The sequence below is a fragment of the Phyllobates terribilis genome, unplaced genomic scaffold, assembly GCF_046119375.1.
Source record: "Phyllobates terribilis strain yellow unplaced genomic scaffold, ASM4611937v1 Scaffold_1__5_contigs__length_1240528914, whole genome shotgun sequence".
In the NCBI taxonomy this organism is placed as follows: Eukaryota; Metazoa; Chordata; class Amphibia; order Anura; family Dendrobatidae; genus Phyllobates; species Phyllobates terribilis.
Genome location: NW_027362761.1, coordinates 320,990,713 through 321,134,891, shown reverse-complemented (window position 1 = coordinate 321,134,891; position 144,179 = coordinate 320,990,713). Strand labels below are relative to the sequence as shown.

General features: G+C 45.0%; 2 protein-coding genes and 1 non-coding gene across 4 annotated transcripts; 1 reads left to right on the top strand and 2 right to left on the bottom strand.

The window, feature by feature from the left end:
* Nucleotides 1–41,971: 41,971 nt before the first annotated feature.
* On the bottom strand, nt 41,972–51,814 carry LOC141262725 (uncharacterized). Its single transcript, XM_073676320.1, has 3 exons — nt 50,744–51,814; nt 49,511–49,942; nt 41,972–42,493 (listed from the first exon to the last, which is right to left on the bottom strand). Exons 1-3 carry the CDS (start codon nt 51,812–51,814, stop codon nt 41,972–41,974), a joined length of 2,025 nt encoding a protein of 674 aa, XP_073532421.1.
* A 5,916-nt stretch (nt 51,815–57,730) lies between these two features.
* Nucleotides 57,731–113,786, top strand: ANKLE2 (ankyrin repeat and LEM domain containing 2). 2 transcript variants are annotated; one of them, XM_073675853.1, is made up of 13 exons: nt 57,731–57,836; nt 74,885–75,322; nt 80,342–80,536; nt 83,940–84,133; nt 90,218–90,406; nt 90,500–90,622; nt 91,452–91,515; nt 100,381–100,553; nt 107,254–107,360; nt 107,477–107,667; nt 107,795–108,440; nt 110,141–110,272; nt 110,384–113,786. In XM_073675853.1, the coding sequence occupies exons 2-13, from the start codon at nt 74,896–74,898 to the stop codon at nt 110,613–110,615; spliced, it is 2,673 nt and encodes an 890-aa protein (XP_073531954.1). In that variant the 5' UTR covers nt 57,731–57,836; nt 74,885–74,895; the 3' UTR covers nt 110,616–113,786. The 2 variants fall into 2 exon arrangements, with proteins under 2 accessions (XP_073531954.1, XP_073531944.1); XM_073675843.1 differs by lacking the exon at nt 57,731–57,836 and adding an exon at nt 57,843–58,461.
* A 9,666-nt stretch (nt 113,787–123,452) lies between these two features.
* On the bottom strand, nt 123,453–123,641 carry LOC141174637 (U2 spliceosomal RNA). Its single transcript, XR_012252929.1, has one exon. It is a non-coding gene; the product is annotated as a U2 spliceosomal RNA (small nuclear RNA).
* Between the last annotated feature and the right edge of the window lie 20,538 nt (nt 123,642–144,179).

The window sequence follows — 144,179 nt, the reverse complement described above, 5'->3', positions numbered from 1 at the left end:
TGTTATTTATTAATTATTTTGTGTTATATAACTATCTTGTTTAAGGGCATAAAAATGTAAAGTTTGAAAATTCCGTTATTTTCTAAATTTTCACCAAAATTCCAATATTGTCACAAATAAACACAAAAAAATATTGACCTAAATGTACCACTAACATAAAGTACAATGTGTCATGAAAAAAAACATTCTCAGAATCACTGGGATATGTTGAAGCATTCCAGAGTTATTAACTCATAAAGTGACACTGGTCAGAATTGGAAAATTTGACCTGGTCAGGAAGGTGAAAACAGGCTGGATTACATATAGTTATAGTTTACATATAGTTTATAAGGCCGAAAAAAGACAAGCGTCCATCCAGTTCAGCCTATTTCTTGTGCACTGCAGCTATTCCGCAGCGTTGATCCAGGGGAACGCAAAAAAAAAAAAAAAAACATGCGGTATAGGCCAATTGACATCATTGAGGAAAAAATTCACTTCCCGACACCAATCTGGATTAATTAACTATCACTAAGCATAAGATGTAATTTTATTGTTCTCAAGAAAGGCGTCCAGGCCTCTCTTGAACTCATTAAGTGAGTTGGACATCACCACTTCCTCTCCCAGAGAGTTCCAGAGTCTCACGGCTCTGACCGTAAAGAATCCCCTTCTATGCTGGTGCAGGAACCTCCTTTCCTCCAGACGCATAGTGTGCCCCCTCGTCTTAGTCACCATCCTTGGTATAAACAGGTCATGGGAGAGATCTCTGTACTGCCCCCTGATGTATTTATACATGTTTATGAGGCCTCCCCTAAGCCTTCTCTTTTCCAACGTAAATAGGCCTAATTTTGACAACCTCTCTGGGTATTCTAGTCCCTCCATTCCCTTTATTACCTTAGTCGCCCTCCTTTGTACCTTCTCTAGCTCCAATATGTCTTTCCTGAGCACCGGAGCCCAGAACTGTGCACAATATTCTAAGTGCGGCCTTACCAGCTCTTTATACAGAGGAAGAACAATGTTCTCATCATATGCCCCTATTCCTCTTCTGATGCATGCCATGACTCTATTTGCCTTCGCAGCTGCTGCCTGACACTGGGCACTCCAATTTAATTTGCTATTAACCAAGACGCCCAGGTCCTTCTCCATGTCAGATTTCCCCAACGTTTTCCCATTTAATATGTATGGGTGACTGCTGTTTTTCTTTCCCATGTGCATGACCTTACATTTATCGGCATTGAACCCCATTTGCCATTTTTTGGCCCAACTCCCCAATTTATCTAAATCCTCCTGTAGCTGTGCCCTATCCTCATCTGTATTAACTACTTTACAAAGTTTAGTATCATCTGCAAATATTGCTATTTTACTATGCAACCCTTCCACTAGATCATTAATAAATATATTAAATAATATAGGGCCCAAGACAGACCCTTGAGGCACCCCGCTAGTAACCCTGACACACCCTGAGCTTACTCCATTGATAACCACCCTCTGCTTTCTATCACTCAGCCAGCTATTTACCCACTTGCACACATTATCCCCCAGACCAAGCATTCTCATTTTATATACCAACCTTTTGTGTGGCACGGTATCAAACGCTTTGGAGAAGTCAAGGTATACAACATCCACTGACTCTCCCCGGTCCAGCTGTGAGCTCACCTCCTCGTAGAAGGCAATCAGGTTTGTTTGGCAGGAGCGATCTCTCATGAATCCATGTTGATATGGAGTTAGACAGTTATTATCATTAAGATATTCTACAATAGCATCTCTAAGAAATCCTTCAAACAATTTACCCACAACAGACGTTAAGCTGACTGGTCTATAGTTCCCAGGGTCACTTTTAGACCCCTTTTTGAATATTGGTACCACATTTGCTTGGCGCCAGTCTAGTGGGGCAGTCCCTGTCCATAAAGAGTGCTTGAATATAAGATACAGCGGCCTGTCTATCACATTACTTAATTCTTTTAGTACCCGGGGGTGTATGCCATCTGGGCCTGGTGACTTGTCTATTTTGATATTATTTAGGCGTTTCTGAACTTCCTCCTGGGTTACGTGGGTGATATTTAGCAGAGGGTTTACTTTATCACTTTGCATTTCCTCCGATAAATTGTTTTCTTTTGTGAAAACAGTGGAGAAGAAGCTATTGAGTAGGTTTGCTTTACCCTCATCGCCCTCTATGATTTTACCCAGGTTATTTTTCAATGGGCCAACTCCATCAGTTTTAATCCTTTTACTGTTTATATAGTTAAAGAACAGTTTGGGATTCGTTTTACTTTCTTTGGCAATTAGTCTCTCTGTCTCCTCTTTTGCTGTTCTTATTTGTTTCTTACAGATTTGGTTTTTTTCCCTATAAGATATTAGCGCTTCCTCGCTGCCTTCTTGTTTAAGTTTACCGAAAGCCCTTTTTTTGTTTTTCATTGCCCTCTTGACTTCCTTATTTAGCCACATTGGCTTCCTCCTATTCCTAGCCCTTTTATTCCCATAAGGTATGTACCTTCTACAGTGACTATGTAGGACTGTTTTGAAAATTTCCCATTTTCTATCCGTGCTCCTATTACTGAAGATACTATCCCAGTCTATAAGGTGAAGGGCATCTCTTAGCTGATCAAACTTTGCCCTCCTGAAGTTCAGTGTTTTTGTGACTCCCTTGCTGGGCACCCTACTGAAGCACATGTGGAATTGTATAATGTTGTGGTCACTATTTCCCAGGTGCCCCCCGACCTGCACCTCAGTTATTCTGTCTGGCCTGTTAGTTAATATTAAGTCTAAAAGGGCCGTCCCTCTAGTTGGTTCCTGCACAAGTTGTGACAAATAATTGTCTTTGATAATTGACAGAAACCTGTTTCCTTTCTGAGATCTACAGCTTTCGGTTTCCCAGTCTATATCGGGGTAGTTGAAGTCCCCCATAATAATCACCTCGTTATTTTTTGCTACTTCGTCTATTTGTCTCATTAATAGACTTTCCGTGGCTTCTGCTATATTTGGTGGTTTATAACAGACTCCTATGATAATTTTATTATTGTTTTTTGCCCCATGTATCTCCACCCATAAGGACTCGACCTCCTCATTTCCCTCCCATACATCCTCCCGTATTGTAGGCTTTAGACACGTCTTTACATATAGACAGACTCCACCCCCTTTCCGATTTCTTCGATCCCTTCTAAACAGACTGTAACCCTGTAAGTTAACTGCCCAGTCATAGCTTTCATCCAACCATGTCTCGGTTATTCCCACTATGTCATAGTTACCTGTAGATATTTCTGCTTCCAGTTCATCCATCTTGTTTGTCAGGCTCCTGGCATTTGCTAGCACGCAGTTTACACGATTTTGTTTTGTTCCAATCTTCTCCCTGTGGATTGTATTAGAAATTTTCTTACCTCCCTTCCAAGTATCTTGTCTTGGACCTTCTTTGTCGCACTTCATATCTTTCATTAGTATGTCCTCTGGTTGCATGTTCGTGTCCGGCGTTTTTCTTCCCATCCCCTCTTCTTCTAGTTTAACGCCCTCCTGATGAGTGTTGCGAGTCTCCTGGCGAATGTGTGTTTCCCGGGTTTGTTGAGGTGTAGTCCGTCTCTGGCAAGGAGTCCATCATAGAGGTAATTCACACCGTGGTCCAGGAATCCAAATCCTTGTTGTCTGCACCATCGTCTCAGCCAGCTGTTCACATCAAGGATCCTGTTCCATCTCCTGACGCCATGCCCGTCTACTGGAAGGATAGAAGAAAAAACTACCTGCGCATCCAGTTCTTTTACTTTCTTCCCCAATGCTTCAAAGTCCTTGCAGATTGTCGGTAGGTCCTTCTTTGCCGTGTCATTGGTGCCAACATGTATCAGAAGAAATGGGTGGACATCCTTGGGACTGATGAGCTTTGGTATCCTATCGGTAACATCCTTGATCTTCGCCCCTGGGAGGCAGCATACTTCTCTTGCGGTTATGTCCGGTCTGCAGATAGCTGCTTCTGTTCCTCTCAGTAGTGAGTCTCCCACCACCACCACTCTTCTTCCCTTCTTGGCTGTCCTTTTTCTTGTCGCTTCTGGGTGTTTCTGGGTACTCTTTTCTTTTTTGCTTGCTGGTAGTTCCTCATCCTTAGGTGTGCCATCTTCGTCCTCCACAAGTCCTTGGAATCTGTTTCTCAGTTGTGTGGTTGGTGGTGTCTCCATGGTCTTCTTGCTTCTTTTGGTCACTTGCCTCCACTTGTCTGCCTCTGGAGGTTCTCTGACGCTTCCTTCACTTTCCGTGACCAGTAGTGACGCTTCTGTTCTGTCCAGGAAGTCTTCATTTTCCTTGATGAGTTTTAATGTCGCAATTCTTTCTTCCAGTCCCCGCACCTTTTCTTCTAAAAGGGCCAGTAGTCTACACTTCTGGCAGGTGAAGTTGGTTTCAGCTTCTGGTCGATCTGTGAACATGTAGCACATGTTGCAGCTCACCATGTAGGTTGTCACATCTGCCATGCTGCTCCTTGTCCCTGCTGACTTGATGTCTGTCTTCTTTCTTGTGATACCCTAGGATAAACAAATGAAACAAATTCGCGCGCCGTTTGGCGATGCTTTCCAAGCAGCTGGTCCCAGGCTGGAGGCATGAAAGGGTTAATTCTGATACATGTAAAGCGCCATGGAATAAATGGCGCTATAATAAATAATAATACTAATAATTAATAACATTTTATAATAATAATTCTGCTCAATAGTAAGCAATAAAATTAAGTATGTTTACTAGCTGCTACTGCTAATATTGTAACATGTATTCTTATTAGATTACCGATTCACACAAGAAATAATGTGTAAGTAAATCAATCATAAGTCCTACAAGAACCACCCTTTGATAGGATATTGAAATATATTATTTATTAAATAGCTTTAAATACATATTTTTTATCTTTTCAAAATATACACACAAATTTCAAGGAAATGGAAAGCACAAAAAGCGAGTATTGAGAGATTGGGGTACAGTCGAGTATAATCAATGTAGAGATTGATAAATGAATACAAACATTGATAAATCATACCAATAGTTATTACCTAAACATAATCAGACAAGGAAAAATTCAGATAAATAAAAGTATAAGTACATAAGTATTCTTGAACATGATTATGTAAAAAAGGCATGATACATAACATAACATCAAATAAATATGCTAGATCAATTTAAATATAATAGGGGATAATGGTTAGTTACCCAAACCAATCTCCAAGTACCCGCGCCCAGACACGCGTTTCTCACATTGGTTTCCTTGGAATTTGTGTATATATTTTGATATAATAAAATTTATGTATTTTAAGCTATTTAATAAATAAAACATTTTAATTTACTTTCAAAGTGTGGTTTCTATTCTTGTAGGACTTATGTATTATCAGTAGCAGCTAATCAAAACCATATAAAATGTGGGCTCAGGAGCTAATATACTACTTTAATAAAAAGCAGTAAATCATACTGTTATTCAGCACTTGTACCAAGATCACACAGTATGATGTGCTCACAGCCCACTAAACAGTATGATGTCTCCAAAACCCACACACACAATCATGCCCCTGACACTATGTTGGAAGAGCCCATAGCCCTGCATCAGGGGCATAACTATAGTGCATGGGTTGCGTTGAGTCTCAGTTGCACACACTGAATGGAGGAAGAGAGAGCCGATGGCTCCCTGTTTCACCACTTTATTCAATTGGGGAGCCAGGTGGGGGAGGGCAGCCGCGTGGTTCAACCACCATGCCATAGTTTCAAGACCTTTTCCTGTCCCGGGCTGGTGACAAGACTGAAAAACCAAATGGCTGGTGTTGGCCCAGATCTGTGTTAGACACTTCTGATGAATGAGAACCAGAGCAGCAAAATCATGACAAAGTGAAACAAAGCTCTCCCACCACTAAATAAAACATTGGCCAAACTTTCCTTGTGTTCTAAGAGGCCGATATGCCTAATTAAAGTTCTACATGGTTTTGTCAGCCAGCTTTTTTCAGATTCTTGAATGGCAAATCGTCATAGACTAATAAGCCATCTTTATTAGGTTTTGAATGATTTTAAAAATGGCACCCACTCTACGTAATACCTGCATTCAGAAAGTTTGTTAACTCTTCAGGTGCTTCAAAGGAATTAATGCAAACTGAAAGAAAAAAAGCATTTTTTTTTACTAAAATGTTGCTTTAGCTCCAATTTTATTTTATTTTTTTTTTTCACAAGGGTAACAAGAGAAAATGGACCCCTCAATTTGTTGTGCAATTTCTCCTGAGTACATTCATACTCCAAAAGTAGTTGAAAACTACTGTTTGGGCGCACAACAAGACTCAGAAGGGAAGGAACACTATTTGATTATTGGAACGCAATTTTAACTCCTGAGTACGCCAATACCCCACATGTGGTTAAATACTACTATTTGGGCAGATGGCCGGGCTCGAAAGGGATGGAGCACCATTAGACTTTTGGAACAATTTTTGCTGTAACATACACTGACGAGCAAAAGGGTAACAATGTTTTGAACTTTTGATTTTCGGGCTCCATATCATATCTCACCATCCACTACTGCTTCAAACGTGAGACTAACATCATTTTATAGATGATCATCTTGGCTATCTCATACATAAATGTGACTTACAACTATTTAGCATATGATTAGTAATGCAAATTCTTGTCATGTCACTGCATTGTTACGATCACGACCTGTTCTCACATTCCTTAATAGCTCAGTGTGTTATTAGGTTAATTCCCAAGCAAAAGATCATTGGTTCGAATCAAGAAGCAGCCATGAAGAAGATTTCCAAAGAAAAGAGAAACCGCATCATCCAGCTCGATTGCGGTCTCTCAGCCAATAAAATTGCAAAATTGAACCATGTGAGTGCCATGACAGTTGGAAGAATGCAAAATGAAGTCCGTCCATCCATTGAAAAGCCTAGAGGTGGACATTCAGGCAAAATATCAGACTCAACAAGTCGGCTCATCACAAGGTCTATCAGCTCTGACGCGACAAACACAGCCGTGGAGGTGACTTGTATGCTTCGTAATAGTGAGATCACAGATTTCCATGCAAGTGTAGTGTCGGTGTCCCTACACGCTTCCCATCCTCCTCTACCCCGGAAGGGATGCCGACTCACTCACTGCCCCAGCCCTTGGGCCACACTTCCTGTTACTGCTACAGCTGCCCGGGTCTGCGCACGCCAGGCAGAGCCCCCGGCACCATGCTTAGGGAGTGTGCACTCTCAGTCTCTTAAAGAGACAGCATGCATCGTCTTAAAGTGTCCCCAGCCAATCACTGGGAGACACTTATTATTTAAGGCACCTTCACCTGTTGGGAAGTGCCTGAGCAACGTGTTTACTCTGCTTGTTTGCATACTTGCTAGTTCTCAGGTTCCCGGTTCTAGTATATCTTCCAGTACCTGCCTGTATATCAGCTGTACCTGTCTGCACCCGCCGTGCCTGCGTGTATACCAGCCGTACCTGCCTGCCCACAGGTATGCCAGCCATATCTGTTTGCACTTGCCGTGCGTGCTTGTAAACCAGCCATACTTGCCTGCACCTGCCGTGCCCACCTGTATACCAGCCAGACCTGCCATGCCAGTCTGTATACCAGTCAAGCTTTCCCTTTCCAGGCCGTACCAGCTCCCTGCCCCTTTGGGGGTCAGTTGCCGTGTGGCGGAGGTCTGTTCTGGAGTAACACCTGGCGTCCATCTGGAGCCAAGTCTAATCCCACTATCAGGAGCTCTAGCGAAGAGTCAGGTGTTGGACTAGTCATGCCCCTCCAGGCTGTCCTCGGTCCACGGCACAGTGGTTCCATCACCATTCCCATTACAGCAAGCACCGTGCGACACACGTTACACAATGGTGGTCCGAAAAAAGGTGAAGAAGCCTCGACTTCAATATCGTCATAAGAAGCATCAGCTCGAGTTTGCAAAAAAGTACAAAAAGTGGTCAGGAGAAGATTGGGAATGGGTGATTTGGAGCGATGAGACAAATGTCAATAGACTCTGATGGGTGCAAATGTGTCTGGAAGAAACAATGAAAAAAGGGGCTAACTGATCGAGAAATTGAAGGAACTGTCAAGTTCAGTGGAGGAAGCCTGATGATATGGTGTTGTGTTATAGCCAAAGGCATTTTATGCATTACCAGAGTCGATGGTGGTTTCAATGCTGAGCTATATGTGAGTATCCTACAAGATGAGTTACGTCGTACAATCGAGTGCTATCGGTATGAAAAGGACAACATAGTGTTCTAGCAAGACAATGACCAGAAGCATGAGTTCAGATTGGCGAAGAAATGGATCAATGACAATGAAGTACAGGGGCTGGATTGGCCCCCAGTCCACAGACCTCAACCCAATCGAACACTTCTGGGTAGATTTGAAGAAAAAGTTGTATACATACCCAAGTGAGTCGACCAGTATGCACCAATGTTGGAAACATGTAGAAGAGACCTGGGATCATATTTTGGTCAAGACATGCTTGAATCTGATTGAGAGCAGTGACATGACAAGAATCTGCATACCTAATCATATGTTAAATAGTTGCAAGTCAAATTTATGTATGAGATAGCCAAGCTGATTGTCTATAAAATAATGGTAGTCTCACGTTTGAAGCAGTAGTGGGTGGTGAGATATGGAGCCTGAAAGTCAAAAGTTCAAAACATTGTTACCCTTTTGCCCGTCAGTATATTGCAGATGCCATTTCACTTTTGGAGAGCCCCTGAGATCACAAAACAGCAGAGAAACTGAAATGTCCTGGGAACAAGTCCTCAGGTAGGAAGGGGGCTCAGGAGTTAAGCCCCCTCCACACACGGTAAATATGTACTATATTACATAACCAGCATCTTTACATAAGGCTGGGTTCATATGACAGTTTAAGGGTATGTGCACACGATGCAGAAATGAAGCAGAAAATTTCTGCATCATTTCTGCATCTCCCTGGCAGAAAAAACGCATGCAGATTGTGCATGCGTTTTTCCTGCAGAATACATGCGGATCCACATGCAGATTCACATGCGTTTCCGCATGCAGATTGACAAGCGCTTTCCAGGCGATGTTAGCATCACCTGGAAAGTGCTTGATAACTAGGTCACACTGTATAAATCCATGCAAACAGCATGGATTTATACAGTGTGAACCGAGAGAGTGTATATACTTACCTCCGATGGCCCGCGCTGTCCTGCTCACTCCGTTCTCCCGGCTGCCGGCAACTTTGAATTGAAAGACCTGCCGACGTCAGCGTCACGTGACCCGTCACATGACTCTGACGTCACCGCAGGTCCTACAACTCACTGCAAGTGCCGGGAACCAAGCGGGAGCGCTGCGCGGGCCGACAGATGGTAAGAATACATTTATTTTTTATTTTATTCTTCTTTTTACAGCTTTTTCAATGGTACCTGGGTGTGGATGAGACTCTCCTCTCCTCCACACCCGGGTACCATCCGCACATTAGAACGCACCAATTACGCAAGTACAAATGCTGTCTTGCGGAATTGGCGCGTTCTAATGCAAGTCAATGGCGGCGAAATCGCCGCGTTTCCGCAAAATTAATTGACATGCTGCGGATTTTTGACCGCAGCGTTAACGCTGCGGAAAAATCCGCATCATGGGCACAGCACATGCGGATTTCCATTGGGGAACATTGCTTCCCTTCTACCATGCGTTTTTCATGCGTTTCCGCGGCGTTTCCGCAACTGCAAAAACACCGCGGAAACGCATGAAATACGCATCGTGTGAACACAGCCTAAAACAATTGGGTCCATTCTCATCCAGAAAAGTGAGACGATTTTTTTCTCACTTGTCATCCATGTGCAATACATTTTTTTTTCTTTACAGTAGCAGCTATTAATCATTTTGATAGATTCCCTTTAATTTGTCATATTCCCCTTAAACAGTTGGCACCATCCATGGCTGTTACAGCAGGAGATTGGCTATCAGATAAGCCGGGCCCCCGCGAGGATCACACTAGGCACAGTGTCCATACGATGACCAGGATGTACTAGTTCATTTGCAGGAGCATCCTGCAAAATAAGACATATTAGTATATCCAATGTTAGGAAAGAGGTTAAGCTGAGGTTGTTCAGTAGTGGACGACCAGGGCTGTGGAGTCGGTAAGCCACATCTCCGACTTCTCAATTTCCATGACTCCAACTCCACCACTCCGACTCCCTCATACATGGCTCATGTTTAAGTGATGAATTTACTGTAGCACAGATTAATCTCAGCTAAAAGTCTAGACCCTTAGATCAGGAATAGGACAGACATTTATAGGACATTTCATAACTTTCCCAAATTCTTATGAAAAAATATTCCCCACAAACTGCGTTGAACTACTGTACCCAATTTATTATATATTTTAGGAGTCGGAGTCGGTATATTTTATACCGACTCCACCAAAATGGGCTCCGACTCCATAACTCCGACTCCACAGCCCTGTGGATGACCACTTTAATATTAGATGTTAACCCCTTTACGACCTTGGGATTTTCCGTTTTTGCATTTTTGTTTTTTGCTTCCCTTGTTCCCAGAGCCATAGCATTTTTATTTTTTGGGCAATATTGCCATGTGAGGGCTTACTTTTTGCGGGACGAGTTGTACTTTTAAACGTCATTACTACTTTTACCATATCGTGTACTGGAAAACGGGAAAATTGCGGTGAAATTGCAAAAAAAAAGCAATTCCACAGTTGTTTTTCTTTCCACATTCACTGGATGCTAAAACTGACCTGCCATTATTATTTTACAGGTCATTACGAGTTCGTAGACATCAAACATGTATAGGTTCTTTTCTATTTAAGTGGTGAAAAAAAAATCCAAAGTTTGCTAAAAAAAAAAATGGCGCCATTTTCCGAGACCTATAGCATTTCCATTTATAAGGATCTGGGGCCGGGTGAGGGCTTATTTTTTGCGCGCCGGGCTGACGATTTTATTGATACCATTTTGGGGTAGATACAATGTTTTGATCGCCCGTTATTGCATTTTATTGCAATGTTGCGGCGACCAAAAAAACGTAATTGTGGCGTTTGGAATTTTTTTCTCGTTACGCCGTTTACCGATCAGATTAATTATTTTTTTATATTGATAGATCGGGCGATTCTGAACGCGGCGATACCAAATATGTGTATGTGGGTTTTATTTTGAATGGGGCAAAAGGGGGGTGATTTAAACTTTTATATATTTTTTATTTTTTTTATATTTTAAAAAACATTTTTTTACACTTTTTGCATGCTTCTATAGTTTCCATAGGAGACTAGAAGCAGCAACTGTCTGATCGCCTCTGCTACATAGAGGTGATCAGCAGATCACCTCTATGTAGCAGAAATTATTATTATTATTATTATTTATTATTATAGCGCCATTTATTCCATGGCACTTTACATGTGAAAAAGGGGTATACATACAAGAACAATTACAATAATTTTGAACACAATGTGACAGCGACTGGTACAGGAGGAGCGAGGACCCTCCCCGCGAGGGCTCACAATCTACAAGGGAAATGCTCCTGTGCTATGAGCACCAACCACTAGGTGGCGCTCATAGCGATCTTGACATGACAACCACTGGGGTCTGCTGCAGACCCAGGGTTGTCATGCCCACCCATCAGGGACCCACGATCACGTGACGGGGTCACCGATGGGCGGGGTAAGTAACGCGCTTCCGGCACGGCGCTGCTAAATGCCGCTGTCAGAGATTGACAGCGGCATTTAACTGGTTAACAGCCGTGGGTTGATCGCTATTCCACCCGCGGCTGTTGCGGGCACATGTCAACTGTATAAATCAGCTGACATGTGCCCGGGTCAGTGCGGGCTCAGCGCCGCAGTCCTCACTGAACCGGGGGTGATGGCCTGGGGCGTACTAATACGCCCCAGGCCAGTAAGGGGTTAATAGTATTTTAATAGAAACATTTTTTTCTACTTCCAACTTTTCAGTTTTATTATTACAAATAACAGGCCTCATTTATTAAAAATGTCATAAAATATTGCCTTATTGTCTATAGCAACAAAGCAGACCTCGGCATTCATTTCTTACGTCTCTAATGACTAAGCACAGTAATTTGTTTTTTTACTTTAACCTTGCAATATAGTAATTTTACTGTGGGGTTAAAGCACCTTCAATCTAGCAGGAGCAGGACGGGCCTATGGCAGTCAAGACACAGTTAAGGAGGGGAAGACAGAGCCAGCGTATTAGCATCCTATGTTCTATTTTCAAGCTGTATAACACTCAATGAGAACTAAGTAGTGTACAGAAGCTTCAGCACCGCCTATGCTTCTGCATGATCGGGCAATCATGATCGCTGAGTGTCTGCTGGCATAGCAGAGCTCACATGATCACCTCTGCCAAGGAAATGTATTTGTGACATGCAACTGAAATAATTGCTTGGTTCAAAGACAATCGAACTGTATTAAATTTTGCTTCATCGAATTGTGCAAGAAAAAATTATTTCCAGTGAATTTAATCTAAATACTACAGTCTCTAATTCATTTATCAATAAAAAAAGTTTGTTTCTGGCGTCTTGCCTCATGTCTCTTGCCATATGTCTCTCCCCTTGGCTCTGGCCTCTTAGCTTGGTTTTAAGGCCTCAGAGTTCAACTCTTGCCTCAAGCCTCTATTGGATGTGCTTCATGCCTTTGGCTTAGTCGGATACACAGCTATACTCTGGTGGTATCCATAGCAGTTCTCCTTACTCCTGTTTCGGAACAGAAGTCTCAGCTACTGTACAAGCACTGTATTGATGAGAGTTTTAGGACACACCTTTTAATTCCCAAATTCTGGGTTCTTGTTTAATCCCATTACCGGGAGTATATACTCCAGCCCTTAACCATGCAGTCTTTTTTACTTTTGAGTAAAAGGGTTTGTTCCAACAGCTCTCTGAGTTTAAATGGTATGGCTCCTCGATATGGCACAATCAACTGTGAGTGCCTTTTGTCATGGTTCCACCCCTCAGTGTGTCTGGGATGCAGTTATTGACAGCTCAGCCGTTCAATCTTGTACAGGGGCGTGCTGGGTCTGTCAGTACTGTGATTGACAGCTCGACAATCCAATCTGCTACAGGGGCGTGTGTGGTTAGGGATTTATATAGGGAGGGTGGAGCCAGGCAGCTCAGTTTGTGTTTAGTGTTCAGAGAGGGACACAGCTCAGAGTTGAGCAGAGAGCGTGCCGACGCTCAGAGAGCGGTGAAGAGGCAGCACGCTGGCTGCTGTGCTTAGGCGAGCCAAGGCTTACAGCACGTGTGAAAGCCTAGTGAGGGCCCCGAGTGTGGCCGAAGGCGAGAGGAAAATAGAGAGGAGAAGAGAAGTAACAAAGGTGCAGAGGAGCATACCAGGCTCACCCCGATATATATATACTGGACACCGGGTCCGCGCCTACAGGGACCCTTAATACCCAGTAGGAACCACCGGAACCTCTGGAGGACTACAAGTTCCAGGTTCACCAAATGCTGATTGCAGTACCAGGGCTAGGAGTCACGGAGGCCCCAGCGTCCAGGGATAGTGATCTCCAAAAGAGAAGGCCCTACCAAAAGGTCAGCAGGTGCAAGAGGGAGACAGTAACCAAGCTAGGCCTAGTTCCAGGCAGGCCAGAAGCTTAGAGAGTAAAGCCACGGATCAGGAGGCCCTATATCTGCTCACTGGGGAGAGTCCAGAAGTGCGCCCTTCGCCCGGAGTACCCTAGACCGTGCCTGCAGCATCATCAGTAAAGGTACTGAAGCTTACCCCCATGTGAGTGTCCGTCTTTCCTCCGGGACTGTACTGCCGTCTCTCCCCTGCACCACCATCCATCTACCCCCACACTGCCCTGGAGCTTGCTCTACCTGTGGAGAGCCACACCATCCCTGCTGCTGTAACACCTGCTCCAGAGGACTGCTCCGCAGCGGTGGCTCCCTTTAGCCGCATTCCACAGGTGGCGTCATGAACAATCCCAAAAACCCCATATAAAAATATCCCCTTTCTGCACTGACCGCCCTGGGTCACGGACCGGGCCAGCCACCGTGATATCCCCCAGCAGCGACAAGAGGCCCGGCTGCCGAGTACCCCACGGCCCTGGGGGCGCGTCAGATCTGGCGTCACGAACAGGATTCCGTGCCCGTAGCCACCAGGTACTGTGCGCCTTCAAAAACACTGTAATACTCACTGTGGTGAAAGTTTCCCGCCATTTCCGAGATCTCCCGCCATTGTCCGCCATCTTCCTGTCGCCGCGCGGGAAGAAGAGGGGCGTAACCGCAGGAATCGGAGAGGCGTAACCGCTGGAAGCGTGCGAACCCAGGGCACGCCCCGCCCCTGACGTCGAACCAGGAAGTGTCAGGTCCTGGAAGGAGCCAGAGGATGCTCTGACGTCAGACGTGAGCGACGCAAGGTCCTGGAAGAAGACCGTCGCCCACGGAGCTGCGGCCTACCTGGTAAAGAAAGTGAAGAAGGTAGGCTCCGGTTCACTAGGGGGGCGCAACCATGGCCGACGACCAGCAAGCTGCCGGAGCACCGGTTAACGCTCCTGATGCCCAACTTGCGCCCGGCGCTGCTCCAGCACGGGTCATGACCCCGTTGATACCCATGGCCCTGCCGTATATCCCTGGAGCGAAATGGCTTCCCCAGTATAATGGCAAACCAGACACCCTGTCCGGCTTCAAGAGAAAAATATGCGGTGTGCTAGATATGTATTCTATGACGGGCAAGCAAAGAGCCGCTGTTGTGTTAGGACAATTGACTGGTGCCGCAGAGAGGGAAGTTGAAACCTGGCCAGCCACAGACCAGGAATCAGTATCCATCATTTTTAAAAGACTGCAAACTGTGTTTGAAAACTGCACTGAGATGGATTTCCGGATGAGGTTCTACCACTGTGTCGAGAAACCTGAGGACAGTATCCGGGACTACGCCTGGCGCTTACAGGAGGCCCTGTGGGCCCTGAAACAGGTTAGTCCAGCCAGCATGCAAAATGAAAATAAAATTCTGACGGAACAGTTTATCCGGGGGTTGAGGTCCCAGGAGGAGAGCAGAACTGTACGGTGGTGGACCTTAGATCATCCAGATGCCATCTTTGACACCCTTAAGGACATGGCTATAAAGGGTCTGCAGCCCCTGGAAACAACAGACACTGCTGTCCAACGTTACCAGGGTGGGGCCACCCTAGTGCCCGCAGCACTCACTGCTCCTTCATTAATGGCTGAAACAAAGATGCAAACAGTGCCTCCTAGTGAGCTGGACAGCCTACGCTCTGAAGTGCGCTAGTTAAGTAAAACCCTGGCCACTGTCCTGAGCACCCTGCAGCTACAGATGGAGCCTGAGCCAGAAGGAAGGATCCTACTGGCCGACAGCCCTGAGGATGTCCCCTGGATGAGGCGAAGAAGGAGGACAACGCCACCCCGTAGGAGGACAACGCCACCCCGTGGGAGGACCAATGACCAACGTCGCCCTCCTGGAGACTTCATCTGCTACAGCTGCCAGAAGGCAAGCCACACAGCGAGGAACTGTCCTTTAAATGAGGAAACCCTGGGGCCGAGGGCCGACACCCAGGAGTAGACCAACCAGGCCCATCAAACTGGTACCATCGGTTCGTGGGAGGAAGACCTTTCCTGTCCATTGTGCTGGATGGCATCGCGACACCTGCCCTGCTGGACACTGGATCTCAGGTAACCATCATGCCTGATGTCCTCTACAAAAGGTTCTGGTCCATAGACGAACTTCACCCGCCAGCTCCAAACCTTTTCCGTGTATGCCTCCAATGGCCTTCCCCTTAACCTAGTCAGGGTTAAGGATGTGGCAGTAAAGGTGGGAAGAGTGGAACTGAAGGACCAGGGACTAATTGTAGTAGAGACTAATCCTGATGATACAGACTTGTACATGATACTTGGTACTAATGTTGTTGGTAACTGTTTGGGAGAAGTGTTGTTCTTGCTCCAACAGATGGCTGACACTGCGAAGCCAGGGCAGAGGAGCAGGGCCGGCGTCAGCACCCGGCATACCCGGGCAAGTGCCGGGGCCCTGGACCATCAGGGGGGCCCGGGCCGCTTCACCGGCATCAGTGCAGGGCCCGTCGGTGATGTCTGAGCCCTGCTCTGCTTCATGTGCTGCTGCTCCACCACTCAGGGGCGTCGCTATGCACTTAGATCCGAGGCCTGGATCATAAGTGCGAGTGCACACACCACACAACACGCAGGGTTCAGGCTCCCCTGCGTACCGTACCGTGCAGTGCAGTGGATGTGCTTGTCTCCCTGCTCATCCTTCTGGCAAGTCAGAGCAGAGGAAAGGATCCATGTGCGGAGCAACTGCACAGCGCCACCTAGGGGAAGTATATGTTGGATGGGGGAGGAAGGAGGTTAATGAGGCATCAGGCCATATCTGTCAGGGAATATAGCCACCGGCATTAGGGAGAGGGGATAGAGATCACCACTCTCTCCTCTGTGCCTGCACAGCACACCATCCCCCACTCCTGTAATGTTACAGACAGCTCAGTAGTCGTGATGGGGAGGGTGAGCTGGGCTGACAGGGTGTACAAGCTGCTCCTACTGCTGATTTCCAAGGTCAGGACTCCCCCACTGCTGCCACTGGATAAATGCTGATGAAGAGAGTATGTATGTATATGTCATGTCCCAGTATAATGTGTGTAGTTATATGGTCATGTGTATATAGGTAATGTATTTGTATAATGTGCTAACAGATTATGTCTCTGTATAATGTGTTTATGCGTAGGTCATGTGTCCGTATGATGTGTATATGTATAATGTGTAGGTCATGTGTCCGTATAATGTGTATATGTATAATGTATAGGTCATGTGTCCGTATAATGTGTATATGTATAATGTATAGGTCATGTGTCCGTATAATGTGTATATGTATAATGTGTAGGTCTTGTGTCCGTATAATGTGTATATGTATAATGTGTTTATGCGTAGGTCATGTGTCCGTATGATGTGTATATGTATAATGGGTAGGTCATGTGTCCGTACAATGTGTATATGTATAATGCGTAGGTCATGTGTCCGTATGATGTGTATATGTATAATGTATAGGTCATGTGTCCATATAATGTGTATATGTATAATGTGTAGGTCATGTGTCCGTATAATGTGTATATGTATAATGTGTAGGTCATGTGTCCGTATAATGTGTATATGTATAATGTGTAGGTCATGTGTCCGTACAATGTGTATATGTATAATGTGTAGGTCATGTGTCCGTACAATGTGTATATGTATAATGCGTAGGTCATGTGTCCGTACAATGTGTATATGTATAATGTGTAGGTCGTGTGTCCGTACAATGTGTACAGTGCCTACAAGTAGTATTCAACCCCCTGCAGATTTAGCTGGTTTGATAAGATGCAAATAAGTTAGAGCCTTCAAACTGCAAACGAGAGTAGGTTTTATGAACAGAAGCATAAATCTTACAAACCAAAAAGTTATGTTGCTCAGTTGAATTTTATTAAATTTTAAACATAAAAGTGTGGGTCAATTATTATACAACCCCTATGTTTAATATTTTGTGGAATAACCCTTGTTTGCAATTACAGCTAATAATCGTCTTTTATAAGACCTGATCAGGCCGGCACAGGTCTGTGGAGTTATCTTGGCCCACTCCTCCATGCAGATCTTCTCCAAGTTATCTAGGTTCTTTGGGTGTCTCATGTGGACTTTATTCTTGAGCTCCTTCCACAAGTTTTCAATTGGGTTAAGGTCAGGAGACTGACTAGGCCACTCCAAAACCTTGACTTTTTCCCTCTTGAACCAGGCCTTGGTTTTCTTGGCTGTGTGCTTTGGGTCGTTGTCTTGTTGGAAGATGAAATTACGACCCATCTTAAGATCCTTGATGGAGGAGCAGAGGTTCTTGGCCAAAATCTCCAGGTAGGCCGTGCTTTCCATCTTCCCATGGATGCGGACCAGATGGCCAGGCCCCTTGGCTGAGAAACAGCCCCACAGCATGATGCTGCCACCACCATGCTTGACTGTAGGGATGGTATTCTTGGGGTCGTATGCAGTGCCATCCAGTCTCCAAACGTCACGTGTGTGGTTGGCACCAAAGATCTCGATCTTGGTCTCATCAGACCATAGAACCTTGAACCAGTCTGTCTCAGAGTCCTCCAAGTGATCATGAGCAAACTGTAGACGAGCCTTGAGATGACGCTTTGAAAGTAAAGGTACCTTACGGGCTCGTCTGGAACGGAGACCATTGCTTTGGAGTACATTACTTATGGTATTGACTGAAACCAATGTCCCCACTGCCATGAGATCTTCCCGGAGCTCCTTCCTTGTTGTCCTTGGGTTAGCCTTGACTCTTCGGACAAGCCTGGCCTCGTCACGGGAGGACACTTTCAAAGGCTGTCCAGGCCGTGGAAGGCTAACAGTAGTTCCATAAGCCTTCCACTTACGGATGATGCTCTCAACAGTGGAGACAGGTAGGCCCAACTCCTTGGAAAGGGTTTTGTACCCCTTGCCAGCCTTGTGACCCTCCACGATCTTGTCTCTGATGGCCTTGGAATGCTCCTTTGTCTTTCCCATGTTGACCATGTCTGAGTGCTGTTCACAACTTTGGGGAGGGTCTTAAATAGTCAGAAAAGGCTGGCAAAAGAGATCTTTAATCCACACATGTGAAGTTTATTATTCTTGGTGCCTGAACTACTTCTTAATACTTTAGGGGGACCAAACAGAATTCTTGTGGTTTGAGGGGTTGAATAATAAATGACACTCTGAATTAACTTTTAACCTTTTTAAAAAAAAAAAAAAAAAAATTGCTGCAGTGCATTTCCCACTTCCAGGCTGATCTACAGTACAAATGTCACAATGCCAAGTTAATTCCGCATGTGTCAACCAGCTAAATCTGCAGGGGGTTGAATACTACTTGTAGGCACTGTATATGTATAATGTGTAGGTCATGTGTCCGTATGATGTGTATATGTATAATGTATAGGTCATGTGTCCGTATGATGTGTATATGTATAATGTATAGGTCATGTGTCCATATAATGTGTATATGTATAATGTGTAGGTCATGTGTCCGTATAATGTGTATATGTATAATGTATAGGTCATGTGTCCGTATAATGTGTATATGTATAATGTATAGGTCATGTGTCCATATAATGTGTATATGTATAATGTGTAGGTCATGTGTCCGTATAATGTGTATATGTATAATGTGTAGGTCATGTGTCCGTATAATGTGTATATGTATGATGTGTAGGTCATGTGTCCGTACAATGTGTATATGTATAATGTGTAGGTCATGTGTCCGTACAATGTGTATATGTATAATGCGTAGGTCATGTGTCCATATAATGTGTATATGTATAATGTGTAGGTCATGTGTCCGTATGATGTGTATATGTATAATGCGTAGGTCATGTGTCCGTATAATGTGTATATATATAATGTGTAGGTCATGTGTCCGTACAATGTATATATGTATAATGCGTAGGTCATGTGTCCGTACAATGTGTATATGTATAATGTGTAGGTCATGTGTCCGTACAATGTGTATATGTATAATGTGTAGGTCATGTGTCCGTACAATGTGTATATGTATAATGTGTAGGTCATGTGTCCGTATGATGTGTATATGTATAATGTGTAGGTCATGTGTCCGTACAATGTGTATATGTATAATGCGTAGGTCATGTGTCCGTACAATGTGTATATGTATAATGTGTAGGTCATGTGTCCGTACAATGTGTATATGCATAATGCGTAGGTCATGTGTCCGTACAATGCGTATATGTATAATGTGTAGGTCATGTGTCCGTACAATGTGTATATGTATAATGTGTAGGTCATGTGTCCGTACAATGTGTATATGTATAATGTGTAGGTCATGTGTCCGTATGATGTGTATATGTATAATTTCTCTGCAGTAGCTGTGCATCATGAATCATGGAATGTGCTCAAGGGGCCCACTGAGACTCTTTCGCCCGGGGCCCACAAAAACCTGGAGCCGGGCCTGCAGAGGAGGGTGCTCCAGAAAGAGATCCGAGCCCTTATGTACCAGCAACAGGTAAAGCTAACAGGTGGTGAAATTGGTAATGTACGGGTGACAGACCCGATACCCATTGTGATTCCCCCGATGAGTGAAATGCTGATTTGGTGTAGAGCAGCAATAGGTCTAAGAGGACAGAACTACCAGGCGGTAGTAGAGCCCGTTAACTCAGAGCACAGACCTACACTCTTAACTGCCAGAGGGGTAGTGGATGTACGCAATGGGAGGGTGCCCGTACGCCTCCTAAACTATGGAGAGGATGAAGTTAAAGTACCAAGATACGCCACTGTTGCCAGGTTGTATACTGTGGATAACGCTATCCACACAGTGGAGTCCTTAACCTCACCAGACAGAGTGGAAACCCAGGTGGGGGATTGGAGTCAACAGATCCATGTTGGGACTGACGCCACTCCTGTCCATCGAAAACAAGGTGTATACTCGGTGGTTCAGGAATACGAACAGGTATTCAGCAAACACCCCCTTGATTTTGGGAGGATTAAAGGGGTACAACACCATATACCCACAGGTGACCATCCACCAATCAAAGAACGTTACAGGCCAATCCCACCAGCACACTACCAGAAAGCGAAGGAAATATTGCATGATATGAAGGAGGCAGGGGTAATAAGAGATAGCTGTAGCCCCTGGGCAGCTCCCCTGGTCCTGGTCAGGAAAAAGGATGGAAGCATGAGGATGTGTGTATATTACAGACAGGTAAATCGCATAACACATAAAGATGCACTCACTAGTGGATACTGGCAAGTAGCAGTTGCTGAGGAGGACGGCCTTTACTACCCCGATGGGACTCTGCGAGTTCAACAGTAGGCCGTTTGGACTCTGCAACACCCCTGGAACGTTCCAGAGATTGATGGAGTGCTGTTTGGGACACCGTAACTTCGAGACCGTACTGCTATACCTGGATGACGTGATAGTATACTCCAAGACGTACGAGGACCATTTGAAGCACCTGGCGGAGGTATTTGAAGCATTGTCCCAGTATGGGATGAAATTGAAACCTTCCAAGTGCCACCTGCTCAAACAGAAGGTTCAGTACCTGGGGCACATCGTCAGTCCAGAAGGAGTAGCACCAGACCCGGAGAAGGTCACTGCCATCCAGAAATGGCCGGAGCCAAAGAATCTCAAGGAGGTACGTCAGTTCCTGGGACTGGTCGGGTACTACCGGAGATTTGTAAAGGACTACACCAAGAAGGCAGCGCCTTTGCAAGATCTCCTGGTAGGACAGTCCAACAGAGGCAAGAATCCCCCCTTCCAGTGGGGTAAAGAACAGGCTGAGTCTTTTGCAGTGATGAAAGAGATCCTGACTGGCGAAGAGATCCTGGCTTACCCTGACTACAGCCAACCTTTCCTGCTGTACACTGATGCCAGCAACGAGGGACTAGGAGCTGTGTTGAGTCAGAAGCAGAATGGCAAAGAGAAGGTGATCGCCTATGCCAGCAGGAAGCTTCGTCTGACAAAGAGGAACCCGGAAAACTATAGCTCCTTCAAGTTGGAGCTCCTGGCCTTGGTCTGGGCCATCACTGAAAGATTCAAGCACTACCTGGCCTCCACTAAGTTCACGGCCTATACTGACAACAACCCCTTGACGCATCTAGAGACAGCCAAGTTGGGAGCCATGGAACAGCGTTGGATGGCCCGGCTGTCAAACTATCAATTTACCATCAAGTACCGGGCAGACCACAAGAATGCCAACGCCGATGCCCTGTCCAGAATGCCTCACCAGTCGGACACTGAAGAAGAAGTGGATGACCTGGAGGAGATTGAGCTACCTGCCTTCCACAGAAATGGGATGGTACACGAGCAGCGCACCTCCAGGAGGTATCGCGGTAAGACACTAAACCCGTTACCTCATCACAGTTGGAAGGAGACCCAGGACACTGACCCGGTTGTCAGCCGTATCAAAGAGCTGATAACCCAGGAAGGTTCCTCCCTGGAGAAGGACGCGTCTCCGCAAGCCAAGCAACTGTGGAATGAGAGAAGCCGGCTGATCATCTATAGAGAGAAGCTGTGCCGGAGGCATGTCAACCCTAGGACCCATGAGATGTTATGGCAGATCGTAGTGCCCAGGACAGACATCCAGATGGTGTTGGAGGCCTACCACGATCAAGCAGGGCACTTCGACTGGAAGAAGCTGGAAACCCTCCTGAAGAGTCGGTTTTACTGGGTTGGAATGCGGAGCTCCATAGAGAGGTGGTGCCGGGATTGTGGACCCTGTAGCCTCAGAAGAAAAGACTACAGCAGCCAGAAAGCACCCCTGCAGGCCATCAAGACCACCCAGCCTCTGGAGATCATTGCCCTGGATCTCGTCAATCTGTCATCCAGCAGTTCAGGATACTCCTATGCCCTGACCATGGTGGATCACTACTCCCGGTTCCTGGTGGTAGCCCCCGTCAAGGATCTGACGGCAGAAACTGCAGCAAGGACGTTTCAAGCATACTTCTGCAGGCCCCATGGATACCCGGATAAGGTGCTGACGGATCAAGGCCCTGCCTTTGAAGCCGAGCTGTTCAAAGAGTTTTGCCATCTGTACGGGTGTAAGAAGATTCGGACTACGCTGTACCACCCGCAAACCAATGGTCTATGTGAAAAGATGAACAATATTGTCATAGACCTGCTGAAGACCTTACCTCTAGAAGAAAGAAACCAGTGGCCAGACAAACTACCTGACCTGGTAGATCTGTACAATCACATACCTGTGAGTTCCACCAATTGTACTCCAGCGTAACTCATGAGAGCAAGACCCGGAAAGTTGCCCATGAACCTGGAGCTTGGAGTGGTAGAGCCAGAAGCAGATATGTCCACTGAAGACTGGGATACGACCCGACAGGAGCAGTACAAGAGAGTACAAGCCTGTGTCGAAGACAGTCTAAATAGGGTGAGAGATAAGCAGGAAGCGCAGTACAACAAGAGTGCACCAGCCGAACCCTTGACACCTGGAGAAGTTGTGCTGAAACGGAAGAGAAGAAGTCACAAGCTCGATGACCAGTGGGAAAGAGAGCCCTACACAGTGCTGAACTCCAGATTAGATAACAGTAAAACTTGCCTGATTAGCAAAGATGGAGGTAAAACAACTGCAACGGTATCAAGAGACCATCTGAAGCTGTGTCCAAGTCCGCTGAAGCCCCAGGAGGAAGTGCCTCTCACCGTACCGGAGGAGCCTAAAGAAGAAATACTCCATACTGTCTTAGGAGATTTCCCGGCAGATTGGCCTCAAATGGATGGAGCAGTAATAATACCTGTGCTGCACTTCTACCAACAGCCAGAAGACCCTCCACTGCAAGTAGGACCTGTAAGTGCCCCAGAAGAGCCTGCTCAGGAAGAATCCCCGGAGGAAGGATCGCCGGCAGAAGCAGAGCCTGCAGGCCCAGTGACCAGTGCACTTTCCAGTCCCATAGAGAGGTTAAGACAGTTCTACAATTTACCCACACGTAGATCTGACAGGGTAGCAGACAGTGCAAACATGGACATCAGCAACACCCCAGTACTACGTAGGTCCTCACGTAGCACACAAGGACAAATCCCTGCCAGGTTTAGGGAGTAAGCAAAAAGTGCCTAAATTGTAAATAGTTACCCAGTAGGGTACTGCATAATGTTTATTATATAAACTGAGATTTATATGTGTTCATTTAGTTACCCGTAAGGGTATAAGGACTCGGAGGCTGAGGACTGTGAGCAGCCAAAAACTTTATTTGTAAATAGTTGCACTCCCCGGAGTGCCCCTTAATTGACCACTGAACAAAAACCCGTTTGGCGTGGCCGAAGACGTGGTCCATCACCTGGATCACCTATGCCCTGTAGCAATGCCCAGGGCTTACGTTGAGGGTTTTCAGGCGGGTCCCTCATGTTCTTCCTTCATCTGTGAAATGGACACCATTTACTTGAAAAACTCTGAACTTGTTTTATATATATTAATTGTATTATAATGTTCCTGTAACGTTCAAGAAAAGTGCCTCCCATAAAGGGAATAAATGTTATTGTGTTAAACTGTTGTACAAAAATGCTTCAGTCCAGGAGTACTGAGTTTTACTAGGGGGTAATGTGGCGCCCTGCTGCGCACTGGTGCCACAGACCCAGAAGGGTGCATGGATGGACTTCTCCACAAGAGGCCCTCACACATTCACACACCTCCACCCTACCACCTCAGACCAGCAGAGGGAGCCCGTTAGGGATTTATATAGGGAGGGTGGAGCCAGGCAGCTCAGTTTGTGTTTAGTGTTCAGAGAGGGACACAGCTCAGAGTTGAGCAGAGAGCGTACCGACGCTCAGAGAGCGGTGGATAGGCAGCACGCTGGCTGCTGTGCTTAGGCGAGCCAAGGCCTGCAGCACGTGTGAAAGCTCAGTGAGGGCCCCGAGTGTGGCCGAAGGCGAGAGGAAAATAGAGAGGAGAAGAGAAGTAACAAGGGGGCAGAGGAGCATACCAGGCTCACTCCGATATATATATACCGGACACCGGGTCCGCGCCTACAGGGACCCTTAATGCCCAGTAGGAATCACCGGAACCCCTGGAGGACTACAAGTCCCAGGTTCACCAAATGCTGATTGCAGTACCAGGGCTAGGAGTCACGGAGGCCCCAGCGTCCAGGGAGAGTGATCTCCAAAAGAGAAGGCCCTACCACCAGGTCAGCAGGTGCAAGAGGGAGACAGTAACCAAGCTAGGCCTAGTTCCAGGCAGGCCAGAAGCTTAGTAAAGCCACGGATCAGGAGGCCCTATACCCACTCACTGGGGAGAGTCCAGAAGTGTGCCCTTCGCCCGGAGTACCCTGGACCGTGCCTGCAGCATCATCAGTAAAGGTACTGAAGCTTACCCCGTGTGAGTGTCCGGGACTGTACTGCCATCTCTCCCCTGCACCACCATCCATCTACCCCCACACTGCCCTGGAGCTTGCTCTACCTGTGGAGAGCCACACCATCCCTGCTGCTGTAACACTCGCTCCAGAGGACTGCTCCGCAGCGGCGGCTCTCTTTAGCCGCATTCCACAGGTGGCGTCAAGAACAATCCCAAAAAATCCCATATAAAAATATCCCCTTTCTGCACTGACCGCCCTGGGTCACAGACCGGGCCAGCCACCGTGATATCCCCCAGCAGCGACAAGAGGCCCGGCTGCCGAGTACCCCACGGCCCTGGGGGCGCGTCACGTGCTATAGCTGTCAGTGTGGTGATTGACAGCACGTCTGTCCAATCTGAGACTGGGAGGCACTGGCTATTTTCAGGTGTTCATTATCCCAGTTGAATGCCTGGCTACTTAACTGAGCTGTTTCCACCAGATCTCTGTCAGACATACATTCAGCTAGTGTGTGGCTTGTTCTCTGTGCCTTGAGTTCTGTTTATTGATCTTCTGCTGCCTGACCTTGTTCTGACCATTTGTCTGTTTAACCCCTTCTGCTCTGATCTGCTTTCCTCCTGGCATTATGATCTATGGAACGTTACCTGACTACACCTTTGCCTCTTCCCTCTGTGTATGACGTACCCTCCTGGCTTTGACTTCAGACTCCTCGACTATCCCGTCTCACGGCCTGGCCGTGAAAAGTGACTCAGCGTCACACCTTTATTCAGAACACTTTTTGATAACACAAGAGTTCAAAACCCACTCTGCAATTAACTTCAGTACCAGTGCTGAATCACGATTCTCTATTAGGTAGAGGTCGGTAAAGCCAGGGGGCGTTACTTGCTGGACTGCAATTGTATTCTTCCGTAGTTTCCATGGGGGTCCAACTCAATATTTAATGCATCACAATAGACCCCCCCCCTCAAAAAAAAAAAATTCCCAAAAGACCTGGGATCAGTATACTCATATCATACGACAAGAAGAGATTCAAGCAATAATAGATTAAAAAAAATTTTTTTATTGAAATTATACATAAAAATTAAATATTAAATATAAAATGACAGGGAAAACCTCCAATAGGACATAGACAATACCTGAAGAGACAATAAATATAATTACGTAGTAAAGTAGTATTCAGCTCACCCTTGGAAGATTCCCGGCAGATTCCAGGTAACAGAGCACACGATCCCGTCTCTGCCAGATGGAGAAGCAGGTGCATGAAGAGAGGTGAAGATCCAGCTCCGGTATAAAAAATCAATACTTTATTAGAACAAATAAAACAATGGCATTGTTGTCGAACACCATATATGTGTAATGAAAGGTTGGAAAATGCAAACAAACAATAGCAACATGGAACGCGTTTCGAACACTGTGTGTTCTTATACTCAGTTTGGTTAAAGAAAGGGAGGGTGTTTAAATCACTGCAATCATTAGCATAATGACCTGATTAGATTACATGTGTGATGCAGTAGAAAATGTTAAAAACCACAAGTAAAACATATAATAAAAATAGAGATTTGAGAATAAACAACAGCATGTAATAGATAATGTTGACATTTTATGCCATTAACTAGTAGTGTGACATGATTTCTCGTTTCAAATTTAAGCCTTTAGGAACACGTGTATTCAGAAGATAAATCCTCTATTTCGCAAGGTTTTTTCCCTAGCACGTATATGTTTTGGGACATGCTCGACTGCGTAAATTGAACAATCTGTGGTTTCTCTATTATGTGAGGTTATAAAGTGATATGAAGCATTAGAGACATTCCGGTTAGTGGGTTGAGTAATATCATACAAATGTTCTCTGATTCTAATTTTTAATTTACAGGTCGTAAAACCTCCATATTTTAAATTACATGCCCGGAATTGAATAATGTGAACTACAAAATCTGAATTGCAGTTTAAAAAATCTCTTATTTTAAATGATTTGGTATCGTCAGAACATGTAAAAACCTGCATTTTTTTAGAGTATGTGCACGTTTTGCATGGGGACAGGTCACATTTGTAATAGCCATTCATGGATAACCAGTGACGAGAACGAGAGTTCTGTGAGGGGCAATAAAGACTTGAGGACAAAAGATTGCCAATAGTTGGTGAACGTCGAACAACTATTCTAATGCCGTTTTTAATATTGAGTCCATAGTATTGTCATTTCTGAGGATGTTAAGGTTCCGATGTACTATGTCAGAAATGGGTTTAAAATAAGTACTGTAAGTGAGAGCTAAGTTAGGTTTATGTACTGATCTGTTAGTCAGATTGAGTGGTTTTGTTTGCATCAGAGATTTGGTTTTAGCAATATTTGAGGCACATTTTAAAATCCAATTGGAGTAGCTTCTGTTTTTAAGACTTTGTTCAATTAATGTTGCTTCTTTGTTATAAGATGTTAAGTCACTGCAATTTCGTTTGGCTCTGACAATTTTACCCATAGGAATGGATTTAATGGTGTGAAAGGGGGGGGGGGGGGGCTGTGTATGTGGAGAATGGTAATTCCCGCAGATTCCGTCCTATATGTGCAGCTAGTTATTGGCATACCTTCTTTACTCATAAGACAAAAATCCAAGAAACATATGGTATTATTATGAAAGGAACTTGTACATTTTAAATTAAAAGGATTATCATTTAAGTAATTTATGAAAGTTGATGTGAGGGATGTCTGATCTCTCTAAACTAACAGCAGATCGTCTATATATCTTGCGTAACATTTTATTAAATTGAAAAAAGGAGTCAGTACTGTAGATGTAAATTTCTTCCCACAATGCCATAACCAAATTGGCTACCGATGGTGAAAATGTAGCCCCGATTGATACGCCATTTTTTTATTAAAAAAAAATAATTATGGGTGAGCAAAAATAGCAATGTTGATTTAATAAATGACTGGACATCTAAAGTATAAGAACTACATTTAGACAAATGAAAATCTACTGCTCGTATGGCAATCTCTTGTGGTATGCAAGTATATAGAGTGGTTACATCGCAAGTAAGCCAAGTCCATTCTGTTTTCCATCGTACATCTGGAAACATATATAAAACATCCTTTGAGTCTTTTAAACCTCAGGTCGCTTTATAACCTCACATAATAGAGAATCCATAGATTGTTCAATTTACACAATCGAACATGTCCCAAAACATAGACGTGCTGGGGATAGGGAAAAAACCTTGCGAAATAGAGACGTTTTTTGATTTATCTGCTGCATACACGTGTTCCTAAAGGCTTAAATGTGAAAAGAGAAATCATGCTGCACTACTAGTTAATGGCATGCAATATAAACATTATCTATTACATGCTCTTGTTTATTCTCATATCTTTATTTTTATTACATATTTTACTTGTTGTTTTTAATGTCTTCTACTGCATCACACATGTAATCTAATCAGGTCATTATGCTAATGATTGCAGTGATTTAAACACCCTCCCTTTCCTTTAGTAACTAAACCGAGTCTAAGGCTATGTGCCCATGATGCAGAAATGCTCCGGATTTTTTCCTGAACGTTTCTGCATCTCCCTGGCAGAAAAAACGCATGCGGATTGTACATGGGTTTTTCCTGCCACGGACATGCATTTCCGCATGTGGGTTGTCAAGCGCTTTCCAAGCGATTTTAGCATCACTTGGAAATTGCTTGTCATTGGTCACACTATATAAATCCATGCAAACGGCATGGATTTATATACTGTGACCTTAAAGAATGTTAAAAAAAAAATAAAAAAATCTATACTTACCTTCTGATGGCCCCCGGAGTCTTGCTTCGCTCCGTCCTGGCTTGACGGCAGCTCGCGGTACACTACACTGAAGGACCTGCCGTCACATGACTATGACGTCAGCGCAGGTCCTTCAGTCCACCGCGATCTGCCGGCAAGGAGACCGGCGGCCATCAGAAGGTAAATATAATATTTATTTTTTATTTTATTCTTTTTTTAACAGGTTCTATGGTACCAGGGTCCAGAGGAGAGTCTCCTGTCCTCCACACCCGAGTACCATCCGCACATTGAAACGCATGGATTCCGCATGTACAGATCCAGTGATCCAAACGTTCCAATGCAAGTCAATGGCGGCGAAAAAGCAGCGCTTCCGCAGAACAATTGGTAGTGCTGCGTTTTTTTCCGCAATGATAACCTGCAGCGGAAATTTCCGCAGCATGTGCATAGCACATGCGGATTATCATTGGGGAACATGGCAGGCCTTCTACCATGCGTTTTGTAAGCGTTTCTGAAGCGTTTTTGCCGCTGCGGAAATGCTTCAAAAACGCATCGTGGGCACACAGCCTAAGAGTATGTGCGCACGATCAGGATTTGAAGCAGAAATTTCTTGAGCGTTTCGGCATCTCCTTGGCAGGAAAAATGCTGGGCGTTTTTTGATGCGGTTTTTTAAGCGTTTTTGTACATCAATGAATGCTTTTTGGAGCTAAATAAAGTTATTTGGTGGGACATTGCTTAAACCCTTGGATTACCATCAGAACTGGGGTGAGAATATTGGTTAATTTAAATGATTAAAGAATGCCTGTTGTATTTCAAATAAAGTGTTTGCTCTGTGTCTGTGTGTTTATTTAACTCTTTACTTTAATAGTTTTGGTCATGAAAAGGTCTGATTGACACCTTGTCATAACCAAACAAAAGAGCTGGGTGTAAGCTAGTCCCATTCACCCAATCTTCATTAGCATTTCTATTCATGTAATTTATGCGGCTGTTGTGAGCTGGTATTTTTAGCCTGGGAAGGTGCCATTTGCAAATATGGTCCCTGGCCATTGAATAACATCTCACAGCTGGTTCATTAGCCGCTACGTCCCCCCGATCAGCACTCAGCAGCGCTTTGGACGCAGCACATTTTTGTTGCGTCCAAAACGCGGTGTTCTAATGCCGCACTTTTGTTTTCGGTACATGTGAATCCATCGCATGTAATGACACTTCAATCGGTCAAAGTCTGCAGTGGAGACAAGCGTGTCTGCTACAGAAATTGACATGCTGCAGGTGAGTTTGGGTACGTGGCCATGGTCAGGAGCCGAAGCGTCCAGATGTTACAACATAGTGGATGAGATCTCTAGAAATCCCATGTCCGTTATGCGTGCATCTGAGGCTGTGTATCACCCGTGGACACTGACATGCAGTGCGTCTTTCAGGACCGCAGCATGTCAAATTCTCTTGCGGAGTAGCTAGTCTCGGCAACAGAAATTTGACCACTAGAATGTATAGAATGCGGTAAATCCGCATGGTTCAGTGAACACATGTGGATTTGCCTGCGTTCAATAGAATGCAACATTTTGGACGCAGCAAAAAATATGCGTTGAAAGCGCTGCGATGTCTGCACCGTGGGCACAGAGCCTAAAATTAAAAAAAAAAATGGCGTGGGCTCACGAGTCATTTTTATAACCAGCAAAGGGAAAGCCGACTGCTGGGGGCTGATATTAGTAGCCGGGGAAGGGGCTATGAGCCAAAAATGTTCCCTGGCTATTAATAACAGCCCACAGCTGCTTGCTTAGCCTTTACTGGCTAGATTACAGGGGGACGCCAGAAAAAAATTGACGTGGGGTCCCCCTATAAAATCTAACCAGCAAAGGCTAAACTAGACAGCTGTGGGATGATATTGTGTCACCCTGGCCTGGATGCCACAAAATGTAATAAAGCTGTGTCTGAGAGCATGGGGGAGGTTCTCTAGTCAGGGGAACATTAGCATGCAGTACCTCCTGTCTCAGGCCAGTAGGGGGAGCAGGCTGCCCCTATAAAGGCTGGTGCTGGGGGCAGGGTTAGGGAGAACTGGACGACCTGTCTCAGCACTGAGAAGTGTCCAGAGCAGAGAGGGACAGTTGTATTGCACCTAAGAGGAAGTGTGGCAGGAGGAGAGCCACAAGCCAGAGACAAGAGGCGAAGTGAGCCTGTCTTGGCAGATAAAGGACTTAATTTGCCAGACTTTGGTGTCTGAGGCTGGGAGGATTCCACATCCTACAGCAGATAACCAGTCCGCAGGGGACTGTATATTCCTTGGCCTAAGAAGCCTGGAGGCTCTGCCACAACAGAAGGGACCAGTAAAGCCGTACCAGGCCGGGAGCAGAAAGGAACCCACGTCGCAGGCCATACAGGCGAGAGTATACGGAAAGCTCGGAAACGTGGGCTGTTACCCTATCAGGAGGAGATAGCCAGAAGGAGCGCAGAAAGCACGGTAGGCCTACACCCTCACCCTGACCAGGGCCAATTTCCCCATTGCTCTCAGACATCCAGGTCCCCTCCTAGCCGGGACTGTTTATGGGTCAGTTTACCTGTTTTAGTAAAGGCCCTGGACTGCAACCTGTTGTCTGTGTGCTCCTTCGCGCCTCCAGCACTACCGGTACTGGGACTCTCACCACCATCACTCCCACCATCCATTATACTGCCCTGTGGCCGCACTCTTCCCGTGGGGAGTCACACTACCCTAGCTGCACACCTCATCAGCCCCAGCGGTCTGCATGCAGCGGTGGTTCCTAATAACCGCAATCCACGGGTGGCGTAGTCGGACATAATCATCAGCGCATAACGGACTACCACTGGCCAGACCACCCTGAGCTACGGAACCGGGTTGCCACTACTACTCCCATCGTTCCCCTACTGCCCGGATCCGAGTGCCCCACGGCCCAGGGGGCGAGTCAGCTTTGGCGTAAGGATTTCGTGCCCGCAACCACCGGGTACTGCGTGCCTTCAAAAGACTGTCATACCTGCCGTGGTGAAGGTTCCCGCCATCCGGAGCCGTTTCCCGCCATCTTCAGTCGGTTCCCGCCATCTTCAGCTGTTTTCCCGCCATCCGAAGTCGTTTTCCCGCCGTCAGACGCCATCTTCAGGACGCCGCGCAGGAAGAAGAGGGGCGTGGACGCCGAAAGTGCGCGAGACCTGAAGCTCCGCCCCACGCACCGACGCTGCGCAAGGTCCTGGAAGGTAGAGAGAGCGACGCTGACGTCACCAGGACTCGACGCAAGGTCCTCGTCCAGAGCAGCACCAGCGGAGCCGCGGCCTACAGAAGAGGATCGTCGGAAGGTAGGCCACGCTTAACTAGGGGGGAGGAAGATGTCGGACACGGAGGCGCTCACTACCACCAACGCAGCTGCAGCAGCGGTGATGCCCTTTTCCCTGCCCTACATCCCTGGAGCGGCCTGGCTGCCCAAGTACTCAGGGGAGCCCCATGCCCTAACTGACTTTAAGGAAAGGCTGTACAGTTTGTTCCAAGTCTACCCCCTGACAGAGGAACAGAAGGTCAGTATACTAACAGGGCAGTTAACTGGCGCAGCCCAAAGGGAGGTAAAATCATGGCCCACTGAGGAGAAAAGGACCATGAAGGGTATTCTGGCCCGGCTGCGGGGTACCTTTGACACACGTACCTCCGCTGAAATTAAAATGAGGTTCTATGGATGTAAGCAGTGGGCACAGGACAGCATCAGAGACTATGCCCTAAATCTGCAGGAAGCCTTGAGGGCTATTCAACAAACTGACCCTGGCAGTGTGCAGGAAACGGATAAGCTGCTAACAGAACAATTCATAGAAGGTCTGCTGTCTAGCGCCCACAGGGCCCAACTGTGCCTCATGTTCTTTCAGAACCCCGACCTGACCTTTGCCCAATTTAAGGACAGGGCCATAAGGGTTCTCCGTGAATCTGCAACCAGTGGCGCTATAAACCCCCGGTGCCCTCCTCTATGGACCCCGTGGGGGCTGATGCACAGGCCCTGAACCAAGCCTCGTCGAAAGATCTGCACCACCAAGTCCAGGAGCTGACCAGGAGCGTCGCGGCGTTGACCAAGACCGTCCAGGCGTTACAAGTGGACCCGTCAAGACCCATCGAGCTGGCTTCAAGTCCGGAGGATGTCCCGTGGCGTCGACAGAGGAGGATCCCGTCGTTCCGAGGGAGGCCCACAGACCGCTACGCAGAGGATGGACAGCCCATTTGCCGCCGATGCAACCAGCCCGGACACATTTCCAGGTACTGTAATTTAAACGGGTCCAACCTGGGGCAGAGGGCCAACCCCCAGGCATAAGATCACCAGGCCCTTACAATTGGCGTAATAAGTACGTTGGGGGGCGCCCGGTTTTACCCGTGGTGCTGGACGGTATCCCCATGAGCGCCTTGCTGGATACTGGGTCGCAAGTAACCACTATCCCTTATGTACTTTTTAAGCAGTATTGGACTGATGCTGATATCACACGGTATCCAGACAGTAACTTAAGCATCATCGCCAGTAATGGCTTACCCGTGCCATAGATGGGGTTCAAGGAGATGACCATTAAGATTGGTAAAGTTGAACTGCCGGCACAGGGAGTAATTATTGTGGACATTGACCGTCGTGAAAGTCACCCTAAAATAACTGTGGGTACTAACGTGATTGAAAATTGTCTTTCAGAGGTAATTGTAATTCTACAACAGGTGGCGGTGAATGCTAGTTCCAGCCAACAGAGAGTCCTCAACAAGGAGATAAAAGCCCTGATGAGACGGCAGCAGGTAGAACTGTCTGGTGGTGAGATCGGTAGCGTAAGACTGAGTGATCCGTTCCCCATTTCCATGCCTCCCAAAAGCGAAATGATAATCTGGTGTCGGAGTGCAATCGGGTTGAGAGGTAGAGACTACCAAGCCATGGTAGAACCCGTGTACTCAGACAGCAGACCCACCATTTTGACAGCCCGGGGGGTGGTTGATGTCCGTCATGGGAGGGTGCCCATCCGCATCCTCAACATTGGGGAGAGGGAAGTACACTTACCCAGGTACGCTACACTCGCCAAACTGTTTGTTGTTGAACACAAAGTTATCAGGGCTGTGGAACCCTTGCCTCCATCTCCACAGGCGGAGGGTAATGGCTCCCAGAAACAAAAGGAGGACTGGTGCCAGAAACTCCATGTGGGTGCTGACTCCACTCCCCTGCACCAAAAACAAGGAGTCTACCGGGTGGTACAGGAGTACGAGAGAGTCTTTAGTAAGCACCCGCTAGACTTCGGCAGAGTAAAAGGGATAGAACACCACATCCCCACAGGGAGCCACCCACCAATAAAAGAGAGACACAGGCCTGTATCCACTGCACACTATCAGAACGCCAAGGGTATGCTGCGGGAAATGAAAGAAGCTGGGGTCATCAGAGATAGCTGTAGCCCCTGGGCAGCCCCCCTGGTTCTGGTAAAAAAGAAAGACGGCACCATGAGAATGTGCGTGGACTATAGACAAATCAACCGTATCACCCACAAAGACGCATATCCGCTGCCTAGAATAGAGGAGTCTTTAGCCGCACTAAAATCAGCTAACTTCTTTTCTACTTTGGACCTTACTAGCGGGTACTGGCAGGTTCCTGTGGCAGAAGCTGACAAGAAGAAGACCGCCATCACCACCCCGATGGGACTGAGCGAGTTCAACTGTATGCCTTTCGGGCTCTGCAACGCACCAGGGACCTTCCAGCGGTTGATGGAATGCTGTCTAGGGCACCGAAACTTCGAGACGGTCCTCTTTTACCTGGACGACGTGATCGTCTATTCGAAGACCTACGAGGACCATCTCAAGCACCTGGCCGAGGTGTTCGAAGCCCTGGCAGGCTATGGCCTGAAGGTGAAACCATCGAAGTGTCACCTGCTGAAACCAAAGGTCCAGTACCTAGGGCAAGTGGTAAGTGCGGAAGGAGTAGCCCCCGACCCTGACAAGGTCACGGCAATCAAGAGCTGGCCAAGCCCCTTGAACATCAAAGAGGTGAGACAGTTTATCGGGTTGGTAGGCTACTACCGAAGGTTCATCCCCGGGTTCACTAAGATGGCAGCTCCTATGCAGGACCTCCTGATCGGACAGTCTAAGTCCAGAAGTCAAAAGCCACCCTTCAAGTGGGATAAACCGGAAGAGGAGTCCTTCCGCCAGCTAAAGATGGCCCTCACGGGGGATGAGATCCTGGCCTACCCTGATTATGGTCAGCCTTTTATTCTCCACACGGACGCCAGTAATGTGGGACTGGGAGCAGTACTGTCCCAAAACCAACAGGGCAGAGAAAGGGTGATCGCGTACGCCAGACGGAAGCTGAGGCCCACCGAGAGGAACCCGGAGAATTACAGCTCATTCAAGCTAGAATTCTTGGCGGTGGTGTTGGCCGTGACAGAACGCTTCAAGCATTACCTGGCCTCCGCAAAGTTCACCGTGTACACGGACAACAACCCGTTGACACACCTGGACAATGCAAGACTGGGAGCCCTAGAACAGCGGTGGATGGCCCGTCTCTCCAACTATGACTTCGTGATCAAGTACCGGGCCGGCAAAACCAATGCCAACGCTGACGCCCTATCAAGAATGCCTCACTTACCTGAAGGTGATGAAGACCCAGAAGAGCTGGAGGAGGTAAAACTCCCCGCGTTTCACCGGTATGGAGCCGCTCAATACTCCCACCGCGTGAAGGAGGAGGATCTAACAACCGTGATGATCAATCGCCTACCTCACCACAGCTGGGCCGAGACCCAAGATAGTGACCCTGCCATCCGCCTGGTGAAAGATCTGTTGACCCAGGAAGACGCCCGCATGGATCCGGACGCCCCAGAGGAAGCCAAGCAGCTATGGAAGGAGAAGAGCAAGCTGTTCCTCTACGAAGGCAAGTTGTGCAGAAGGATTGTCAGCCACCGGACGCACGAGCTGACCTGGCAAGTCGTGGTCCCAAGGCGGGATGCAGCTATGGTCCTGGGGGCTTACCATGACAGAGCGGGACACTTCGGTTGGAAGAAACTGGAGTTCCTACTAAGAGGAAGGTTCTTTTGGGTCGGCATGAGAGGAGCTGTAGAAAAATGGTGCAGAGACTGTGGCCCTTGTCACCTAAGGAGGAAGGACCGTGCCAGCCAGAAGACACCCTTGAGGCCCATCGTCACCACGCAGCCTCTTGAGCTGGTAGCTCTGGACCATGTCAAATTGGCTCCCAGCCGGTCAGGATACATCTATGCCCTGACAATCGTGGACCACTATTCCCGTTTTCTAGTGGTGGTCCCGGTAAAGGACTTGACAGCCCAAACAGCGGCCAGAGCCTTCCAGCAATACTTCTGCCGTCCACACGGGTATCCGGAACAGGTCCTGACAGACTAGGGTCCAGCGTTCGAGGCTGAAATCTTCCAGGAGTTCTGCAACCTCTATGGCTGTAAGAAGATTCGGACAACGCCTTACCATCCACAAACCAACGGGATGTGTGAGAAGATGAACAATATAGTCATTGATCTCCTGAAGACGTTGCACCTGGAGGAACGCAGCCTGTGGCCAGAAAAACTGCCGGACCTGATAGACTTAAACAATCATATCCCGGTGAACGCTACCAACTGCACCCCGGCTTACCTGATGCGAGCCAGACCAGGTAAGCTGCCCGTAGACCTGGAGATGGGAGTCCTAACACCTGAGGACACCTCCCCGGATGCAGACTGGGATACGGAAAGGCAACTGCAGTACAAGAAGGTACAGGAGAGTGTGGAGAAGAGCTTGGCCCAGGTGAGAGAGAGGCAAGAAAAACTCTTCAACCAACACGCCCCTGCTGGTCCCCTGGAACCTGGTGAGCAGGTCCTGAAGCGGAAGAGAAGGCTACATAAGTTTGACGACCAGTGGGAAAGGGAACCCTACACCGTACTGCAGTCTGACCACGACAACCCGAAGGTGTGCGTGATCACCAAGGACGGAGGGGAAACCACTAGTACCGTGTCCAGAGGCCACCTCAAAAGGTGCCCCGAGCATCTCCATAGTGCAGAAGAGGATCAGAGTGACCTTGAACCCGCAGAGGACAAGGAAGAGATGATCAGCACCGTTCTCAGAGAGTTCCCTCAGTCCTGGACTCGAATAAATGATGCCACAGTGGTACCCGTCCTACATTTCCTGCAACCGACTGCGCAACAACCTGCACCAGAGCCGGAAGGTGAAGAGGAGCAAGCAGTTCCAGAGGCAGAAGAGCCTGTACCAGCAGCCCAGGAGAGTCAACCCTCTGCTGACAGTGAGCCTGCCATGCCTGCGGTAAGCCAAAGGACCCGCAGACAGCTGCCTGCCCTACCTGTACACCCAGCTGGTAGCTGTACCCCTAACGCTAGTGGGGAAAGCCAAGTCGGTCCACCACCAGACAGTGGGTTAAGGAGATCAACCAGGAGCACAAAGGGGCAGATACCCGCTCGCTGGAAAATATAGGGTGCACTAAGATTGTAAATAACCCTGTTGCCAAGTTACATGCATGTTTGGTAATTCTGTGTTTCAGTTTCTTGAAGCTACCGTAAGGCCTCACAGGTTATGGACTTTTTATAACCGGGACCTTGTATGGACTGCGTTCGGAGCCTGACCAAGGAATGAACTAAGGACTTGGGGTAGGACAGACCCCCACCTGGTTAAGGCTCTCCGTTGTATTGGTGATATGGACACCCGGTCACAGACCACACTGTGACCTTAAGAACTCAATCTGTGAGTCACTTGTATACTAATGTTTTATGGTCATGCATATTGTTCTTGTTACTGTTTAGTCAAGGAGTACTAAATTTTACTAGGGGGGAATGTGTCACCCTGGCCTGGATGCCACAAAATGTAATAAAGCTGTGTCTGAGAGCAAGGGGGAGGTTCTCTAGTCAGGGGAACATTAGCATGCAGTACCTCCTGTCTCAGGCCAGTAGGGGGAGCAGGCTGCCCCTATAAAGGCTGGTGCTGGGGGCAGGGTTAGGGAGAACTTGGCGACCTGTCTCAGCACTGAGAAGTGTCCAGAGCAGAGAGGGACAGTTGTATTGCACCTAAGAGGAAGTGTGGCAGGAGGAGAGCCACAAGCCAGAGACAAGAGGCGAAGTGAGCCTGTCTTGGCAGATAAAGGACTTAATTTGCCAGACTTTGGTGTCTGAGGCTGGGAGGATTCCACATCCTACAGCAGATAACCAGTCCGCAGGGGACTGTATATTCCTTGGCCTAAGAAGCCTGGAGGCTCTGCCACAACAGAGGGACCAGTAAAGCCGTACCAGGCCGGGAACAGAAAGGAACCCACGTCGCAGGCCATACAGGCGAGAGTACACGGAAAGCTCGGAAACGTGGGCTGTTACCCTATCAGGAGGAGATAACCAGAAGGAGCGCAGAAAGCACGGTAGGCCTACACCCTCACCCTGACCAGGGCCAATTTCCCCATTGCTCTCAGACATCCAGGTCCCCTCCTAGCCGGGACTGTTTATGGGTCAGTTTACCTGTTTTAGTAAAGGCCCTGGACTGCAACCTGTTGTCTGTGTGCTCCTTCGCGCCTCCAGCACTACCGGTACTGGGACTCTCACCATCACTCCCACCATCCATTATACTGCCCTGGGGCCGCACTCTTCCCGTGGGGAGTCACACTACTCTAGCTGCACACCTCATCAGCCCCAGCGGTCTGCATGCAGCGGCGGTTCCTAATAACCGCGATCCACGGGTGGCGTAGTCGGACATAATCATCAGCGCATAACGGACTACCACTGGCCTGACCACCCTGAGCCACGGAACCGGATTGCCACTACTACTCCCATCGTTCCCCTACTGCCCGGATCCGAGTGCCCCACGGCCCAGGGGGCGAGTCAATATTAATAGCCAGGGAAGGGGCCATGGATACTAGCCCCCTCCACGGCTATTAATATCACCACCGCATCCATAAGATGCACCAAATCTGGCGCTTAGCCTCTGCTCTTCCCACTGCCCTGTAGCGGAGGTGAGTGGGGTAATGGGTCTCACGTCAGCCTTGTATTGGCGGCTGACGTGAAGCCCAGGTTAGTAATGGAGGGCGTCTATAAGATGTCCCCATTACTAACCGCGTAGTAAAATGGTCGCCACTTTTTCAATAAAAGACACGACCAGAATAAAGTATTTTAATGAAATAAAAAACACACGGTTCTACAATTTTTTTTATTACACTCCGTCCGCGAATCACTCGATCATCTGAAAAAAAAGTAAAATAACAAACAACCATATCCTTCACCTGTCCGCCGTCAACTACGTAGTCCACGTACTGCCAACGATTGTCCCATGACGATCCGGGTAACTTCTACAGCAGTGACATCAGCCATCACTGATGTCACTGCTGTAGAAGAGAGCACTGTATACTGACAGGGGTGTAAAATAAGCCCTGTTAGTATACATGCTGCAGGAGGTCACTGGGGTTGATCAGCTGAAGATCAGCTGATTAGCCCCGGTGAGCTTTCCACCCTGGGAACATTCTTGCCAATGTTCCCAGGGTCAGGTGAGCATAAGCTGATTGGTCACATGACCGACCAGCTGATCGCGGGCATCACCAATCAGCTGAGGGTCACCGATCAGCTGAGCGGTCTCGTGACCATCAGCTGATCGCTGACGTCACCGATGAGCTGATGGTCACGTGACTGATCAGCTGATCGGTGACGTCACCGCAGGCCTTGGCAGTTTGGTACACTGCCGGACGCTGGGAGGAAAGGATCCCCGCCGGGGACCAGGAAGACACCGGGGGCTGCTGGACAGGTGAGTATAAGGGTTTTTTACTATTATTTTTACCACGGGCTGGTCAGAGCAGACTACAGCTCCTCCCATCCACGCCGCTCTCGCTGTTATAAGCAGGAGCGGGGGTCGGATGAGAGGAGTTGTAGTCCTCCTCTCCCCACACGGGTACCACCCACACCGCAATTCCGCCGCAAATTTGCGGCCATTGGCTGTAATTGAAACGCAAGAAATCCGCAGGTATATATATTATACCTGCGGGTTTTTTTCGGTTCAATGCAAGTTAATGGGGGCAAATTCACGGCGGGATCACGCAAGAAATGGCCATGCTGCGGTTTTTACCGCAATGGTAATCCGGAGTGGAAATTTCTGCATCATGTGCACAGCACATCCGGATTACCATTGCTACAGCTGGCAGACCTATTACAAGCGTTTTCGCGGCGGGAAAACTGCCGCAAAAACGCATCAAAAAGGCATCGTGTGAACTTAACCTAAGAACACATAGTGTTGGAAACCTGTTCAGTATTACTATTTTTTTGCACCTTCCAACCTTTCATTACACCTATATGGGGTGCTATAACAATGAAATTGTTTTATTTGTTCTAATAAAGTATTGAATTTTATACCGGCGCTGGATCTTCACCTCTGTTCATGCAATAAATATAATACAGAGATCCACATAAAGAAATAGCCATGGGTATTAGATCCTAAAGTGCCAGTGCTGTGCTATAGTATAGGATAAAATTAGCCCTACCGAAAAGTTTAAGCTAAAGTGATCCCACGTTCCATATTAATCTCAATGTAGTATATACAGTACAGACCAGAAGTTTGGACACACCTTCTCATTTAAAGATTTTTCTGTATTTTCATGACTATGAAAATTGTACATTCACACTGAAGGCATCAAAACTATGAATTAACACATGTGGAATTATATACTTAACAAAAAAGTGTGAAACAACTGAAAATATGTCTTATATTCTAGGTTCTTCAAAGTAGCCACCTTTTGCTTTGATGACTGCTTTGCACACTCTTGGCATTCTCTTGATGAGCTTCAAGAGGTAGTCACCGGAAATGGTTTTCCCTTCACAGGTGTGCCCTGTCAGGTTTAATAAGTGAGATTTCTTGCCTTATAAATGGGGTTGGGACCATCAGTTGTGTTGTGCAGAAGTCAGGTGGATACACAGCTGATAGTCCTACTGAATAGACCGTTAGGCTGCTTTTTTCTTGCCATAATACAAATTCTAAGTAAAGAAAAACGAGTGGCCATCATTACTTTAAAAAATGAAGGTCAGTCAGTCCGAAAAATTGGGCAAACTTTGAAAGTGTCCCCAAGTGCAGTTGCAAAAACTATCAAGCGCTACAAAGAAACTGGCTCACTTGAGGACCGCCCCAGGAAAGGAAGACCAAGAGTTACCTCTGCTTCTGAGGATAAGTTTATCCGAGTCACCAGCCTCAGAAATCGCAGGTTAACAGCAGCTCAGATTAGAGACCAGGTCAATGCCACACAAAGGAGACTTTGTGCAGCAGGCCTTCATGGTAAAATAGCTGCTAGGAAACCACTGCTAAGGACAGGCAACAAGCAGAAGAGACTTGTTTGGGCTAAAGAACACAAGGAATGGACATTAGACCAGTGGAAATCTGTGCTTTGGTCTGATGAGTCCAAATTTGAGATCTTTGGTTCCAACCACCGTGTCTTTGTGCGACGCAGAAAAGGTGAACGGATGGACTCTACATGCCTGGTTCCCACCGTGAAGCATGGAGGAGGAGGTGTGATGGTGTGGGGGTGCTTTGCTGGTGACACTGTTGGGGATTTATTCAAAATTGAAGGCATACTGAACCAGCATGGCTACCACAGTATCTTGCAGCGGCATGCTATTCCATCCGGTTTGCGTTTAGTTGGACCATCATTTATTTTTCAACAGGACAATGACTCCAAACACACCTCCAGGCTGTGTAAGGGCTATTTGACCAAGAAGGAGAGTGATGGGGTGCTACACCAGATTCCCTGGCCTCCACAGTCACCAGACCTGAACCCAATCGAGATGGTTTGGGGTGAGCTGGACCGCAGAGTGAAGGCAAAAGGGCCAACAAGTGCTAAGCATCTCTGGAAACTCCTTCAAGATTGTTGGAAGACCATTTCTGGTGACTACCACTTGAAGCTCATCAAGAGAATGCCAAGAGTGTGCAAAGCAGTCATCAAAGCAAAAGGTGGCTACTTTGAAGAACCTAGAATATAAGACATATTTTCAGTTGTTTCACACTTTTTTGTTAAGTATATAATTCCACATGTGTTAATTCATAGTTTTGATGCCTTCAGTGTGAATGTACAATTTTCACAGTCATGAAAATACAGAAAAATCTTTAAATGAGGTGTGTCCAAACTTTTGGTCTGTACTGTATATCTATACATTTAGAATGAATGCGTTACCTAAGAGGTCTCAGGCTCCTTGTCCCACGCCCCCAGAAAAAGTGAGGTGAACCGCTGTTAGGGTAATGGGACATGAAGCCTGAGACCTCTTAGGTGACAAATTAATTATAGGTAATTTACCCTTTATATGTATTACTAGCTGTACTACCCGGCTTCGCCCGGGTTAATAACTGCTGTTAGCAAAATAGAATGTGTTAACAAAAATTTATTCTCCACACAAAAACCACAAAACAAATCGATAGAAATGTAATTATTAAAAGGCAAAAACTAAGCTAATAGAAGCATTTCACAACATATATTTCAACACCAGAGATATTCCACACAGATTTAACTAAATTGGCCAAGTAATGTGAAGTAATCTTCTACTCCTTATTTGAGAGCCTTTTGATAAACGACATTCTTAGTTCTTCCTTCAGGTGCAAACACGAACAGATTTTAGGCTGTTCCAACTCTTGAACAGGCCACATAAAGTTGACCATGAGAAAAGCATGGAGATTGTAAATCGATTCCAACTACTTTCAAGGACTGTCCCTGAGCCTTGTTGATGGACATAGGAAATGCCAGTCGAACAGGAAACTGGAGGCGTTTAAAATCAAAAGGCAAATCAGATGGAATGAGAGGAATTGTTGGAATGAAAACATCTTCTCCTGTGGCACATCCTGTCAAAATGGTTGCCTCAATTACATGTGGAAACAGGTTCTTAATCAAGAGTCTTGTTCCATTACACAGCTTTGGTGGATCCAAATTTCTCAATAGCCAAATAGGTGCTCCAGGTTTTAGAAAGAGGTTGTGAAGAGGAAGTCCTTGTGGCTCCAAGGAATTGAGGAACTCAGTTGGATAAAATAATACTTGAGCAGGGTCTATTACTGTATCCACTGACTTGTAGGTTGTGCACACACCTGGAAGGAGATTTAGAATTTGAAGATTGATCTTGTTGACACTGTCATTTTTGGGAGCTAGAATAGCCCTTTTACACAGCCAGCCAGAATTTTTGAAGTGGAGTTGAATGTTTGGAAAAACCTTTGCTTTCAACTCCTCAATGGAAGTCACAAATGTAGCGCCGGCGTCCCTGCCCTCTGCTAGGCAGGGACGCTGTTCCCCTCACCCCTCTGCTCCGAGCCCGGCGTCCTCCTCCCGCTCTGCTGGCAGTGCGCGCTCCTTCCCGGCCACTGTGCTTAGGGCGCGCGCTCCCTCCCTCTTAAAGGGGCCGCGCGCGCCGTCCTAAGGAGTCCCCGGCCAATGGCCGGAGGACTTCACCATATATAAGGCACCTCCTCCAAAATGGAGGTGTCCGAGCAATGTTGTTGCACTGTTCACTACTCTGCTTCAGCCCTCAGGTCCCGTTGCCAGTTACCTGCCAGTTACCTGCCAGAATCCTGCCAGTTTGCTGTCTGTTTCCTGCCTGACATTCCTCCTACCTGCTTGCTAGCCTGAGGTCTGACGGTCTGCCTTCCTACTCCTGTCAGTCTGTCTATGGACCAGCTTGCCCGCTCACCTGGGAGCGCACATCTGCTACCTGCCTGCTAGCCTACCTGGAGGCTCCGCCGTCACGTGCTGTGACCACCTGCCATTCCAGAGACTCCTGCCCGCTCACCTGGGAGCGCACATCTGCTACCTGCCTGCTTGCCTACCTGGAGGCTCCGCCGTCACGTGCTGTGACCACCTGCCATTCCAGAGACTGCTGCCCGCTCACCTGGGAGCGCTCATCTGCTGCCTGTCTGTTGGCCTACCTGGAGGCTCCGCCGTCACGTGCTGTGACCACCTGCCATTCCAGAGACTCCTGCCCGCTCACCTGGGAGCGCTCATCTGCTGCCTGTCTGTTGGCCTACCTGGAGGCTCCGCTGTCACATGCTGTGACCACCCGTTTATCCAGAGACTCTCGCTTGCTCACCTGGGAGCACACATCTACCATCCGCCTGCTAGCCTACCTGGAGGCTCAGCCATCACAGGTCGTACCTACCCTTTACCCAGAGACTGCCCCGGTCACTTGCCGTGACCTCCTGCCCGTTCATCCAGAGACTGCCCCGGTCACTTGCCGTGTCCTCCTGCCCGTTCATCCAGAGACTACCCCGGTCACTTGCCGTGACCTCCAGCCCGTTCACCCAGAGACTGTCCCGGTCACCTGCTGTGACTGCCTGCCCGTCTTCCCTGGTCGCCACCCGCTCCCTTACAAGGACCGCCCCCTTGTATAGTAGCTCAGAGGTTCCGCCTCCCAGACCCGTTACAGTTTGCTCGGGCCATGGAACCCGGTGGCACCCAAGCTCCCTCACTCTCGGACCTGTGTCATGAACTGTCCCGTCAGAGGTCCCAACAGGAGTCCATCCTGGGTCACCTGCGGAATGTCAATTCTCGCCTGGACACTCTGACTGCTCCACCAGCAACCACCGCCAGTGCCATGACTCGTAATCCGGCAGCTCCGCTGCCCACCAATACTATGGTATCCTACCCCGGACCCCGGCTTTCTGCACCTCCTCGCTTCGGAGGCGACTCCGCTCAGGCTCGGGGCTTTATAAATCAGTGCACCCTGCACTTTGAACTCCTGTCCCACCAGTTTAACTCCGACCGGGCCAAAATTGCCTTCATCATGTCCCATCTCACCGGGGAGGCCCTGGCCTGGCTAAATCCTCTATGGGAGAGAGGAGACCCCCTGTTGTCCGACTTGCCTGCCTTTCTCAAGGCTTTCCGGAAAGTCTTCGACGAACCTGGACGGAAGACCTCATCCGCATCATCTCTGCTACGCCTCCGTCAGGGAAGTCTCACCGTGGGCCAATATGCCATACGGTTCCGTACCCTTGCCTCGGAGCTGGTCTGGGATAACGACGCTCTGGTATCTGTCTTCTGGGAGGGTCTGTCCGGCCGTATTAAAGATGAACTTGCCGGTCGAGACATTCCTACCACTCTCGATGACCTAATAACTCTTGCCACCCGGATTGACCTACGGTTCCAGGAGCGTGCCAAAGAAGTCACCCGTGAGAGGAGGTTCCCACGTCTAGCTCCTACTTTTCAGAAATCCGTCACTCCCTCCGTTTCTCCCCAGGTACACTCTCCTGAGCCTATGCAGGTCGACCAGACCAAGATGGTCAAAACCCGTCAGGACTTACGCCGTGCCGAAGGGAGCTGCTTCTACTGTGGCAGTAAGGAGCACCGGATCCGTACCTGCCCGGAGAGGTCGGGAAACGCCTGTGTCTAGGTTCGCTCAGAGAGGTCGACCTAGACAAGAATAAATCCTCTCCATCTCTGCTGCTGTCAGTCTCAATAATCTGCGGGGAGAATCGTTTTTTCGAACTAGCCCAACTTGACTCTGGAGCGGCCGGGAATCTTATTTCACAGGCCCTGGTAGAAAAATACAGCATTCCCACCAAACCTCTGGCTATACCATTATCTGTCGCTGCTGTGGATGGGGGTCTCTTACCACGTCCCATCCAACTCATCACCGAATCCGTAACTCTGCAGGTGGGAATGCTGCATTCTGAGAGCATCTCTTTTCATGTTCTGCCTGGACTCTCTCACGCCCTCTTACTAGGTCTACCTTGGCTCCAGAGACATTCACCCGTGCTTGACTGGCAGACCGGAGAAGTCCTTCGCTGGGGACAGGACTGTCATAAGACTTGTTTGGTTCCTGTTCATCCCGCCCGTCCTTCTCCTACCCCAACTAATCTACCTGGACTTCCGATTCCCTATTGGTCATTTGCTGATGTCTTTAATAAAAAGGAGGCAGAGACATTACCCCCTCATAGACCATACGACTGTCCTATCGACCTGTTACCCGGTGCTACGCCTCCCCGTGGGCGTATTTACCCATTGTCCGCTGCTGAGACCCGGTCGATGTCCGAATATATTGAGGAGAATTTGGCCAGGGGATTCATCCGGAAATCTACCTCCCCGGCGGGAGCAGGCTTCTTTTTCGTCAAAAAGAAGGACGGCTCTCTCCGTCCCTGTATAGACTATAGAGGCCTTAACCAGATCACGGTGAAGAATAAGTACCCCCTTCCGCTCATTCCAGAATTATTTGATCGTCTGAGGGGGGCTAGAATCTTCACCAAACTGGACCTCCGTGGGGCGTACAACCTGGTCCGTATCCGTCAAGGGGATGAATGGAAGACTGCATTCAACACCCGGGACGGCCACTATGAATATCTGGTAATGCCCTTTGGTCTCTGTAACGCTCCTGCCGTCTTTCAAGAGTTGGTCAATGACATCTTCCGGGACCTTCTCTACTCCTGCGTAGTGGTGTACCTGGACGACATCTTGGTCTTCTCTCCGGATCTCCAGACTCACCGGAGAGACGTTCGTCAGGTCCTGCTCAGGCTCAGGCAGAATCACCTCTTCGCTAAATATGAGAAGTGCCTCTTTGAGCAGACCTCGCTTCCGTTTTTGGGCTACATTATTTCTCAGACCGGACTACGAATGGATCCAGAGAAACTGTCTGCCATCGAGAAATGGCCTCGACCGGAGGGGTTGAAGGCCATTCAGCGGTTCCTGGGCTTCGCCAACTACTACTGCCTCTTCATACCGCACTTCTCTTCCCGGACTGCCCCAATTTCCGCGCTCACCCGTAAGGGCACTAATCCCAGAGAGTGGCCGCCCGAAGCAGAGGAGGCCTTTCTTTCCTTAAAACAGGCCTTCTCTTCCGCCCCGGTGCTGCATCGCCCAGATGGCAACAAGCAGTTCTTCCTGGAGGTTGACGCCTCCTCCTCTGGAGCCGGAGCGGTACTTACCCAAAAATCATCTTCCGGGAGAATGGTAACTTGTGGCTTCTTCTCCAAACTCTTCTCCTCTTCTGAGCGCAACTATTCCATTGGAGATCGAGAGTTATTGGCCATCAAGCTGGCATTGGAGGAGTGGCGTTACCTGCTCGAAGGGGCTCTTCACCCGGTAATAATTTACACTGACCACAAGAACTTGGCTTACCTCCAGCATGCCCAGAGACTTAACCCGCGCCAAGCTCGGCGGTCCTTGTCTTTTGCTCGCTTTGATTTTATTCTTCATTTTCGCCCGGCTGACAAAAACATCAAGGCGGACGCCTTATTCCGATCCTTTCTGGTGTCTGATCTCGAGGAAGAACCGAAACACATCATCGATCCCGCCAGAGTAATGCAGGTGGCTCCCGTGAGTCTAAATCGTCTCCCTCCCGGTAAGACGTTCGTATCAGTACCTTATCGGGAGAAGATCCTACACTGGGGTCACTCGTCTAAACTAGCTGGCCACGCCGGTCAGAAAAAGACCCTCCAGCTTATTACCCGGCACTACTGGTGGCCTACCCTGCACAAGGACGTAATAGACTTTGTTTCAGCCTGTGTGTCCTGCGCCCGCAACAAGGTTCCGAGACATCTGCCAGCCGGTCGCCTCCTTCCGCTCCCAGTACCTGCTGCCCCCTGGCAGCATATAGCAATGGACTTTATAACTGATCTCCCCGTCTCTGCCGGTTGTACGGTCATTTGGGTGGTCGCTGACCGCTTTTCCAAGATGGCTCATTTCGTTCCCCTGCCAGGCCTCCCGTCTGCACCCGAGCTGGCTAAAGACTTTATCCACCACATCTTCCGTCTTCATGGCCTGCCCCTCCACATCGTGTCGGATCGTGGGGTACAGTTCACCTCACGCTTCTGGAGAGCCACTTGTAAACTGCTAGACGTCACCCTGGACTTCTCCTCCGCTTACCACCCACAGTCTAATGGTCAAGTGGAGCGGATCAATCAGAACCTGACCAGTTACCTCCGGCACTATGTTAATGCCCACCATTCAGACTGGATCTCCTGCCATGGGCCGAATTTTCTTACAACAATCACGAGAGCGAATCTTCCTCCAAATCCCCATTTTTTGTAGTCTTCGGTCAGCATCCTCGGATCCCATTTCCCGTCTCCACCTCGGTGGACAATCCGGCTGCGGAATCTCTTGTTAACAAATTTTCCTCCATATGGGAGAGTACCCGATCCGCACTCCTTCTGTCATCCGAGCGTATGAAAAGACATGCTGACAAAAAACGTCTGGATCCTCCTCAATTCCGTCCAGGGGATAAGGTCTGGCTCTCGTCCAAGTATGTCCGGCTCAAGATTCCTTCCTATAAGTTAGGGCCTCGGTTCATCGGTCCTCTGGAGGTCATCAGTCAGATCAACCCGGTGGCCTATAAATTGAAACTCCCGGCCAACTTGCGGATCCCTAACTCCTTCCATGTGTCTCTCCTCAAACCTGTGGTACTTAACTCTTTTTCCAAGTCTACAGGTACGCCTCCTGCTCCGGTTTCCGCTGAAAACGAATTTGAGGTAGAGAACATTCTGGCCACCAAAAGGGTAAGAGGGAAGACCTTTTTTCAAGTAGATTGGAAGGGGTTTGGTCCTGAAGAGAGTACGTGGGAGCCCCGGGAGAACATCCATGCCCCTCTCATCCTAGCTAAATTTCTCTCTGGCCTAAAAAAGGGGGGGGGGGGTACTGTAGCGCCGGCGTCCCTGCCCTCTGCTAGGCAGGGACGCTGTTCCCCTCACCCCTCTGCTCCGAGCCCGGCGTCCTCCTCCCGCTCTGCTGGCAGCGCGCGCTCCTTCCCGGCCACTGTGCTTAGGGCGCGCGCGCGCCGTCCTAAGGAGTCCCCGGCCAATGGCCGGAGGACTTCACCATATATAAGGCACCTCCTCCAAAATGGAGGTGCCCGAGCAATGTTGTTGCACTGTTCACTACTCTGCTTCAGCCCTCAGGTCCCGTTGCCAGTTACCTGCCAGAATCCTGCCAGTTTGCTGTCTGTTTCCTGCCTGACATTCCTCCTACCTGCTTGCTAGCCTGAGGTCCGACGGTCTGCCTTCCTACTCCTGTCAGTCTGTCTATGGACCAGCTTGCCCGCTCACCTGGGAGCGCACATCTGCTACCTGCCTGCTAGCCTACCTGGAGGCTCCGCCGTCACGTGCTGTGACCACCTGCCATTCCAGAGACTCCTGCCCGCTCACCTGGGAGCGCACATCTGCTACCTGCCTGCTTGCCTACCTGGAGGCTCCGCTGTCACGTGCTGTGACCACCTGCCATTCCAGAGACTCCTGCCCGCTCACCTGGGAGCGCTCATCTGCTGCCTGTCTGTTGGCCTACCTGGAGGCTCCGCCGTCACGTGCTGTGACCACCTGCCATTCCAGAGACTCCTGCCCGCTCACCTGGGAGCGCTCATCTGCTGCCTGTCTGTTGGCCTACCTGGAGGCTCCGCTGTCACATGCTGTGACCACCCGTTTATCCAGAGACTCTCGCTTGCTCACCTGGGAGCACACATCTACCATCCGCCTGCTAGCCTACCTGGAGGCTCAGCCATCACAGGTCGTACCTACCCTTTACCCAGAGACTGCCCCGGTCACTTGCCGTGACCTCCTGCCCGTTCATCCAGAGACTGCCCCGGTCACTTGCCGTGTCCTCCTGCCCGTTCATCCAGAGACTACCCCGGTCACTTGCCGTGACCTCCAGCCCGTTCACCCAGAGACTGTCCCGGTCACCTGCTGTGACTGCCTGCCCGTCTTCCCTGGTCGCCACCCGCTCCCTTACAAGGACCGCCCCCTTGTATAGTAGCTCAGAGGTTCCGCCTCCCAGACCCGTTACAACAAAGCAACAAAAGTTGCTTGGGAAGGTGATCTGTCCAGTGGTTGAGTTTACTGGTTCCTTGCCATCTCCAATAGTCAACAGCTGGCTCGAAAACAGTCCAGCAGAAACATCGCCTGTCATGTAGACCCTCATGTTTGTGTTCAGTGACATTTTCTTTACTTTCCTCCAAAGGTACGATGCTTTGAGACAGGCATTCAGTTCGTCAGCAGGGGTTGATCTTGGAATAACAGGTAGTGTTTGGCGGAAGTCACCTGCCAAAACAACAACTACTCCTCCCATGATATATTTGTTGCTACGCAGGTCTTGCAGCAGTCTGTCCACTGCTTCCAGAGCCCTTTTGTGTGACATAGTGCATTCATCCCAAATGATGACACTGCATTTTTGAAGCAATTTGGCCTGTCCTGATACCTTGGCAATATTACACACGGGGCTGTCACTATGAGACAGGTTAAGTGGTAGTTTGAATGTCGAATGTGCTGTCCTGCCACCTTTTAAAAGCGTAGCTGCAATTCCAGATGATGCCACGGCAAGTGCAATCTTTTTTTGTTGTCGAAATTTTGCCAGGAGCAAGTTGATTACAAATGTCTTTCCTGTTCCACCTGGAGCATCAATGAAGACAATCCCACCTTTGTTGGTTTCACTGAAACTTAAAATGTAGTTATAGGCGTCCCTTTGATCTGGTACCAATATTGGCTCGTTCTGAGACACAAATGCTGTCAGTTCATCAATATTGTAGTTTGTTTCTAGGAAAATCTCCCTACACATTTGGATGCCTTCAGGATTTCTTATTGGAGCAGGCAAACCAAGCAACTGTAAGGCTTTTCCTGACATTGCTATGCACTGATCTTCAAGGAGCATTAAAGTTTCATTGAACATTTCCTCAGTGAAGTTGATAAGTTGCTGAGGATTTTCCCTTCTAATCTGCATGAGGATGTCCTCACTGAGATCAGTTTTGTACTTTGTCCAAATCTCAAGAGGATTTGAAATGCTACAGGTTGTTAGAATAATAGCAAAGAGGTGTCTTAGTCGCTTTGGGGTTTGTGTGGCTGCAGCTTCACTGAGGGTCATGTCCCAGTGTCCATCATTTTCCAAAAGTCCTTTTCTTTGGCAAGCTTCCCTGAATGTTTCACACACATGGCCTCCGACGGTCTTCAGGTCAGAAAATGATGTAGGGCCTTTGACAACATGAAGTAACATGAGCAGGTAGAAGCACTCTGCATTTGACGGATGAACAGTGTAGACGCGACCAAGAGTATCAGTTGCTTTCACCCCTGGATAGCCTTCAATATCAAGCCCCCGTTTCCTCCGTTCCAGTGTTTTTCTGGAGAGATTCCAAGTGTAGTACTTTGGTAAATCACAGTATTGTTTTTGCAAAAGGGTCTTGTTGACACAGCTCAAAAAATGCCAAGAGGGTGGTCTTAGGTGGTGTTAGGACCTAGTGCTGCAAGTTTGCTGGGTTAAAGTAAATTGTCTGTCCATTTTCCAAGTGCACACTCAGATGCACAACTGGTGGGTAGCGCTCATGAATGGAGAATCCTAGTATTCTCCAAACAGCTTCATTGCTGCTTATGTACAGTACCAGCCCATCTGGAATGCCTCCACTTCACCAATAATAGGTCCATTTTTGTGGAGTTAAAAAACTGCTTGATCACTTCCTTTGTGGACATATTTGCAGATATACTTGATTGATTTCACAGAGTGGCAAGATTCGACATTTATGTGGGCCTGGAAGATTTTTGAGACCAAAGGGTTGTAAGGCACTACCCACCTGTTGTCAATTTCTATCTCTTGGAGTGATGATCCAACACGCATTTTGAGCTTTGCTATGAAACCACCATCCCCTGGCTTTCTTCTTCGGTAGACTGGATATCCATCTTGTCCTGTTTGGGTTTCTTGGACCAGGGATCGTGGGTAATGCTTTGAACACCTGCCATCAATCATACAGGGAGAATTTTTGTTCAGACTCCCACACGGACCATGGATCATGTTTTTTGAGATGGTGTCAAACAGCAATGGGTCAATCTGAGGGTCTGGCAATTCGGCACTGATGATATTGTCAATTTCGGTAGGCTGTATTTTTTGCTTCAGCCAAATCAAGATATGGGCGTGAGGAAGGCCTCTTTTTTGCCATTCAACTGAATACATCCAGCACTGCGTCTCACCATAAATATGTGATTTTGTGATGAGTTTAGTCATTTTTGAAAGTTTCCGTTTGAAAACCCGAGCAATAAGGTCATGGCGATTCACTGTTTTTTGGCCCGGCAACAGGTGCCCTCCAATTTCCTCCCAGGCAGGATTGCAAGTAAAGGTGATGAAAAGATCTGGACGACCATACTTTCTCACATAAGTCATTGCATCCTGTGTGTATTCATGCATGTGTCGTGGGCTTCCAGTGACAGTTGATAGAAGAATAACCATTTTCCCCAACTCTTTTGGATCAGCATCATTTGCAACAGCATCTCTAAGGTGAATATATTCCTCTGCCCTGAGCTTCTTTTGGTTTAGTCGGATATATAAAAGACGTTCACTCTCAATCTTTGCATACATGTCAACAATAAATTGGTGGAAGAGGTGTTTGCATTTCAAGATGTGATTTTCCTCTGCAAATCTTGTCATGATCCTATATGCATTGAAGTCCACGGCAGACACTTTTTTTTCCTGAAGGGTTGCCTGTTGTAGGATCTGTCTGAGGTATTCCAAAGTGATAGCCATCCTGTCCCTGCCAAAAGATAATTGGATATTGCAGAGCATCATAGGACCTGTGAGTTTCTGCTACTCGTTTCAAACTATTGTTCCTTTTCTGAAGCACAATGTCACGGCTTTGAAAATCATTACCTACAATCAAGATGGCTACCTCATCAAATGTGGGACCATTGAAACGTCGCTGATGTTCACCTTGTGGTGTTTTGTCAGCTGGAATGACAACCTTGTAATCGTCATTTGGCATGCATTCAAGTGCAGTCTTGAAAAGTTGAACATATAGATTGTTGGAGTGAAGGAACTGCTGCAAAATAGTGACAATATCAAGGCGAGTGTTAGGAATTAAAGAGCATCTCCGCTGAGCCTCTGCTTCTGCATTTCCCATAAAGAAGAGTTGAAAAAATTGAGGTTTTTCTCCTTGTAATGGAAGCAGTGAGCCAATTGAGTGGTAAACCTGTCCTTGAACTTTAAATGTCGGCATAAATCCTGTTGTAAACATTTCTTTTGTTGCACCAAATGATGTCATTTGGAAGCAGGAGTTGTACTTCCTAATGTTGTCCAAGAAATGCTTTGATATTGTACTGGTACCTGTCATCAGAGACTTTAGGGGATCTAGTGGTGACAGGAGAGGTGGAAGTTTTATCTTGCCATTTGCACAGCATAAACTTGGCGGTTCATCTTTCCATTTCAGGGCACTGCAGTACATGCAGACCATATCCATTTTTCCTATCTGAACTTTAGGATTATCCTGATAGTTTATGTCTGACTGGTAACAGAAGGCAGCATGTTTCAAATCTCCAACCATTTCCTGTGCCCTGGTGGAAGAAATAGCAATTCTCTTAGTGGCAAGTCGGCCTTCTCTCTGCTGAGATGACTCATTGGCCCTTAAGGAAGCAGCTCTTCTTCTCTTATCTGCAAGCCTCGCTTCCCTCTCCTCAGAAAGTTCATTGGCTCTTGAGGAAGCAGTTCTTGTTCTCTTGTCTGCAATCCTCGCTTCCCTCTCCTCAGAAAGTTCAATGGCCCTTGAGGAAGCAGCTCTTGTTTTCATGTCTGCAAGCCTCGCTTCCCTCTCCTCAGAAAGTTCATTGGCTCTTGAGGAAGCAGCTCTTGTTTTCATGTCTGCAAGCCTCGCTTCCCTGTCCTCAGAAAGTTCATTGGCCCTTGAGGAAACAGCTCTAGTTTTCATGTCTGCAAGCCTCCCTTCCCTCTCCTCAGAAAGTTCATTGGCTCTTGAGGAAGCAGCTCTTGTTTTCATGTCTGCAAGCCTCGCTTCCCTGTCCTCAGAAAGTTCATTGGCTCTTGAGGAAGCAGCTCTTGTTTTCATGTCTGCAAGCCTCCCTTCCCTCTCCTCAGAAAGTTCATTGGCTCTTGAGGAAGCAGCTCTTGTTTTCATGTCTGCAAGCCTCGCTTCCCTGTCCTCAGAAAGTTCATTGGCCCTTGAGGAAACAGCTCTAGTTTTCATGTCTGCAAGCCTCCCTTCCCTCTCCTCAGAAAGTTCATTGGCTCTTGAGGAAGCAGCTCTTGTTTTCATGTCTGCAAGCCTCGCTTCCCTGTCCTCAGAAAGTTCATTGGCTCTTGAGGAAGCAGCTCTTGCTTTCATGTCTGCAAGCCTCGCTTCCCTCTCCTCAGAAAGTTCATTGGCCCTTGAGGAAGCAGCTCTTGTTCTCTTGTCTGCAAGCCTCGCTTCCCTCTGCTCAGAAGGTTCATTGGCTCTTGAGGAAGCAGCTGCTGTTCTCATATGTGTCAGCCTTGTTTCTCGGTCTTCACATTTTTCATTGGCCAGTAATGCAGCTTTTCTTTTCGCATCAGCTGACATTCGTGCCATGAAATTCCATTTCTTATGAGGCATTATTGTGGTAAAAATAGTCTGTAACTGGCAGTTTCTATATCCTCTCACATAGAAGTAATGTGACTGACATCAGCCTTTCCACCAACACACCCTAACTGACATCTTATTACCTTACACAAGCTTTGTTATACTGAGAATGTCCTTTGTTGCCTTTATTAACCAATCACAGCTCAGATTAATTAACTGTAGCAAAATAGAAGCTGAGCTGTGATTGGTTGCTATTGGCAGCCTGATAAATCTTTGTGAGATGAGTTTTGTGTGTGCTGAGGGTGGTATATGTGTTCAAGCACGTGGTAGTGTGTGGCGCATTTTGTGTGTGTGTTCATATCCCCGTGTGTGGTGAGTATGAGTATCCCATGTTGGGGCCCCACCTTAGCAACTGTACGGTATATACTGTTTGGCGCCATCGCTCTCATTCTTTAATTCTCCCTTGTTCACATGTGGCAGCTGTCAATTTGCCTCCAACACTTTTCCTTTCACTTTTTCCCCATTATGTAGATAGGGGCAAAATTGTTTGGTGAATTGGAACGCGCGGGGTTAAAATTTTGCCTCACAACATAGCCTATGACGCTCTCGGGGTCCAGACGTGTGACTGTGCAAAATTTTGTGGCTGTAGCTGCGACGGTGCAGATGCCAATCCCGGACATACATACATACATACACACACACACATTCAGCTTTATACAGTTATATGAAAAAGTTTGGGCACCCCTATTAATCTTAAGCTTAATGTTTTTTAAAAATTGGTGTTTTTGCAACAGCTATTTCAGTTTGATATATGTAATAACTGTTGGACACAGTAATGTTTCTGCCTTGAAATGAGGTTTATTGTACTAACAGAAAATGTGCAATCTGCATTCAAACAAAATTTGACAGGTGCATAAGTATGGGCACCTCACCAGAAAAGTGACATTAATATTTAGTAGATCCTCCTTTTGCAAAAATAACCGCCTCTAGTCGCTTCCTGTAGCTTTTAATGATTTCCTGGATCCTGGATGAAGGTATTTTTGACCATTCCTCTTTACAAAACAATTCCAGTTCAGTTAAGTTTGATGGTCGCCGAGCATGGACAGCCCTCTTCAAATGATCCCACAGATGTTCAATGATATTCAGGTCTGGGGACTGGGATGGCCATTGCAGAACATTGTAATTGTTCCTCTGCATGAATGCCTGTGTAGATTTTGAGCGGTGTTTTGGATCATTGTCTTGCTGAAAGATCCATCCCCAGCGTAACTTCAACTTTGTCACTGATTCTTGAACATTATTGTCAAGAATCTGCTGATACTGAGTGGAATCCATGCATCCCTCAACTTTAACAAGATTCCCGGTGCCGGCATTGGCCACACAGCCCCAAAGTATGATGGAACCTCCACCAAATTTTACTGTGGGTAGCAAGTGTTTTTCTTGGAATGCTGTGTTTTTTTGCCGCCATGCCTAACGCCTTTTTGTATGACCAAACAACTCAATCTTGGTTTCATCAGTCCACAGGACCTTCTTCCAAAAAGAAATTGGCTTCTCCAAATGTGCTTTTGCATACCTCAGCCGACTCTGTTTGTGTCGTGCTTGCAGAAATGGCTTCTTTCGCATCACTCTCCCATACAGCTTCTCCTTGTGCAAAGTGCGTTGTATAGTTGACCGATGCACAGTGACACCATCTGCAGCAAGTTGATGCTGCAGCTCTCTGGAGGTGGTCTGAGGATTGTCCTTGACTGATCTCACCATTCTTCTTCTCTGCCTTTCTGATGTTTTTCTTGGCCTGCCACTTCTGGCCTTAACAAGAACTGTCCCTGTGTTCTTCCATTTCCTTACCATGTTCCTCACAGTGGAAACTGACAGGTTAAATCTCTGAGACAGCTTTTTGTATCCTTCCCCTGAACAACTATGTTGAATAATCTTTGTTTTCAGATCATTTGACAGTTGTTTTGAGGAGCCCATGATGCCACTCTTCAGAGGAGATTCAAACAGGAGAACAACTTGCAAGTGGCCACTTTAAGTAGCTTTTCTCATGATTGCATACACCTGGCTATGAAGTTCAAAGCTCAATGAGGTTGCAAAACCAAAAAAAGTGCTTTAGTAAGTCAGTAAAAAGTAGGTAGGAGTATTTAACACAAGAAAATGATAAGGGTGCCCATACTTATGCACATGTCAAATTTTGTTTGAATGCAGATAGCACATTTTCTGTTAGTACAATAAACCTCATTTCAAGGCAGAAACATTACTGTGTCCAACAGTTATTACATATATCAAACTGAAATAGCTGTTGCATAAACACCAATTTTTAAAAAACATTAAGATTAAGATTAATAGGGGTGCCCAAACTTTTTCATATAACTGTATATTAGATATTATTTGTGGAGCTGGGGTATAACTTTTCAGCAATCGTACCTGCGCAAGAATCTGTCAATTTCTTACCTTAGCTCCACCAACTTTTGGAAAGGTAGGCAGAGCCTATTGAAAAAGGGGGGTGGCCGCACTCCACCTATCAGATTCATCAAAATACACACTAAAACAGTGACATAGATCTCTATAGAAATATACTCCAGTCTCTGACTGGAGCACATTTATTACACTGGAAAAGTAGATGGGAGGATAATCCCAATCTTCTGTACAAAAATTATATTCTGTTCAACTATGTAGCAGCCGGTAAAAGAGTCAGTGCAGCCAATAGTAAGCGCTCCATCAAGGAGCTGAAGATTATGAATAATCATTGTGAATGAGGGGGAGGGGGTTAATGTTACAGTGAGGACACATAATGGGGAGCACAAATGGGAAAGGGGGCACAGTTCTGTCGAGAGGCAGTGGTTGTGGTGTACTTTATTCAGAAGGGCAGTGTGGGGGATATTTTACAGAGGGGCAGTTTATGTGTGGGGTCATATTTCGGAGAGGGTCAGTGGGAGGGGGTGTTTTGCAAAGGAGCAGTGTGAGGGGGATATTTTGGAGAGGGGCAATGTGGGGGGGTGATATTTTGGAGAGGTGCAGTGTGCGGGAGACATTTTGCAGAGGGGCAGTGTGTGAGGTACACTTTGCAGAGGGGCAGTGTGGGGAGATATTTTGTGCAGGAAGCACAATGAGGGGCAATTATTTATTCAGGGGCACAGCTTAGAAGATATCTTTATTTATGGGGCAGTATAAGGATACTTTTATTTTTAAGGGCACTGTTCGGGAAGTGCTGCTGAAAACGGAGAAGAGGGAAGTCTGCAGAGACAAGCTCTGGGCGTAAAATCTGATCATGGCATCTGTACTACATGGAGACAAAAAGGGATGGGAAGGGATTCTCAATCAGAGAAGATGTCAAATATAAGTTACCTAGATGCAAGTGTTTATTTGTGATCCTTCCTGTGTCTCATCAGTGCTGTCGTTCCTGTATGGTCCACAGTCTGATAATGACAGTTAACAACTCCCAGTATCGCCTTACCATTGTTAAAGACATGCTGGGAGTTGTAAGATCATGTGATGCAAATGTACATAGGGCTGATCATAGATTGCAGTTAATAGCTGTACTAAGCTTGGTGATTTATTCATGTACTAATGATAGGTTCTGATATTTTTCTGATATTCATGGCTATGTTAAACCTTGAAAATCCTCAAAACTTAGTTTTGAGATTATGATGAGGATCTGGCAAGATTTTGTTCAGTTTCTGCTCCAAAAACCCAGTGTAAGGAAGCATATGTTCACACTTATTTTTAGGAACAGAATCTTTCCAAATTCTCCTCATATACTCAAAACTTTGTTCTGGTGATGTAGTCATGTACTGATGGTGGTTTTGGTGATGTATTCATATAAGTACCCCTTTAATTTTTTGCAGCCCTTGGAATTGGTTCAGTATGGCACTGAAGCCCTTGGACCAATAACTGCACTCCTGGTCAAGACACTACACTACTGAACTGTGCAGTGTGTAATGGCTGCTAGGAGAACCAACTTCAGGAAGGTCCACCACACAACCATTCAGGGCCTGTACCTCCAGGATAGCGGCAATGAACAACTGGATAAGACACCTGACAGCTGCCCACTACTCGTACACGAGAGTTCTCCCACTTGTTGACGTTCTATTCACTCCCCAGCCCGGCGCACAGTAGACAGCCTCACCGTTGCCATGAGACGCCGGGGTCCTGTCAGGCCGGACCGGAAGTGTCGCACGCATGTTGCGCTATGGACCCGGGTGGATCCGACTTAAAGCGGAGGAGGTAGGGAGGACCCAAATTTGGAGTCTGTGTCGTGTGTGAGGCGGGTGCTGTGGTGTTTGGCACAAGTCTGGTTGGTAGATAGTACTCGAGTGACACTGAGGGTAGAAGAGGCTTCCGGCCCGGAGAATGAACACACAGTACTGGCGGGATGGGGAGACCGCGGTAGAAGCTTTATAGGGAGCATTGGGGGCTGCAGGATCCTCAGACATAAGCAGTGTGCTGCGGAAGGACACACACTAGTGACCGCGCACATAAGTAGTTCCAGAGGCAGTTCAGTTGGCGCCGTACTGAGGGGCAGTCCTCCCGGATTACCGCGGACCGCTAGTGCTGAAAGAATAGAAGGACTCCGGGGCCGCCTGTGGGAGAACGAGTAGAGCGCCCCTAGTGGGCCGGTCGGGATAGCACTGTGGAAAGTTGTACGGGACCATGGCGGCTTTTTCCGAGCTCGTGTCCGGGTGGGACGCCTCCGTGGGCTTCTCCGAGCTCCTGTCCGGGTGGGATGCCTCCGTCGGCCTCTCCGTGCTCGTGGCCTGTGTCTTTGTGACAGTGGGCTGGCTCTTCCGCCTGGTGGAGCGGAGACTCTGGAGACAGTCGCCTGAGTGCCCTGCGCCGGAGCCTGTGCTAGGTGAGGAGCCGAGAGCGGTGTGTGGGGGGAGGGTAACACGGCGGTGCTGCCTGCTCGGAGCTCTGATGCGTTATGTGCAGCCGCACAGTGTGACCGTGTCTGTACAAGGGCGGACCAGCATGTGCTAAGACTAATGGTTACATGCAGCCTTATAGCTCCGAACATACCAGCGCCTGCCAGGCCTGCTGCCATCTAATGGCTCTAGGGCTTCTCCGCCTATGTTTGATGTTAGAGATATCTGGCTCTATAGTTACCTATTTTTTTTAAACTGCTGCTTAACGCTATGTAATGAAGTATCCGGTAATTACATGATCACCGAGTATCTGCTCCGGAGCCATCACACCCGAATCTGCTTGTCTGGTGACATGTCACTATAATGTAGGGTAGGCTATGTGCCCACGTTGCATTTATGAAGCAGAAAATTTCTGCTGCATAAATGCAAGTCCTCTCCCGGAAAAACGCATGCGGAATTCCGCACGCGTTTATCGCGCATTTTTCGCGCGTTTATCACGCGTTTTCCACATGCGGAATTGCCTTGCGTTTTTTATGCATTGGACAAAGGCAATTCCGCTTGCGGAAACGCAAAATTAAATGACATGCTGCGGATTTTTGAACGCAGCATAAACGCTGCGGAAAAATCCACAGCATGTGCATAGAACTTGCGGAATCCCATTGGGGACCATGGGGTGCGGATATACATGCGTTTACGCTGCGGAAATTCCGCAGCATATACGCTTGAAAAATGCTACGTGGGCACACAGCCTTAGGCTATGTGCCCACGATGCAGAAATGCGGCAGATTTTTTCCGCTTCTCCCTGGCAGGAAAAATGCATGCGGATTTTACATGCGTTTTTCCCGCCAGGTAGAAGCGTTTGTCAAGCGTTTTTGCATGCATTTCCGCATGCGGGTTATCAAGCGCTTTTCCAAGCGATTTTAGCATCACTTGGAAAGTGCTTGACACCTTGGTCACACTATATAAATCCATGCAACCGGCATAGATTTATAGTAGCGTGACAAAGTTAGTTTAAAAATAAAGATTATACTTGCCTTCCGATGTCCTCCCGGTGTTTTCTCTGCTGCGTCCGGTGTCTTGGGCGGCTCGCAGTGTTGTGAAGGACCTGCGGTGACGTCATTGAGTCATGTGACAGGTCACATGACTCAATGACGTCATGGCAGGTCCTTCACAACAACGCGACCCATACAGCAGACCAGACAGAGGGGAGAAAACACCGGGAGGACATTGGAAGGCAAGTATAATCTTTATTTTTTATTTTTTTATACAGTTTCTATGGTACCCAGGGCTGGAGGAGAGGGGAAAACGCTTGAAAAACGCATAGTGGGCACGCAGCCTTACACTGCTCCAAATACTCAGCACAAAAGACCTTCCCTTAGGGGCTGATTTTCCCCTGTAACACCCCCAGTAACTTTTAAAAAATGCACAATGAACAGATTATTCTCCTACATACAACTTTTACCATCTTTTGGGAGGGCAAATTATGTTAAAGGGAACCTGTCAGATAATTCAGACTGCCTGAGGCTGCGCGCCCACTATGTGTTTTTTCAAGCGTTTTTGCCGCGGAATTTCCGCAGCGAGAATGCTTGGGAATACGTGCCCCATGGTCCCCAATGATAATCCGCATGTGCTGCAGAAATTTCCACTGCTTATCATCATTGCGGAAAAATACGCAGCATGTCCATTAATTTTGCGGACGCGCAGCGTAATTGCTGCCATTGAGTTGCATTGAATCGCTTAATAAATGCATCACTACATGTGCACATACGGATATTAAGCGATTCAGTGTGCGGATGGTACCCGGATCTGGAGAAGAGGAGACTCTCCTCCAGACCTGGGTACCATAGAACCTGTTAAAAAAAAAAAAAAAAAAAATTTAAAATAAAGATTATACTTGCCTTCCGATGGCCCCCGGTGTGTTGGGCGGCTCACAGTGGTCTAAAAGGATCTTCCATGACGTAATTTAGTCATGTGACAGGTCCCGCGGCCGCTGACGTCGGCGGTCGCTTACCTGTCACATGAATAAATGACGTAATGGCTGGTCCTTTTGCACGACCGGGAGACCGGACGCATCAGAGAAGGAGACCGGGGGGCCATCAGAAGGTAAGTATAATCCTTTATTTTTTTTACCATTCTTATTCATTTTTTTTTTTTTTTTTAACTATTACTTGGTCGCACTATATAAATCAATGCTGGTTGCATGGATTTATATAGTGTGACAAAGTTGTCAAGCACTTTTCTAAGTGGTGATAAAATGGCTTGGAAAAGCGCTTGATAACCCGCATGCAGAAATATATGCAAAAACACTTGACAAACGCTTCTACCTGGCAGGAAAAACGCATGTAAAATCCGCATGCGTTTTTCCTGCCAGGAAGAAGCTGAAAAAATATGCAGCATTTCTGCATCGTGGGCACTTAGCTGGAGCTACTGTCAGTATAAGGCCACAGCCCCACTATCAGTATTTGGTCAGTATTTTTTCTCAGGAGTGGGTGATAAATGCAGAATTGGTGACTTGTTTCTATTCTACCTTTTCTTTGATTGTTCCTCACTTGGTTTTGGCTCCCACTCCTGAGAAAAAATATTGATAGTGGGGTCCTGGGCTTAATCAGAGATCTGCCCTGCTATTACAGATATGTATGTCTCAGTGGAGTGCTGTGACACTAGTCTGAGGTACGTTGCTGCTGGCTTCATCCTTCATCAGCCAGGCCCCCCTTAGGGAGAGACTTTTCAGTCATGTAGAGCAGGCAAGGACATGTCTCCATGACTTTTATTTATTTTTTTCTTCTTGCGTAATGTATATTAACATGCGTGCATTACATAATACCAGGAAGACGGCACATTCTACGCATCTACATGACCGTAATAACATGAACAACTAGTTTAGTGCGAAACGTGAGCAGTAAGTAAAATGAATAGGATGCTGCTGTTCTGTGGTTTTTGTCTTTTTGTTGTTTTTTTTTTAACTTTACTTTTGCTTTTCTAAAAAAATATATAAACAACAGTGTTAAACAAATTATATAAAGTAGAAAATTTCTCCCACTTAAATCCACATCTGTGAAAGAGGCAAATAAAGTCAATAGCTTTAAAAGGTCTTGTCCAATACTTGGAAAAACCGTTCTTTTATAGGGGTTTCCACTTCCAGAAAACTATTGTTTTCAGGTTGTGTTTTTTTTTTTTTTTAAAAACTTCACTCGCCCTTCCCTGGTCCAGCTTTGAATCTCTAGCATTGCTCCGGTGTCTGGCATTATCTGCCGCACTGGCTTCACATCAACAACGCTGCAGCCAATCGGTGCACTAGGCAGCTTCTGCAGTCTATTTGGGCAGAGCCGCTGAGCACAGTTATTGTCTACAGTGCTTTTTGTGATATCCGTACTGGAGGACCGTGAAGGAAACCCAGCTCGGGACTTGGGGAGGGTGAGCAAAATGGGTGTTTTTTTTTATTTGTTTTTGTTTTTACTATGTTCACTAAATGTAAAACGCTCTCAAAAACAATGAAAGACCACTCAATTATTTTAAAAATTATTCATTTAATAAATTCATATAAAAAATACACATATAAATCAAAAGACATAATTACAGGAAAACAGACTCGGGGATATATAGTAAATGCCCAATACCCATTTGTTGTGAGGCATAGATCAATGTAGGGAAAAATATAAATAGCAAATCCAGACTATGTGTTTGTGTTCAAGTGCATAGTGCAAACAAATACAATATAATAGCAGCCCAAAAATAAATAAACCAAATCACAGTGGATATATTATTATTATTATTATTTATTATTATTTAAAACACATAGAATGGAGTAACTTCAATATAAATACCATATACTGTAGCTAGGCCCCACCACCGCTTCCGGCGCATGTGTGTTAAATGCTGCTGGCAGAGATTGACAGCGGCATTTAACATGTTAACAGCCTCGGGTGTATCGTGATTCCACCCGTGGCTGTTAGGGTCACATGACAGCTGATCAGAACAGCTCTTATGTGCCTTTTAAAAGATGCGGCTCATGGCCAGAGCCCGGATCAAAGAGGGGGAGGCGACCTAGATACGTCATGGGTCGTAAAGGGGTTAAGGACGAGTTGTCCATGTAGTGGACAACCCCATTTTAATGGGCTTTCGGGCCTGGCCTTTAAATTGCTAATATTTATCTTCAGATTTTATTAAACAAATAGACCAGGTTTATTGTACTTCAACTCTTCTTGGGTATTTTCACTGTCACATCTCTGCTCTTGATTATGTGCAGGCTACCACTAAGCAGGCGTACTTAAGTTGTAAATGTGCATGTATTTGCTAGAATTGTCTCCTACATGTACAAAAAGTCTGATGGTTGTATGCTTGTTCTTATAACCTCTCTTTCGGATCTTTTTCCACTAGATTTGGCCTTACATCTAAGACTAAATGTCTTTGTCCAGTTTAGGGGAAGTCAATTTGCAGCTATCCATACCGTGTAATATAATCCCTTTTATAAAATAAATATAAATTACACAATGTGCTAGTTTATCTAGCTCTGCTATGGAAAATGTTTTCATGGCCTCTGAATAGTGCATTATTTTAAGATCCGTGCTTTGGCATAATCCTCGTACTTGCAATGCAGGAATATTTCGCTCTTCCGAAGAATGAGCCATCTATTTTTAAATGAGTTGTCATGGCAGACACTCTGCCCCAAAATCTGTATTAGGAACTTTGCACTATTTAAGATGGGAATGTTTTTGTATGAGGCAGTACTTATGGCAAATCACTTTGGAAAATGCTGGAAAGCCTCCCCATCAATACCCCTCCTGAACGGGCTGAGCTAATCGGTTTTAGCGTAGTGTCCTGTAGTAGTCAGATCTCTCTTGTCCAACTTCTTTGCTTTTATTTTAGGTTGCCCCCCCCCCTCTTGCTCAGAAACTTTAAGGATACAACCTCCCTAAGTGAGAAGGGAAGACTGTACGCAGTAATCTGCTTTTTCTTCTTGGAGTGAGAACAGTGCACAGGGCAGTCATAATTTTTCCCATTCCCACCAGCTATGGAGTCCACCCGGTGTTCTTACCTACTTCAACCCTTTTCCAATTTTCCAGCATACTCTATCTGAGGAAAAGTCATTGATGGGGGTGGTGGATGACTTTGCTAGCACATCGTAAGTGCTGAAGTGAGTATGGCGGCATGCGTAGATTCTCATGAATCCTCCTCCTTGGCCGCCTCTGCTTTATTTTCATTCCCCATGACAGCATAGACTTAAAGGGAACTGTCACCCTTTTTGAAGTTTGAGTTAATAATATCAGCATACAGGTGAAATTGGTCATGCCTGTGTACCTCTTTGATGCCATGTGTAGTAAAAATGACCTTTTTATAGCTTCAATCTTCCAGGCTGTGCGGTATAGACTGCACAGAAGATAAGACTGCCTCCAGTCTTCATTATACAAGATTTCTCTTCTGCTGTCATTTTGACGTCATGTGCGCTGCCGGAAATTCTGCGCCTGCACATTCTGCCTGCTGTCCCTTCTCTGCACTGTGAGGAATTCGACTTCACTGGGACCAGAAGTTACAGTGACTCTCCGGCGCCTGCGTACATCAAAATTGACGACAGTGCCCACAAAAGGGTGGAACAGGCAGCGTACAACCTGTATGCCCATATTATTAGCTCTAAAAGGTGACCGATTCCCTTTTAAGTAGAGTTACTCATAGGCTATGTTCACACACGTATTTTTCAGCAGACTTTTATGCAAATTTTCAGCCAGGGCTGTGGAATCGGAAAGCCAAACCTCCGACTCCTCAATTTCCATGACTATGACTCCCTCATACAAGGCTCATGTGTAAGTGATAAATTTACTGTAGCACAGATCCATCTCAGCTAAAAGTCTAGACCCTTAGATCATGAACAGGACAGACATTTATAGGACATCTCATAACTTTCCCAAATTTTTATGAAAAAATATTCCTCACAAACTGCATTGAACTACTGTACCCAATTTATTATATATTTTAGGAGTTGGCATCAGTTCATTTTATACCTATTCCGACTCCACCAAAATTCACTCAGACCACGACTCCGACTCCACGGCCCTGTTTTCAGCTGCGTCTGGCAGTACCAGCAAAGTCAATGATAAACCAGAATTCTCTGTTCACACGTTGCTATTTGTTTGCTGCCTTTGCTTGCGTACTTGGAAAATAGAGCATGTCACTTCTTCTTTCAGTGGTTCTGCAGCAGAGAACGCACCTGCGTATTTGGTGCGTTTTTTCACCCATAGGAAGTAATGGGTGGTCAAAAATACACAGCAAAAAGCGCAACAAATGCGTGCGTTTTTTACGCAGCTGTTTTCCTGCCAAAGAAAAGTTAGCAGCAGAGAAAACACAACGTGTGTGAACATGGCCATACAGTAGAAACTGTTCTCCAGGCTGTCCCTACTTGGTTTGTGTCAAAGAATTGAGGCTTTTGGACCTATATCTTCCCACAAGATTGTGCATACTCCCAGGGCTTTGGTACTTTCCACCCCTGCAACACAATTGTTAGGCCTGTCAGCAGGCCCTATTCGCATACCAGAACAACTGTCTTACAGCTGTAGCGGCACTTCATCTCTGGTAGCAATTTCACTACTCTCCTTTCGGAGCATAGGCTGCTGCTGGAGCTGCACCCCTCTGTGCCACTGCTGCTGGAGCTGCACATCTGCCCCGCAGGGTGGGTGGTGTTTTTTCTTTTTTGTTGTTGTGTTTTTTTTTGATGGGTGGAGGGACTTGTTACTCTGCTTCCAGGTGGCTGGTGTACAGCCCAGAATTTATACATCCTGGGCCCCAACTTCGTTAGCTAGCATAGTCTGCAGCAGATCCAATCCTGGAAAAGCGTGCTGATTTCCATCACTATGGCTCTGCAGCAGACTGCCATTCAGCTCAATCTCCCCTTTCCACCCCACTCCTCCCCCATTGTAGAGGCATCTACCACAATAGCTGGGGACTACACAGATGGGGGCATCAGGTAATCCTCTTCTAAATTATAATAAAATCTATTCTGACAATTTATTCTTGGGATTAACATATTTGCTCCATTGTGGGATTTTTTTTTTCCCCTCTCCTTTGCTTCTCCCCATAGTCAGTAACTGTAGCTGCTTACTATGGCTGCCATAGCTACTAACAGTCGGACATCTAGGGTGTAATTACTGGTTTATACTTGTACCACACCAAATACATATGTCACAGCCATGCAGTTATCTGTACTGTGCTCCTACTTTTCACTTTTTAGTACATGGAGCGGTAGAATATTTGAGACTACGCAGTTATTATGATCTGCTTTTGACCTGTATTCTTTGACCTGGGCAACAACGGTCATGGACTCTATGTTCTGCCCACCATTTTCACAATCTGTTTGCTTACCAAAGCAACGTCTGCATAAATTATACTCTTAGATTCTTCTGCATAAAATCGGTATTTTTTTTTTGCCTATTGGAGCAACATTTGCTCCTAAGGCAAAGGCATCTCCCGGAACAACACACAATATTTTCCACTCAGTCCCCAGGGGGGTTTGTTGTGTTTACTTTCCTGAAAGTTTCATGCTTTAACAATGCCAAAGTCAAAATCCCTGGCTGGCCAGACAAGATGCCAGACCAATTTCTTCTTGGTTCCCTCGGTTGTTGACCCAATGTTACATTCCACATTTAACCAGACACCGCTGCTCTTCTTCTCTCTTCTTCCTTACTGTTCCACATGATTATGTAATAACTGTATCCTCATTCAGTATTTTACATCCGTATTTGTAAGCCTAAACCAGGAGAGGAACAATCAGAGAAAGTACAAGGGTTCGCTCACACTGGCGTACAATATGGAGGAGTGCCATACGAGAAAACATTGCATTGTGCTTTAGCCAATGTTATTAAATGAGTCAGTCCTCATCGCATTTTTCCAGTACGTCCCCATGACAGCACCATAGGAGGAGTAATCCCATATCCTGTGTAGGGACAGGAAGCACAAGAGGTTAAAAGCCCTCCCACACCCAACCTCCTCAGTGTTTTTCCTGTCCCTACACCGGACAGGGAGTGCAGGAGGAGCGCTGGTGCAGGAGCACTGAAGAAAAGGTTTTTACCTCGAGGGATCGGGGGGGCCGCGGCTCTCTCCTTCCCACCGTCAAGCTGGTCCTGGGCCGACACTCCCTGCTGGGAGTCCTTCAGCTCTCCGGTGTGCTGTAGCCTCCGGGTGCTGCTTCCCCTATCGCCGGGGCTCTCTGCATCCTGCTCTGGGCGGGTCCGGCTTCTCTCGGCTCCAGGACCGGCCGGCGTAGAAACCGGAAGTCCGGAGATGACTACTTCCGGTGGCGGTCGCGCAGGAAATTCAAACCACGGTTAGACCAGATGCCAGGGAGCAGGAGAAAATGACTGGACGACCAGGTAAGGTATAAGAAGGGGGGCTGGGGAGCAGCATAGGCAGGCTTACAGCTTTGGCATCCCTGGCAGTACAATGGCTGACGTGTCACACCCTGATACCCACCCTGGATCGCCCCAGAGTCATGTAAGTGTACCATTACCCCTTTTTATATGGCTAATAGGGCTTACGCTTACCAGACCCTCCATATATTTTATAGGATGTCTCTGGGCAGTTACCACCTCCTTCTGAAAAAAAGGATACGGGAAAAAGGGCCACAGTAAAATCCAAGAGGTGCCTGGATTGTAACATCAAACTTCCCGACTCATATACAAAGCGTCTATGTGCTGAATGTAGAGCCTCCATGCTAAAGGAGGAGCACGGGGCTTTATTAAATGAGATGCGCAGTATAATTAAAGAAGTTCAGGCTTCTATCACGTCTCTACAGCCCCCAGGTTCAGGAGTCCAGGAAGTCCCGGGACCCAAAGACCCAGAGAAGATATAGCACCATCTTCTGAGGGTGAAATCGACCCATCTGGCGACTCTTAACAGTGAGACCATTAGTCTACCTCAGGGCGGGGAGCGGAAAAGATATATATTCCACTCAGATGGTATGGATATTCTTCTACGAGCCGTCAGAAACCCGATGCAAGTAGAGGAAACTGAGCAGAGCAGTAACATTCAGGATGAGATGTTTGGTGGTCTTAAAACCCAGAGATCCATGGTTTTTCCTGTTAATGCTCATGTGAAGGACATGATACTGGAGGAATGGGAAGATGCGGAGAAGAGACTCTCTCTATACCACGAGACTTCCGCGCCCGACTATCTTTTAGCCCAGAGGACACCAACGTGTGGGACACTGTTCCTAAAATTGACGTCCCAGTGGCTAAGGTAGTCAAGAAAACCTCTATCCCCTTTGAGGACTCATCAGGACTTAAAGATCCTATGGATAGGAAGGCGGACGGACTTTTGAAAAAAGCCTGGGAATCTTCGGTGGCAATCATTAAATCTAATATTGCTGCTACATCTATTGCCAGATTCATGAGAATCTGGCTAGAAGAGTTAGCGAGTCACCTACGGGATGGCACCCCGAGGGAAACTCTCCTTCAATCATTGCCCCTGTTAAAGATGGCAACAAATTTTTTGGCTGATGCTTCGGCGGAATCGGTCAGATTTGCGGCCATAAATAATGTGCTTTCCAACTCGGCCCGTAGAGCTGTTTGGTTAAAAACATGGTCAGGAGATACATCTTCTAAGAACAAGCTGTGCTCTATTCCATTTTCAGGGCTCAGAGTATTCGTACCTGTACTCGATGACGTTCTAGAAAACGCGTCCGATAGAAAGAAGGGCTTCCCCCGAGGAGAAAAAGGAGCAACCCTTTCGTAAACCCTTCCCCTCCCGTAAATATAACCCTCAGAAAAGAGGGGGGTCCACAAGCTGAAGTTTTAATAAGGGGAACAAAGATAGGAAATACCAGCCCAGTACTAGCTCCCGTCCAAAACGACAATGACTGTCAGTTTGTGTGGGGGGGCCGATTAAAGTTTTTCAAAAGCAGTTGGTATCGGGTCACTCAAAATCCCTGGATACTAGCAACAATAGCACAGGGTTACAGGATAGAATTTTCTCAACATCCCCCTCAAAAATTCCACCTGACAAAGGGTTCCCCTACCTCTCTCTCCCATCTACGGGCAGACATGTAGCAGCTTCTCTATCAGAGGGTTATTGTGCCAGTTCCAGAACACGAACAACATCAGGGCCATTACTCCTCTGTTTTCAATAAAGAAACCGTCAGGGGAGTTCCGTACAATAATCAACTTGAAACCCCTAAACCGATGGGTCCGTTACAAAAAATTCCGCATAGAATCAGTAAGATCAGCCATTCCTCTAATAGACGCAGATGTGGTAATGTGCACCCTGAACCTCAGAGATGCATACTACCACCTGCCAATACATTTCCTCAAGTCAGCAATATCTGAGATTTGCACTACCATCAGGCAGTCAGATTCTACACTACCAGTTCCGATGTCTTCCCTTTGGCCTGTCATCTGCTCCCAGAATCTTTACGAAGATCATGGCCCGAGGTGGTGGCCTATATCCGACTCAGGGATATTACCATCATTCCGTACTTGGACGACTTCCTGGTGGTGGCAGGATCTCCTCTAGGTATGACGCAACATCTGGAAGTTGTCCTACAGACATTTACCAATCTGGGTTTGATTATGAACAAAGAAAAATCCAATCTTATCCCCAGTACTTCACACATCTTCCTGGGAGTCCAGCTCAACTCCCGAAGGCGAATGTCTTATCTCCCGGAAGACAAAATGCTCTCAATTCCACAAAGGATGAAGGCTTCAGAATGGGAACTGAACGAAGAGGTGTTCCAGCAACTAACTCGCAGATGGGGTCAGCCGCACCTAGACCTTTTTGCATCCAGAACGAATGCAAAGACAACATCTTTCTTCTCTCTCGACGCTGGAGATCATCCTCTGGCAGTGGATGCTCTCTCACAATATTGGAGAGAAGGCCTAACATATGCCTTCCCATTCCCACCTGCCCCTCTAATTCCGAGAATGCTGTGGAAAATTCAGGAAGATCGGGCGACAGTCATAGCAATTGTCCCGCTCTGGCCAAGGAGGAGTTGGTTCTCCTTTCTACGTCATCTAGCGCTGGAAGACCCAATCATTTTTACCATTTCAGGAGGATCTTCTGAAGCAAGGTCCACTGTTGCATCGGAATCTTCAATAACTCCAGCTCTGAGCCTGGCTTCTGAAGGGGAGATCCTGAAGAATAAGGGCTTATCCGCCAGAGTGATCCAGACTATGCAGGTTAGTAGAAAACCTGTAACTCGGGCCATGTATAAAAAAGTCTGGAAGACCTTTTGTCAGTTCCATAGGACGGTAGACACCTCTCAGCCAGACATCCCTGCGATCCTTGATTTCTTGCAGGCAGGATTTGACGCAGGTCTTAGACCAAGTACCTTGAAGGTGCAGATTGCGGCACTAGGTGCTTTCTTCGACACATCATTGTCCTCGCATCCCTGGATAATCAGGTTTGTCAAGGCAATCCAGAGACTTAGGCCTACCCTAGAGAATTTCTTCCCCTCCGTGGGATCTGAATCTTGTCCTGAGAGTCCATTGTAAGCCTGCCTTCGGCCCAGTTAATGAATTGGGAATAAATAACTTGACTCTGAAAACAGTCTTCTTGGTGGCAATCACCACGGCTAAACGGTTGGGTGAAATCCAGGCTCTATCTATTGTCGAGCCTTGTATGCTGATTCGGGATGATTGCATCATTCTGAAGCTGGATCCAAGTTTCTCCCCGAAGGTGGTGTCATCAATGACCTTAAACCAAGAAGTGGTTCTTCCATCATTCTGCGAAAACCCTAGGAATCCGAGGGAGGAAGAGTTCCACCATCTCGATGTCCGTAGAGCAGTGTTGGCCTATTTGGAAGCCACTTGGAACTGGAGATTAGACTCTAATCTCTTTATACAGTTTGGGGGAAAAAATAGAGGCAGGAAGGCTTCAAAACCATCCTTAGCTAGATGGGTTACATCCATGATTAATCTAGCATATCTTTCAGAAGGACAGCCTCCCCCTGAAACTATCAAAGCCCATTCCACCAGAGCAATTTCCACCTCAGGGGCTACCATTGAACAGATATGTACCGCAGCCACATGGTCAGGACATACTACTACTTTCTGCAAACACTACAAGCTAGATGTTCTCTCGCAGCAGAGATCTGCGTTTGGTAGGAAGGTACTTCATGCAGTTATCCCACCCTAAGCTATGAGTTCTTGGGTATACTCCTATGGTGCTGTCATGGGGATGTACTGGAAAACCGGAATTAGTCTTACCGGTAATGTTTCCAGGAGTCCACATGACAGCACCCTTATTTCCCTCCCTATATTGCTACTGTATGTGATTCTAACATGTGTCTAAGCAAGTCTAAAAATAAAATTTTGTTGTACCCAGCCAATGTGGTTCTTGGAAAATCACTGAGGAGGTTGGGGGTGGGAGGGCTTTTAACCTCTTGTGCTTCCTGTCCCTACACAGGATATGGGATTACTCCTCCTATGGTGCTGTCATGTGGACTCCTGGAAACATCATTACCGGTAAGACTAATTCATTTTTTTTTTTTTCTCAGCTTGGATTGGACTGAGGAAAAGAATCACAGCATGCTGCGATTGTCTGTGACAATCGGATCACACTCGCCAATGCATGTCAATGGGTGCGAAAAAAGATAAATAAAATCGCACAGCACAAAGACCATGCGTGTGGCGTCTGATTTTTATGCTCACATCTCAAAGGAAACCTGACATTTCATCAGCCAAGTACAGTAAATTCACAGCATCAACCTAATGGAATAGATAATGTCATGAAGAAATTTAATGTCACAAGCCTCCTACATATAATAAATGTGCACCCTTTAGTGCCTTTGATGTGGCACTAAAGGGTGTTTAGTAGTGTTGAGCGAGTATGTTCTGTTAACCCTTTTGGCGAGTATGCTCGGGCCGAGCTCCGAGTATTTACAGCTGCTCGGTGATATGTTTGAATCACTCCCGTGTGCATGATTTGCGACTGTTTGACAGACACTCCTCTCATGTATTAAACCTATTTCTTACACATTCCTCACATGTAATAAAGCTGTCAAACAGTTGCAAATCATGCACACGGGAGCGATTCAAACATATCACCGAGCAGCTGTAAATACTCGTAGCTCGGCCCGAGCATACTCGGAACAAAACATACTCGCTCAACACTAGTGTTTAGCTTCATTTAACCTATTAAATAAATGCATTATTCATAAGAGTGGGGTCCCCATCTTTTTAATAACCAACTAAGGGAAAGCAGACAGCTGCAGGATTATATTACCAAACTGTGTCAGGCCCAATAACCATGGAGCTTCCCAGCCTATTAATATCAGCTCACAGCTGCCTACTTGGCCATTACTGGTTATTAAGAACGTGGGCCCTAAAAGACGTGGGGTCCCCCCTATTTATGATTAAACCAGTAAAGGCTAAACAGACAGCTGCGGGCTGATATTAGGCTGGGAAGGGACCATTATCAATGGATCTTCCCAGCCTATTAAGTCCAGCCCTCAGCGCATCCATTAGATGCCCAGTTTTGGCGCTTAGCCTCAGCTCTTCCCAGTTACCCTTGTGTGTTGGCAATCAGGGTAATGGGTTTGTGGGGTTGATGTCAGCAGCTGTCTCTAACATCAAGCCCTGGAGTTTGTAATGGAGAGGTGTTTCAGACAGCCCCATTACTAACCCCGTAGTGAAAAGAAATACACACACATAGAAAAGTCCTTATTTGTAAAAGTCACTCCCCAACAGTTTTCCTCTTTTTACCCATTTATTAAAATAATCCACACCGGTCTGCCATAATCCAAAAAATGGAGATCCCACGACGATCCCCCGTCGTCTTCATACAATGTATGGAGCACCGTTCACAGAACCAAGCTCAATAGACTGGAGCGGCAGCCAATGCTGGTTATCACGCTGCGCTCCGTGAGAACCTGGCTGCTGTGACTAGCAATGATGTCAGTAAGGTTACCGCAGTTCACAACAATTCTGTCTTAGACGTAGGTGGGCCTCATACGATCAAATGGCTCTAGCCTTGTGGTCTTCATAATACAGTCTCCCCTGGCTTACGTGAACAGACCTACATATAGGCAGTCACCTATTCAGGACTTTGTCAAGCTTTGCCGAGCTACTCTACTAAGTCAATAAGTGCGGACTTGCAGTAGTGCACTACTGTTTTTCCTACTAGGGGGATTTTCTACATGGTTGTCAAATCTACATTCCATGTAATTCAGTCGGTTAATTCGGTCTTCTAGATTCTCTAGTGGCTTGGAGTGCTCTGGTCTCCCTTGAACATTGCTTGTTATATCCTTCTCATCTGCTACATATCATGCAGAAATTGTGCTATTGCTTTTTCTCACTCCTCACCCGTGTCGATTAGGTTGGTATTCTACCTAGTTATGTCACTGGGAATTTTTCTTTCAGGGTTTTTTTTTCTGTCTGAAGTTTCATTTAGTTTCTCGGCTGTCTTGCCACCACCAGAATAAGTGTAGTTCTTTCCGGGACAAGGGATCCAAATTAGGATTTACATGTAAGGTATACTCGTGAGAGCAATCTTCCTCCTCGTTCTACCATAGAATTCCAGTGTTTCTGTGTTGATGTGAATGAAGACAATTGTCACTTCATCTCCCTTGCAACCAAACTTGCAAACCCATATTGTTGTTCTCCATTGCAGGGTAGGAAGCATTTGACAGATTCTAGTCAGTGTGGCCACCTTTTTAATGGACACTGTTCTTTTATAGATGTTCTCTGATCCTATTCAGGGTTTCTTGGGGTGCGTCCTGGAATGTTTCCCTGGATTGCATGATTCTGAGGCATCTTAATTTTTTTTTTTTTTTTTCTTTACATGCTGTAAAAGTTTGCGTACCCCTGGTCAAAATTACTTGTTGTGAGCAGTTAAAGCGCACCTGTCAGCAGGATTGTGCTTAGTAAACTACATACACTGTCAGGTGAGCACCGTTACACTGATTAATATGATACCTTGGTTGATGAAATCTGTACTGTGGTCCTTGTTTAATCTTTACTTTCAGTTTGGAGATATGCTTGTGCTCTGGGGTAGGACTGTGTGTGGGGGGGCACTCTATCTGGTGCTCTGCTTGCTTATTCACATATATGCTCTTATGACAGGTCACTGTGCATTCTAGCAATCCTACAAATGGCTTACTGAAATTTTGCTTGGAAGATCATTTCTTGACCTCCATTTTTCCTGTTAACTGCCAGTTGTTAATTACATTTCGAACTGATAAAAGGGCAACTTAAAACAGCTTTGCTATCTTCTTATAGCCTTCTCCTGCTTTGTGGGCCTCCGTCATTTTCAGAGTGCTAGGCAGATGCTTAGAAGAACCCATGGCTGCTGTTTTTAGGCAATAGGTTAGAGGAGGCTGGCTTTTTATAAAGCTGGGAAATTTGCATTACCTGGCCTTTCCTAACGATGGTAAACAAGCCATAACCCTAACAGGCTAATTAAGGTCTGAAACCTTGGTCAAAATGATCTGAGCACACGCAACTTCAAGGGTGCTCAAACTTTTGCATTGTCCATTTTCCTGTTATAGTAATTTTTAAAATGTAAAAAAATACTTTTCCTTTGTATTTTAGGAATCTGTTTTTGGGTGTCTTCAATTTCCCTTTCCTGCTGTGTAATCGCACACTTAAGTCTTGTTTGTTAATTCCTGTAATATCATTCATACACAGTACCCAATTCACAATTTCCTGTAATCCTATGATCTAAATGGACCACTCCAATCCCCTCCCCTTTCCTAGCAGGCACACATGATCACCCAGCCACTATTAAAGAAAATAAATATTCACTGCTCCACACGCCCATAGTCTTGGGCGTCGGGAACAGTGAATATTCCGGCAGCTGACCTCAGCATGTGGGGGCGCATGGCAGTGACGTCATGCGCTGTTTACATGCTGAAAGCTGCTGCTGGCTTTAGAACCGGATGCAGCGTTGCGAGGGAGCAGAGGGAAGGTAAGTAGAATTTTTTTTTTTTTTTTGTGCACCGTGATGGTGGGCCATGTATATACCAGGATGGGGATATTGGTACAGAATTGTGGGATAATACCCCTATAACAGTATGTCATGACCACGTCTTTTGCTTTAATATTTTTTTCTCTTTATTTTCTTCCTCTAAAACCTAGGTGCATCCTACTGTCCAGTGCGTCTTAGTCTGAAAAATACGGTACCTGTAGCAGCATAGAGAAGTGACTATAAAACGCTGTGATAGAAAAGGGGTAAGTATAAATACCAGTGCTGGAAGATGTGTGCCAGGTCCTGGTATTTATACTTACCCTTTTCTATCACAGCGTTTTATAGTCCATTCTCTATGCAGCTATAGGTAATATGCATGTATGCTAACACTCATACTGTGAGGATTGCTATTTGAATTAGGCATTGCATAAAATTGTATGTATGATCTAACTTAATCTTGCTTGTAATGTGTTGGTGTAAATAAAATATATTAATGTTTTCTTAACCTGAACTTGTATATTGTAGCTAAACAGAGAATGGAGAAGATTTTGAGCAATTTAAAGCTGCTAGATCCAGATGAGCTACGAGAAGAGATATTAAAGACCGGATTACAGTGTGGTCCGATCACATCGACAACTAGATATTTGTTTGAGAAGAAACTCGCTCGTACTCTACTGAAACAGCAAGGCTTTGAGGTGGAGACCTTCAGCTCAAATGATGGGATAGCTACATCCACTAATCAGCAAAATGCTGCTTGCGGTCTGCAGGCCAAATATTCTGAAGACAGGGACTTTGGTTACGGTGTAGGTTTAAACCCTCCAACAGAAGACTCCATATCCAAAAAAGACTTTGCTGCCAGTGTGAGTTCAGGAGCTGCTCACTTCTCCTCGGATTCCTATTATAATGGCCCGCCTGTGTACTATGCAGTCTGCCCGGGGTGTGAGGATACACCAGGCAGGGCTGGTAAGTAGCGTCTGACTTGGGGCCGAAATAGCTTATGTTGCTCAATAAGAGGGTAGTCACCATTTTTAGCCATTTTATATGCAAAAAATGCTGGAAAAAAAGAGGCGGATGGAATATGATTGCTGGGTCTTACTACTTTAGACATGATGGTATATGTACACGTTTACATGGCTGATTTTAAAAAGATTACGAAGAGGCATTTGCCTGACTAACCTTTATGCTTCATGTTTTTGATCCGTTTGTACAAATTCTTTATTCAAATAGGCCTAGGCTTTCAGTGTGACTTTGGTGTACACCAGTGCCACTTATTTGTTTTCCATCAGTCTCTGCCCTCCTCTGTTTCTTGTTAAAGGGCTTTTCCAATGAACAATGCACGCTTTAATCAATAGATCTTGGAATAAGTGTCAAAAGCCCAAGATGTACTAATAAGTATCTGCGCCCTGGGCTTTAAGAGCTTGATGCGTATTAGTACGTCTTTGCGATCGTGCCTGCACACAGGCTGTGCGGGCTCTATCACTGCCGGGTGTCAGCTGACACCCGGTACTATGTGCAAGGGGAATTGTAAGTTTTTTCAAAAAAAAAAATAATAATCCACCAAAAATAAAATTTAATGTACCCATCAATAAATATTATTATGAAAAAAAGTACACATTTGGTATCGCCACATCCAGAACAACCTGACCTATAAAATTGTCCAACTAGTTAACCCCTTCAGTGAACACAGTAAAAAAAAAATAAACGCATCAAAAAACAATGCTTGATCATACCGCCAAACAAAAAATGGAATAACACACGATCAAAAAGACAAATATAAATAAAAATGGTACCGCTGAAAATGTCATCTCGTCCCGCAAAAAAACAAGCCGCCATACAGCTCAATCAGCCGAAAAATAAGTTATAGCTCTCAGAATAAAGCGATGCAAAAAAATATTTTTTTCTATAAAATTGCTTTTATGTAAAATCGTCGAAACATAGAAAAACAATATAAATGTGGTACCGCTGTAAACATACTGACCCGAGGAATAAAGCTACCTTATCAATTTTACCACACGCCAACAGAATAAAAAAAAAAAAAAAAATCCTGAATTGTTTTTTGTTCTGCCTCCCAAAAATCGGAATAGAAAGCGATCAAAAAATGTCACATGCCTGAAAATGGCACCAATAAAAACGTCAACTCATCTCGCAAAAAACAAGATGTCACATGACTGTCGGCAAAAATATGGAAAAATTATAGCTCTCAAAATATGGCGATGCAAAAACTAGATTTTACAAAAAAAGTCTTTTTAGTGTGTGACAGCTGTCAATCATAAAAACCCGATATGATTCTGGTATCTCTGTAGTCGCACCGACCCGAAGAATAAAGTCGTCTAATCACTTATACCGCACGAGGAACGGCATAAAAAATAAACTCTCGGGTTGGGCTGAGGTTGGGATTTTTGGTTGGTGGGGGGGAGGGGGGGGGCGCACAATATGGCAACTAGTGTTGAGCGCAAGTGCTCGCTACTTAAGTTTGCATCGGGTGCTCGGGTATGCATTGAGTATCACGGGTGCTCGAGTCTCCGCCTCATATGCTTCACAGCCAAAAAAACCTTGCGGAGATTGCCTGCCATGCACGAGCGATCCCCGCATGTGTTTTGTTTTTTTTTTTTTGGGTGTCTAATAACCGTGAAACATGTGGGTGGGGACTCGAGCATGTCACTCGAGCACACGCAGTACATGGTGCATACCTGAGTACCCGATGCAAACTCAAGTAGCGAGCACTTGCGCTCAAGACTAATGACAACTTATTCAATATGATGACCTAATGTTATCAAATTCTGTGTCGTATCTTTGGGTTCAAAATGTTCACTATACCCCTTGATAAAATCCTTGAGGGGTGTAGTTTCCAAAATGAGGTCAGTTGTGGGGGGTTTCCACTTTGTAGGCACATCAGGGACTCTCCAAACGCGACATGGCGTCCGCTCTCGATTCCAGCCAATTTTGCGTTCAAAAAGTCACACAGTGCTCCTTCTCTTCGGAACTCTGCTGTGCTCCCAAACACTGTATTTTCTCCACATATGGGGTATCTGCTTACTCAGGAGAAAATTGCACAAAAGTCTTTGGGGTCCATTTTCTCCTCTTACCCTTGTGAAAATAAAAAAATTGGGGCTAAAACATTTTTGTGGAAAAGGTTTGATTTTTTTTTTTTTTTTTTTTTCACGGCTCCATGTTATAAACTTCTGTGAAGCACCTGGGGTTCAAGGTGCTCACCACACATCTAGATAAGATCCCTGAGGGGTCTAGTTTCCAAAATGGTGTCACTTGTGGGGGGTTTCCACTGTTTAGGCACATCATAGGCTCCCCAAATGCAACATGGCGTCCGCTAATTATTCAAACAAATTTTACAATCAAAAAGTCAAATGGCGCTCCTTCCTTTCCGAGCCCTGCCGTGCGCCCAAACAATGGTTTTCCCCCCACATACGGGGTATCTGCACAACAAATTTTGGGGTCCATTTTTCCGGTTAGCCCTGCGAAAATAAAAAAAAAAAATTGGGTCTAAAGTAACATTTTTGTGAAAAAAGTTAAATGTTCATTTTTTTTGTTCCACATTCCAAAAATTCCTGTGAAACACCTGAAGGGTTAATAAAGTTCTTGAATGTGGTTTTGAGCACCTTGAGGGGTGCAGTTTTTAGAATGGTGTCACTTTTGGGTATTTTCTGTCATAAAGACCCCTCAAAGTGACTTCAAATATGAAGTCGTCCCTAAAAAAAAAAAAAAAAATTTACAAAACCTTTTTTTTTTTTTTTTGTTGGAAAAATGAGAAATTGCTGGTCAACTTTTAACCCTTATAGCTCCCTACTAAAAAAAAAATAATTTGGTTCCAAAATTGTGCTGATGTAAAGTAGACATGTGGGAAATGTTATTTATTAACTATTTTGTGACATCTCTCTGATTTAAGGGCATATAAATTCAAATTTTGAAAACTGCAAAATATTTGCCAAATTTCTGTTTTTTTCACAAATAAACGCAAGTGATATCGAAGAATTTTACCACAATCATGAAGTACAATATGTCACGAAAAAACAATCTCAGAATCAGGGGGATCCGTTAAAGCGTTCCAGAGTAATTACCTCAAAGTGACAGTGGTCAGAATTGTAAAAATTGGCCTGGTCATTAATGTGCAAACCACCTTGGGTTGTGAAGGGGTTAAAAAAAAAAAAAAAAAGTAATTGTGCTGATTATATATTTATATTATATTGTATTCGCCCCCAGTGTGTACTGTGTAATGGCTGTGTCTGACCCTGCAGGAACGTGGTCTGATAATACTACAGCTCCTGGGCAGGGGAGGAAGCAAAAGAGTATACAGACAGGACAGTATGGGATCACAGCTGATTCTTATTGTGAGTAACTTGTTTTCAAACAGACAGGGTGCAGCCAAACCAGATCTCACACTTTGCACTGACCAGGGGCAGTACCCTGAAACAGTGTCTGCAAATTGAGATTTTGCTTTTGACTTTAATCCCAAGTCATGTAATAAAGGCTCGTTAGAGTATATATTGACTTTTAGGATTGCTACTTCCTATAGGTGGCACTAAAATTCTAGTCTTCTTCCTCTCTGAAGAGACAATTGCATATATCCCAGAGGAGCAATTGCGTCTTTAAGACTTTGTGCCCACAATGCGTTTTTTAAGCGTTTCCAAACACTTGGTAGAAGGCCTGCCATGTTCCCCAATGATAATCCGCATGTGCTGTGCACATGCTGTGGAAACTTCTGCTGCGGATAATCATTGCGGAAAAAAACGCAGCACTACCAATTATTTTGCAGAAGCGCTGCGTTTTCGCCGCCATTGACTTGTATTGGAACGCATGGATTCCGCATCACTGGATCTGTAGATGCGCATTCCATGTGTTCCAATGTGCGGATGGTACCTGGGTCTGGAGTACAGTAGACTCTCCTCTGGACCCGGGTACCATAGAACATGTAAAAAAAAAACAAATATGCTTGCCGGCAGATCGCGGTGGACTGAAGGACCTGCGCTGACCTCATTTAGTCATGTGACGGCAGGTCCTTCAGTGTACCACGAGCTGCCGGCAAGCCAGGACGGATCGAATAAAGACTCCGGGCGCCATCAGAAGGTAAGTATAGATTTATTTTTTTACCATTCGTTACGGTCACACTATATAAATCCATGCCGGTTGCATGGATTTATATAGTGTTACCAAGTTGACAAGCACTTTCCAAGTGATGCTAAAATCGCTTGGAAAGCGCTTGACAACCCGCATGCGAAATGCATGTGAACGCTTCACATCCACATGTCCCTGGCAGGAAAAACGCATGTACAATCCGCCAGGGAGATGCAGAAACGCTCAGGAAAAAATCCGGAGCATTTCCGCATCGTGGGCACATAGCCTAAACGTCTCCTCACCTTTGCATGTCAGGCTTTACATGTCACTTTCCGCAAGGAGAAACGTTACCCCTTGGATCCCAAACAGGCAGGGAAATGTTTTCTCATAAAAAGAATAATCTGCTATCCCATACTGTAATGTCTGTATATTCCCTTTTTGCTCCCCCCCCCTCCCCTGCTCAGGAGCTGTGGTATGATCAGACCATGTTTCTACACGGCCAGACACAGTCATTACACAGTACACAGCAGAGGCACATTCCTAAGATTATCTCAGCGTGTGTGTATAGATAGATAGACCCTATAATTTAGAGCGGGCAGTCAATTTAGAGGTGGTAAAGGTGCACTGAACTGCTAGGGCATGCAAAGTGTTGACCATGTTTCTTAATAAAATATTTGAATAAAGAATAATTGGCAGTATGAATAAATGCAGTATGCAATGAATTTGGAAGTTAAAAGTATGATTTTATTTATTTTTTTATTTTTTTTCCCCTTTCTTGTGGTGGACTGATTTTTTAATAGTGCTATGTCCCCAACAAGGTGCTGTGCTTGGTTTGAACAGCCAATTTGTGCCAAAAAACTGGCATTAATGAGATCATTGCTTGAGACTAATTTACAGCCCGGCTTCTTGTTTCAGAAAAGATCCACATTTACACTGATCAAAAGGAAGCTCTGCAGATTGTGAAAATGCTGAAAGGCTCTCGGTTCAAAGCATTCCAGTCAAGAGAAGATGCAGAAAAGTTTGCTACAGGCATTTGTGACTATTATCCATCACCCAACAAATCCTCTCTCTCCTTGTCACCTGTTAAACTCGCTTCTGGGCTTCTTAGAGGTAGTAGGCTGTGTCCATTGGTACAGTGCTTTCAGTTTGTGTATGGGTAAAAAAAAAATGAAGATTGTGGTTTTAAGCAGTGGTCCAAAAGTAGAGTTGATTTTTATCCTAAATGTCTAAAATAAAATAAGCCATTTGCTTTTCTAATACTTTAATAAGTCCCTACCATTTCCTCTCTACTCTTAACTACTCTTAATTTTTTGACAATTCTTTTGAGGCCTCTAGTGTGTGCTGGGATACTCAAATAGAACGTCATCAGGGGTGCGGGCACTGTCACAGCTGCTGGCACTCTGAAACGTAGCGTCATCAGTGACATCAATTTCAGGGACTGGACTAGTCCCTGCCCTACAGAGCATGCTTTGTGTCCGTTCCAACTTGCGTGTGATCCCTGCTCACAGTGCAGTAAAGAGGGAATACTAGGGACTTTTTAATACTTTGAACATTTAGGATTAAAATTAATATAAGTCTCGAATCGCACCCTTCAAAGGGTGGTGAGGAATGAGGTAATAAAAATGGTGAATGTTTGTGTTTATAATGCAGTTATGAGTTATTACAGTCAAAGGCTTGGGTCATTGCAGGTAATTATAAATAGTGATGAGCGCAAATGCTCATTACTCGAGTTTGCCTAGGGTGCTCCGGTATGCACAGAGTATTGCGGGTGCTCAAGTAACATGTTTGAGTCCCCATGTTTCGAGGCTGTTAGACAGCCACAAAACATGCGGGGATTGCTTGCCTGACAAACTTGGGCAATCCCTGCATGTTTTGTCTAACAGACGCACAAAAAAAAAAAAAATTGCGGCCGCGGGGACCCGAACATGTCACTCGAGCACCCGCGATACTCTGTGCATACCCGAGCACCCTAGGCAAACTCGAGTAACGAGCACTTCCGCTCATCACTAGTAACTAGCTATCCCCAGGTAGCTCAAACATTGTGTCTTATAAATTAATTAGGAAATGGCTGTTGATTCTAGATAACCAAACAGTCAAACTGATTTTTCCCACATGCTCCCTTGCTTGCATCTAGGTGCTAAAGCAAAGGTGAGGAAAGGGCCTCAGAAGCCCAGACACACGGACTCCTTAGCTGCAAGGAGCCCACATGACATAACATCAAAATATTGTTTTTCTTTATCTTCATAATGGTGTTTACACAATCCATGATTGGGGAATATACTGGCCTCTGTGCAATATCTTCCTGAATCATGGATATATCCCATTCATGGTGATGAGGTGTGTAATGCTTAATGTACAGTACAGACCAAAAGTTTGGACACACCTTCTCATTTAAAGATTTTTCTGTATTTTCATGACTATGAAAATTGTACATTCACACTGAAGGCATCAAAACTATGAATTAACACATGTGGAATTATATACTTAACAAAACAGTGTGAAACAACTGAAAATATGTCTTATATTCTAGGTTCTTCAAAGTAGCCACCTTTTGCTTTGACTGCTTTGCACACTCTTGGCATTCTCTTGATGAGCTTCAATAGGTAGTCACCGGAAATGGTCTTCCAACAATCTTGAAGGAGTTCCTAGAGATGCTTAGCACTTGTTGCCCCTTTTGCCTTCACTCTGCGGTCCAGCTCGCCCCAAACCATCTCGATAGGGTTCAGGTCTGGTGACTGTGGAGGCCAGGTCATCTGGCGTAGCACCCCATCACTCTCCTTCTTGGTCAAATAGCCCTTACACAGCCTGGAGGTGTGTTTGAGGCCATTGTCCTGTTGAAAAATAAATGATGGTCCAACTAAACCCAAACCGGATGGAATAGCATGCCGCTGCAAGATGCTGTGGTAGCCATGCTGGTTCAGTATGCCTTCAAATTTGAATAAATCTCCAACAGTCACCAGCAAAGCACCCCCACACCATCACAACTCCTCCATGCTTCATGGTGGGAACCAGGCATGTAGAGTCCATCCGTTCACCTTTTCTGCGTCTCACAAAGACACGGTGGTTGGAACCAAAGATCTCAAATATGGACTCATCAGACCAAAGCACAGATTTCCACTGGTCTAATGTCCATTCCTTGTGTTCTTTAGCCCAAACAAGTCTCTTCTGCTTGTTGCCTGTCCTTAGCAGTGGTTTCCTAGCAGCTATTTTACCATGAAGGCCTGCTGCACAAAGTCTCCTCTTAACAGTTGTAGAGATGTGTCTGCTACTAGAACTCTATGTGGCATTGACCCGGTCTCTAATCTGAGCTACTGTTAACCTGCGATTTCTGAGGCTGGTGACTCGGATAAACTTATCCTTAGAAGCGGAGGTGACTCTTGGTCTTCCTTTCCTGGGGAGGTCCTTATGTGAGCCAGTTTCTTTGTAGCGCTTGATGGTTTTTGCAGCTGCACTTGGGGACACTTTCAAAGTTTCCCAATTTTTCGGACTGACTGACCTTCATTTCTTAAAGTAATGATGGCCACTCGTTTTTCTTTACTTAGCTGCTTGTTACTTGCCATAATACAAATTCTAACAGTCTATTCAGTAGGACTATCGGCTGTGTATCCACATGACTTCTGCACAACACAACTGATGGTCCCAACCTCATTTATAAGGCAAGAAATCCCACTTATTAAACCTGACAGGGCACACCTGTGAAGTGAAAACCATTTCCGGTGACTACCTCTTGAAGCTCATCAAGAGAATGCCAAGAGTGTGCAAAGCAGTCATCAAAGCAAAAGGTGGCTACTTTGAAGAACCTAGAATATAAGACATATTTTCAGTTGTTTCACACTTTTTTGTTAAGTATATAATTCCACATGTGTTAATTCATAGTTTTGATGCCTTCAGTGTAAATGTACAATATTCATAAAATACAGAAAAATCTTTAAATGAGAAGGTGTCCAAACTTTTGGTCTGTCCTGTATGTTCAATAAGATGACTGCCATGTTTCTCAAGGAGGTGCCTGGGGGAAAAATATGACCCACGTTTCTATATTTTATCCCTTTTCTTTTATACTGTTCATATGTCTTATTTCATCTTTTGGTTACTTTTCTTTTAAGCACTTTACTCCTTTTTGTATATTAAATGTAAAATGAGTTTGTTCCTTGCTGCTCTAAACAAACCTCAACTCTGAAGAGGGAAAGTATAGTTTTGTTATACTGTATATACCAGAGTGCAAGAGAAATGCATATCTGGTGCCTAGGAAAGCTGGGTAACGCATGTGCAGGTGTCTTGGTGGCCCATCAAAACTGCAAGTGGTGGCAGGGAAAGGTATCTGGATGTGTGAACTGGCTGTGGGGTGTGCTTGGCTCATTATCTGCCAATTGTGATAAGTGAGTGTGAGAAGCGGAGTACCCTTTACAGTAATGTCTAAGTTACGTGGGCAATGTTTGTGACAAGAATTATTAACGTATTCATGTATTTTTAGGTTGGTAGAAGAGATTTCTAAATACTTTATTTGAATGCGTAGATGGGTTGTCTGCTCCGGATGTGGAAAGCCTGAACAAGGAGAAGGCGAACAGCTTTAAAAGCCCCAGGACACAAGATTTGACAGCAAAACTGAGGAAGGCTGTAGAAAAAGGAGACCTTGATACATTTTCTGAACTGATCTGGAGTAATCCTCGTTATCTTATAGGATCTGGGGACAATCCAACTGTTGTCCAGGTAATCTAGATTAAATGAGGCCAGAGACCATGTCTACATTTATAGTGTCAACATTCACTTGAGCATCAAAAGATGTTGGTGGTTAGTTTGTAAATGGTGGCTACTCCCCCGCCCCCCAAAGTACGTTTCCTAATATAGGTTAAATGTGATACCGCACTTAATTGTTTAATTGTTACAATTGGAAATATATAAATATTTTTGTGTAGGATTAATGCCTGTAAGAATAAGGTATACTCTCTTCAGTATTAAAATTGCTCCAAGAAGGAAAAGTCATGGCATTGTGGAAATCGCAGGATTGGTAGAAATGTAAATGAGGAACAAAAGTTTTCAAAACTTAAGTATACACATTTTTATATGCCTTGGCATTCGATCAACAGGGTTCCTAAGGAGGACCATTCATCAAGTTTTTCATGCTGAACTGGACACAACATGTATAGTGACTGCAGAGCAGAATAAAACCTTTTTTTTGTTTTTACCTGCACTAAACTATTGTAGGGGGTTTGTGTTTTACTCCAGTGTGTTGCTGATTGGTCAGCATCTTGGAGCGAGCGGTACAGACTGTCTGATAACAACCACTTGGACTTAACAAAATGTAACTCATTAGGTGGCAAATGTTTGATTGTGAATGTCTTTGCAATAAAGAGGCAAAAATGTTAAAATTAAAAGAAAATTAAAATAAAATATAATATTCTCTGCAGCCACTACTATATAATGTGTCCCACTCAGCAAATATTTTGTGTAAGGTTGTGTTTAATGGTTGTCTCAAAAATGTTTGACCATGCTAAACATATTGGTGTAGTGGCACAGTTTATGGGGTCCAGCTACCATTAAACTGCCACTCCATGGCATCATCTCAGGAGTAGGACCGGTAAGACTTTCCCACGTGAAAGCCTATTCCCTGTGTTGCCCACGTGGTCACCAGACCAATCTGGACATGTTGCTGAAGAGGATAGACTTCCATTGCTGTCTTTCTCTGCAGCCATTGAGAGCTGTAGCATGAGGTCAATGGAATATCTGTAGCTGGACCTCTGGCCCATAGACCAATGCAGTGCAAATGCCTTATGGTGATCTGTGTAGACCATTTGCTGCCCTAGGCTTGGTATGTGGCGTTCAGTTTCACCAGCCCTTACAGACTGGATCACTACACGCCATCCTTCTAATCTGACGACCTGTCTGTGCAGAGGTTTTCTTCTGCGCCTCTTGCTATAAGTCAAGCTCTTTGTTCTCCAAACCATTGGGACATGCAACAGTGCTGACATCTTGGATTTTGTGCATTGCAAAGGATTCTTAGTTAAACCATTCTGACCCTCTTAGTTTGTTGCGATTACTGGCACGTCAATTAGCAGGAGGCACAGTACAATTATTCCAAAAGACTTGAACCACATGAAAGGTCAAGTAAATTTGCTAGGTGCTTGAAAATTTGATCATTTGCAGAACTTGATGACACTTGTTTCAGCCTCGATTTGTTTTTTGTGGAGGTGGTTTTTTTTTTTTTTTTTTTTTTTAGTTTTGACATCTGGTGCAGTACAAATATTTTCAGCAATTAAGAACCATATACAAATGAAATGACCATACGCACAGTGTAAGAATAAAGTGTCACCATAGTATATCTGTACCAGATTTCAAAATTGACAATCTTATAGATGTTAAATGTAAAGGACAAATTGCAAGCTAAACTACATTACTATAGCAGTCTTTCCTTGCTGTGTACTGAATTTATATCTTTTTAATCAGTGTTTAATTTGCCTTCTCAAGATGTAAGAGGGGAGTCATCTATTATAGTTAATCAGGATCTGGGTGCCGTACTGTTAAAGGAAACCTGTTGGCAGGTTTTTGCTACCTCATCGGAGAGCGGCCTGATGTAGGGACAGAGAAGCTGAATCCAAGGATGTATCACGTCGATTACTGGGTGCAGCTCTTCTGACACAATCAGAGCTTTAAGGCTATGTGCCCACGATGCAGAAAATTTCTGCAGCATTTCTGCATCTCCCTGGCAGAAAAAACGCATGCAGATTGTGCATGCGTTTTTCCTGCAGAATACATGCGGATTCACATGCGTTTCCGCATGCAGATTGACAAGCGCTTTCCAGACGATAGCATCACTTGGAAAGTGCTTGACAACTAGGTCACACTGTATAAATCCATGCAAACAGCATGGATTTATATAGTGTGAACCGTAAAAATGAAAACAAATAAAGCTATACTCACCCCCGATGCCCCGGCGTGGCTGCAGCGCTCGTTCCTGGATGCCGGCATATCGCGAGACAGAGCGGTGAAGGGCCTGCGGTCACATGACTGTGACATCACCGCAGGTCCTCAAGCGATGCCGGCATTCAGAGAGAAGCCGCCGGACAGGTGAATATAAACTTTGTTATTTTATTCTTTTTTTACAGGTAGAATGGTACCCAGGTCTGGATGAGAGTCTCCTCTCCTCCAGAACTGGGTACCATCCGCACATAGAGACGCATAAAATCCGCTTGTAAAAATGTACAGTCGCGGTTTCTATGCGTCTCAATGCAAGTCAATGGCGGGAGTTCCGCTGCGCTTCCGCAAAATTAAATGACATGCTGCGGATTTTTGTACGCAGCATAAACGCTGCGGAAAAATCCGCAGCATGTGCATAGAACATGCGGAATCCCCTTGGGGACCATGGGGTGCGGATTACCTAGCGTTTCACAAGCGTTTATGCTGCGGAAATTCCGCAGCATAAACTCTTGAAAAACGCTACGTGGGCACTCAGCCTTAGATTTGGCATGCAGCCGAGCTGAAAAGCTTCCCCTGCCTACATCAGGCTCTGTATACACAATGTCCATAGACAGTGAGCTGCCTATCACAGGAGGGGGCAGAGCTGCTGAGTTCCAGCAGTGATGAGCTCCTGGTGCTAAAACAATCATTGCAGGCAAACAAAACCATGGAACTTGATAAGAGAGGCATTGCTAAAATCTGTATTTTAAGATTGCGGCCTTCAGATTACTTAAACTAAATCTGTCAGCAGAGATAGAGATAGATGGATAGATAGAGATAGTACAGACCAAAAGTTTGGACACATCTTCTCATTTAAAGATTTTTCTGTATTTTCATGACTTTGAAAATTGTACATTCACACTGAAGGCATCAAAACTATGAATTAACACATGTGGAATTATATACTTAACAAAAAAGTGTGAAACAACTGAAAATATGTCTTATATTCGAGGTTCTTCCAAGTAGCCACCTTTTGCTTTGATGACTACTTTGCACACTGTTAATTCATAGTTTTGTGGTCTTCAGTGTGAATGTACAATTTTCAAAGTCATGAAAATACAGAAAAATCTTTAACCACTTTACAACCCAAGGTGGTTTGCACATTAATGACCAGGCCAATTTTTACAATTCTGACCACTGTCACTTTGAGGTAATTACTCTGGAACGCTTCAACGGATCCCCCTGATTCTGAGATTGTTTTTTCGTGACATATTGTACTTCATGATTGTGGTAAAATTCTTCGATATCACTTGCGTTTATTTGTGAAAAAAATGGAAATTTGGCGAATATTTTGCAGTTTTCAAAATTTTTATTTTTATGCTCTTAAATCAGAGAGATGTCACAAAATAGTTAATAAATAACATTTCCCACATGTCTACTTTACATCAGCACAATTTTGGAACCAACATTTTTTTTATTTTTTTTTTTAGTAGGGAGCTATAAGGGTTAAAAGTTGACCAGCAATTTCTCATTTTTCCAACAAAATTTACAAAACCATATATATTTTTTTTTTTTTTAGAGACGACTTCATATTTGAAGTCACTTTGAGGGGTCTTTATGACAGAAAATACCCAAAAGTGACACCATTCTAAAAACTGCACCCCTCAAGGTGCTCAAAACCACATTCAAGAACTTTATTAACCCTTCAGGTGTTTCACGGGAATTTTTGGAATGTGGAACAAAAAAAATGAACATTTAACTTTTTTCACAAAAATGTTACTTTAGACCCAATTTTTTTTTTTATTTTCGCAGGGCTAACAGGAAAAATGGACCCCAAAATTTGTTGTGCAGATACCCCGTATGTGGGGGGAAAACCATTGTTTGGGCGCACGGCAGGGCTCGGAAAGGAAGGAGCGCCATTTGACTTTTTGATTGTAAAATTTGCTTGAATAATTAGCGGACACCATGTTGCATTTGGGGAGCCTATGATGTGCCTAAACAGTGGAAACCCCCCACAAGTGACACCATTTTGGAAACTAGACCCCTCAGGGATCTTATCTAGATGTGTGGTGAGCACCTTGAACCCCCAGGTGCTTCACAGAAGTTTATAACATGGAGCCGTGAAAAAAAAAAAAATCAAACTTTTTCCACAAAAATGTTTTAGCCCCAATTTTTTTATTTTCACAAGGGTAAGAGGAGAAAATGGACCCCAAAGACTTTTGTGCAATTTTCTCCTGAGTACGCGAATACCCTATATGTGGAGAAAATACAGTGTTTGGGCGCACGGCAGAGTTCAGAAGGGAAGGAGCACTGTGTGACTTTTTGAATGCAAAATCGTCTGGAATCGAGAGCGGACGCCATGTCGCGTTTGGAGAGTCCCTGATGTGCCTAAATAGTGGGAACCCCCCCCACAAGTGACCCCATTTTGGAAACTACATCAAAATTTTCATCCTCTTATATTGCCATAATATTATACCCAGGCTGTGGAGTCGGTAAGCCAAACCTCTGACTCCTCAATTTCCATGACACCGACTCCACGACTCCGACTCCCTCATACAAGGCTCATGTGTAAGTGATAAATTTACTGTAGCACAGATTAATCCCAGCTAAAAGTCTAGACCCTTAGATCAGGAATAGGACAGACTTTTATAGGACATTTCATAACTTTCCCAAATTCTTATGAAAAAAAATATTCCCACAAACTGCATTGAACTACTGTACCCAATTTATTATATATTTTAGGAGCCGGAGTTGGTCCATTTTATACCGACTCCACCAAAATGGGCTCCGACTCCACAGCCCTGTATTATACAGCACTGTGGACTGACAATTGCTAATTTTTCTCTTCTACCCAGTTAATTCTTCTCGTGATGTCCTAGACCTAATGTGATTTTTAAAACGGACTAGCTGAATCCCTGTAAGCTCAATGTAGAAAGAGGACGTCAGGTTTCCCTACATGACTCCTCAGTCACTGCAAAAGTCAATGGCAGGGTGAGGAGGGAGCACCTGGGTCATTGAAGAGCGGAATCATTTCTGCAGGGACAAGAGACTTCCTGTTTTCTACGTAGAGCAGAGAAAAGAAAATAATTATCTGGGTAGAAAGGCAAAAATGAGCCATTTTAAGTACATAGTGCTATATGATTGTAATATTAAAAGGATAAAAACTTTGTTTCTTTAATGTGATAACTTATTTCTGTCTAGAAAAGCCTTCTCTTAAAAAGAACCTATGTTGCCAAGTCTCTAGGAGTATACAAAAAGACAGATTGTGGGTTCTGATAAAATGGGAGTTTTGTCTTAAGGCATAAAGGAATGAGAGCATCTCTACCCAAAATAATTGTTCGAGGGGAGAAATCCATATTAACCATTTCACTATATATTTCTTTACTTTTTGTTTTGTCTTCCCCCTCCAAGAACCATAACTTTTTTTTTTTTTTTGTCTAGATATTGGCACAAATAAAAATTGCATCCTTATTTATCACATTTGAGTGCCAAGTTTCTATACAAGATCGTTTGCTATTGTCACACCTGATGCTCATATGAAAGAGGTTGCTCAGTATTTGCACCGTTTCCTGTCAAGATGGTGGATGGTCAGGAAGGGTTTTTTCTCCACTTTTTGTACTAAGTGGCCAATGTTCAACTTTTATAAACATGGTCTTCCAATGTCCCATGCTATCTTTGAAAGAATGTTAATGAGCTGTATGCTTGCTGCTACATGGCTCCTATATATTCTCCCTTAGAAGCATTGACGTCAAGTACAATACAGATGCATTGTGCACTTAGTTCTGCTATGCCATACTGGCCATGCATGGAGGTTACTGCAACACATTTTAACCCATGTCTTGTAACCAGGCATATACCTTGCATAAAATCCATATATATTTTTTTTTTATTTATATACAGGAAGGTTGTAGGTACAATGTCATGCATGTGGCTGCTAAGGAAAATCAGGCTGGAGTCAGTCAGCTTTTACTGGATACTTTAGAAAACCCAGAGTTCATGAGACTTATGTACCCTGATGATGATGAAGTCATGCTTCTGAAAAGGATTAGCTATATTGTTGATCTCTATCTCAACACCCCTGATAAAGCGGTAAGTCTCCAAGCGAATACTGCAGAAGTTTGCACTTTTTTTTTATTTTTTTGTTTGTGAAGGTAGGATTACCAATTCTTCTTTTACTTTTAGGGATTTGACACTCCTCTTCATTTTGCTTGCAAATTTGGCAATGCTGATGTAGTTAATGTGCTGTGTTCACATCCTGACATTATTAAAAACTCCAGGAACAAGTATGATCAGACCCCGGAGCAGGTAATCATTTCAGTGTTAATTTTTTTTGCCTTTGCTACACATCAGATGCTGTTGTCTTGAGGGGTCTCTGGAGCAGGCTAACAGGCCCAGTCGTGGTCGCACTTTGCAATCGTTATGCCCCTGGCTCTATGCAGTAAAATTAAAGGGCTGGTGGCCCAATATGTAGTTTGAAACTGCAGCCCACCGGGTATCTGCCCTCTTGGGCAGATGCCCAGACCTGACTGGCATTTGCATGTAACAGCAGCAATTTGTGCTTTCCTCTGATCGCTGCAGTTAACACCTTTTTTAAATTATGGTGTCAACCTCATAATGGCATTAAGTGCACTGCGCCATAGGTGGAGCGTCACAGGCGACCACCATTTTACCTGTATACTGTAATATAGATGGAGACACATACTGTATATAATTGCATAACAATTCAAAAATTTCTAAAAAACGTAAACCCATATTTCTAAAATAAAGGTATGGATGTAATCTGTATTAGCGCACCTTTACATAGATGGCATTAGTTTGGGGTATGAAACCTGACAGGTTCCCTTTTAAGTGGGAGAACAAGGATGATTCAAACTTTTCTACTTTAAAACAAAATAAAAATGTTTGCGTGTCCTTTGGGGACGTGAAGATGTGATGGCAACCCATTGGCACACCCCGCATCGCTCTAAATGCTATGGTTAGTGTCTAAAACCTTCATTGCACGCAGTGGGTGGAGCAACCTTCACTCCTGAGCCGGCTTCATATACTCACTATCCGCATGTGACTTGTGTGTCGCACGCACATCAAAAGGGGTTAACATGAAATGCAAATTAACATTTTTTTTCTCTACTCACAGGTAATATGTGAGCGAAACAAAAATAAATCAGACTTGAAAGAAAAGATCAGAGAATACCTAAAAGGTTAGTGTGTGTTTTTTTTTGTCCTACCTTTTGTCACTTTTAAAAGATTTTCTTAATTTCACCTGGATGCAAATTTAAAGGACAATTCTTTAATGAAATCTGTGCATTTTCTCAGTGGTGTGGGTCACTTCAGTCACACTGGAATATCATTTCTGGGATAAAAAAACAGCAGCACTTTTGAATTTGGGTGGGTTTAGCCACGTCTCATCTTTTCACACCAGCTCCACCCATTTTGGTGGAGCTGCTTCAAACTAACCTGAAAATGTCAAATCAAAATTTATTTTTTTGGCGACTCTTCAAAGCATTTTACGCCAGTATACTGTCGTATAAACTTTAATTACAGAAGCACTCTTGTTATATTTTTTTTTAATTAAATGTATGTGTATATGTGCGTGTAGTATTAATGTATTAAACTACTCCCCTACCGCTGCTCTCTCCGGGATTCAGTGCCGTTTTTCTCCGCATCTGTTGATTCAAGCCCTCTGCAGGCTGTCCAGGTCACACTGCTCTCTGCGTGACCCGGAAGTGGCTTTTACAGTCTCAGTCTATGGAGCGTGAAAGCTAGACTATATAGGTTTACAATGTTGGAGACTTCCGGCTCACTTATAGTGAGCCAGCTAGTCAAAATTGTGGTGACATCGCTGAGAAGCACAGCAAAACTGCACTGGATCCCAAAGAGCAGCCTTAGGTGAGTATATTAATAATCACGCCACACTACATGCACTCCCATCTAGATGATAATATCTACTGTGTGTATATGTGTGCATCTAGAAGCACTCATCAAACTTTTTGTGTATGTGATATCATATGGTACGGTGTATTTACAATTGCTCATTTTTGCCTTTCTATCCAGCTAATTCTTCTCTTTTCCATTAGGTCTATGACATTACGTGATTAAAAACAAAATAGCTGAATCTTTCTAAGCTCTATGTAGAAACATGAAGTATTTTCCATGCATGAGTTACCATTTAGACCAGGTTCACACCACCATATTTTCTGTCTGTGTGCTAGTTGATATTTGGATTGCACTTGGCCATGCAAGTTAATGTATGCGTGGAAATCATCAGACTGCACTTGGATGACATCTGAGTGCAGTTTGAGTTTTGCGATCTCTTCCAAGAGAAACGGATCTCACTATGCTGACACTCTATGCAAATTACACTTTGATCAAACTCTGATCAGAGTTTGATTAATCGGCTGATTTAGTTCTGACCCTAGCCTTAGAACTAAAATTCTACCTAACTGCAAAGTCCCTGGCAGAAGGAGCAGAACAGCTGGGTCGGGAGTTGAAGAGGGGGAGGATTCCTGTTTCTACATAGAGCTTGGTACAATTCAGCTAGTCAGTTTTTAATCATGTGACTTAATGGAGAAGATAATTAACTGGGTAGAACAACAAAATGAGCAATTCTAAGTACTGTGCTATAGAATATGATGACTGCAATATATTAAGAGGTTACAAACATTAAGGAAGTGATTAAAGAAGCACTCCCATCATTCTTGCTAGTAACACTTTTAAGTCTTTATTTCAGCTTTGAGAGATGTCCTAACAGCCATGCAGCTTTTTTTTTTTTTTTCTTTTATTTATATATAAAGTATCCAACAAAAAGTTTGGTTCACAATGTGGCCTGTTCATATGCCCTGTTTTTGCATATGGACCCAATAGGGGAAATCTTCTCTCTCTTCTTATGTGCACAAGGGAGTGGGGGGGGCATTATTTTTTTTGGCCAATATGCAATGTTGCATTTCCTATAAAACTGCCACTGCTTTCTTTATATTCCTACGCTGTATTTAAAAGTCAATTTTTCAGGGTACTGGCCCAATCCACCCTCTAAAATCATATATGTTAAGCCTGTAATCCTGAAACCCCCTGAGTCATCTTGTAGGACTTTGCCAAAGACTGCTCTTTAGTTAATCTCATGCAAAAATTGTCATACACAGACCTTAAAATTTTAACTTATTTGCATATTGTTTGGTGGAACATGACAACCGCTGCTCATTAAAGGGAATCTGTCAGCAGGTTTTGCTACGTACTCTTGGGACAGCATAATGTAGAGGCTGAGAACAGATTTTAGGGATGTGCCACTTATTGGACTGTGCTGTTTCCATACAAGGTTTTATCACCAGGAAATGATCACTGCCTGGACCACAGCTCGAGTGAGCCTTGGTCCGACCATGCCGCCTCCTCTGGTAAGCAGCTTACTGTCAATAGACAATGTACATAGAAAGCTGTGGGCTTAGCTCTCTGGGCTCTGCTGCATCTAAAAACCGTCACAACAGCTGCATCCAGTAAACAAAGTGAAACCTCCCTGGAATCAGTCTTTCTACATTATGCTGCTCTGAGATGAGATGGCAAGAACCTGCTGACAAATTCCCTGCAACAGAAAAACCTGTTTATTGGAAAAAAAAGAGAAAACACTCTTAAAAATAAAATTTACCGATGGATATCTAGCCTTTAAAAAGGGAACTTGTCATGTCCCCAAATGCTACTAACCGGCAGATATAGGGTTACTGAAAGCACAGCTACCGTGGCTAAATAAACTTTATTCCTCTGAGCTATCTGCTTTCAGACACAAGGCTGTGCCAAGAGCAGCTGGTCATTGCTCCATACACAGTGAGTGGTGATTTTATGCAAGCTCCAGCACTTTGACATCTCGAGCTGCCAGCTCACTGTGCGTAGATGCGCTGCAGAGTGCCGAGGTGTTTATAGCTGCCAGTCGCTGTGTACTGAGCAGTGACTAGCTGCTCCTGGCACACCGTTATGGCTGAAAGCAGACACTTCTTGAGAGAGGAATAAAGTTAATTTTCCCCTTCTTCCATGACAGCACCACCTGAGAGCAGGTATCCACCCACCAAGGACAGGAACCTACTGAATAAAAAGGCGGTACCTCTCTTCCGCATCAGTTTTGGTTCCTGTCCTTGATGGGAGCCTCTCTAGGTGGTGCCTCGCCTACCTGATCGTGGGGTCTGGAGCGTGGATCCCGGGATCGTTGTGGCCTGGGGGCCGTGAAGACGATACAGATGGGACCTCTGTTCTTAGCCCCATCTTGCTGGTGCCTGGGTCTGCGTGCAGGAGGGGGCACCTTCCGGGGTCCTCTCCCACGTGCGCCGGGACTGCGCATGCACAGAGGTCCTTGGCTGGGTGCGCCATGTGACGTAGCGCGCTGGAAGTCCGGGCTGCGCACGCGCGGGGTCGCTTCGCGCCCTGGCACGAGTGCGCCGGAAGCCCGGGTCTGCGCATGCGCGGGGTGTGATCACCATGACACATCCGAATTTTTTTTTATATATATAATGAGAGAGAGAGCATGCTGCTGCCGGAAGGGGAGGGGCCCAAAGGAGGTGGAGCCCCCATATGCTTTAAAAAGATGGGAAACAGTCAATAAGGTGGTGTCTCCATCCCCGTCATCATGAGTGGGCAGCAGCTGTCGCCGCCGCAGCAGGAGGAACAGCAGCAGCCACAGCAGCAGCTACAGGCGCGTAAACAGCTTAAGCAAAATGTGAGACAACCGGAGCAACGGGAGTCTTCCCATCATCAGAGCCACAGCAGTGGGGGTCGTACGAGTGCCGGCTGAACCGGTCAGAAGAAATCTCGAGAGTCCACCTCCACCAGATGGGAGCGTTCATGTGAACTGCAACCACCGCCTCCGGTACCCTGGTCTGAACGGCAGTGTGGTGAGTGATCTTCGTGGAAGTTCACCTTAGTAATGTGCTCTTCTCTGTTTGTTTGTTTTTTCTCTTTTTTTCTCTCTTCATTTCTTTCTGGTTGTTAGGAACCTAAAAAGAGTAGTTCTAAGAATAAAGAGTGTGCGTTATGTAAAGTTAGCCTTCCCAGCTCCTACGCTAAGAACCTTTGCTCTGATTGTATCCAAAAAACTATAGCAGAGGAGTCCCCTAGCTTTTCTATGGATTTAAAAACCTTAATCCAGACGGAGGTCAGGGATTCTTTTAAAGAACTTGACCTCGCGTAAGAGGAGGAAGCAGAAACGGGTTACCTCGGACTCAGAGTCCTGTATCGCGAGGGAATCTCCTTCCCCCTCTGACCTCTCGTCTTCATCAGAGTCTTCGGATGATGATGGAGGGGGTAGGCCATGTTTTTCGGTTAACAATACTGAAAGATTAGTCAAGGCTATTAGAGTAACTATGGGTATTGCCGATGCCAAGGCTCCCAGAACAGTTCAGGATGTCATGTTCGGGGGCTTAGATCAGAAGAAGAGACACACATTCCCAGTTAACGAGAGGATCAAGACTCTTATAGATGGGGAGTGGAAAGAAACAGAGGAAATGCCAGCTGCCTTCTTCTAAGCGGAGATACCCTTTTGAGGAGGAAGACGCAGCTAAGTGGGACAACCCCTAAAATTGATGTGGCCATCTCGAAGTCAAAGATCCACACTGCCTTTTGAGGATTTAGGGGCCCTCAAAGATCCGCTCAATAAAAAGGCGGAATTTTTTCTAAAACAGGCCTGGGAGTCCTCAGCAGGGGCTCTGAAACCAGCAGTTGCGGCCACCTGCACCGCCAGGTCTATGATGATCTGGCTACAGCAGTTATAGGACCAGATCAAAGGGAATGTCCCTAGAGATAAAATTCTGTCAGGTCTTCCTCTTATGCAGGGGGCAGCTGCATTCCTTGCGGATGCATTAGCAGATTCAGTTAGGCTGGCTGCCAGGTCGGCAAACCTTTCCAATGCAGCCCCTAGGGCGTTATGGCTCAAGAGTTGGCCAGGGGATGTGCAGTCAAAATCAAAACTCTGCTCAATCCCATGTGAAGGAGACTTTATTTTCGGAAAGGCCTTAGATGACATCCTGGATAAGGCCGTGGACAAGAAACATGGGTTTCCTACTGTATCTGTTCCCCGATATAAGAGCTCCTTTCGGAAGAGGAAATATAATCGGAGCAAATTTTCCAGAGACAAAAGTAGTTGGAGAGACAGGAAGCCGAATAACAGAGGCTTCATGTTCGAGGGTCCATCATCCGAGAATAAAAAAAGGCCCTAAGTGACGGACCTCCCCAGGTAGGAGGAAGGTTGTCCCACTTCCTTCCCGCCTGGCAAAAGATCTCGTCCAGCGCCTGGATTTTAGGGATAATCGGGAGGGGGCTGAAGTTGGAGTTCAAAACCATTCCCAGAGACACCGTCAGGATTTCAGCCCCCAGAGGCCTAAGAGAACAGATGGCCCTGCAGCAGGAAGTACTCGCTCTGGTTGTGAAGGGGGTTCTAGTAGAAACACCAGTACCCGAGCAAGGGAGAGGGTTTTACTCAACTCTCTTACTAATAAAGAAACCGGATGGCTCCTTCAGAACCATTTTCACTTGAAGCTGAACGACCATTTAATTTACAGGCCATTCAAGATGGAGTCGATAAAAATCAGCCATAAAGATGTTGTTTCCAGAGTGTTACATGTGCGTCCTCTATTTGAAGGACGCTTACTACCACGTCCCAGTGTTTCCTGCACACCAACAGTTTCTGAGGGTAGCTGTACAGCTCAGCAAGCACATAAAGCATTTTCAGTTTGCAGCTCTTCCCTTTGGCATTTCCATGGCTCCAAGGGTTTTCACAAAGATTATCCTGGAAGTCACAGCACATCTAAGGGAGAAGGATATCCTAGTCATCCCTTACCTGGACGATTTTTTAGTGGTGGGCCGATCAAAACAACTCTGTGCACTGGCTCTGGCGGAAGTCATGGCCAGTCTAAATGGCCTGGGATGGATTTTAAATTTAGAAAAATCGATACTAGAACCAAAAAAGGTTCAGTCCTTTTTGGGTCTCATTTTAGACTCCGAAAACCAGACTTGTCTTCTGCCAGAGGACAAGAAATTGAAGACCAGTTCTCTCATCTCACGCATAATCCGCAATCCATCCATGACCCTGAGAAATGCAATGCCTCTATTGGGTACGATGACCTCTTGTTTCCCAGCAGTACTGTGGGCCCAGTTCCATTCCAGACGTCTACAGCAGGAGATCCTGACAGCAGACAGACTGCTCAGAGGTCACCGGGATGGAAGAATATCACTTTCAAGTTTGGTAATCAACTCGCTTGATTGGTAGATTTACCAGATTCATCCATCTCTGGGGGTTCCTTGGTCTTTCCAGGTGTCAGATACGACAGACGCAAGCGCAAAAAGGCTGGGGGGCTCACCTGAGAGATCACTCAATACAGTGCCTCTGGTCAGACAGCGAGACGGGTCTCTCCTCAACATGAGGGAGCTGTTGGCAGTCAGAAACGCGGTAGTAAAGTTCAATTCTCTTCTTTGGGGTCAACACATCCGGATAATGTCGGACAACCGAACGACAGTCGCCTATATCAATCGTCAGGGGGGAACAAGATCCCTTCCTCTGATGTTAGTGACAGATCCGATCATTTTGCGGAGAGTCATCTATTCACACTCTCGGCTCTGCATATAAGAAGAGAATGTAAGAGCCGATTTTCTAAGTCTGCACATCTTGAAACAAGTGGAATGGGAATTGAATCCAGCAGATTGTCGGCCGATGGAGACAACCTCAGATAGATCTATTTGCAAACAAACGCAATTGGAAAACCAAAATCTTTTGCTCCCTGAATCCAAAGGAGAAGCCTTTTGCGGTGGACGCGCTGCAAATTCCCTGGAACTTTACCCTGGCCTATGCCTTTCCCCCTCTATTGCTGATTCCTACTATCCTGCGGAATAGACGAGGGTTATATTGATCGCCCTGTTTTGGCCCAAGAGACCATGGTCCACTTGGATGAAGAGCATGTCCCAAGCGGAACCATGGGTCCTTCCGGACACCCCAGATCTCCTCAGGCAGGGTCCAGTCTTCCATCCCCAAAGATCGGGCCTGGATTTTGAAAGGTCACTACTAACACAGGAGGGGTTTTCTCCAGGTCTAGTTGCTACTCTACTGGCGAGTAGGAAGCCGGTGACTACTAGGATCTATGGCAGAACCTGGGCTAAATTTTCTGTCTACCTCTGGTCAGTCCGCCAAAGGGAGGGTTCCTATTGGGGCCATCCTGGAATTCCTTCAGAAGGGCTTAAGCATGGGGTTAGCCACCAGTACCCTTAAGGTACAAGTATCAGCTCTGGGGGCACTATATAATTGCGACTTGGCAGCAAATAGGTAGATCATCAGATTCCTTAAAGCTTGCAGTAGATCTAGACCCATTCCTACTCCAAGGATGCCTCCTTGGGACCTTAATCTGGTTCTAGAGGCGCTAACCAAGCCTCCCTTTGAGCCCTTAGAGAAGGTTTCGGAGAATATTCTCAGCTTGGAAACAGCCATGCTGGTAGCTCTAACATCAGTTGTAGGGTTAGTGATCTGCACACTATGTCGGTAAACCATCCGTTCACTCAAGTGTGTATGGATAGAGTAACCTTAAGACCAGACCCGGCCTATCTTCCAAAAGTAGCCTCCAAATTCCATAGGACACAAGTAATTACTCTCCCTTCCTTCTATCCTGATCCTAGAGATTCTGGGGAACAAAGGCTTCACACTTTAGATGTAAAGAGGGTATTAGTCCAGTATTTGGAGGTGACAAAGGCCTGGAGGGAAAGTGACGCCTTATTCATGTCATTTCTGGGGGCTAGGAAAGGGCTTTAAGGTTACAAGGGGGACCATAGCTAGGTGGGTCAGGGACACCATTGGTTTAGCGTACTCTTCTAGCAATCTGCCAATTCCAGAGAACCTGAAGGCCCACTCCACCAGGGCTGTAGCTGCTTCCTTGGCTGAGAAGGCAGATGTGCCCACTGACATCATGTAAGGCGGCAACTTGGTCATCCCCCTCTACATTCTACAAGCATTACCGTCTTGACCTTTCCTCTTCTACTGATCTGTCCTTTGGGAGGAAGGTGTCGCAAGCGGTGATCCCTCCCTCTGGTGTCTGATCTCTCAGGTGGTGCTGTCATGGGAGAAGGGGAAAAGATTCTAGTTCCTTACCGGTAACTGGATTTTACAGAACCCATGACAGCACCCTATTAATTCCCTGCCCTATATCACTTTTGTGTTTTTATAAAGAAATGTTTTGGTGGTAGTTGTGTACTAACCTATTTTTTGGAGGTCCCCTCATGCTCTGAAACAAAAACTGATGCTTAAGAGAGGTACCGCCTTTTTATTCAGTAGGTTCCTGTCCTTGGTGGGCGGATACCCTCTCTCAGGTGGTGCTGTCATGGTCTCTGTAAAATCCCGTTACCGTTAAGTAACTAGGATCTTTAGTTCCGGTAGCTGCGCTTTCAGTAAGTTGACCAGGGCAATATTTTAATGTTATTAACCTGCAGATTAACCCTATATCTGCAGGTTTAAAAGTGGTTCACATGAAAAGTCCCCTATTTTTTATTTTTTAAATTCATTCATTCATTCATTCATTCATTCATTCATTCATTCATTCCCTTGGCTGCAGTTTAAAGCACAGCTTTGTTTTCTTTCTCTCCCTCCCTGGGTCCAGTCCTGAGTCTCCACTGCTGCTCCCAGTGTCTGTTATTCTCTGCAGTGCTGACATCACTTTGACAGCACAGCAGCCAGTAACTGAGCTCAGCGACTCTGCCAGAGTTGACTGCACGAGCCGCTGAGCTCACTGACTGGCTGCAACTTTTTCAGCCTGATGTCAACGCTGCAGACTGACAGTGACTGAGAGCAGCAGTTTAGACTTGCTGCTAGACCTGGGCAGTTTGAGTAAAGAACAGTTTGCTCTTTGTTTCTTGTTTTATGAAACTAATGGGGTTTTCCAATGTATTAGATTACTAACTTTTTGTGATGCAGGTACAATGTACTTGTAGAACATATGAATTTGCTATTACTTGTGATAACCAATTGAAGAAATCTCTGAATTCTAAACTCATTTGCTAATATAGCTTGCATGGATCTGCACTTCACAATCAAAAATTATTTCTGTTCTCTTTACCAGGCCATTTTTATGTCCCTTTGCTGCGTGCTGAGGATAACTCTTCATTTCCTGTAATTGGTATACCGTGGTCACCTGAGCAGCCTGATATTCTTTCTCAACCACGGTACTGTGGCAGCCCAAAAGATCCATTGCTAGCTGTTAAAGCATTTGCAGGACCCATGAGCCCTTCCAAGGTGAGACTAAAGCAATGGAATCGGTTTTAGTATTAACCCCTTCACAACATCCACTGTACATGTATGGCACTGCAGGAGGTGCGTTCCCGCAACCGCCATACATGTACAGTGTGACAATTGCGCGGTCTCCCTCAAAAGCCAGTGTGAGCTCTATATGAAAGCTGACACCCTGCAGCAACGCCCATTATCTGTGCTAGCGCCAATTTCAGACATTTAACCCCTCTGATACCACTGTCAGTAGTGACCAGCGATGTCGATCGGCATATCAGAGGGAGGGAGTTCCCTCTCTGCTCTGATCAGTACAATGCGATTGCGTTGTGCCGATGGTCTCCATAGTTATCACGGGGCGAAAGGTGGCCTCGGGGTCACCCAGGTACGGTGGTCTGTAAGCTCCTGCTCAGAGCAGGAGCTGATACGCCTCCTGTCTGTGTATGATGCACAGATCTAATGCCCTGCAGTGCAAAAGCCACGTGTTTGTTTGTTTGTTTGTTTGTTTGTTTGTTTGTTTGTTTGTTTGTTTGTTTGTTTGTTTGTTTGTTTGTTTGTTTTTAAAGCTGTGCCTGAAAATGCACCAAAAAAGTCAACTTGTCCCGCAAAAAAAACAAGCCTTAACATGACTGTTAGCAAAAAAATATAGAAAAATTACAGCGCTCAAAATATGGCGATGCAAAACTTTCTTTTGCCAAAGAGAGCATCTTTTAGTGTGTGACAGCAGGCAAATCTAAAAAAATATAAATCTAGTATTGCTGTAATGACACCGACCCGAAGAATAAAGTCGTCTAATCACTTATACCGCACGAAGGAACTGTATGAAATATAATTTGAACAAATCCACAGCAGGTCAAGAATTGGTTCTTTCTGCCTCCCCAAGATCGGAGTAAGGCTCACACACATTTATTCTGCACTCTACACAGAGCGTTTACACTGTTGTTTCCATGTAAATCTCTGAAATACGTGATTCAGACAGAACTTTAGTGGAATATTCCCTATAATGAGGCAGATGGAGGCACTGTGGACGCCGGCTGACCTGTGATCCTGCGGTGTCGGTCTTTTAAAGTGTGCATAAAAGCGTGGTCCAGCACAGTTTTGTGCACCTCTGAAAAGGACACTGCTGATGAGAGGCCAGACTGAAACTGCTGCCTCATAGCAATAGATCCCTCGAGGGTTTCATCTGAATCGTGTCATTCGGAACTTCAGATGGAAACCCCAATGTAAGTTCTCAGCATAGAACACAGGATAAATGTGATCCCAAATGTTATGTAAATGTTTCCCAGTAAAAGCTTCAAATCGATCCACAAAAAAGAAAGTCTCCACTCAGGTGCATTATCCGTGAATGGAAATATCGGGGGCTTCCACTTTATTGGTAGCAAGGCTCAGGAAAAGAGCTATGGCTTGTCGCCTCAGTGTGCCTAAACCGCAGTTAGCATCCACATTTGGCATTTCTGTAGCGATGAGAGCCCGCTTAATTTATGGGGTCCATGTCTTCAGAAGCACAGGCTAGGCATTACAGTGTATGGGCACTACAGTGGCAAATTTGCAATTTTCACTGAGCAGTATACACTGCTAAATAATGTAGATTCCAGCTCACCATTGATAACTCCATCCACTTGGAGCTCAGACAACGGCTCTGCTTTAGCCCAAATGAGTGATGAGCGAAGGAATAGTCCTGCTTCACAAGTAGATTCTTCTTTTATTTAAATTAAATCCATACACAGGACATGGAAAGTAATAACAGGTGAATTTGCGTTAGTATAACTCTCGCATCAACGCGTTTCAAGTGAACATGTGATTAAGGGTGTGTTCACCTGAAACGCATTGATGCAAGCATTATACTAACGCAAATTCACCTGTCATCATGACTTTCCATGTCCTGTGTATGGATTTCATTTAAATAAAGAAGAATCTACTTGTGAAGCTGGACTATTTCTTCTCTTAACATTCACTGCTGCTTGTTTCTGGCATCACAGATGGAGTCAAAATAATCACTACACCTGTAGATAAATTCCCAGAGGGGTGTAATCTCCAATGGGGTCACTTGAAGGGGAATTCTGCTCTTCTGGCACTTAGGGGCTCTGTATGTGGAGTCTGCAAACTATTCTACGAAAATTTGTTCTCAAAGAGTCGAATAGCGCTCCTTCACTTCCGAGTCTCACCGTATGGCTAAGCAGTACTATACAGCCACATATGGGGTATTGACACGTTTCGCAGAAATTGTTTGCATCAGTTGTATATTTTTATTTGAAAAATTCAAAAAAATAATGTAGATAACTGTCTTTAATAATGGAAAGCTGTGAATTTTCAATAATGCATGACGTTTCAGCTTATCCCAAGACTTGTTCACATTTAGTGACTATAAGACAGAAATTTATAAAAGTGTGTCAAAACATGAAATCCACAATATAAATATATATTTAAAATAAAAAAAAAAACCTTTATGTAGCGGATCTTTTAAAGTTCATGTTTAGTATAGGGCACAATCAGGATACATCTAGTGCACTGAGAGGAGAAATATAGAAGGAAAATAAAATGAGGACTCCCAGCACACTTAAGGAAAATAAGCATTTAAAGAAAATACAAAGAAGGGGTAATAACATAAGAGGGGACTATAAACCTACAACCTCGTCAGCGAATGGAGAAAGACTCGCCAGTGAAGAGGAATAGACCGTCACCAGGATAAACACCAATGCTGCTGGCAAAAGGGATAAAGAAGCTTATCTGCTTAGAATGAAATGGCAGCTATGTTTGGTAAGGTGGTAGTACTCCATTGTGTGTATTTAAATAGTGTTTTCCCAGAAGTAGGTAAAAGGGCTGAGTCAACTCGTGTTTAATATGATGATCTCTATATATTAGTATGTTATTTGTATGATGGGATGTGGAATGTACCTATACAAAGAAATTGTCATAAAAAAGGAGATTATGCAAAGACAAGTCGTGCCATAGAGGCGGCGTAACCTGGGGCCATCACTATGGATATTTGTATCGCGTCGCCTAGGGGCTTGTTGGAGTGAGCGGATATCAAGTGATGCTTCATCATGGAGCTTGTCTGGCTGAAGGGAATGACACAGCGTGTGTCACGATTGGGCGTGTCTGGTTAAGTTATATCAGTGATGCGGATCGCGTCACTGCTAATGAATATGTTAATGGCAAGAGTTGCGTCCCGAGAAGACGTGATCCTGGGATATCTCTAGAGATATGTGCAATTCATATGACTGGATGCTGCTTGCATGTCGTACAGTGGTAAGTATATCAAAGCAAGAGAACATGACACATACTCTATGGAATGGGAAGTCCCTGCTAGGCAGAGAAAAAATGGGCACTCAAGTTCATGCAAATACTAAAAATATATCTTTATTGAAAATATAAATGCCACATTACAAAAATTAATATCTATACACAAACGAGTCACATCATGGGAACACGATGCTGGAGACCAAAACTATTGAATAAAAATAGCACCATAAAAACCATGTGACACAGCGGCCACAATTGGTGAGCCTATATATAATGTAGATGAATGAAAGGAGGCAATTAGTTCTACCACCAATATATATGTCCAATTGTATGTAACTTTATCCATAAAATGTAAATATTTTATCCTCACAATCAATTTAAATCTAACTATGACATCCAGAGTTCTAACAAATTATAGCTATTAAAGAACATACACCATATTGATATATTTTTGAGCAATGCCAATTATATGTACCTGGATAGTCACTTGGCCACCTAATGAACCGCTGTAGGCGTCACCCCGACGCACGTTTCGGTAAGAACCTTTTTCAAGGGGACTACCCCTTTGGCTAGCACATGGAGGGCTATGTGGCCCTCCAAAGAAATGCTTCCCCACACCATTACTGACTCACTGCCAAACCGGTCATGCTGGAGGATGTTGCAGGCAGCAGAACGTTCTCCACGGCTTCTCCAGACTCTCATCTGTCTTGTGCTCAATGTGCACCTGCTGTCATCCATGAAGCGCACAGGGCGCCAATGTCGAATCTGCCAATCGCCCTCCATGGTGTTGGGATGTAAGCACAACACCCATTTGTGGACGTCTGGTCCTCATACCACCCTCATGGAGTCTTTTTCTGACAGTTTGATCACACATTTGCAGGGTTCTGGCACTGCTCCTGCTGTTCTTCCTGCAGCTACCACGTGTGCCCGCTGCTAAAGGGAAATGAATATGCCCTCTTCTCCACTCCCATGGGCGTGGAAAAGAATGAATATTCATTCTCTTTAGTAGCGGGCACAGAGGAGCGCTGAGCCGCAGCTCCTGCGGACAGTTCACGCTACTAAAGAGTGCATATTCGCTCCTCTCCACGCACACAGTCCTGGCGTGGAGAGGAGTGCATGTGCCGGCCGCTCACATCGGCGTCTGAGAGCACATGGCAGTGTGTCTTGATAATTGCCAATAATTTCCATCTATTGTCTATTCCATTTGCACAACAGCATGTGAAATTGATTGTCAATCAGTGGTGCTTCCTAAGTGGACAGTTTTGTTTTCACAGAAGTTTGATTTACTTGGAGTTATATTCTGTGTTCCCTTTATTTTTTTGAGCAGTGTACATGAAAATGATTTTGATGAAACAATAAAAATTGCTGGTATACTTTTAACCACTTTACGACCTTGGACAAATCAGTATGTCCAGGTTGGCTGGTACTTAATGACCTTGGACGCATGGATATATGTCCAGGCGGTTTTGCGCTCAGAGGCTGTGTGTGCGCGATCGCCACCGGGTGTCAGCTGATATTGACACCCGGCACTCAGTGCCCGCATATCTCTCGACACTTTAACACCTTAAATGCTCCAATCGATATTGAGGGCCCCCTCTGCCCTCCAATCACTGCACCCGTGATGTCATCGCAGGCGCCCCATTGTTGCCATGGTGACCCGATGTTGTCATGACGACAACAGTGTCACCAAAGCTAGCAAGCTTGCTACACCATGTTCAGAGCATGGTATAGCAAGTTTGTCTGTCAGTGCAGCACTGACAGCTTGTAAAGCATAGCATTGCTATACTTTTTATAAGCGATCAGCCTGCAAAAAGTGAAAATCCCATAGTGGGACGAAGTTTAAAAAAAAATTCATAAAATTAATAACGTACCCATGAATGAGAGAAGCGGATGTGAAGCTAGTTGACATGTGATTGCCCTCTCGATCTGGCAGTTGAGGTGCATCCTGACTGTGCAAGAACAGTGACTGCAGATATTTAACTCAAGCGTGGAAAACTCCTCTAATTACTGGAATACACTTTGGAGTCAAAACACTCACTACAGCCCTTTTTATAAATGCCTTGACGTTTGAAGTTACCAATATGAGGTAACATTTTGTTTTGGTTTTTTTTTCGTTTTAGTTTTTTCATCTTGGTCCCTCAGCAAGTCAGCCAATGTTTTCGAATCCCCCAAATTAGCACCAAATGTGCATGGCACTTGTAGCCAAGCATATAGTATTTCATAATTGTGTGGTGTTTCCTGCTTTTAGAAATACCTCACGTTTGGTCCTAATCCTGTGGTGTTAATTTGTTTGTTTTGTTTGTTTTTTAACTTCTGACAAAGCTCAGGAGTGAAAGAGCACTATGCACACTAGAGGCCTAATTTGTTGATTTGCACCACACTGGCCATCATTTTCAGAGGTTCTAGTTAATTAAAAAAAAAAAAAAATCACCATTTATCAAGGAGTGTAGTAATTATTTTGACCTGATGTGTTTGCAAAATCCATTCTGTACAAATGTATTGAAGCGTGAAAAATTTTCCACAGATATGCCGTTTGTGCCAAATACTTTGTGCCACAGTGAAAGGTTTGGTTTCTTTTAAGCCAGGAAATGCAACATAGTCATGGCTGAAAGTTGTTGACACCCTTGAAATTGTCCCATAAAATGATTTATTTCTCACAAAAAAATTATTGCAATTACACACACAGGTTTCAATGCACACAAAGGAAATAAATGTGTATAACACAAAAAAAATAGTAAAAAAAGGCAAATTTGACACAACTTCGCACAACCCCAACAATGGGCTAGACAGAATTGTTGGCACCTTTCCAAAATTGGAAGTAAACAACTTTGTTTCAAGCATGTGATGCTCGTTCAAACTCGCCTGTTGCAAGTAACAGGCAATATGTAAGTCACACCTGAAACCAGATAAAAAGGGGAGGAGTTGACTCAATCTTTGCAGTGTGCCACACTAAGCATGGAGAACAAAGGAGAAGAGAGCGGTCTGAGGATTTGTAACCTTGAGATTGTTGATATTGTTCAACAACGTTGGTTCTCAAGTCCATCTCCAGATCTTGATGTTCCTTTTGTCCACAGTGCGCAACATAATCAAGAAGTTTACAACCTATGGCACGGTAGCTAATCTCCCTGGAAGTGGAGGCATAGAAAAATCTATGAAAAGTTGCAACGCAGGATAGTCCAGATGGTGCATAAGCAGGCCCAAACAAGTTTCAAAGAAATTCAAGCTGTCCTGCAGACTCGGGGCTGCATTAGTGTCAGCGCTAATTATCCGTCAACATTTGAATTCAATGAAACGCTGTGGCAGGAGACCCAGGAGGACCCTATTTAAAAATATTAAAACCGCATACATTTCTGTGAAATATGTTTTAATGGATTCAATACCGATGGTGCACATATTATCTATCTCCTACCCCTCCCTTATCTCTTTTTTGGGAGGTCTAGTATCTAATTTAAAAAAAATTATGTTTTAGGCTGAGGACTTTAGAAGGATTTGGAAAACTCCACCTCGGAATAGGGCTGGACTTTTTCATAATGTCCGGAAAACTGATCCAGAGAGAGGCGAGGAAAGAGTTGGAAGGTAAAGTTCACAGCCCTTTTTTTTTTTTTTTATCCTTCTTGTACATAGATTTGGTTTTAATTTAGAGACTGCACCCTAATCTTATTTTGTCCACCAATGTTTCTTATCCCTACTAGAGAGCTTGCTCATGAGCTGGATATCCCGTGGGTGGAATATTGGGAATTTCTTGGTTGTTATGTTGATCTTTCTTCCTTGGATGGCTTGGGAAAGCTCGAGGAATATCTTGGTAAAAAGGAAACAAGTGAGCAAATGCAGCTGGATCATGATCATGAGATTTGCAACAAGTACAAGACTCCATCCCCAGCAGGTAACTATTCTTTGGCTTGATACGCTGATCATATTATAATTTCAATCAAGAATATAGCATTTTTTATGTAATTAATTGACTTTGTAGAAATTGGTTCAAGATGACTATAAATTCATTTTCTTTGCAGGAAAAGGGAAAAAAATTTGCAACTCTGTTTCTGTTGGAGCATTTTTAGAAGATGAAGACGATATGAGTCTGGAAGAGATAAAAAACCGCCAGAATGCGGCCTTGAAGAATAGCCATTCATTGAATTCTACGGAGACAATCACAATCCCTGAGTGCATCATGGATGCAACACCCCTGCAAAGCAGTGGCCTCAATGAAGGGCCAAAGCGCAACTACTGCAGTCCAGTAGATAACGAGAGAATCCTTCCTGGAGAACGTCGACAGCAGCAGAGTTTGCCAGAGGCATTGCTATCACCTGTATCCAATCTCATGACTGAGTTTGAAAAAATGTCCTTCCATGAGCTAAAGGAAGCCAGTAATGAGAAATCTCCATCAAACGAGTGTGCAATGTCACAAAGACTAAGTCAGATGACCGTTTCTGATGATCACGTAGAATTCGACTCCCCTGGCCCTGTAACAAGGACAAAATCTGAGTTAATGAAATTGGCTAAACCTTTTTCTAGCTCTAGCCACCTGGACCACCCTCCTTCCCCAGAGACTAACGCTGAACCATCCTTATCCAATGCTCTTTCAGAGTCTTTCAGCCAACTACTTGTTATGAAAACTCCAACTATACACCAAACTAATGGGTTTCTGTTCCTTCTTGGGTATGTATACAGTATGTGTAGTGACTGTGATCCTTCATCCAGCAGTCAGTGCTACCATTAATCAAGGGGGAGTCGGTAGTGATGAACAAACATAGCTTGATTTTTATTTGTGGTTTAAATTTGGTTATATTAATAGGATTGACCTTCTTTTTTAAATCTTGTGGCATAAGGTTGCCTTACCCCATCTAGCTCTAAGAGCAACACCAGAGAGGCAGTGCTGGACCTGAGAATGGTGACTGTCATCTGATTTTTATTTTAACCTCTGCAACTCTATGGTACAATCACAGTTTAAAAAGGATGACTGATACCAAAAAGTGTCCCTTGTACCTCCATCATACCAGTTTCCAGAATTATACAGACTTCTTTCTTTTTTAAATCTGCTATATCATAAAGTACAGTAGAATACACATTGCTTTGAATTAGCCCAAAACCCCTTAGCATAATTTTTTTTTTTTTTTTATACCAATAGGGGTCACTCAGATTTTTTCACTGTATGGATTTACTTTAGTATACATTGGAGCCCTCATTTTGAGCACCTACTCTGGAAATCTTTCCAACATAGTGTGCAGAGCCTTACACCATATATTGTAGTGAATTACGACTGTTAGTGTAGACTCTCAACACTGAGAAAGCTAATATGTTGTAATCAATGTAAAGCTGCCAATGTATATTTTAATGGGATCCAGACAAACTGTGTATGATCACTTCCAAACTGTCTGTTAATACAGGACGGGTTCATGAACTCACTTGATACCTTAGTGGGCATTTACACTGGACGATTATCAGGAAGCAAACATTCCAATGGAAGCTTATTTTTCGACCAGTGTAAACAGGCTGCCAATCACCTGATAAATGGGCAAAAAGTCCATTATTTTTTTTTTATTATTTTTAAATTGGGTGAAATGGTTTTTAAGCCTCTTTCAGCAGCTCATGTGCTGTGTGAATAGGACATATTCTACAGAGACCAATGACTGTCTATGTGCACAGCCTGTGCAGCTTGTCTAAATGGGCTATTAAACTACCGCCAGTCAGCTTATAGACTCACCCGTAGGTCGATCACTCTTACATTCTTTTCTCCTGAACTCTACCGTGATCCATTTTCTCCTGATATCTATATATAGATATCTATCTCTATCCCACTGCCTCTTGATTACTTATACGTCCGACGGGGCCAAACGTGGGGAATGAGAAGGGTTTGTCTTAAAAGTGGGCAGCCCATTTAAAAATAAATATTGCCCCCGAATGTGTCCATATCCTTTCAAAGCCATGTTCTGCGCATGTTAAATGTGTATTTGCAATATACATCCTTTTAAAGTGTTGTTGTTTTTTTTCCTTTTTATAATATAAGCGATTAAACCTTAGCGGGATATCCCAAGCGTGGTGTGTTCACAAATTAGGTTTAACAAAATCTCATTCAATTTTTTTTTTTTTATCTACTTTGCCTTTTACTCTATATATGCTGCAGATTTTGTGCCCCCTAAATGCCATCTGAAAACCTCCAGCACATCATTACACAGTGCCTTGCAAAAGAAATCTGGCGAAGCAACTTTAAAAAATTATAGCTGGTTTTAGGGCCTTTGTAAGGTTACATATTAAAGATTGTGATAGTTCACATAAAGCCGTATTATCTGGCTTTTTACTACCATCTTAGAATGGGTTCAGTTCTGTCTTGGATAACACTTTAATTTTTTTTTTTTTAGGAAAGAGCCAACCAAGTTAGATAATGATGTGCTATCAGCTGTACAAAATGTGAAAATTGATGCACAGAAATTCCCCAGTATCTCCAAATGGATGAAATCAGTATTGTATTACTCAAATACAGAACGACAAAGGTATTGGCATGCAATATAAAAGTTTTGTGATCATGAAAATAACTGTTGGCTTTGTGGTTTTTTTTTTTTTTTTTTTTTTCTTTTCTCTGAACTATCTATTTTGTTTTCTAGTTGGCCAAGCCCAGCAGTTATGACTGGAAGAAACCGATCTCATGTTTTTGGTGGCAACTCCCCTGGGGGTAGTGGTTTTTCCACTCCTGGAAGGAGCAGTCCCATTTTGGGGAGCCCAGGCAAATACATGAACACGCCTGATTATTGCAGCCCAGGGAGGTATAGCCCAGCGTATGCCAGTCACATACAACTTCTACGGTTACGGCATTTTTCTGACCACTCAAGCCTTTGAAAATGTTTCTTACCTTCTGCCATGGCCAGCTCAGAGTGAAGAGCTGTCCAATATGGCTGATACAATTTGCTGTATCAAGAAATGGACACTGACAGTCGCATGTGTAACTGTATAAAAGAGTGTTCTGTGGCAATGCTTGCTTAAGGTTTTGCACGCCAACTATCTTTTCCACTGTAGAAGATGGAAGATCTAGATCACGGTGTCTGAACCCTTTTTGTGAACCTTCGATATTTTAAATAAAATTGAGCAAACAAACTGTAGTAGTCACAGTCAGGAAATTTTGCCAGTGAATTTCATTGGCAGTACATCTGTAATAATATGGTTTTATATACTTAGTCATCTAGCACTCGGCAATAACTGGTAGGGTCTGACGTGTGTAGGGCTCTCCAAAGTTAACCCCACTGGAGCCTTTATCCCAAATTCTTGCACTAATGCAATGTTTTAAGCCCCACACTTCTACTTCATGTCAAGAGCAGACTTCATACAGTTCTATGGTTTTAGTGGCCTTTCTATGTTTTTAATTCCTATGTTGTATTTGAATATTTATTCCATTTAATTGCTTTAACAGGCTAAAAAGTGTTTTTAAGCTATTGGTTTAATATTGAACATGGAAGAACTAATATTGATAACAGGTTTGGGTTCAATTTCTTTTACAATTTCTCATTTCTAGGCAATAAAACAAAATAAAAAGTTAACCGTATACAGAAAATGTTGCAGTCTTAGTTTGCAAAAAAACACTGAAAGTTTTCCTAATACAATCTAAGTAATTCTCCCCTTTTTAAAGGGCTTTTTTTCATTGCCTAAAAGGCTGTTCATTGTTTTCAAATTTGCATGATAAAGTCCGTAGATATGTAAAATACACAACATGCATTCTGAAAGATGGTGAGATCGTGCCAGTGTACTGCTAGGTAACATATTTTTGACAGTCATGTAGAAAGGCTGGTTTCACACTTCTAACATCCTCTGGCCATTATTTGCTGTTGTGTATGGGTCATGATGCATGTGGCCATTCCAGACTTTGTGGTGTGAACTCAAATTGTGATTTGTGTGTGAAACAGGCCTAACGAGTGTTTCCCAAACTCCAGTCCTTACAGCCCCTAACATATGTTTTCAGGATTTCCTTAGTATTGCAAAGGTGATGAAATTATTATCAAGGCATCAGGCTCTTACCTGTGCAATACTAATGAGAACTTGAAATCATGATCCGTTGTGGGGCAGTGATTGCCAAACTTCAGAGCATCTGAAAGTACCATAACTTTAAAACTAGGCTTTCATTTTTGTATCCTGAAGATGAGTGGGCAAATGCCCATGTCTTTTTATAACACACAGAACTTTCAGTCAATGTTTAAAGAATCTCCTTTCTGTATGAGAGTCATATTAAAATGATGATGCAATATTTTACTGATTTTTGTTTAAATGATTTAAAATACCTTTCAGTCAAAAAAATAATTTGCACTACTTTTGTCTTGTAGTGTTTTTACTCACATGCCCAAACATACATTAGTCAGTTTAGGGCAGTGTTTCTTAAAGGGAAGCCATCATCAGAAAATGTACCTATTGTTTTAAATTGCATTTGAGGTTGTTTTTTTTTTTTTATTTAAACTTGGCAGTGTTTGTTTTTTTGTTTTTGTTCCCCATCCCTCCCCACATCAGTTTAAAATTAAATAAATAAATAAATTAATCTTGCAATTTTCACACTAACTTTGTTTCTGGAAAGAGATGGAAGTTAGTCACAATGAATGTACTCTGGCCTGAGCTTTTGGAAGGGAAGCCTGTTCATCTTTTACATCACCTATCGTGATCGATGGATCCGATGTTATCAGATGTGTATTGAAGCTTCATCTGTCATTATAAGGGCAGGTGCAGAAAGCAAAACCTCAGATTGCATCCAGATCCGAGTTATGTTATGGGGCCATGCACATGTCAGATTTGTTTCATCGGAACAAGGGGAAAAATCGCTGCATGCCTGAGTTTGATCCAATATTTGGATCTCACTCTGTTATGCATGTGAATGAGTCTGATGTAATCACAGAGTGCAGTCTGATTTCCATGGACTGACCAAATGGAAAAGATGAAGACGTGTGTGTTTTTTTTTCCTACATTTTCTTCTCATCTGAGCGAATCCGGATCACTCTGATCAGAGTGTGATTTGCATAATCGCCCCGATTCTGTCAGATGAGACTATAGGTTCATGTGACAACGAACTGTGCCTAATGCTGACCATTCAGGGGGAGTTTTCTGCAAGGCTCCTTATCAGCCAAGGCAGGAAGTAGAAGTCGAAAATGACCCTAGTGGCCATTGTCAAAATTGCAAGATTACTATGTTTAAATCGGGTTCTTTTGTTACATGTATATGTAGCAAAGTCACTTTTTGTCGAAGTATATTGTTTTTTTCATTATGCACTTAGATAGCTTGACAAAACAGTTGATCCAAATCTTGCACAATGATTCCAAAAGCACATTCTAATGGCCGATCATAGTGTTCCTTTCATTGTAAGTATTACTAGCTTATTTCTATAACCTTCCTTCATGTACTCTCCCAAAATTGACATTGTTCCTATTGGATGAAAAGGATACACATGTGGTTGTATATACTCTTCCACAGTAAAGAAACAAAAATTATTTCATTCCTGGCAGGTGTCATGCACAAGTTGCATTAGAATAAGATGTATTCATGGTACTTGATGTGCAACTATCTCGCCCAATATACAGTTGTCACGCCATTCCTGATGTCAAATGTATGCTTGGACAACCCCTTTAATACAGTCTAACAATACAGCCATTTAAATGCGTGTCATCTGAGTGTAATAAATGTTCCATGTTACAAAAGTGAAGCACACGGCTAAGGAAAAGTTTACAGAAAACCTCAGAAAAAAATAAGAAATGAAAAGTACACTTTTTTTATTTTAATGGGGTGAAAGTGGTAAATGTATATTTCTTATATTTCAGGCTTTACTGGTAGCCACTGAAAGCCTGTGCTTGACGGGAATACCATTATTCTTCCAGATGCACAATCTGCGTGAAATGCATTTTAAGTATTACTTGCTGCTTTTCTAGAAAATGAGGAGTCAGATTATTCTGTTACTGGATCGTAGTCTGCCATAATTTTAACTGGAAAAAGTATTTCCATCTAATGCATCTAGTTGATGTGTAGTGACTTTTTTTTTTTTTTCCCCATCAAAAGTTATAATTTTGTGCATTTATACCTTAGTGCCAACTGACTGCCTGATTCAGTATGTATTTTCAGCTATTTGTCTAAATTTTCAAATATTTTTTTGGTTCTCTTAAAAAGAAAAATGTGCTGGTTTAATAAAAATGCAAAAATGTGTCACCCACTTTGCATATGTATTTATTACTAATTTACGATATTTCCTTTTTAGGTTGCTTTTATATTTTGATAGATTGGACTTTTATGGATATTGCGATGCCAGATACAATAGTGTTCAAAACAGCAGTGTGTTCAAAAACATGAGTTGAGCACAAAATCTTTATACTAGTTTTTATTTCCATGCATTGGGAACATTGTATACTGTTTTTCTAATTCAAAACCTGAAGAGAAATGTAAATAATTTTTAACTACTTTACAGAAAATAACAAAAAAATGAACATTGGGCTGTTCTTTAAAAAAAAAAACAAAAAAAAACAAAAACAGTGTCTGCACTTGTCTTTACAAACTCACAATATGTACTTTTTTTTTTTTTTTTTTTTGAGGATTTTGCATTCCTGTGAATCACTAACCTAAACTGTGGGTATACAACTAAATATTAGAACTTCTTCACATCCATGTTGCATAGAGTCAACCAACTTCTGGCACCTAATCAGCTCATATTCCAGCCCAGGATGCTTAGACTACATCCCACAATTTTTTTGGCATTTTTGATGTCCCCCTACAAGTGTTCTATCGGCTTAAGGTCCAGGGATTGGGCTGGCCACTCCATAACCTCAATTTTGTTGGACTGGAACCAAGATTTTGCTCGTTTACTGGGTTGTTGTCTAGTCGAAACACCCATTTCAAGCACATATCATCTTCAGTGTAAGGCAACATGACCGCTTTGAGTATTTTAATATATGCAAAGTGGTCCATGATCCCTGGTAGGCGGTAAATAGGTCTGGCACCATAGTAAGAGAAACATGCTCATATAATGATGCTTGCACCACCATGCCTCACGGTCTTCAGAATGTACTGTGCTTGAATGCAAAGTTTGGGGGTCGTCTGCCGAACTGTCTTCGACCCTTGGATCCAAAAAGAACAATTTTACTTTCATCAGTCCGCAATGTTTCTCCATTTCTCTTTAGGCCAGTTGATGTGTTCTTTTGAAAATTGTATCCACTGCAGTAAATGTGTTTTAGTTTTTTTTTTTTAGCAATGGGACTTTGTGGGGACTTCTTGCTAAGAGATTAGCTTCACACAGGTGTCTTCTAACTGTCACAGTACTCACAGGTAACTTGAGACTGTTTTTAATCATCCTGGAGCTGATCATTGGCTGAGCCTTTGCCATTCTGGCTATTCTATTCATTCGAATGGTAGTCTTCCTTTTTTCTTCCACGTCTCTCTGGTTTTGCTTTCCATTTTAAAGCATTGGAAATCATTTTAGCTGAATAGCCTATCATTGTCTGCACTTCTTAATACGTTTTACCCTCTCCAATCAATCAACTTTTTAATCAAAGTACGCTGTTCTTCTGAACAATGTCTTGAACAACCCATATTTCTCAGGCTTTCAAGGAGAAATGCATGCACAACATGTGCTGGCTTCACCCTTTTTTAAGAAACAAGGTATTTAATATGCAATGTGTTCGGGCCCCTAATTAGCCCACGGTCCAGTTAGACTTGCAATAATACAATCTAAGCCTTCCTGGAAACTTGAGCTTATGACCTGACATATAATAGATGGGCTACATATTAAAGGGTTCGCATGTGGGGGTCAGCTTGAGCTGGATGTCATCCATAAACCCTTTCTTCTACCTTCAAAGAAACAATAACTTTAGATGAAAACATTTAGGTATTTATTTCTCAATTCTTGAAAGTAACAAATGATAAATTCAAAGGAATGCAATTAAAGTGAACACATAAATCCCTTAAAACAATTATTTTATTTTGGTCCTTAAACACCAATACCCATGTGTTTAAAAATAGACTATAGCCAACTATGAGGCTGTGTGCCCACTATGCGTTTTTTAAGCGTTTCCGCTTGGAAAATGCATGGTAGAAGTTCTGCTATGTTCCCCAATGATAATCCACATGCTGTGCAAATTTCCGCTACGGATTATCATTGTGGAAAAATCCGCAGCACTACCAATTATTTTGCATAATCGTGGCATTTTTGCCGCCATTGAATCGCATAATATCCGCATCACTACATGTGCACATGTGGATATCATGTGGTTCAATGCGCGGGTGGTACCTGGGTTTGGAGAAGAGGAGACTCTCCTCCAGACCCGGGTACCATAGTACCTGTAAAAAAAAAAAATAAAAAAATAAAAATAAAATGTATACATTATGCTTGCCTTCTGATGGCCCCCGGTCTTCATAGCGATCCATCCTGGCTTCCCGGCAGCTCGCGATGGTCTAAAAGGACCTGCCATGACATCATCTAGTCATGTGACTAAATGACGTCATGGAAGGTCCTTTTAGACAACGGGGAGACCGGACGCATCGGATAAGGACACCGGGGGCCATCTGAAGGTAAGTATATTTATTTTTTACCATTCTTTTACGGTCACACTATATAAATCCATGCCGGTTGCATGGATTTATATAGTGTGACCGAGTTGTCAAGCACTTTCCAAGCGATTTTAGCATCACTTGGAAAGTGCTTTATAACCTGCATGCGGAAATGCATGTGAAAAAAACGCTTCACTTACGCTTGTCCCTGGCAGGAAAAACGCATGTAAAATCCTCATGCGTTTTTTCTGCAGGGAGATGCGGAAACGCTCAGGAAAAATCCGGAGCATTTCTGCATCGTGGGCACTTAGCCTGAATGCTATATAACACTTCCCCAAAAGAGTATTATCATCATGAAGGGCGGACTTATAATCACCCTAATAAGCCCTTCAAAGATCCTGCCTGACGTGGGGGTTGGCACCCTAGGATTGATTATTTTTTTTATTTTTTTTTTTATTTATTTATTTTTTGCCACCCCTGCTCCACAGCAGCTGTCCCTGACTCCCTGCAAAGCCCTGATTGTGAGCTAAAGCAGAAAAAGGTGACTGCCTATTCTAATAACAGTGGTTTTCCTAACATAGATCATATCTAGACAATAAAGCAAAATAAGCACAGAGTATATTGATAAAACTTATCTCTGATCACGCAAGCACCTCGACGCGTTTCCCCAATTACAGGTTCATCAGGAGGCTGATAGGAACAGTTATGCAGGAGATTATTCCGGATGCATGTTGCAGGATGGTTGGCTGCAATGTGCCACTAATAGCCCAGGTTTAAATATCCAGGGCTATTAAACTCATACACACAAACATACGCCCTCTAAAGAAAAAATAGTGCCTTATAGATAGTGGCTACCTTGTCTCCATCCTGCCTCTGCGCATGTTTGCACCGTAACCGCTGGAGTACGATAATTGTATGCGTCATTTGGTCGCGGATCATAGAACAGCGGTGGTTTAGCGCGACTGGAAGTGACCTGTGCGCCCCACAGCGCACATAACGTCATCGGCGGGAGGATGCGGTCCGAAAAAAGCCAGCTAGTGGGCGCATGTGCAAACCGGTTCATGCATTCCAGCTTGAGGCACAAAAACCCGGATAAAGAGCGCATGCGTGAACCAATCAAGGCATTCCAGCTCAAAGCGCTTAAAGGGGACAAACATAATAGTAAAGAGGTAATGCCAAAGATAAATAGAATAAAAGATGGTTAATCAAACCTATAAATAGATAAGTAATATATAATGGCCACGGTTTGCTGAATATAAAGAGAGTACAACTTAGACACTTGTGTGCTAGGTATCAAGGGGAAAATATAAAAAATATTAAAAACATTATACAATCTATATACAGTACAGACCAAAAGTTTGGACACACCTTCTCATTTAAAGATTTTTCTGAATTTTCATGACTGAAGGAATCAAAACTATGAATTAACACATGTGGAATTATATACTTAACAAAAAAGTGTGAAACAACTGAAAATATGTCTTATATTCTGTTTGCTTTGCACACTCTTGGCATTCTCTTGATGAGCTTCAAGAGGTAGTCACCGGATATGGTTTTCACTTCACAGGTGTGCCCTGTCCGGTTTAATAAGTAGGATTTCTTGCCTTATAAATGGGGTTGGGACCATCAGTTGTGTTGTGCAGAAGTCTGGTGGATACACAGCTGATAGTCCTACTGAATAGACTGTTAGAATTTGTATTATAGCAAGAAAAAAGCAGCTAAGTAAAGAAAAACGAGTGGCTATCATTACTTTAAGAAATGAAGGTCCGTCAGTGCGAAAAATTGGGCAAACTTTGAAAGTGTCCCCAAGTGCAGTTGCAAAAACCATCAAGCGCTACAAAGAAACTGACTCACATGAGGACCAGGAAAGGAAGACCAAGAGTCACCGCTGCTTCTGAGGATAAGTTTATCCGAGTCACTAGCCTCAGAAATCGCAGGTTAAAGACAGCTCAGATTAGAGACCAGGTCAATGCCACACAGAGTTCTAGCAGCAGACATCTCTTCAACAACTGTTAAGAGGAGACTTTGTGCAGCAGGCCTTCAAGGTAAAATAGCTGCTAGGAAACCACTGCTAAGGACAGGCAACAAGCAGAAGAGACTTGTTTGGGCTAAAGAACACAAGGAATGGACATTAGACAAGTGGAAATCTGTGCTTTGGTCTGATGAGTCCAAATTTGAGATCTTTGGTTCCAACCATCGTGTCTTTGTGCGACGCAGAAAAGGTGAACGGATAGACTCTACATGCCTGGTTCCCACCGTGAAGCATGGAGGAGGAGGTGTGATGGTGTGGGGGTGCTTTGCTGGTGACACTGTTGGGGATTTATTCAAAATTTAAGGCATACTGAACCAGCATGGCTACCACAGCATCTTGCAAAGGCATGCTATTCCATCCGGTTTACGTTTAGTTGGACCATAATTTATTTTTCAACAGGACAATCACCCCAAACACACCTGTGTAAGGGCTATTTGACCAAGAAGGAGAGTGATGGGGTGCTACGCCAGATGACCTGTCCTCCACAGTCACCAGACCTGAACCCAATCGAGATGGTTTGGGGTGAGCTGGACCGCAGAGTGAAGGCAAAAGAGCCAACAAGTGCTAAGCATCTCTGGGAACTCCTTCAAGATTGTTGGAAGACCATTTCCGGTGACTACCTCTTGAAGCTCATCAAGAGAATGCCAAGAGTGTGCAAAGCAGTCATCAAAGCAAAAGGTGGCTACTTTGAAGAACCTAGAATATAAGACATATTTTCAGTTGTTTCACACATTTTTGTTAAGTATATAATTCCACATGTGTTAATTCATAGTTTTGATGCCTCCAGTGTGAATGTACAATTTTCAAAGTCATGAAAATACAGAAAAATCTTTAAATGAGGTGTGTCCAAACTTTTGGTCCGTACTGTACATACACCCACAATGAGGTGTTAAGGATGTATGTATAGACCCCTAATAAAGAATGTAGATCCATCATTTTGGGCCCACATATTAGGCCATCAATCGGAAGACCATCGTTCGGATGGTACAACAACATGGCAGTTAAGGGCCCATTGAAAAGCCCTTAATAAGAAAAGGGAGGGGGGGTTCTTCTACCTTCAAGGAAACAATAACTTTAGATAAAAACATTTAGGTATTTATTTCTCAGTTCTTTTTTTAATAACTGTTGCTTATGTGTCACTTTATTTTTCTCTATATACCTTTTCTTGTAAGCACTGTATTTTTTTTTCCTTAAGCAGCATATATTTTGGGGACTCCTAACCCCATGTGTTTGAGTGGTGGCAGCGTGTTGTGTGTCTGGGTTGTGATTTCTGCTCATGTTGAAGCCTATAACAGAGGTTGAGTGCCAGATAGACTGAGCATTGTTGGTGCATAGTTTAAGCAATTATTCCCTGCACTGCAGGACTGGCAGTATCCTTGTGAGGAGTACACCAGCTCTACAAAGGCCATCTGGGTGCTTACTTGTAAGACCTACTTCCAAACAGTTTCCACTTCCCTGATTTTCTTTTCTAGCTTTTATTTGGCACAGGCTGCTCACCAATATGGCAGCCTTGTACCAATAAACAGAGCAATGAATCTGATAAAATTTGTCTGCTGTCTCAATTCCTCTCTGCTCACAGAGGTTAAAGGATCTGCTGATTGGTGCATTGATACAGCAGGACTCGGAGCAGTGTACAGTGGCACCTAGACAAAGAAGAAAACCAACTCGGAAAGGCCAAGTGATAAACTTTGTCCCAGGAATAACTTTTCCTGGAGTACCAGCATCACCAGTTCTGAGGAAAACATTGCATTTTCTTTGTGAATGGCCTTACACCATCTAGGAGCATGTGATAATAATCTTTATTTTTATATAGCGCCAACATATTCTGCAGCGCTTTACATACATTATCATCATGGCTGTCCCCAGTGGGGCTCACAATCTAAATTCCCTATCAGCATGTCTTTGGAGTGTTGGAGGAAACCCACGCAAACACGGGGAGAACATACAAACTTCTTGCAGATGTGATGCCAGTATGCGCGTACAGCTTATTCTACAGTACCAATGGGCTTTGGGGTTTCGAAAAATTCTGCAGACAATAACATGTACTCCATGGTCAGGGGCACAGTGTTTAATGCCTGAGTTAACAGGCAATGCCTTTTAAATTTTTGCTGACCTTCCATCAGAGCTAGATTGGGACTATGACACAATAAAAAAGGCCTTGGTCAGGAAGGACAACCTCACCCCAGCTGGAAGGCAGGTAAGCCAGTTGGGGACCCCTCTCCATCTGCCAGCCGATCATCAGGGCATTGTACTTTCTCTGGGGACTCTTGGTCCAGACATTATTTTGTTGATATACGCCAATACCTTGTAGATTGTGAGCCCTCGCAGACAGGGTCCTCGCTCCTCCTGTACCAGTCGCTGACTCGTTTTGTTCAAGATTATTGTAAGTGATTCTGCTATGTATACCCCTTTTTCACATGTAAAGCGCCATGGAATAAATGGCACTATAATAAATAATAATACTATACTTGTAACGGGGTGGGACATGTTAATGTCGCTTGTCGTAATAGGGAGAAAAACCCCATTACAACCACAAAGCGATCTGGATCCGCACTTTTTGTCTTATTTGTGGCTGGCATTGGTGATGAATAACTTTCAGTTTGTTACTGTGGGCAATAAAGTTACTGTTGGCTTCAGAGATACGGGGGCAGCGGTAACCTTGATGCATCCAGAGATGTGACCTCTACTGATATCATTTCAGGAAAAACCATGTTTGTAACCATAGTTAGAGGAGTCAGCACTGTTGTGTCTATGGTCAGTGTAGCCTGGACTTTGGAGCAGAGAAATCCCCCCCCCCCTCCCTCTCTCAACAGGCCGTGATCTGCAGACTGAAAATCAGAGCTTCCAGACAGCCTTGCTAACAGATACCAGTGTGCAGAAACTGAGATGTCCTGCAGAACAATCGCCTGATTGATCTGACAAGGAAAAAGTGTACTGGGACCAGAGAAAGTTTTAGGGTTCACTCACACTGGTGTCTAACTCGGAACAAGTGCAATACGATAAAAAATCGAATTGCACTTCAACCAATGTTATTCAATGAGGAAGTGTAAATCTGCGTATTTTTTTAATTAGACACCACCCTCTTGATTTTCGGTCTTACCACTCTTTCCTCTTCATTTTTCTTCCTTACCGTACAATCCTTGAATAAATGATCCTCTTTACCACATAAATTAAGTCTTCTTTTTCTCACAGTCTGAGAATGTATGTCCATCACTCAAATACTTGGTACATACCACTTGCTCACATCCTCCAGCTTCATGTCCATACTGCTTGCATTTGCAACAAAAAGACCCCATCCCCGAAAAAAAAAAGAGGTCCCCCATCTCACTACCAATCTTAAACCTGGCAGGAAGTAAAATCCAATTTCCACTCATGTCCTTCATCTTGCAGTCAAACTTCCACTTTCCAATCCAAAACCGATGCGAATTCATCGCTTTACTTTTACTTTCAACATTTCCGCAAAACTTCTCCAGATCCTCCTCCTTCATGTATGGCGAATACATTTTCACCACCAACACTTTCCGATTTTCTTCAAAGTGAGAAATTAGCCTCACCCCCACCAACCTTGAATCCTTCTTCTTCTCTCTCCATAACGCCAAAAAACGTAAATAAAAATCTTCACTGCAAAAAGTAACATCATAAGACCCACGCCTTGGGTAGTCCATAACCGATAATATCCATTTCTTCTCCAAACTCAAGAGTCCCAAAATAAGTTCCTTGGTCACAAAAGTTCTTCACTGCTTTCACTTCTTCTACCACACTAAAACGTACTGCATTCCTCGTTCTCATGTATCTCGGAATTTCCTCCATCTTCCCAACTGAACACCAACTTCTTCAAAAAAGAACCTTCAACTCCCCCTTCAAGGTGCCAGGTGGGTGATCGCTCCTCGTTGCTCTGAGACTAATCCGCCTCCCTATATCTACAAGGGGGTGAACCCCCATCCGTTTAGACAGGACAATCCCCCAAGGCCAGGAGGCTGGATACCCAGAGCACCTTAGGCCAGGACCAAGCACAGCAAGCACTAGATCACTGCACTTGATCTTATCCAAAAGGCAATAACCTGAATTGGTTTCACACTAGTGGTGCACCCTGGCCTCCAACAGACACACATGGAGATAGGGCCAAAGATTCCCCTTAGGAAGACATCTTGACAAACACTGGACGCTTTAATATCAACAGTTCTGCTGTTTGTGGCAGCTGCAATCCATGTGTTTTTAACCTACATAAATCTGCCTATTTTAACACCCCCCCCTGCTGTTCCCATGCGCCTCAAGACCAGGAGGACAAATTAAGGAATGAACAGCAGCTGTCTTTCCTCAGCATTACTGGTGCTGATTACTTACCTGCTGCAGGTTCTTCTGCAGACTAAACATGGCTTCTGCCACACAGCCAGATAAAGGTCACGGGCCCATTGTGACACGCGCAGTGTTCCATTCACTGATTCTGTCTACTGCAAGCAGTCTACCTGGCTGGCTGCAAAGCCATAGGACGCTCAGACAGACAGACATGGGCAGCACTTTAAAACAACACCACAGACAAACTTTTTTTTTTAATCTGCAGACAGAATATTAAGATGTCAGTGCTCCACAAGAGGAAGACAACATTTCACTAAATAAATCATAGCGCCCAAAAAAACAAGGAGAAACTGTGGGGTAATCAGCAACACCTACCTGATGGGTCAGCTGAATTAAAACAATAGCAGCTGATGACAAGGAAGCTGGCTAGGTTGGGGGTGTGTGCAACAATGTACCAAAGGACAAATACATTGTTGCATCATATCACACCCGTAGCAAGAAGCAAAATCCTTGACTGTCCATCAAAAACGAAGGGATAGATAAGAAAGATAGATATATAGATGATTGATAGATAATAAATAGATTAAATTACATTACAATTCATTACATTACAAATTGAATACTTTACATTACATAGGTAAAAGCAATGCACGCACACTAAATGTGGCAGATTTGGTCAGGTTCAGCCGAAACGAGTTTGTCATCTGGGTTGTGCAACTTTTAACCTGAAAAAGCAAATGAGGGGGAAAAAAAAGAGCAAAAAAAAATTCCCCAAAAATTCAACAATGTATCAAAATAAACAAGATACTTGCTTTCAATTCATTCTGTTTTTGTAAACTGGATTAGGAAAGGGTTGCACTGCTCCTAGAGGCACTGCAATACCAGGTCAATGTGTGTGAAGTGGACAGAGCAAGGTCTTTTTTCATCTCCCTGTTCTAAAATTCCATTTAATATATGGTCCCCAGATAGGGGACGCATCAGATATTAAACTGATAAGAACAGATTTTTGCGTTTATATTTAAAATTTCATAGTCTTTATCTTATTTTCACATCTTTAAAATAGCCTTTTCCACAAATGAAATTCCATATACTTAATTCTCTCTTCTTTCCAAGCTGCTTCATATCTAATATGTAATACATATACAGCTCACTTAGTGCCAACTTTATACAGTTTTTAAGTTCTATGTGGTCTCTTTTAAACAGCAGGATGTTCCTTGTTTTCCACAAAGCATTCTTAATACAGCTTAAAGTGCACAATAAAACTCTTTTTCTTTATTCATATTTGGCAAAATTCCATGTAAAACTACCATATTTTTCGGACTATAAGACGCACCGGACCATAAGACACACCCCAAATTTTGGGGTGGAAAATAGGAAAAAAACAATTTTTTATAAGATGAGGGTCCGTCTTATAGTCTGAATAGGTATCTTACCTGGGGGGGGCGCGGTGGAGCTGGGGTCACAGGAGGCAGGGTCCTTCAGGAAGCCGGCGGAAGTGGAGGCTTGCTGGTACCTGGGGGCGTGGTACTTGGGGTGCGGGGGCCTGGTGCCCTGGTACCTGGGGACCTGGTACCTGGGACACTGGGGGCCTGGTACCTGGGGACCGGGTGCCGGGGCCGGTGTCTTGCTGTGAGCGGAGTGGCAGAGTAGAGTGAGTGGCTTCCGGTGGCCGCGGCCATCTTTCTGAAGCTGTGATCTACAGGAAAATTGCCTCCGGCGTGGCGGCCATTTTCCTGTAGATCACAGCTTCAGGAACATGGCCGCAACCACCGGAAAGCTGCTCTCTCTGCTCTGCCTCACAGCCAGACACCGGCCACTGCCAGGCCCAGCCCCCAGCCAGATACCGGCCCGCCTCACCTCTTCTTCCACCGCCGCCCTGCGATCCCGCTCCACCACCACCGGACCATAAGAAGCACTCGGACCATAATACGCACCCCCCATTTTCCTCCCAAATTTGGGGGAAAAAAGTGAGTCTTATGGTCCGAAAAATCTGGTATTTCCTGGTTTAAAAATTGAGACCAGAACAAAATTTTAAAAGTTCACCACAATCCTTCCAGACTTGCTGTGCAGAGGCGCAGGTCCATATAAGGTGCATAGTTGTTCCATCACTATTGCACTGGTGTCTGGGACAAGTCTGTATATTTCTACAGATTGTATATTTACAATCTGAATAGTAAACTTTCCCCTTCTCTCTTACTGCTTTTAATATCACCACACCTTCACATGAAACTTCCATTTCTTCACTAGTGTCATTAGCAACACTAGCTTCACTTCAACCCACCATCACCTCATCCTTCTGAGACAGCACATCCACGTCCGATGAAAAACTTATGACATCAACATTCTCATCTTCTGCCTTTTCCACCATCTCAATTACCTCTTTAGGCTCCTTAACTCGCACTACTGACTATTCGCTCTCTTTCCTCTGTTCCTTTTTCCTCCCAGGACAGTCCTTGAACAAGTGAGTATCCGCAAAACATAAATTACACTTCTTCTTTTCTTTACAATCCATTGCTACATGTCCAACCTTCTTACACACTCGGCGCACTTCTTTAGCACAATCCTCTCTATCTTGCCCAGCCCACAATTCCAACAGAACTTGGGCATCCCACTGAAAAAAAAGTCACCATTGAACCTACCAATTTTAAAACGTGTCAGTAAACCTTCCCCTTACCATCTTCCTTGAACTGTATGAGAAACTTCCTCTTAGAAGTCCACAACCTGTATTCATTTAGTATGTTCCCTTTCGGAATGACAGAACTGCAATATAACTTCAAAAAAGTCACAATATCATTTTCTTCAGTCACGATAACCAGTTTCTCTCTGGGATGGTAGTGCGGAATCACACTTATCCCTTCCAAACGCTTATCCATCATTTCAAGCATCCTCTTCAAATACAACTCAAACCAACCTTTATCAGCAAAACAATATCATACACCCCTTTTTTGGGGTAATCCATAATAGCTAAGGTATCCTCTTCCTTCACCTTAAACAAATCCAGGACGACTTCCCGCATGATGAACCGAAAACCCTTAGCAGCTCTAAAGTATTCATGAACGAAGGTCCGAATAGCATCCTCCACTGTCGCAAACTCCGGTACGAACTCCATCTCCTCCTTCTGGATCTCTGAAGCGGATTCCATCCTTCACAAAAAAACTTTACTTCTCCAAGAAGAGCAGGGCAATCACTTCCCGTTGTCAGGGGACTAGGCCAACTCTCCAATAGGAGGAAGGGGGTTTAGCTCCATCAGTTAAGGCAGAGCGATTTCCCAGGTCCAACGAGCTGGGTACCCAAGACACCTCAGGCCAAGACCAAACACAGCAACTGTCAGATCACTTCACTTTATCTTAGCCAAAAGGCCGAGAGGCAATAACTTGAATTGGTTTCACTCTAGCGGTGCACCCTGGCCTCAGACAGACACCCATTGTGGTGATAGGGCCAAGGATTCTCCTTAGGATGACATCTTGACAAACACTGAATGCCTTAAATCCAAAAGTTCTGCTGCTTATTGCAGCTTCAATCCACGTGTTTTAATCTATGTAACTCTGCCTATTTTAACACACCCTCCCCTCTGCTGTTCCCATGTGCCTCAAGGCAGGGGGCAGGAGGACAAATTAACCATTGAGCAGCTGTCTTTCCTTAGCACTACTGGTGCTGATTACTTACCTGCTGCAGGTTCTTCTGCAGACTAAACATGGCTTCTGCCACACAGCCAGATAAAGGCCACGGGCCCATTGTGACACGCGCCGTGTTCCATTCACTGATTCTATCGACTGCAAGCAGTCTACCTGGCTGGCTGAAAAGCAATAGGACGCTCAGACAGACAGACATTGGCAGCACTTTAAAACAACACAGACCAAACTTTTTTTTTAATCTGCAGACAGAAATTTTATTTTTATGGTGCCAACATATTCCGCAACACTTTACAATTGAGCAGAGACGTGTGCAGACAATGAAGACATTACAAAGTAAAACATAGTTCAACAGTTAGGCTATGTTCACACATGTTGGGTTTTTCAGCGGTTTTTGCTGCAGATTTTTATGCAAATTTTCAGCTGTGTTTTGCAGTACCAGAAAAGTCTATGAGAAACCAGAATTCTCTGTTCGCACATCATGTTTTTTTTTTTGTTGCGTGTTCTGTGCTTTGGTTGGGTTTTTGGAAAACATGTATATTACTTACCAGTAATGTGTTTTTTTGGAACCCATGACGGCACAACGAGAGAGGGGATCCGCCCTTCAAGGACAGGAAACCTTCAAGATAAAAGGGCGGCGCCTCTCTCCGCCTCAGTGGATTACAGAGCATGAGAGGACACTCCAGTTAGAGTACATTAATCTTATTAACTATATACAATTTTCACCCATGTGAACAACTCAGCACCCACCAACCGGAAGGTGATCACCATAGTAACAGGGAGGGAATGTAAAGGTGCCGTCATGGGTTCCGAAAAAAACACATTACCGGAAAGTAATATACGTGTCTTTCTGTCACCCATGATGGCACAACGAGAGAATTACAGAAAATTAAGTTTGTAAGGGAGGGACCACAGCCTGCAGAACCCTTCTCCCAAACGTGAGATCAGAGGAGGCGGAAAGGTCAAGTCTATAGTGATTATAGAAAGTGGACGGAGATGACCATGTTGCCACCTTACATATTTGTTCAATGGGCATGTCCGCTCTTTCAGCCCGGGACGCTGCCATAGCTCTCATAGAGTGGGCCTTCAGGTTGTCAGGAGGATCTCTGCCTAACCCCATATAGGCCATCTTGATGGTTTCTCTGATCCACCTTGATAGGGTGCCTTTTGAGACCTTTGTCCCTTTCTGGGAGCCCTGAAAGGAGACAAATAGAGCCCTATCCTTCCTCCATGAGCTTATGGATGCTAAATAGTGTATAAGGCATCTCCTAACATCCAAGGTATGAAATTTTTCCTCCTTGCTATTCTTTGGTTTAGGACAGAGGGATGGTAGGGCTATCTCCTGAGACATGTGGAATTTGGATACAACTTTAGGTAAGAAAGCAGGGTCTGGTCTCAACTACTCTGTCATCTAGAATTAAGGTAAAAGGTGGATCTGCAGATAAAGCCTGTAACTCACTAACCCTCCGTGCTGATGTCAAGGCCACGAGAAGTATTGTTTTAAGGGTAAGTAACTTTATGGACCCTGAGCTAAGGGGCTCAAACAGAGAGAGTTTGTCAATGCGTTTAGCACTAAGTTCAAATCCCAAGTAGGGACCCTTATTACAGGAGCTGGTCTGGCTCTACCGCATGCCTTCACAAATCTAGAAATCCATCTGTTACCGGCTAGATTATAATTATTCAAGGCCCCTAAGGCATAAATTTGAACCTTAGGCTTTGTGCCCACGATGCAGAAATGCTCCGGATTTTTCCTGAGCGTTTCTGCATCTCCCTGGCAGAAAAAACGCATGCAGATTTTACATGCGTTTTTCCTGCCAGGGACAAGCGGAAGTGAAGCGTTTTCACAAGCATTTCCGCATGCGGGTTGTCAAGCGCTTTCCAAGCGATTTTAGCATCACTTGGAAAGCGCTTGACAACTTAGTCACACTATATAAATCCATGCAACCGGCATGGATTTATATAGTGTGACCGTAAAAGAATGGTAAAAAATAAATATTATACTTACCTTCTGATGGCCCCCGGTGTCCTTTTCCGATGCGTCCGGTGTCTCCCGGTGGTCTAAAAGGACCTTCCATGATGTCATTTAGTCATGTGACGGGTCACGCGACCGCCGACGCCAGAGGTCGCGTGACCCGTCACATGACTAAATGACGTCATGGCAGGTGCTTTTATATTAGAAAAAACCCCGGCACTCAAGGAATTATAGGAAATTAGATATAAAGTTTTTTAATGAAGTAGGTACAATCAAATAAACAAACGTTTCGGTCCCTCGGGACCTTCATCAGTGTACTACAAAAACAAGAAAACAACAAACACACAGTTACATATAGTAATGATCATGTTTTCTGCGAACGTCAGTTGACATTGTCAGAGGAAAACATAAACAAGTGCAATTCTTGTAAGTTAAAAAGGCTACCTTCATAGGGCGACACGAAGGGAGGAAGGGAACAGGGAGGAGTTAGGAAGGATGTCCCATGGGGAATGTGTGAAAAAAGGAGAAAAAGGTAACATACCAAGGTACGGGTCATGAAGGTGGAAAAAGAATCCACTAAGATAGCTGTAAGGCAGAAATGAACCCATTAAAAAAGGAACTATATAGGAAACAAGTAAGAATGTAGATGTACAGAGACGGGGCATACCTGAGCAAAGAACTGGAACATATACTTGGGAGTATAGGCCAGGAATGGAACGTCAGTAGAGAAAGCTGTAATGGGATATCACAAAATGAGAAAGGCTTTAACAAGAGACTACAGGCTCAGGGGGCTAAAGGAGGGTGACACATACCTGGAAAACAGAGGTCCAGAGTAAGGTATGGATGCGGTATCCACCGCTTGTCAGAGGTGATGCAGTGTGTGGAGTGTCACCCTGGGGTTATATATGGTGGGAGGAAGGGGAGGAGGTGTGTGTGGTGTGAGCGGTGGGACGCTGAAGTGCGCGCTGCCGAGAGGACCTGAACCGGAAATGACGCGAACGCGCGTCATCGGGTCACATGGTAGTCACATGAGCGGAAGTATCCCATATTTGCGTTCCAGGAGAAGAGCGGTGCGTTCCACTGCTAGTAGAAGGTGTGTAGCTTGGTGTAGGAAGCAGGTAGGAGGTGGAATCTCGAGAGGGGACATCCATAGGGAGCAGGGAAGGAGATGGAGGTATTAGGAAGGTTGCTGGGGAGAGAAGAGGGAGAACACATTAAAAACCACAAGCATGTACATGAGGAAAAAGAGAATATACTCTAAATATATCAAATTACTCTAGATAACTTTTCAGATAAAGTATTGTGCAGAACAGAACAAATCAAACAGAATTATGTAAAGCATACCCAATTGTACGGAATGGGAGTGGAGTCCATCACTAAATACGTACTGAGAAAGTCCCATTATAAATGCGGCTAGCTGTGTGCTAGTATTCCTTGTAGACCAATTAAATAAAAGAGAGCAGGTCATAGTCCCGATTGAGTCCTTTAGGGGACAATGTTTGAAGTTCATGAATCCAAAAAGATTCACGGCGTTTAAGCATACGGATGCGGTCGCCGACTCTCCGTGGGATGGGTACATGATCTATTACTTGAAATTTGAGTTGTGAGATGGTGTGTCCAGCAGTAGAAAAGTGGTGTGGTATGGGTAGAAGGAGGTTTTTACAACGAATAGTGGATTTGTGTTTTGATATGCGGTCTTTGACCGGTTGGGTAGTTTCCCCGATATAGATGAGACCACACGGGCACTTGATGAGATAGACTACGAAGGAGGAGTTGCATGTGAAGAAATCTCTAATTTGAAATTGTTTGCCGGAGTGTGGGTGGTAAAACGTATTACCCCTGATGACATTGTTGCATTGAAAGCAGTGGAGACAGGGGAAAGTCCCAGTTTTGGGGTTAGCAAGGAATCTCTGTCTGGGTATAGGAGGGTTGGAGGGTAAATCAGCTCGGATGAGGCGGTCTCTTATATTGGGTGCTCTTTTGAAGCAGGGGAGGAAGGGGTTTTTGAATTCAGGAACTGATGGGTATGCAGTGAGTAGGATTTTCCAGTGTTGATGGATCCTTTTGTGAAGGATACGTACTGCAGGGTGGTAAGTGTGGACAAAGGGGAGACGGTCCGAGGTGGTGCGGCGACTACGAATGTCTGGGTTGAGAGATTCTTGTAAGAGAGCTGGGGGATACCCCCGTTCCATAAATTTGTACTGCATCTCTCTAAGACGTGTGTCCTGTGTGGTGGTGTCGCTCACTATGCGTTTCACCCTGTGGAATTGGGACTTGGGTATAGATGAGATCGTGGATTTGGGGTGTGCACTGTCAAAATGAAGTAAGCCATTTCTGTCCGTTGGTTTGACATATAGATCTGTGGACAATATTCCCTTTTCATTTTTAATGACCCTGGTATCTAGAAAATTGATAGACTCAGGACTAGAAGTCATTGTAAATTTAAGGCCTTCCCATGCCGTGTTGATGATGTCAAAAAAGGTCTCAAGAGTTTCTAAAGGGCCCCCCCATATGAGGAAAATATCGTCTATATACCTTTTCCATGTGATCGCATGTGCTTTGTACAGGTCGTTGGAATAGATAATTTCCTGCTCGAATTCCACCATATAGCAGTTGGCATACGGGGGCGCTACATTTGAGCCCATCGCGGTCCCCTGTTTTTGAAGATAGAAGGTGTTCCCAAATAAGAAGAAGTTTTTGGTGAGGACTAAGGTTAATAGATCTATGCAGAGATTCTGTGTGTCCACGGGTGTGTTGAATCTGTTTAGCAAGTTGCCCACACATTCTATGCCTTTGATATGGGGAATAGATGTGTACAAGCTATTGACATCAAGAGTGACAAGAAAGGCAGTGGGTGGTATTTGATGAATAGAATGGATTATATCAAGGAAGGCCCCTGTGTCCAATAAGTAAGATGGATTTTTCTGAGTCAAAGGAGTCAGTATCTTTTCCAAAAAGATGGATAACGGGGACATGCTCGATATGGAGCTTCAGAGATTTTATCGCTCCATACGTCTCAAAGCTCACTTCGCACATGAACCTGCATCCACGAGCTTTCAAACCACTCCACTACCAGACCCAGTCCAAATCACTGCAGCTAGCCTCGGCCTAAAGTCTAAAAGCACATACCGTCCACCCAGGGACAAACATGCGGTAGAAACCTTCATAGGTTTTATCAACAGCTCCTTTGAACAATTAAGGGGGGACATGCAAAAAGGCCTGATCCATTACCATCACAATATGTCAAGTGTAGACAAACAGGCCCTCAAATCTCTAGAGACCGACAAAACCATTATAATCAAACCGGCTGACAAGGGAGGGGCCATTGTAGTCATGGATGCAAATAAATACACTCACGAAATACAACTACAACGAAATGACATTAAGGTATACTCTGCATTAGAAAGAGATCCCACACATGACATCAGTACGTCAATCCTTAACACAGTTGACCATTATTTGGCACAGAAAACAATTGATCTCAAAACACGAGACTTTTTAATAAAAAAATATCCCATTACACCAGTATTCTACATCCTTCCCAAAATTCATAAAGATCTTGAAAACCCCCCGGGCCGTCCCATTGTGGCCTCTACAGATTCTATACTGTCCCCGTTATCCATCTTTTTGGAAAAGATACTGACTCCTTTGACTCAGAAAAATCCATCTTACTTATTGGACACAGGGGCCTTCCTTGATATAATCCATTCTATTCATCAAATACCACCCACTGCCTTTCTTGTCACTCTTGATGTCAATAGCTTGTACACATCTATTCCCCATATCAAAGGCATAGAATGTGTGGGCAACTTGCTAAACAGATTCAACACACCCGTGGACACACAGAATCTCTGCATAGATCTATTAACCTTAGTCCTCACCAAAAACTTCTTCTTATTTGGGAACACCTTCTATCTTCAAAAACAGGGGACCGCGATGGGCTCAAATGTAGCGCCCCCGTACGCCAACTGCTATATGGCGGAATTCGAGCAGGAAATTATCTATTCCAACGACCTGTACAAAGCACATGCGATCACATGGAAAAGGTATATAGACGATATTTTCCTCATATGGGGGGGCCCTTTAGAAACTCTTGAGACCTTTTTTGACATCATCAACACGGCATGGGAAGGCCTTAAATTTACAATGACTTCTAGTCCTGAGTCTATCAATTTTCTAGATACCAGGGTCATTAAAAATGAAAAGGGAATATTGTCCACAGATCTATATGTCAAACCAACGGACAGAAATGGCTTACTTCATTTTGACAGTGCACACCCCAAATCCACGATCTCATCTATACCCAAGTCCCAATTCCACAGGGTGAAACGCATAGTGAGCGACACCACCACACAGGACACACGTCTTAGAGAGATGCAATACAAATTTATGGAACGGGGGTATCCCCCAGCTCTCTTACAAGAATCTCTCAACCCAGACATTCGTAGTCGCCACACCACCTCGGACCGTCTCCCCTTTGTCCACACTTACCACCCTGCAGTACGTATCCTTCACAAAAGGATCCATCAACACTGGAAAATCCTACACACTGCATATGTGGCACCCCAGGGGTCTGGTTTCCACAGTAACGGCAATGTTATGTCTGAGAGCAGGTGGGAGGTCTCTTGGTCAGGAATCCTATGCATGCCACACCTCCTGCCCAGTCCTGGGAGGGGAAGAACTTCCCCTATATAAACCTGGGGCTGAGGCAGGGTTAGAGAGTTCAGAGGGAGAGTTGAGCCAGGAGGGCTGACAGGGAGCTGTGGCTCCGGCTGGGCCCAGCTCCTGGGCCATGCCAGAAGTAGAGAAGAGAAGCAGCATAGGAAGAAACATCAGGAGCTCTGTGGGAGCAGTGTTACAAGGAGTCAGGGGCTGGCAGCTGCAGAGCTCGCCCTGACTGAGAAGATTTCTTACCGGACCCGGAGTCCGAGGCTGCGGGGACTAACTCCTACCCAGCAGCAGAATCCGTCAGGCAGGGGATTTCAGGTCCTCTGGCCAAGAAACCCGAAGGCACGGTCACACGCATGGGACCAGCACCGCCGTCGTGGAGCGGAAGCTACTAGAAGGCCCCGAGTCACCGGCCATACGGGTGAGCACCACACGGTACACTCAGGGACGTGGGCTACTTATACTCGCTTCAAGCAAGGTAGCCAGAAGAGTATCGTTAGTTTGGGAGGCCTACAACTCCGCCTGGCCAGGGGAGATCCCATCTGCTCAAGGACTGACCAGGCCCCAACCGCTAGCCAGTACTCCGGGAGGGTCTATCTTTGTCACCAGTAAAGACCCTGAACTACACCGCATCGTCTCTGAGTGGTTCCTGCTACCCCCATCATCCACGTCGGCTGCCCTGAGGCCATACCCCTCCCGTTGGGGGTTATACCATCCACGCTGCACCATCCTTCCACCGGCCTCAGCGGTCTGCCCTGCAGCGGCAGCTCCAAAGCTGCATTCAACGGGTGGCGTAGTCATCCAACATCTACTGCTAATAGACTCGCCACTTAGTTTGACTCCCTGGGCACGGACCGGATCACCGCAACGAGACTACAACCCTCAAGAGATCCGGCTCCGGGTAAGCTCCCGCGTGCGCAACGCAGTGCGACACAGGCCCAGGGGCGCGTCAACTTTTGGCGTAGTCAGCAGGATTTCGTGCCCGCAACCACCGGGTACTGCGTGCCTGAAAAAGACTGTTCAAACTTACCTGTGGTGAAGATTCCCGCCATCCGGCGCCATCTTCCGCTTCCTTCCCGCCATCGGTGGAGTTTTCCCGCCATTCGGCGCCATCTTCGGCCTTCTTCCCGCCAGCCGTGGAGTTTTCCCGCCATTGGACGCCATCTTGAGGACGCCGCGCGGGAAGAAGAGGGGCGTGGACTCCGAAAGCGCACGAGAAACTGAAGCCCCGCCTCACGTCCGGACGTTGCGTAAGGTCCTGGAAGGAGCCCAGCAGACGCCGACGTCACAGGAGCGCGACGGAAGGTCCTCAACCCTGACGATCCACTGCAGAGCCGCGGCCTACGGAAGAGGATCATCGCAAGGTAGGCCACGGTCCACTAGGGGGGAGAAGGATGTCGGATACGGAGGAGAGCTTCACCGCTTCAACCCCCGCCAGCGCCACCGCTGTTGCGGTCATGCCTTTCACCATGCCCTATATCCCGGGGGCAGCCTGGCTACCCCAGTACTCAGGGGAGTCACATACTCTGCATGACTTTAGAGAAAAGCTGGATAGCCTCTTCCAGGTGTACCCCCTCACAGAGGAGCAAAAAGTGAGCATCCTGGTGGCCCAATTAACCGGGGCAGCCCAAAGGGAGGTAAAGTCCTGGCCACCTGGGAGGAGGACTGTCGCAGAGATACTAACCCAGCTAACCGAGGAGGAGCTGCAGTACTACCAATATGAGGAAAGCCAAGAGGACCCGGACGGGTCTGAGGACTACCCTCAGGAGGGAGCACAAAGAGGACATAGCTACTGAAGGGAAGTAGCGTGAATAAAGAGCTGTAAATAGTTACCCGTAAGGGTACAAGGACTGCTGCTAATTAAAATATGGTCCCCGTTGGGATTAGTGAATTGTTCCCCATGTGCCCCTATCTTAAACCAGGCTGAGGACTGTGAGCAGCCATTCCTTATCCCCACTGGCCGAGGACTGAGAGCGGCCATATCCTGTAAATAATTATGTGTTTCTAGTAATTTATGGGAGTCTTTGGTGGATTTACCGGGAATCCTTTGTGTATAGTTGGAGCGTAACCCAGGACGGACTAAAGACTGTTAAGGACTCGGGGCAGGACAGACCCCTACCTGGTTACGTCTCCCTGTTTTGGTGAAATGGACACCTTGCTTTTCTTCAAAGACTGCACCCGGTTGCGGACACGCCGTAACCATCTTTATGTGTTTTTCTTATTGTATTATTATTGTTTATACCTTGTTATGTTTTTCTAAAAATATGTTTAGTCCCGGAGTACTAAATTTCACTAGGGGGGAATGTGGCACCCCAGGGGTCTGGTTTCCACAGTAACGGCAATGTTATGTCTGAGAGCAGGTGGGAGGTCTCTTGGTCAGGAATCCTATGCATGCCACACCTCCTGCCCAGTCCTGGGAGGGGAAGAACTTCCCCTATATAAACCTGGGGCTGAGGCAGGGTTAGAGAGTTCAGAGGGAGAGTTGAGCCAGGAGGGCTGACAGGGAGCTGTGGCTCCGGCTGGGCCCAGCTCCTGGGCCATGCCAGAAGTAGAGAAGAGAAGCAGCATAGGAAGAAACATCAGGAGCTCTGTGGGAGCAGTGTTACAAGGAGTCAGGGGCTGGCAGCTGCAGAGCTCGCCCTGACTGAGAAGATTTCTTACCGGACCCGGAGTCCGAGGCTGCGAGGACTAACTCCTACCCAGCAGCAGAATCTGTCAGGCAGGGGATTTCAGGTCCTCTGGCCAAGAAACCCGAAGGCACGGTCACACGCATGGGACCAGCACCGCCGTCGTGGAGCGGAAGCTACTAGAAGGCCCCGAGTCACCGGCCATACGGGTGAGCACCACACGGTACACTCAGGGACGTGGGCTACTTATACTCGCTTCAAGCAAGGTAGCCAGAAGAGTATCGTTAGTTTGGGAGGCCTACAACTCCGCCTGGCCAGGGGAGATCCCATCTGCTCAAGGACTGACCAGGCCCCAACCGCTAGCCAGTACTCCGGGAGGGTCTATCTTTGTCACCAGTAAAGACCCTGAACTACACCGCATCGTCTCTGAGTGGTTCCTGCTACCCCCATCATCCACGTCGGCTGCCCTGAGGCCATACCCCTCCCGTTGGGGGTTATACCATCCACGCTGCACCATCCTTCCACCGGCCTCAGCGGTCTGCCCTGCAGCGGCAGCTCCAAAGCTGCATTCAACGGGTGGCGTAGTCATCCAACATCTACTGCTAATAGACTCGCCACTTAGTTTGACTCCCTGGGCACGGACCGGATCACCGCCACGAGACTACAACCCTCAAGAGATCCGGCTCCGGGTAAGCTCCCGCGTGCGCAACGCAGCGCGACACAGGCCCAGGGGCGCGTCACATACCCATCAGTTCCTGAATTCAAAAACCCCTTCCTCCCCTGCTTCAAAAGAGCACCCAATATAAGAGACCGCCTCATCCGAGCTGATTTACCCTCCAACCCTCCTATACCCAGACAGAGATTGCTTGCTAACCCCAAAACTGGGACTTTCCCCTGTCTCCACTGCTTTCAATGCAACAATGTCATCAGGGGTAATACGTTTTACCACCCACACTCCGGCAAACAATTTCACATTAGAGATTTCTTCACATGCAACTCCTCCTTTGTAGTCTATCTCATCAAGTGCCCGTGTGGTCTCATCTGTATCGGGGAAACTACCCAACCGGTCAAAGACCGCATATCAAAACACAAATCTACTATTCGTTGTAAAAACCTCCTTCTACCCATACCACACCACTTTTCTACTGCTGGACACACCATCTCACAACTCAAATTTCAAGTAATAGATCATGTACCCATCCCACGGAGAGTCGGCGACCGCATCCGTATGCTTAAACGCCGTGAATCTTTTTGGATTCATGAACTTCAAACATTGTCCCCTAAAGGACTCAATCGGGACTATGACCTGCTCTCTTTTATTTAATTGGTCTACAAGGAATACTAGCACACAGCTAGCCGCATTTATAATGGGACTTTCTCAGTACGTATTTAGTGATGGACTCCACTCCCATTCCGTACAATTGGGTATGCTTTACATAATTCTGTTTGATTTGTTCTGTTCTGCACAATACTTTATCTGAAAAGTTATCTAGAGTAATTTGATATATTTAGAGTATATTCTCTTTTTCCTCATGTACATGCTTGTGGTTTTTAATGTGTTCTCCCTCTTCTCTCCCCAGCAACCTTCCTAATACCTCCATCTCCTTCCCTGCTCCCTATGGATGTCCCCTCTCGAGATTCCACCTCCTACCTGCTTCCTACACCAAGCTACACACCTTCTACTAGCAGTGGAACGCACCGCTCTTCTCCTGGAACGCAAATATGGGATACTTCCGCTCATGTGACTACCATGTGACCCGATGACGCGCGTTCGCGTCATTTCCGGTTCAGGTCCTCTCGGCAGCGCGCACTTCAGCGTCCCACCGCTCACACCACACACACCTCCTCCCCTTCCTCCCACCATATATAACCCCAGGGTGACACTCCACACACTGCATCACCTCTGACAAGCGGTGGATACCGCATCCATACCTTACTCTGGACCTCTGTTTTCCAGGTATGTGTCACCCTCCTTTAGCCCCCTGAGCCTGTAGTCTCTTGTTAAAGCCTTTCTCATTTTGTGATATCCCATTACAGCTTTCTCTACTGACGTTCCATTCCTGGCCTATACTCCCAAGTATATGTTCCAGTTCTTTGCTCAGGTATGCCCCGTCTCTGTACATCTACATTCTTACTTGTTTCCTATATAGTTCCTTTTTTAATGGGTTCATTTCTGCCTTACAGCTATCTTAGTGGATTCTTTTTCCACCTTCATGACCCGTACCTTGGTATGTTACCTTTTTCTCCTTTTTTCACACATTCCCCATGGGACATCCTTCCTAACTCCTCCCTGTTCCCTTCCTCCCTTCGTGTCGCCCTATGAAGGTAGCCTTTTTAACTTACAAGAATTGCACTTGTTTATGTTTTCCTCTGACAATGTCAACTGACGTTCGCAGAAAACATGATCATTACTATATGTAACTGTGTGTTTGTTGTTTTCTTGTTTTTGTAGTACACTGATGAAGGTCCCGAGGGACCGAAACGTTTGTTTATTTGATTGTACCTACTTCATTAAAAAACTTTATATCTAATTTCCTATAATTCCTTGAGTGCCGGGGTTTTTTCTAATATAGTACTTTTTGGCTTGGTACCTTACCCGCGCACCAAGAACAAATCAGGAGTGCGGTAGTTTTTGTATCTTTGGCAGGTGCTTTTAGACCATCGCGAGCTGCCGGGGACACCGGATGGATCGCTATGAAGACCTTTTGCCATCAGAAGGTAAGTATAATGTATATTTTTTATTTTATTCTTTTTTTTTACAGGTACTATGGTACCCGGGTCTGGAGGAGAGTCTCCTCTTCTCCAAAGCCGGGTACCATCTGCACATTGAACCGCATGATATTCGCATGATATCCGCATGTGCACATGTAGTGATGTGGATATTATGCGATTCAATGCAAGTCAGTGGCGGCGAAAAATTCCACGATTCCGCAAAATAATTGGTAGTGCTGCGGATTTTTCCGCAATGATAATCCGCAGCGGAAATTTTCGCAGCATGTGCACAGCACATGCGGATTATCATTGGGGAACATGGCAGACCTTCTACCAAGCATTTTTTAAGCGTTTCTGCAGCGGAATTGCCATTGCGGAAATGATTAAAAAACGCATAGTGGGCACACAGCCTTAGAGTGCTAAACGTTAGGCCTTTTTCCAGCCCTTTCTGAAGAAATTCTAAAATGGCCTTTACGGGAACTCCCCTTCCCAGAGAGGATCCCGTAGATGAGAAGAATTTCTCCAGGTACTACCATAAATCTTAGTAGTGATTGGTTTTCTACTTTTTAGAAGAGTAGTAACTAGATTTGATGATAATCCCCGACCCTCTAGTAATGACCTCTCAAGTTCCAGGCTGCTAACTGCAGTTCCTTCAATTCGGATGGAATATAGGCCCTTGAGCAAGAAGGTCGGGGATTTCGGGAAGAATCCAGGGGTCCATGATCAACATGCTTCTCAGCCAAACGAACCATGGCCTCTTGGGCCAGAAGGGGACTATAAGGACCACTAGTGCCTGATCCTCCCGGATCTTCCTCAACACTGCTGGAATTAGACATGTTGGGGGAAAAGCGTAAGCCAGTCTGAAATTGCATCTGCACTGGAAGGCGTCTACTACCAGAGGATTTTCTGTGGGATCTAGAGAACAGGACTTTTTTAATTTGCTGTTCTGACCGGTCGCAAATAGGTCGACCTCTGGAGACCCCCACATGGCAACTATCTGACGGAAAACTGAATGATTCAGAGTCCATTCTCCCTGCAGTAGTGGCCTGCGACTCAGAAAGTCTGCCTTCATGTTGTCCTTTCCTCTGATATGAAGGGCATTTAACGAGAGTACTTTCCCTTCCACTAGAGAAAATATTTTCCCCGCGATCCGCATAAGGGATTTTGAACGAGTTTCCCCCTGGTGATTCACATATGCTATTGTGACCTGGTTGTCGGACAGTACTTTCACGTGATGTCCTTGTAAAAGGGGTAAGAAGCCAATTAATGCATCCTCTACTGCACGCAGGGCTGCTAAAACCAGATTCTTTATTTTTCCTTTTTTCTGGTCGGGCAGACGGCATTCCTGTCGAACTGAATCCAGAGTAAGGCCTAAAAAGATCTGAGTTGTCTGTGGTATCAATTTTGATTTTTCCAGGTTTAAACACCATCCTAAGTTTCTTAAGATGGCGCACACCTGATCCACTTGAGCTAGGCAATGATTGTAAGTTCTTCCCACTATTAGGAAGTCGTCCAAATATGGGATGATCAATCTGTCTTCCTCCCTGAGATGAGCCGTAACCTCCGCTATGAGCTTTGTGAATATGCGGGGTGCCACCGCTAGGCCGAAAGGAAGGGCTCTGTATTGAAGGTGCCTGATGACTCCCTGTACAGTTACAGCCACTCTGAGATATCTCTGAAAGTCGCGATGGATTGGCACATGATAATATGCATCGCTCAGGTCCAGCACTGCCATATAGCAACCAGGAAATAATAAACTTATCGTTGATCTTATTGTTTCCATCTTGAATGATAGAATGTTAAAGAATTTGTTCAGCCCTTCAAGTTGATTATCACTCTGTATGTGTCGTACGGCTTTTTCACAAGAAATAAGGGGGAATAAAATACTCTCCTTTCCTCTTGTGGTGATACTTCCTGCAACACGTTCTTTCTTAGGAGGTTTAATACCTCTTCCTCCAACGCCTGTTGTTCTGGCGGAGAGGATCTTAGATTCATCCTGATTGCTTTTTCTGGCGGATTTCTCAGGAATACCAGCTTCAACCCTGATTTTATCAATCTGAGGATCCAGTTGTTGGAAGAGTTCCTTTCCCAGGCTGGAAAGAAGAGAGAGAGCCTCCCTCCCACCTGGGATACAGATTCATTTTGGGGGTTTCCGACTATCTTGGGAGGGTCCGCCAAACAGAAAACCTTTCCCTCTTCTGGAACGATCCTCCCATTTAGGTTGTTCCGTGGACGTTCTTCTGCGGGTAAATTTCTTCCTCCAAAAGGACTGTTTGAAAGCCGAGAAGGAAGACTTGGGTAATCCCTTCTTGTTGTCCCCTGCTTTCTCAAGAATCGAGTCAAGAGTTGTACCGAAAAGAAAATCTCCTTCACACGGAAGAGAATATAATTTCCCTTTCATCTGCATATCCCTTGGGCAACATTTCAGCCAGACTGCTCTATGGCCGACATTAGACAGGGCTGCAGATCTAGCGTCTAATCTGGCGGAATCTGCAGAGGCATCAGACAGGAAGGCCGTGGCTCCTTTCAATACTGGAAGGGAGGCCAGAATGGAATCCTGTGACGAGTTGTTTTTAACCTGATCTTCTAACCTGTCTAACCAAACCATGACAGATCTGGAAGTACAGGTTGCTGCTATGGCTTGTGTTAATGCCCGTGCTGATGATTCCCAGGTACCCTTAAGGAACAGCCCTGTATCTTCAAAAGGGAGAGAAGATCTTTTAGAAGCTTTGGACACCGCAACATCCAGCTTTGGGGCTTTATTCCAGGATGCAGTTTTTTCCTCATCAAAAGGATATTTTCTTTTGAAGGAGGATGGAAGGGGACCCTTCTTTTCCGGTCTATCCCACTCTTTCTTCATGAGCCCATGCACCTTCTCATTGATCGGGAAAACTCTATGTTTTTTCTGATCCAGTGTACCGAACATTATATCTTGGACCGATTTTTTTGCCTTCTGGTCAACCAGCCCCATTGTGGACCTGACAACTTTAACTAAGTTATCAACACTCTCCAGGGGGAAACAATGACCTGTGCCTGACTCACTATCCGAGGAGGAAGAGTCGATAGAGTCATCCAGCATGCCTTCATCGGATTCTGAATCTGAAACGGTGGGTGGAGTTTTTGATCTACTGGTCTGGGAAACTTCTTTCGGGTGAAAAAAGGATTTTAATGATTTCTCGACCTCAGTCCTAATAAGGGTTTTTAAATTCGAAGCAAAATTTGGAGTTCCCTCCTAAATAGTTTCTTCAATACACAGCTGGCACAACTTTTTTGGCCACTCCTTAGCCAGATCTTGTTCACACAGGGCACACACCCTGTATTGGATTTCCCTGTACACTTTCTAGGGACATCCTGACACAGAGGAAGGAGAGAGAAGAAGGAGAGGGAGAGAGAGACAAAAAGTCTACATTAATACGTCGACTTTCACGTAGTTCACTCACCACTCAGCAGATAAAAGCAGGGTACCGGAACGGGAGGCAGGACGGTATCCGACATTTCTCCTCGGAAGACCGTGGAATCATCAATCCTGCTTGAGCTATGCCTGCTGGATCTTGAATCCTTGGTGCTGCGTGTCCCAGAACGCCCACTGCTCCTACTCTGGGGTGGACACTGCTCTTGGGTGCGCTTCTGGCGCCGAGGCTGAACAAACTGCGGCTGCTCCATCTCCTCGTGCTGCTGCAGCATGGTCTTCAGCTCTAGCTGCTGATGCGGTGGGGAGGGCTGCTGTGAAGCCATTTGGTATACTGTACTCCTGCCTAGCCGGTGATCTACTCTTAAGGACCATTGTGCCAGGGAGATCACCGGCCGGCGTCCCCGCAGCTTCCGGTACCTCCCCAGAATTTCACATCCTGGGGTCAGAGGTCCCAGTGCCCGTCATCGTGGCACGACTTCTGGATTCCTCACTTCCGGCCGTGCCCACGACGTCGCATGCTGGATGTGGGGTTGCCGGCCACCATGCTGTATGGATGCTGCAAACCTCCGCCCGCATGCGAGGAGACCCATATCGGCGCCCTCCGCGGCACTTCCAGCACGCACAGGACCGGCTGCAGCAGAGACTGTGCCCTGCCACAACCGACCGGCCCTGGCCTGGGGAAGTCCATGTCTTGCTGCTTTCACCGCCGACGAGCCAGAAGGTCCCCCACCAAGGACAGGAAACCACTGAGGTGGAGAGAGGCGCCGCCCTTTTTATCTTGAAGGTTTCCTGGCCTTGAAGGGCGGATCCCCTTTCTCGTTATGCCATCATAGGTGACAGAAGAATAGAGCATTTCACTTCTTTCAGCATTTTTTCAGTGTTTTTTTCACCCATAGGAAGTAATGGGTGGTGAAAAAAATGCTGAAAAAACTCAGAAAAAATGCACCAAAATTTTGCATCATCGTTTTTTAAGCGTTTTTGATTTCAAAATAGAATGGGGTTCTTTTTTTTCACAGAACTTTATGTACATGCATAAATAGAGACAGAAGGACAGAGAAAAAAAAGTCAGAAAAAACGCACACAAAAAAAGCATAAAAAACGCAGCAAAACGTTTTTGACGTAGCCGATTTCCTGACAGAAATTAGGTTTTGCTGCAGATTTGTGATGCTGAAAAACCCAACATGTGTGAACAAAGCCTTACAGGAGGGGTGAGGGCCCACCTCACAAGCTTACAATCTACAACCCCTGGCAAAAATTATGAAATCACCGGGCTCGGAGGATGTTCATTCAGTTTTTTAATGTTGTTGAAAAAAGCAGATCACAGACATGGCACAAAACTAAAGTCATTTCAAATGGCAACTTTAGGGATTTAAGAAACACTAAAAGAAATCAAGATTAAAAATGTGGTACTCAGTAAGGGTAATTTTTTTTCAGACTAAGCAGAGGGAAAAAATTATGGAATCACTCAATTCTGAAAAAAAATGATGGAATCATGAAAAACAAAAACACAAAAGAACACTCCAATATATCACTAGTATTTTGTTGCACCACCTCTGGCTTTAATAACAGCTTGCAGTCTCCGAGGCATGGACTTAATGAGTGACAAACAGTACTTTTCATCAATCTGGCTCCAACTTTCTCTGATTGCTGTTGGCAGATCAGCTTTGCAGGTTGGAGCCTTGTCATGGACCATTTTCTTCAACTTCCACAAAAGATTTTCCATTGGATTGAGATCCAGACTATTTGCAGGCCATGACATTGACCTTATGTGTCTTCTTTCAAGGAATGTTTTCACAGTTTTTGCTCTATGGCAGGATGCATTATCATCTTGAAAAATTATGTAATCATCCCCAAACATCCTTTTAATTGATGGAATAAGAAAACTGTCCAAAATATCAATGTAAACTTGGGCATTTATTGAAGATGTAATGACAGTAATCTCGCCAGTGCCTTTACCTGACATGCAACCCCATATCATCAATTATTGTGGAAATTTGCATGTTCTCTTCATGCAGTCATCTTTATAAAACTCATTGGAACTGCACCAAACAAAAGTTACAGCATCATCACCTTGCCCAATGCAGATTCGCGATTCATCACTGAATATGACTTTCATCCAGTCATCCACAGTCCACGATTGCTTTTCCTTAGCCCATTGTAACCTTGTTTTTTTTCTGTTTAGGTGTTAATGATGGCTTATGTTTAGCTTTTCTGTATGTAAATCCCATTTCCTTTAGGCGGTTTCTTACAGTTCGGTCACAGACATTGACTCCAGTTTCCTCCCATTTGTTCATCATTTGTTTTGTTGTGCATTTCCTGTTTTGGAGACGTATTGCTTTAAGTTTCCAGTCTTGACGCTTTGATGTCTTCCTTGGTCTACCAGTATGTTTGCCTTTAACAACCTTCCCATGTTGTTTGTATTTGGTCCAGATTTTAGACACAGCTGACTGTGAACAACCAACATCTTTTGCAACATTGCATGATGATTTACCTTCTTTTAAGATTTTGATAATCCTCTCCTTTGTTTCAATTGACATCTCTTGTGTTGGAGC

What these genes read in the sequence shown, in the direction of transcription:
- ANKLE2 (XM_073675843.1), top strand. Translation starts at nt 58,263, where the DNA reads ATGGCGGCTTTTTCCGAGCTCGTGTCCGGGTGGGACGCCTCCGTGGGC. An exon ending in GGCGAGGAAAGAGTTGGAAG is followed by an intron (nt 107,361 to 107,476) that starts GTAAAGTTCACA and finishes TATCCCTACTAG; the next exon opens with AGAGCTTGCTCATGAGCTGG. An exon ending in CAAGACTCCATCCCCAGCAG is followed by an intron (nt 107,668 to 107,794) that starts GTAACTATTCTT and finishes TTTTCTTTGCAG; the next exon opens with GAAAAGGGAAAAAAATTTGC.
- LOC141262725 (XM_073676320.1), bottom strand. Translation starts at nt 51,814, where the DNA reads ATGGCTATCACTTTGGAATACCTCAGACAGATCCTACAACAGGCAACC. An exon ending in ACAAAGGAAGTGATCAAGCA is followed by an intron (nt 49,943 to 50,743) that starts GTTTTTTAACTC and finishes CTTGAAGATCAG; the next exon opens with TGCATAGCAATGTCAGGAAA. An exon ending in CCGTGTGTAATATTGCCAAG is followed by an intron (nt 42,494 to 49,510) that starts GTATCAGGACAG and finishes AGGGCTATTCTA; the next exon opens with GCTCCCAAAAATGACAGTGT.